Source organism: Cryptomeria japonica, chromosome 1, assembly GCF_030272615.1.
Source record: "Cryptomeria japonica chromosome 1, Sugi_1.0, whole genome shotgun sequence".
Taxonomy (NCBI): Eukaryota; Viridiplantae; Streptophyta; class Pinopsida; order Cupressales; family Cupressaceae; genus Cryptomeria; species Cryptomeria japonica.
In genome coordinates this window covers 390,413,360-390,557,538 of record NC_081405.1, presented here as the reverse complement: position 1 = coordinate 390,557,538, position 144,179 = coordinate 390,413,360, and the positions used below count along the sequence as shown (strand labels likewise).

The 144,179-nt window shown below is 35.9% G+C and overlaps 1 protein-coding gene across 1 annotated transcript; it reads left to right on the top strand.

The window, feature by feature from the left end:
* The first annotated feature begins 101,823 nt into the window (after positions 1-101,823).
* On the top strand, positions 101,824-102,342 carry LOC131070876 (uncharacterized). Its single transcript, XM_058006537.2, has one exon. It carries the CDS (start codon positions 101,824-101,826, stop codon positions 102,340-102,342), a length of 519 nt encoding a protein of 172 aa, XP_057862520.2.
* Positions 102,343-144,179: the final 41,837 nt, after the last annotated feature.

The following is a 144,179-nucleotide window of genomic DNA, read 5'->3' as shown; positions in this document are numbered from 1 at the left end:
ACCATTACATTCAAAAGAGGAAAGAGAATCCACTAGATTCAGTCAAGGACTGAATACTAGATGGATTTGGGTTGATTGTGTGATAATTTTATTCCTCTTATGTAAATTGAATTGCAGAAATTAGGTAAAGTGCTGAAAAATGAAGGTAAAACTGAGAAAACGTTGAGCTACAGACGCGAGATTTTTGCGTGCACTTGGATCTGAGCAGTATATGTAGATTCAAATATAATCCTTTAAAGAGCTCCAAAAATGTCAGGACCATGGTTGTGGGTGCCCTAGTCCTCCTACTTTTTCACTCATCAAAAAGGGTTGATTCGTCTCTACAAAAAATGCTTATTCTGAAGATCGTAGCTCCGTACCTGATTCCTACACATAGAAAGAAGGGAAAAAGATTGGGAATATGGGCTTGCCTTAGTTCAAACCCTATTTTTGGAATTAACTATGAAATTGAAATAAATGTAATTGAAATGATTGTAATGAAAGATTCTCCTTTTGAGGGAGATACCGAATTATGACTGAAAATTTGAATGATGATACCACCTTGTGAAGTTTTTCTTGCCTCCAAATGGAATTAGGGTTTATGAAGTCTTCAAAAAATTAGGATGAATAATGTCTTCTTCAGTGCTTGAATCTTGACTTTATTGCTTCTCCATGGCTTGAAGGAAGACTGATTAATGCTCAATTTCTCTTGAATGATTGATTGCTTGATCTCATGTGTGCTTGATTTCATGCGGATGCCTGTGTATGTTCAAATGAGAAGGGAAATCCTCTTTATATACTTGCCCATCGGGAAAATTGTCTAATTTTCTGACATGAGCCAACACGGAGAGGGGGATCCCTCTCATTTTTGAATTGCAAAAATGGGTTTAAAGAGGACCCAATTTAGGGAGGACCATGGCATGGTGTCATGGTCCCAATGAGGACCAGGGAGCCATGCCCTGGTCTTACCCTATTTTGGGTTAGGATCAAGGTGCATAATGAGTGGAAAAATAAAGTTTGTGGCATTTATGAGGGGTGCAAGCATAATCAAGTCTTCAAGCAGGCCAAGGGGTGCAAACACTAAGGTGAAGACCCAAATGCAGTCAAAATTGCAAAGGGTACAATTTTAGGACACTACATTTAGCCCCCACTTTAGCGGGAGTATGAATTCAATCATACTCTCGATAAAGTACAAAGGGTTCATATTGAAAATCTTTCACCAAGTCATTGAGGAGGCAAGATAAACCAAGCCCCCAACAGACTTTAGGATCTCACAACTTCAATAAAAAGATAAAAGGGACATCATGAGAGAAAGAGAAAGAGAGAACCATGACTACCAACTAGTAAGGTTCTCTTACTATGAGTCATGAAAAGAAAAATACCAAAAATTATAAAGCAAAAGATAAAATTTGCTAACTTAGGTACCAAGATATGCAAGAGAGAGAATCATTGAGTGGAGTGTATGCCCCCACATTAAAGCAATTGTGTACACCTTATCAAGAGAAATTGCTTTAAGGTAGGATACACCCCAAAAGACAAGCACACTATCACAATAATAAGCCCCCAAGAGAGGAAAAATCAAAGGATAATGATCACAAAACATGAAACACGAGGTGGTTTCACCTAACTCTAGAGACAATATACTTTTTATGATAACTAATGTATATCATGTATACATATGTATGCATAGAGTTTACCTCATCCTCCAAAGAAAGGAAACCACCAAGGAAGAAGGGCACATGTGTATTTTGAGTCAACATCGGAGAGACCAAAAGATATCTCAACGCTTTGCATTGTCCTCAAGTAGACAACACTAGGGACAACAAATAGAAGAATTGAGAGACAAATAGAAGAAGGTCACAAACAAGAAAGAGAGGAGAGATAGTGAATCTACGGTGCTAATGAAGCCAATGAAGCATGTCATCCGACCCCCGATCTTTCTCATCATTATTTCGAGAAGGTGGACAACATGCAAGAGGAGCGACATCAAGCACAATAGATGGTGCTATCACAAGTTCGAAACAAGGACCATGCTCTAATGATGAGTCACTTTGTCTGTTACTAGGAGCTAAGATTACAACTTTTGGAAATTGTTTAGATAAAACATTGTCAACATCAACATATTGACTTCCATCATTTGAAATATTAGGATCAACATTTTCATCATTAAGAACATTCTTACCTATTTCTTTTATCAAGATTAACAAAAATAGGAGTTCTAATAGGAATACATTTTGAACTGTCATTTGTCTTAAGAATTTTGCGTCTTGGAGAATTAGGTTGAACTTCTTGATTAGAAGAAGGTTGAGAAAATTGAATTATGTCAACAATTGGTGTCATGGGAGAAGAAATGGTTTGGGGAGCAAGTTCACGAGCTCTAGCACAATGTCTCTATTGACGTTCTCTTGCATAACATTTTTGTTTAGTTTTAGTTGAAGGTTGTGAAGTTTTAGGTTCATCAGGTGTAGGATTAATTTCTTCTTTGAAGGAAGGATGCATAGGGGAAGGTCTTTTAGGTTGAAAAATAGGAGAGGCTGGTCACTTCGCTTTGTAAGATGTAGGAAGTAGAACTACACCATATAGAGAAGGAATAAGAGCTGTAGGAAGGAGACCAGGTCCATCACGAGGAGGAGGAATAGGTCTATCCTTAGGAGGAATAATATGTTTATCCTTAGGAGGAGGAATATATTAACACTAGAAGGAAGATATTTTATATCCTTGGGAGGAAGAATTGACTCATCCTTAGGAGAAGGAACAAATTTTTCCTTAGGAGAAAGAATATCGCTTTCCTTAGGAGGAAGGATAGTCTTTTCCATAAGAAGAGGCATGTGATCATTAGGAGGAAGACTCAATGTTGGATTTATAGGTTTTCTCAAGGATATCATCTCATTTTTCCATTTATGATATGATTTAAAGAGAGCATCACTTCTAGGTTGAAGAGGTTGGAATTGTTCAGACCAAAAATAATCAAGGCAGACATCACTATGCCTCACCGTAGGTTGATGTATGCTATGATTAATAGTTATAATTTTATCATCATGAGGAAATTTCAAACACATGAATAGTATAAGTGATCATTTTCATGGAAGAGAGCCAAGGATGTCCTAACTTCACACAAAATTGATCAGATGTAGGAATAATAGCAAAGATAACATCTAAGAATTTAGTGCCAACATCAATAGGAAGTGTGATAGAACCAATAGAAGGACAAGAGAAGCCATAAAAAACTCTAACTATCACATTAGTTTCATAATATTCCACTTGATGCAATTGCAAAGTATAAATAAATTCTCCAGTTATCACATTAACCATGTAAGTTGGATCAATGATCACTCCTCGAGAGGGTATGCCTTTGATTTTCGTAGTTATGTAAAGTGGGCCATTGGGTGCTTTAATAGTCTAACTAGGATCAAATGTAATGCATAAGTCTTTAGAAGGTTCAATTTGATCTATAAGGTTCACCACTTTGACTCATGGCCAACATCATCGGGAGAGAAGGAAAGATGATCAGTCCCAATCACATTAGTAGAATGGGAAGGTAAAGGACCATCGATAATTTGAAGATTCTGAATAGGAGGATTGATTGATTTGTTTCCTTTATCATTCACACTAGCCACATAAATGGTATTGTTATCAATAAAGTCTTGAATCTTACTCCTCAAGGAATAACACTTTTCAGTGTCATGACCGGGTTGACAATGGTATTGGCAAAGGCTTAGTTGTATTAATTGGTTTGATAGGGAGAAGTTTCAACACATTCCTTTGTAACAATTGCAACATAATACTATGCAAATATTCATTAAGAGGAGTGAATTCCTTTCTAAAGTATTTGGACAAAGGAGGCACAGTTGTGTCCACTACTTCAGTATTGTTGTTTGTTAGGCCCAATATAGAAAGCTAATGTACTGAGAGGGGAGGGGTGAATCAGTGCTTCAAAACTTTTCACTGATAATAACCTTATTTTTATGCATAAACAAAATAGTGCAGTAACATAAAATAAAACTATAATCAACAGATAACAATCATACATGATTCACTCCATAACACATATATTTTGGTCACGCAGAAACTCTTGGTTAGAGAGAAAAATTGCGGTGGGGATGGCACCCACAACTTCACTACTGCAATAATAAAGAATGCTTGGTTAGAGCCACATTTAGCTATTTCTGATAGCTTACCTTGTTAGGAGTATTAAGATCAGTTAGATCTACCTTACTAAAGGATTTTTACAACACTATATAAGTGTAGCACCTGGTTAAAGGATTTACAATTTATAGACTTGGTTAGAGTCTTTTACCCTGTTAAAGGTTTCTCTTACAACTTCAAAATATTACAATATAATCTTTACAAATATCTGCAACTTTACATTTGCAATGCTAAAGCAGATTCTATGTGCTCTGAATAAGATTACCTAGCTTGTAGCATACCTCGGTAACCCATAATGAAACTCGGTAAACCCTTCTGTTTACTCTGTTCTTCGACTGTTCATTGATAACCTTCTCGATGACCTCTCTGTGTCTCTGTAACAGTCTTCCTTCATGCATACACACTGCTATCTCATTGTATCTCATATCACATCATGTGTCTTATCTTTTCTAACCCTAGAATCATGCTGTATATATAGATCTCTTATAGCAGTGATCTGATTCATTGCTTCGATCTTACAAAAAGATTCTTCGAATGAATAACTAAACAAAATATCTCATTGGTTAGATTGACCTTGTAATCATACACAATCTCATAGTGCAATTTCCAATGCAAAAACAGTTAGATGTGCCTCGATCTTGTAACACATTTTCATGTGCATGTCCAGGTTCAATGTATCTGGTAAAACGTTTCACTCGGTGAATATCAACTTGGTGAGTTAACTTTACCACTCGGTAGCCATGAAACTTTACTCGGTAAATAGCTTGATGAATACTGCGTTCTATGACTGCTTTCTTCTGTAACCAACTAGACCGTTCATACCGACTTCTCTGTGTGTACCGACTGCATGATTCGGTAATACTAACCAACTAGAATATAGTATGACTTTGGATATGAAACTAATGGAAATTTGATAAGTAGTAACATTGTTGTCATTGAATTTTATGAGTCCCTTATTCGGTCTGAACTTTGTAAAAGGTTGTTGAGCACTTTCACTTTTATCATTCAGAGCCATTGCAGTGGATTGTTCCAATTGACTCACAATACGCTGATAATTGTGAAGTATTGCGCACAACTGCGTAAAGGAAGTAAACTTTGAAAAGAGAAGTTTAATTCTAATATATTTTTTATAAATTAAAAATGAAAATTATTTGAATATCTTGATCAGGCACAGGAAAAGAAATTTGAGAATACAAATGCTTATATCTACCAATAAAGTCAGTCACTTTTTCTTTAACACGTTGCTTGCAATGCATCAAATCAATCAAAGTAATTTTAGGACCAATATTATTGTGAAATTGTTGAATAAAAGCATTAGCCAGTTGTTGAAAACAAGTAATAGAATAAGGAGGCAAAGAGCAATACCATTGCAAAGTTTTATCCCTTAGTGTTCTAGTAAACAATTTAGCCAACAATCTTTGGTCATGAGCAAAGTCACTACAAAAAGTTTGAAATGTTTTTACATGAGTCAAGGGATCACCTTTTCCATTATAAAGCTCCAATTGAGGGAATTCCACATGTTTAGGAGGGACAATGCAAACAATGTCATTGGATAATGGGATCACTACATCAAATGTGGGCACATTATACTTAGATTGATTCATATAAGCTATCTATTGTTGCAAGGAAGACACTGGTTGGGATAGACTATTGATGGTAGCTTCAACAAAAGTATTGAAATTGGACATGTTGTATTGAGAAGGAGGGGTGATATTTTTGAATGAAGGAGGGGGTTGAGAATAAGGAGGGATATTGATACATGAAGGTGGGGGTTGAGAATAAGGAGGTGGAACACTATGATATGTAGGTATGGGAGAAGATTGGGCAACAAATGGAAGACTCACTTAAGGAGGGATGAAAGATTTATGATTAAAGGAGTTTCCCCCTGGGTTAACACTCGTAGGTATGATATTTTGTGTAGAGTTAGCCATGATGTTTGCTGTAAAGGTGGGAACACTAGCCATAGGGGTAGTCAAAGGAATGGAATGATTAACTTGACTAGGAGGTTGTGTATAGCCAAGGACTTCAACACAACTCTTGATAGGCATGATATTAGTATCAACAATATGAGCAATACTATGCAAGACATCAACACCAAGTTTATCACTCTGAACCATTATTTTCAATCCTTCAATCAATGGGAGAACTTCACTTTTTGGGTATTGTCGACTGATCCATTGTTGAAGATTTTCAAATTGATTGTCAATCTTCTCCATTTGGTCAATGGAAAACCTAGTTAGTGATTCCTCCACATCATGAGAATTATGAAAAGAATGAGGATAAATGGGGACATTTGTAGGATTGGATGAACCACCGACATCCTCATGGAACAAGTTATCCAAAGTAGGCTCCATCTCCTCGGTATTTAAACCCTGGGAAGTGTTAATTATACAAATTTTCATGGGGATATTATAGGTTGGACTAATAGTAGTAAAACTCATGCATTAAGGTAGGGAAATTTGGAATTTGAAATTTGGAATTCTAAATAAATAATTATTCAAATAAATAAGCAAATTGATTGAAAAGATAAAAGATGATTTTTGCAACCTCCTAAGAAATTTAAATTTAAAAATAGGGCCTTTGCGAAAATAACTTCTTAATTTAAATTTAAAATTACTCACTAGGAGATAGAAATTTAAATTTAAAATTAGGGCTAAAATAACCTCTTAATTTTAAAATTTTAAAATTTGAATGATCTAAAGGAAATTTAATTGAAAATTAGGGTCGTGTAAAAAGAATCTCTTAATTTTAAAATTTAAATTTAAAATGTGATGTTGAAATTTGGGAATTGAAATAATCAATTTAAATCTAAAAATTAGGGCTCTTTTAATTAATCACTTAATTTTAAAATTTAAATTTGAATTGTCCACAAGAAATTTAAATTTAAAATTAGGGCCTTGTAAAAAGAACCTCTTAATTTGAAATTTAAAAATAGGTCTAAGGTTGAAATTGAAGTGATGAATCCAAAATTGGGAAATGCACAATGTTAATTTAAATTTCAAAATTAAGACTTTTTTAATTAACCTCTTAATTTTAAAATTTGATCCAAGATTGCAAATTTGAATTTGAAGTAACTCTAAAATGGTAAATTCAAAATTTAAACAACCCACAAGCTCAATTTTAAATTTTTTTAAAAATTAGGGTTTTTGCAATTATCCACTTAATTTTAAAATTTAAATGTCAAATTTGACTTGCAAGAGAAAATTTGAATTTTGAAATTGAAAAACACTTATATCTGAAACAATTAATTCAAATTAGCGATTCACAAGCTCAATTTTGAAATTAAAAATTAGGGTTTTAGTGAAATTAACCTCTAAATTTTTAAAATTTGCAAGGAAATCGAACTTGTAAATGAAAACTTGATTTTTAAATTGCATAAAAAATCAGATTTGAGAACATAAATCATAAATAAGGGTGTAAGGAGTCGGGTTCACTAAAATGTAAGGTGGAAAAATTTAGGGTTTTCACCATTAGAGGGAGAAAACCACTAAATTCTTCACTTAGGGACCATGACGTTCAAAAGAGGATAGGGAATCCACTAGATTCAGTCAAGGAATGAATACTGAAGAGATTAGGGTTGATTGTGTGATATTTTTATTCCTCTTTTATAAATTGAATTGTTGAAACTAGGTAGAGTGCTGAAAAATGAAGGTAAAACTGAGAAAAAGTGAGCTACAGATGCGAAATTTTCGCATACACCTGGATCTAAGGAGTATATGTAGATTCAGATTTGATCCTTGAAAGAGCTCCAAAAATGTCGAGACCATGGTGGTGGGCGCCTTGGTCCTCCTACTTTTTCACTCATCGAAAAGGGTTGATTCATCTCTGCAAATAATTCTTATTATGAAGATCACAGCTCCATACTTGTTTCCTACACATAGAAAGAAGGGAAAAGGTTAGGAATAGGGGATTTCCTTGGGTCAAACCCTAGTTTTAGAATTAAGCATGAAATTGAAATAAATATAATTAAAATGACTATAATGAAAGATTCTCCTTTTGAGGGAGATGCTGAATTATGACTGAAAATTGAATGATGATGCCTCGTGAAGTTTTGCTTGCCTCCATATGGAATTAGTTTTTATGAAATCTTCAACAAAGTAGGATTAATAATGTCTTCTTCAATGCTTGAATCTTGACTTTATTTCTGCTCCAAGGCTTGAAAGAAGACTGATTAACGCTCAATTTCTCTAGAATGCTTGATTGCTTGATCTCATGTGTGATTGATCTCATGTGGATGCCTGTGTATGTTCAAATGAGAGGGGAAATCCTCTTTATATACTTTCCCATCAAGAAAATTGACTAATTTTCCAACACGAGCCGACACAGAGAGGGGGATTCCATTCATTTTTGAATTGCAAAAATGGATTTAAAGAGGGCCCAATTTAGGGAGGGCCATGGCATGGTGCCATGGTCCCAATGAGGACCAGGGCATCATGCCCTGGTCCTACCCTATTTTGGGTTAGGATTAAGGTACATAATGAGTGGAAAATCAAAGTTTGTGGCATTTATGAGGGGTGCAAGCATAATCAGGTCTTCAATCAGGCCAAGGGGTGTAAACACTAGGGTGAAGACCCAAATGCGGTCAAAATTGCAAAGGTTGAAATTTTAAGACACTACACCCATAAGACGAAAATATACACTAGATACAAGTCATAGAGGATTATCCAAAAAGAAGTAAATAGTAGCTCGAATAACCTAAGACAATAATCCAAACACCAATTACAACGACCAATCTTAGATGGTAAAAAGTGGCCATCATCTAAAGGCATCATACTTGCGGAAACCATGTTTGCAAGATATGCATATTAGACTACATATGCAAATAATCATTTGAGATAAGATCACATACTCATGGAATGAAGAATCAACTACATCCCCTTGTGAAGAATCTACGACCAGAATTGGGAGAACTGCCAAAAGATTAGAACCATCAAAATTCAGAGGGTGTGCCAGTAGGGTGAAAAGTGCCAAGAATCTATCAAATGCAGTAGTAACAAGATGAGGAGAAAATTGTTGAAGCCAACCACTAAACTCTACAAATGGAACCAACAACATTCCATCTTGTATGTCATTTCTGATAACACACAACAAATCTTGCACTTGAATGTTAGCCATAAATTTAGAAAAAGAACAAAGAGCCACTTCACAAATGATATAAGCTAAGCATAACACAATGATACCATTTCAAATATATGTCACATTAAAGTAAATATAATAAATATCATTAATAAGTTATCCACCATCAGAAATAAATACTAAATAAGAGAAATATTTCACATATATAAAGAAACTTGAGAAGTTATTACTCCCACTTGTGTGGAAGCAACATATCACCATGATACTTCCCTACGAGCAACTGGGTTGTGATGGGAGATTTCAATACTCCCCTGCAAGGCATTGATAAATCTGGTGGAACTTAAGCTCAACCAGACAACAGATCTGACTTGATGGACTTTATCAATTTCAGTTCTCTCATTGATATGGATCTCAATGGGGCATCCTACACTTGGTCTAACCGAAGGGATGGTGAAGACCTCATTCAGGTAAGACTTGATAGATCCCTTGTCACTAATGATTGGATTCTTTCTCATAGATGCTCCCTGTCTGTTATTAATAGAATTGGTTCGGATCATTATCCCATTACTTTTGCTGCTAAGAATTTCAAGAATAATCAGAGTTTCCCTTTTAGGTTTGAAAAGATGTGGATATCCCACCGTTATCTTGAAAAATCTATTGCCAACTGGTGGAATATTGATGTGAATGGAACTGCCATGTATAAAGTTGCTAAAAAACTTAAAAATATCAAAGTCAACATTAAGATATGGAACAAGAAGGTTTTTGGTGATATTTTTGATTCAAATAAAAAGCTGAAGGAGGAACTTGAACAGATCCAAAATTCAATACAGAAAGATGGCTATAAAAAGTATTCTAAAGCCATGGAAGATGACGTTTTAGTCAAACTCCACAATATCATCTCTAGGGAGGAAACCTATTGGAGGCAGAGATATAGGGCGATTTGGTTGGAGGCTGGGGACAGAAACACTAAATTTTTCCACATGACTTCTCTAAAACATAAAGCTGCAAACATAATTTCCAAATTAATTGTTGAGGATAAAACTCTTCTTAATAAGGATGAAATTAGGGAGGAAGTAGTCAGTTTCTTCAATCAGCTCCTCACTAGGAACAAGGATATTGATTTTACCCAGCAATATAATTTGGTTAATATCATTCCCAAGATCATTAATCCTACTCAGAATAAGGCCCTCTCTGCTATCCCTTCTGCTGGAGAAATTAAAAAAGCTATCTTTTCGTTTCAAGGGGATAAAGCTCCGGGTCCTGATGGCTTCCCTATGTTTTTCTTCCAAGAATTCTGGCATATTGTGGGAGAAGACACGGTTAATGCGGTTAAAGAATTTTTTGGCTCCAGAAGAATCCTTAAGGAACTCAATTCCACATTTATTGCCTTAATTCCTAAAGTTGCTAGGGCGGATTCAATGGGAAAATTTAGACCAATAAGTCTATGTAACTCTTTCTATAAGATCATTTCAAAAGTTTTGACTACTAGAATTTTGGCGGTTCTCCCCTTCATCATCTCTGAGGAGTAGAAAGGTTTTGTTCTTGGCAGGTAGATTTTGGACTCTATCATTCTTGTGCATGAGAATATTCATTCCCTCAATGCTGCTAAAAAAAAAGGATTTTTGGTAAAGTTGGATCTGGCGAAGGCTTATGATAGAGTGGATTGGCATGTTCTTTTCAGAATCATGGAGGCTTTTGGATTTGATGAAAAGATAACCAAAATTATCAGAGAGCTGATCACCACTCCTATGTTTTCAATTCTTATTAATGGATCTCCTACAAAATTCTTTAAATCTTCTAGGGGGCTCAGACAAGGAGATCCCATATCTCCTATTCTTTTCACCATTTTGGCAGAGAGCATGAGTAGATTGATACATAATTTGAAAGTGAATAAAATCATTAAAGGCCTTCAACCTTCCCCTACAAATGTTTTTGTTTTCATCAGCAATTTGTTGATGATACTATCCTCATGGGATATTCTTCTGTTGGGGAGGCTGAGGCCTTCAAAACTACTCTTAATTCTTATGCTTTGGCTACTGGCCAACAAGTCAATTGGGACAAATCGGCTATATACTTTATGAACACTCCGGTCATAAGACAATAGAGAATTGCTAAAATTATTGGTTGCAAGGTGGACATGCTCCCTTCCACCTACTTGGGTCTCCCCTTGGGTTTAGTTCCCCCAAACTCCTTCTGGAATATGCTTATTGACAAACTCAACAAAAAACTTGTTGGGTGGAAAGGTTCCATTTTATCTCAGGCTAGGAAATTGCAGCTCCTTCAAGCTACACTCTAGAACCTCGCTGTTTATGCCCTAAACTTATTTGGTATCCCAACTAAATTTGCTGAAGCATTGGAAAGAATCTAGAAGAGATTTCTATGGTCAGGAGTTGAAGAAAAAAAGAGGATATCCTTGGTTGCTTGGGACAAAGTTTGTAGACCAAAGAACAAAGGAGGGCTGGGGATTAAAGCTCTTAAAACCTTTAATAAACCTCTCCTAGTAAAACAATTATGGAGAGCTTATGATACCAAGAAATATTGGAATCAAATCTGGTTTGACAAATATATTTAGAATCAACCTATCCAGGGGGTCCTTAATTATGAAGACATCCCTGTTGGATCCTTCATTTGGAATAGTATCATCAAATCCATAAAAGTGGCCAAAGCTGGAGCTGGATGGGTCCTTGGAAAAGGTGACAAAATTAGGTTTTGGGAGGATCCTTGGATGAAGAGTGAAGCTCTTTCTGATCAAGGCAACAATCAATTTATTGAGGAATGTAAAGGGAGGTTTGGTCTTTTGGTGTGTGACTACTGGAAGGAAAACAAATAGGTGAGGCTTGATGTTATACATGTTGGATTTTCTCTGCTCCAGAAGGAGCTGTTGTCTTTTTCTCTTAACAAAGACTATGATGATGTTTTTCTCTGGAAAAGTAATCCTAGAGGTGAATTTACGGTTGCTTCTGCCTACAAAAACACTCTTTCTCAGACCAGTGATCCCATATGGAGTAAAGTTTGGAACAACATGTTGATCCCTAAAGTCAATATGTTCTTTTGGCTTGCTAATCACAATAGGACCCTTACTATTGACAATTTGGTCCGAAGAGGCTTTAAATTCCCTAATAGGTGCGAGCTTTGCCAGAAAGAGGTAGAATCAGTTGATCATCTTTTTTTTCACTGCTCATTTACATGGGAAATTTGGAGTAAGTTGTGGGAGAAATGGAAAGCTGATTGGGTTATGAACAAGAGTCTCAAGGATATTATCTGGCATTGGAATTTCCCTACCAAATGCCATCTTATCAAGAACCTTTGGTCCTTGACCCTCCCCATGACCTGCTGGGGTATTTGGAAAGAGAGAAATAATAGAATATTTAGGGAAGCTAAATGCACCTCTCAGGTGGTCTTTGAAAAAATTTGCAGGGCTATAAAAGAGAACATCAATATTCCTCATAGGAATAATAAGCAATGGTTTGTTATTGATATGAATGGAATGGAGAAAGGTATCCTCATTGAATGGAACCTAATACACAAAGTCTGTAGATCTGACAATAAGAATAGGAGAGATAATATTGTTTGGCATTTTCCTGATCATGATTGGATAAAGGTGAATTTTGATGGGGCAGCTAAAGGTAACCCTGGAAAGTTTGGTGTTGGAGGAGTTATCAGAAATGCTCAAGGAGTCTGCATTGCGGCTATTTCTTCTCCTTTGGGGGTCCAAAATAATCATGTGGCTAAAGCTCTGGCCATGCTAAAAACCCTCCAGCTTGCTCAGGGATTCAAATTTTAAAAAAATTGGCTGGAAGGGGATTCCCTAAATATCATCCAGGCCCTTAAAGGTACAATCTCTGTCTCTTGGAATATTACTAACTTAGTGGAAAGTGCTAAAAAATTGTTAAATAACTATGTTAGTATTATCATATCTCATATGGGGACCAAATTCCAAAGATAGATTTTGGGGGCAGATTAACTATCAATTAATGATTGCCTTTTGGCATCATTTCTATTATCATATGTGTGAGGAGGATTATAATATTAAATGCTGGCTTTGTGCGGCCATTAACATAAGATTCAAAACCATGAAAGAGACTCTGTTCTGTAACTTTAGAATTTTATACAAGAATTTGGGGCTACACCTGTGGATTGTGAATTACATCTTTGGGTACTTCTACTTGCTGGTCAAAATGGGTGGTAATTTAAACAGGAATGAGCCCCCAGGATGCAAAAACTGGAAGAGTGAACAAAAAGTCTAGAGAAGGCTTCATAGATATGGCTTTACTGACTATATGGAAAAACTTCATGGAAGCAGAAATTTGGCATCATATGGTTTTGCTAGAGGCTGGAATAACAACAGAGTCACCTTGTTTGGGGAGATATGGCAAATTGATGAGGAGCTGGTTGCAGAGGTCACGGGTCTTTAGAAGGAGGGTACTAGATTCTACAAAGACTAGAGGTATGCAGCCGAAGCGTTCAAAAAATTCCCGAAATCGGAGGATGAGAATGGCAAGCTTGTTACGAAAGACAACATCTCCTACTACATTCCCTAGCAGGTAAAGCCCTTTTGGCAAAAATTTTTAAGGGTTTTAATGGAGTTTCTCACTGTTGATGGTAGATTTACTAAAATCTATAACTATCACTTTGCAATTCTTAACCACTTCCGTCATGGGGCTAAAATTTCCCTGCCTTATTACTTAGCGTCCTCTTTGAGTGAGAGTCTAGCTGATCATGCTAAAAAGCCTAATTCTTACCCTATGGCCCATCAGGGGCTCTTATTGCTCTTTTATGAATATATGAAGGATAAGGCTAGGGCTACCAAATATGATCCCCTGATCACCAACACACAAATTTCTGAGAGCTGCAAAGACTCTGATTCAGATGAGGATCAGCCTAATGTCCCTACCCATAAAAAAAGGAGAGTTGATATAGATAATGTGGAAACAGAGGTGCATGGTGATGTGGAGGAGGAAAGGGGGAAGGATATTGAGACAAAAATGGAGAGTTAGAAGGATGAAAATGTTGATGAAAAGGAAGAAGGGGGAAACTCTGAAAACCCTCACTCTAACCCTATAGGATCGGATAGTAGGAATGTTGCTCTGTCGAAGGAGGATGAAAACCCTAACTCTATGGGCACTGAGCAGGGTAGGGATTCTACGAATACAATTCTGAATACTGCCCGTAACTGTGCTCTGGAATCCTTCAATTTCCAAAAATGGGTTGTTGACAACATTACCAGTATGCAAAGTAAATAGAGGGATTTGGAAAATAAGATAAATAATTTGATTAAGGATACAAATTCTAGGAAAAAGAATGAGGAGACAGAAACCATTGAAGTCGAGGAGGAAGTCAAGATGGAGGATTGGTAGGAAAGAGACCTAATCAAAGGGGATCCGAAACATCTAGAGGATGTTATCAGAATTTTGAAAGAACAGACTGAGGAGGATAAAGACAATATCAATACCCGGGTTGCCCATACTGAGAAGGCTCTGAAAAGTTTTATGAACCATAGCCTTCAGGTCCTAAAAGTTTCATCACAGAATATGAATGCACTAGTGGAGCACTTGGAGAGGAAAAATCAGGATAATAATTTGGTAATCATTGAAGACGTACCAACTTCCAGCTCCACTCATCAGGCGAAGGACAAGGCAGAACACTACTAATATGGAGACCAAATCGAAAGATATCCAGCTGAGACATGAGAGAAATGATTTGAGGGAAGTGGCCAAGGCGATGATGCTTCTAGTTTAGAATGCCGAGGAGTCTATAAAAGTACTCAATTGATATGTAATGCTGGGTTTGGGAGGCTAATTTCTTGTTGGCTCCTTGTTGTCTTTTTGTCCTAGCTACTAGTTTTTGTGCTGATCTTTTGCAGCTGTTTTGTCTTGTTTCTTTATTGTCTATCTTTCGTAATTTAAGCGGGTTTCGGGTCCCTTAAAACTTGTTTTTCTTAATCAAAAACATATCACCATGATACATTACCAAGTAAACCCAAATTATCTTTATATCCTCTTGCAAGTACGCATGAGACAAGATGAAATAAGACATAAATAGCTTTTAATAATTACGAGTGGCATTAGGAGAAAATAAAAATCACATCACATGTGCAAGATGAAATCACATCAACAATGATGAAATATATTAAATTTTGCATGAGGGCAAGAGAATGTAAAAAAAAATTGATTAGAAGCAAATCATATTCATAATACCTTAGCACAAAGGAATCAATGCCAATACCAAGAAAGTATAGAGTGATGAAGCCTTTGTGACCTTAACATAAAAACCTTGAATAAACATACGATATCAAAAGTTACCACATTAAAATTTTAGCACACCAAAAACATGATTACCCTCAAAACAAACACCTTCATGATAAGGGTTTGAGATCAAACCAAAAGATAGTCATACTACAAAAGAGGGAGAACAAAAGACAAAACGGATATGCTAGACATATCAATTAAGCAAAAACCTAACAGACAAGCCTACCACATCCATGCTGCCAGCTGAAAATCCAAAACAAATTTTGCAACAATAAAACATTGAGGAACAAATAATCAAAAAAGGATAAAAATTTATCAAAACTATTAAGGGGTAATAAAACCTTATAGAGATAATCAATCATTTTTTACCAAAGGTGGGAGATCATCCCTTAATACCTCTAAATAAATTGTTTGTTCATTTATGGCCTTGTTGGCCAAGAAATCAGCCACATAATTAATTTCCCTATAACAATGCATGACATAGTAAGAATAAAAAAACAATAACTGAACAAGGATTTTGTCTAACAAATATTGCAATTGCCATGTCATATATTTCCTATTAGAAACAACACGAAAAGTTACCATAGAATCTCCTTTTGTAATGATGTCCTTAATATTAAGATAAATGATCAACTCCAGCCCAAATGAAAGAGCCTGCAATTCTGCATTGTTGTTTGTCCCATCCTCAATACATTTACATTCAACTTTACAATTTTCGCTTCATGATTAGAGATCACAACTCCAATACCAGATTTTCCAAGATTACCTCTAGATGTACAATCATAGTTAAGTTTGAATTTTTCTCTAGGAGGAGGTGACCATTTAGCCTCTTTCCTCCTATTGTTGTTATCAACAACTTTATTCACTAACCCGTGATGAGGTGATATTTTCAAATCTTCCTAGTTTATAGTTATCCATTTATCCCAATGGGAGAGAGAATTCAAATGATCCAAATATATATATATATATATATATATATATATATATATAAAAGACAAAATAGTTTCAGATATAGATTTTTCAACATGAAATAAAAAATTAGAAATAGAAGAAGATTTTTTCCTAAATATTCTATTGTTCCCTTCTAACCAAATGTTCTAGATGAGTATTAAAGGGGCCACATTCCATAAACTACCATAGAAATAGGATGAAAATAGTATATGCCAAGACTGAAATTGAGTTTTAAGATTAGGACACAATACCGTAGTCCACCCTAACTTGAAAAAAAGCCAGTACCAACACCTTGAGGAAAATGTGCAATGCATAAAAAGATGATTTACAGATTCCATTAAATAACCACACAATACATGGGAAGACAATCATGATTCTAAGTTTATCCAATCTCATTCCTATCAAAATTATATCCTGAACTGCCAACAATGCAAAAGCACCAACCTTAGGAAGGCAGGCCCCTTTCCAAAAATGTCTAGAGGGCCAACAATTAGTTATTGTCAGAAGGGAAAGAGACATATATCCATCCTTGACCAAATAAGAACCAGTTTTAGCCTAAGTCTAGATGAGTTCGTCTTCCAGGTTAAGATACACAAGGGGTCTCCTGTTAAGTTTAGAGGTATAAGCGCTTTCATCTCTTGTTCTATAGAAAAAGAATCAATGGATTTCCATCTAGCCACCAGAAAGGGACCAAAGAGATCTAAATAAAAATAATTAGCCACACAGACCCCCTATTGAGATTTCAACATATTCATTAAGGGAGATCAATCACGAATACTAAGCATTGATGGATACCTATTCTGTACCTCTTCCCAAAATTTAATCTTTTCTAACATTATGAACCACCCATGACAGATGGGGAAGAAGTACAAACCTACAGTTAATCATAAAATTCCAAATAGAAGAGCCCTTAGGAAGACAAGATGCTGTGAAAATTCTCTCCCGACTGTAATTACCTAAATATTTTTTATATATTATAGAAGCCCATTTAGATGTAGGATTCTTATAAAGTTTCCATAATAATTTCGTACCAAGTGCTCTATTATGCTTATCCAAATCCCTAATACTAGCCCCACCTCGTTCTTTAAGGAGACATACCTTCTGCCAAGCTATAAGAGGAATTTTTTTTCTTGCCCCCCATATTATCATTCCATAAAAAGGATCTCAAGACAAAATGCATTTGAACAATGGAAGTCTTTGGAGCTTTTAAAACTGAGATTAGGCAAATGGGAACCACATTGAGTACATATATCATCAATAAGATTTTACCTGATAAAGTAAGTCATTTGTGATTCCATGATAATATTCTAGCTGATATTGAAGAAATCACCGTATCCCAAAAATTGTGTTTGTCAGAGCTAGCAAAAAAATGAATGCCACGATATTTGCAAGGGAAAGATCTGAATTCAAATCCCCAAAAATGAATGTCTATTTTGAATTAATGGGGGAACATTTAGAAGAAAGATCTTAGATTGAGCACTATTAATCTTTGACCAGAGAAAGCAACATAATCTGCTATAGTTTATTTAATGATTTTCTCCTTGGCCATCATGGCAGAGCCAAAGAGAAAAGTATCATCAACAAACAAACAATGTGTATAATGATCTAAAATGCAAGGAATTTTATTCTTTTCCAAAGCCCTTTATTTTTGGTAGCATGAATTGCTCTTCTGAGAGCTTCTGCCATAATAATAAATAGAAAAGGAGATAATGGGTCCCCTTGGCAGACACCCCTAGAAGATGAGAAAAAACCACAGGGAGCTCCGTTTAAGAGAACTGAAAAACCTAATAGTAGATATGAAAGCATAGATCCATTTAATCCATTTAGCCTCAAACCCAAGTTTCCTTAAAATAGCAATGAGACAATCCCAATTAAGCTTATCATACACTTTCATCATATCCAATTTTAGAATCATGTCTAAAATCCTCAAAGTAGAAATCAAATGCAATACCTCATGAGCCACAATGGCTCCCTCTGGAGTCTCCCTACTCGAAAAAAACCCACCTTGATCCACATTAATAATTTTAGGTATGAGTTTTGTTACCCCTTTATTTTGTCGATAGTCGAATTCCCCATATTTGGCAAAATAAAGCATAATTAATGTTGTCTCCCAAAATTTGGCTCAATCCGTCCTTGATTATGTAGCTTTCCCTTTTGGTCTTACTTGTTTTGTCTCAGTGAATCTATATGTTGAACCTGTGTTTTGGTTTAGAGTTCAAAGTTCACTTGGTGCCCTTGTGTGTCCCACAACTTTGTTTTGTTGTTAAAGGGCGAGCATAAGTATGTTAAGTCAGTTTCAAAATTGAACCTTTGAAACATTCTCATCCGGTTCAAGGTTCAAAGTTCATCTTTGTGTTCATCTAAAGTCTTTTCTCTTTCTCAGTTTAGTTGTTTGTTGAGCCGCAAGGTGGTGTTTTATACATCAAGTCCTTTTCATTATTGTTCTCTCATGTTGAACTCGAACCATTGAATTTATTGCAAAATGGTTCACAATTCAAGGTTCATTTTAAGTTGGCTCTAGAGATATAACAAGGCAAAGAAAGATAATAAAGGAAAAGGTGGCGCGGTAAAAGGAATATTTCGAGCATATCAAGTTTTAAAATTCTAATTATGGAGAGTAATCATGAAATCTTGAGTAGATGATGGATTCGTCAGAATCCCATCAAATCAGGAGTTATTTCACACGATTGTATGAGCTGTTAAGAGCCATGCGTAAGCCTTGTTTTGAATTTTTTTGCCTTTAATATGAAAACCCTTAAGTTGTTAATTTAGTAGCTGCTTATAGTTGAAGAAGCGAAGGGTGCTGAAGGTAATTATAGCTCCATACTTTTGAGGGTTACATAGATTTGATGGTAGCAGTAGGTGCCACATGACTGAAGGCTGGAGAAGTTGGAATTAAAAGGTCAAAGAGATCTCCATTGAATCCCTCGGCAGTTCAAGTTACATGCTCTAAGAGCAAGAAACCTGTAGTGGACCAGATTGTTGTAGACCTGGACTAAGGTGAGGAGACCCAAGTGACCATGGATGAACAAGTGCCAAATAATCCTCCAGTTCAGGATATGGATAAGGAAGAAGAATCTGAAGCGAACCAGGACCCAATGAGCACCATGACCATTATTGATTCAACTAGCCACTAGATACCTCTACCCAAAGGTTCCTTCAGTGCTTTCAGATGGTTAGGGGCTTCCATTACCAAAAAATGCAGTGTGGTTCCCATCACCATTCTCATTGAAGACATGGTCAGTAAATGTCTTGGGAAAACATCTAAGTCCAAGAAGCTTAAAACTGAGGCTATGATGGATATTGATGATGACATAGGACACTGGGTAGTAGAAGTGGCTAGGCTCATGTTGGATAAGGATGCAGAGAATGCCACTGAAAAGGACTTTGTTGTTGAAAAGGTTGATCTATGAGTTGCTTCCAGAACTGTAGATGCCAAGTATTTGGAGTCCTCCACCAAAAGGATGTTATCCAGAACCTGGAAGGATGAAAAGGACAAACAGGAGTTGAAACAGTTTGTTAGATAGATGGTAGAATATATCAATGCCATACATAACCCGAATCCCTAGCCTCTGTCACAAATGCCACTATCTTTTGATCCTAAATCACTAATGAACCATAAGCTATTGGATCAAGTTCAAAGGAGTTGTATGATAGCTGAGATTTTTGATAAATGGCTTGAGTCCATAGCAGAGCAAGGCATAGATAACATTGACTATCTGATAAAAGTGTTTGGGAACGCCGTGACTGTAAGTAAAGAACTGGAATTGGAAGCTATAGCATGGGAGAAAGAAAAGAGTAAATGGGTAGCGATATTGACGCAAATGAATGATGTGTAAAAGTTTGGGGCTATAAAATTTCTTGCTGAGAAGCCTATAGATGATTTAGATGATAATGTGCTATATGTATCAAATAAAAACATCGAATGGAGGAGCTCGATTATCAAACAAGGCGATGAAGAGTCCATCAAATTGCTAAAGGAGCTCATTAACACAATGCAAAAGAATCTGAAATGCATCGATATACAGTTCTTAAAGGATGATGGACAAACAGTCAAGGATGCAACATACATGGTCAAATCTTTCAAGGAGAGAGTGTAGCTCATCAAAGAGCTGAAATATCTAACTACTGATGACTTCTCTAAATTGGTGAGGATTGAGAAGCACATAAGATAAAAGTCTTGTAGGTAAGCATGAACAAAGAGGTCTAGAAAAAATGCATTAGACATATTGGGTTTCCACATTATCAGGTCATCCTCAACTTCTTGACGACACTTCTGGAGTGACGGAACATACGTGGCACTTCAACAAAATAGGATAAGCTAGCAGATTCCTTGGCCACCTCAGAGTCTTGATCATGCCACCAATGAATTTTCACCCTATTCACAGCTCTTGGCCAATTACCTTTTTTTAGTTATGTTAGTTATAAGCAAGACAATTTCTTTAACTCTCGAATAGAGAAAATTTGACTGTGGTTATTTTCAAAAACTATGAGCCTGGAGGCTATTTATGTAATTAAGGAAGCCTTTCCAAAGGTCCGAAATTTTCTAATATATTAACAGATTTTATTTTGATATGTTATGGATTTTCAATGAAGAAAGTTTTATCTGTGAATCAAATGATACATTTTCTGCCATCTTCAAATCTGTGTGTTTGAATTTGAAAAGTGGATCTCTGTTGGAGTTTATTTTAATGTGTAGAATCTGTTATCTTCTTGATTATTTGTTTACTTGTGGGAGTGAATAAGTCTATGAATGAATCTATCTCATAAAATGGAATTGATTTGAGTGCAAGGTCTGTGAGCTTTGCATATATAAGTATTTATCTTTAAAATGCATTCATATTGTGTTGATGAATGGATGCAGGATTCCTTTCTTGTTTTCTGGTTAAAAGTGAAAACATTATTTTGTTTTGTGTTTAAGAATTCATTGAAAATCATACACGGAGTTGTACCCTTATGCAGAGGGTTAACCAATAATTGGTTCACCCAATTGTTGGTTTCTTTTGTCTTTCAATGAGGGCATACATGAGTCATTTATTAAAAAATTAGAGAAGGGGAAAATCTATTAACCAAAAAGTTTAGATAACCTGACTGTAATTGCTTTGGTAAATGATAGGAAGAATGCTAGAGAAGTACTCCACAAGGCTAATTGGGTCTCATGGTTCAATAGGTTTCAAGAAAAACCTTGTTTGTGACTATTATTTATGTTTGCAAAATCAATTTAAGGTTATAATACTAAGCATCTCAAGTATTACTTCTCCAACATCCACCCTTTGTGTAGGCTCATACCCTTACTCACTTCACTCCTCCTTGTTTGAATATGCTCCAACTCAATGCCTTACTCTCTAAGCATTCAGATCTATTGCTCTAAGTCAAGGCAAACTCCTCCAAAAGGTTCCAAGAAGTTAGGTAAAAGTTTTATCTTTGTTCATGTGCAGTTTTGTAGTGATTTAAGCATTTTAGCCCTTCTTATTCAACCCCTTTGCTAGGTTCAAACCCCAAAAGTCTCTTTCATACTATCAAGAAGGTGGAAGGGTGTCCTTCAATGTCCTTAGATATTTTTCCAAAGGTTCTTCAAGTTCTACCAAACCCCAACAAATCGGGTTCTTGAAAAGTGTATTTTTGCAGTAAAAAAGGCTTGTAGCCCATGGAGGGCTAATTGTCATTTTTTTGCTCACCTAGCCCAATGATGGGTAAATCCACCACAAAAATTGTCTTGGATGATGTTCATGAGGTCTATACTCCAATATTTTTCAAGTCTTAGGCTCCATGAAGAAGGTTTAGTGACTGTCCTCAATTTTGGGCATTTTAGTAGGGTTTGGTAGGGTTTAGACCCAACCACATTGGGAAGTCATTACAACTCCACAAACCAAGCTTCCAAACTGAAATAAACCTTCTGCCATATCATGTAGGGCCTTCCTTTACTACTGTCCTACAGGCATTAGTCCAAACACATGGTATACAAACTGAAAACTAAACATGTAAGTGACTGTTACAAAACCCTGTCATAGCAACCTCACTATTATAACTGCATTCTAAGGTGTTATAAGTTCAATCCAAACTCTTCCATGGTATTGAGAAATATCCAAACACTTATGAAGTTCCTATAGCAATACTTGAGGCGTGTTTTCAAAGCTTGAATAGGCTCTTGAAGTACCTTTTGTACATACTGTCATTAAAAAAATAGTGAATTCATTGTCATACAATCAAACTGAGAATGTTTAATAGGAAACAACCTACTCTAATGAACCAAGGTGACTCTCAACACCCTTGGAAATATATTTAGACCTCTGTCTCACACATTTGTTCACTCCAATTATTTTTGGGTGCAAATTTTGAGTTCTTGTTCATGATACTAGTCGAGTAATCTATACTTGCCTAGTATTCACTCAAATCTACCCTCCAAGCATAGTTCTGGCTCAAAAAGAAACATATATACATTTTACATGCATAAACAAATTTGACCAAATCCATTTGGTGGGAGCCTAGGCCTGGATTAGTCAAGTTGCTTCATTTTGAAACCCCAAACCCTTGACAGGGCAGTGAGCACACCAAACTGAAAGAATTTTGTTTAATCAACTTACAAATAGAAAAAGAATAAAATGATCACTTTAATAGAATTGGGAAACCAATATGAACACTTCCCAAAAGGTACAATATGGACCAAATATGCTACAGTACAGACTGTTGCTCTAAAAGAGAGAAAACACATTAAAAGCCAGAATTTCATCTTTCATATATGGAAAACTTAATCAATACCATCACCAAAATTTTTCAAGGAGAAGGGATACCTTTTTATAGTCCTTCAAGTTATTTATCAATCCCAGTACGGACATGAGGCTTCCACAACTTCATTATACTAGAAATGTCCAAAAATGACAACTTTTCAAGCCCAAATGACAACATTTGTTGCTCCAAGAGGCATTTTTGACAACCCAACCTCATCAACTTATCTAAACACCTAAGACATGCTTAAAAACACTTAGAAAATATGTTTCAATGCTTTGGAAAGCATTTCTAGACCTTTTAGGCAATTTTACATGTTTTTGCCCTTTTTGGCCTAAAAAACCCAAAATTGTCAACTCACATCCTGAAAGGCAAAACTTGACCTCTTGAGCACAAAATGAGATAAAAACCACTTGAAAAGATACAAAAAAAGCTAAAACAACATCATAAACCTAACACAAGACATTACAAACATGAAAGCATGAAATATTCAAAAAGGAGAGTTTTTACTCAACTAGGTGCTCTTGCACCATACTCCCCCAGAGACAAAGAAGTCATGTGACTCCTTGAGGAAAAAAAGAAGAAGGGATTCCAACCTTCTATAAGTCAGCTTTAGGTATCCATGTGGCCTCTGAGATACGCTTATCCTTCCATTTAACTAGGTGCTCCATATAGGTGTGATTCCTTGTCTTCTTGAGAACTCTAGACTCTAGAACTTGTTCTGCTTGAGGAATAGAGAGAGGAGGTAAAGAAAGATCAGAAAGGGACTATGTAACATATGAAACTCTTTGAATCTCCTCAGGTGGCTGCCCCTTGAAAGCAATCAAATCTGTAACATTAAAAATGGGAGACAAAGAAATATCAGTAGGCAAATCAACTTTGTAAGCATTAGACCCATACTTAGCCAAGATTTTGCAAGGGCCTATTCTCCTCATCTGAAGTTTGCTTGGAACTCCTTTTTGCAGCCTTTCCTTTTTCAAATGAACTATCACATAATCTCCTATAGAAAACTGAACATCTCTGTTTGTAGTATCCACTCTTGCCTTGACTTTTTGGGAGGTATCCTAAAGAGCCTTTCTCACTTGCTCATGAACCTCCTCCATGGATTGAGCCATGTCATCTGTTGTTCCACTCTTAGGCTGAAAGTTATTTATATCTCTCAACTCTATTATACCCCTTGGATGCATACCATAAACAACTTCAAAAGGGCTTTTACCTGTAGACCGGTTGACACTATCATTGTAGGCATATTCTGCTTGATGAATGAGTTGATCCCAACTCTGTCCATATTCCTTTGTCTAACACCTAACCAAGTTTCCAAGAGACCTATTCACAACCTTAGTTTGGCCATCAGTTTGTGGATGATAAGCTGAACCAAAAGAGAGATTAGTACCCAGTCTCTTCCATAATGTTTTCCAAAAATGACCAAGAAATTTCACATCTCTATTTGAAACAATGCTAGTAGGCAAACCACAGATTCTAACAACTTCTTTGAAAAATAAGTAAGCAATATGACTTGCATCATGTGTTGCCTTACAAGGAATAAAATGAGCCATTTTACTAAATCTATCAACTACTACAAAGATGCTATCAAATCCTGCTTGAGTTCTAGGTAATCCTACCACAAAATCCATACTAATGCAATCCCAAGGCCTATGTGGAATGGGAAGAGGCTGATATAAACCAGCATTGGAGGAATTACCTTTTTCTTTTTGACATACCAAACATTGCTCAACATACCTCCTGATGTCTCTCTGCATCTTGGGCCAATAGTAGAATCGTTGAACCAACTCTAAGGTCTTGTTACGACCAAAATGTCCACTTAAGCACCCATTATGCTTCTCTTGAATGAGGTTCTCTCTCATAGAACCCTTTGGAACACATAACTATCCACCCCTAAATAACAAACCATCCTGCAAAGTGAAATCAACATATGCACCATGGAAATGATTCTCCAAATCTTGACAAACTTTATAAGCTTCAACAAAATCATCATCAGTAGGATACATATCTTTAAAACTATCAATACCAATGCTCTGTACTTGAATCTCATGAACAGTTAACAACCTCCTACTCAAAGCATCTGCTACTTTATTCAACTGACCCTTCTTATGCTTAAGAGTAAAAGGGTAAGCTTGCAAGTACTCCACCTATTTAACATGCCTATGATTCAATTTATCCTGTGAGTTCAAGAAACTTAATGCCTGATTATCTGTGTATACAACAAATTCTTTAGGAAGAAGATAATGTCTCAATTTCCTAAGTGCCTGTACTAATGCATAAAGTTCTAAATCATAGGAAGAGTACTTTTTCTTGGCATCATTTAACTTCTCACTAAAGAATGCAACTGGTCTATTGTCTTGACTTAAAATAACTCCTACAACAATATTGCTAGCATCACATTCAATAGTAAAATGCTTATCAAAACTAGGTAAAATGAGCACTGGTTGAGAAGCTACTTTAGTTTTGAATAATTCAAACCCTTTATTGGTTGCATCTGTCCATTGAAACTTTACCTTTACACCCCCTTTGATTATGTCTAACATAGGGGCACAAATCTCACTGAATCCCCTGATGCATTTCCTGTAAAATTGTGCTAAACCATGAAAGCTTTTGACATCACTGGTTGTTTTAGGAGTTGGCCAACTGGTTATTGCTGAAACTTTAGATTGATCCATTTTCAGATTGCCTCTTGATACAACAAAACCAAGATAGATCAATTCTTGCTTCATAAAATCACACTTTTCTAGATTAATGGTTAGCTGTTCATTAGATAACTTTCCCAAAACAATAGCTAAATGATTCAGATGCTCTTCCTTAGTTTTACTGAAAATAAGAAGATCATCTAAATACACAACAACAAACTTGCCAATGAAATCATGTAAAACTTCATTCATGAGTCTCATGAATGTGCTAGGAGCATTAGAGAGTCCAAATGGCATAACAAGCCACTCATAGAGACCCTCATTCGTTTTGAAAGCTGTCTTCCATTCATCACCCTCTTTGATTCTTATCTGATGGTAACCACTCTTCAAGTCAATCTTACTAAAATACTGTGCACCCCACAAGCAATCCATCAAATCCTCTATCTTGGGAATGGGAAATCTGTATCTGATGGTGATCTTGTTTATGGCTCTAGAATCTGTGCAAAGTCTCCATGTTCCACCCTCCTTAGGTGCCAAAACTGTAGGTACTGCACAAGGACTAATGCTCTTCCTAATCAGCCCTTGGTCTAACAGTTCTTGTATTTTTCTTGCTACTTCTTCATTTTGTTCAGGGGTCATCTTGTAGGCAGCCTTATTGGGTAAAGAGGCTCCAGGCATGAAATCAATCTGATGGCTAATGGCTCTAGGAGGTGGTAAGGCTGCGGGTGTACCATCACTGATTATTGCTTTGAAGTTATCTAGGATCTGTTGTACCTCATATGGTATCTCAACTTTCTTCTCTATCTTTCCTTCCTTGGGTTTCACTATGAGAGCAAATCCCACTCCTTCACCTTCTTCAAGTGTACTTATGAACTCTTTCTCACTCACAATTAAAACATTTTGATTTGCTGACTTGCTGCCCTCTTTCTCATCATTTATGGACTGAATTTTGTATGTAACTCCATTCTTTTGAAAAGAGTAGTTCTTTTCCCCATTGTGGATGGTGTTGGTGCCCAAAACCGCAAATTGGAAAACCCAAAAAACTTGCCAACTCCTTAGGAAATCCAATCAGCCTTGGCCAACGAACAGGGATGGTCGAAGACCAAATCCCTCTGCACTTTAGGCTCCACTAAACCTAGGCAGGTACACCTTCCTCTCAAGCACAAAAGAGATTATTTATAGTGGAAGATAACTTAGCAATTTCACAAAACTGGCAAGAGAATGTTATGCAAATTTGCTTTATTGTGTGCTTTAGAATACTTAGATTGCTGAATATTTTTAAGAAAGAAAAGATTGTGATTTTAATTTTGAAAATAAACGCCTTCAAAACTTAAAAGTAATATGTACAAATTGGATCATATAAAACTCAGAAGAATGTTTCTCTGTGAGGACCTTATGCATACAAATCAAAATCTCAGAAATAAATGACAGACCAGTGCCTCTATCCAGGAATATACATGATACTTTGTGGACAAATAATTTGATTAAACTCTTGAGACAGTTTTCAGACAACTTGTAACACAAGACTATCAATACAGAGGTTCCATTAAGTGCTATAAGAACATAAAGAAGCAAATCCTATATTCAATTATAACAACTTGTGGTGGCACACTGTATTAAACCCTTTATCAGATTTATCAAGAGGACGAAATGAAATTCATCAACACAAGAGTATACACGAATTCTGGAACTGAAACAACGAATCTTGTATATTAATTTCTAGAGAGTGAATGCATACAATACCTACACTTACAGATACTCCATTACACAGTGATTGCTCAAAATGAATGCTTCCTTTTCTTACAGACCTTTCTAGTACATATTGCCTTTAGCCCTAGCCGGCAGCATGACCCTTTACATTGTTGTTTTTTTTTAATTGAAAAAGACTCCCTATAAATACCTAATCCAAAAGACATATGTGAAAGGACACACCCTTTCGCATACAAGAGTGAGTTACAGACAATTGTTTTTCCAAAGGACACACCCTTTGGTTTACAATATAATTACATTTGAATCCCTAAAATGCACACTAAATAAAGTTTTAATGATATTCTTTATAATCTTTCACTTTGATAAAACTCCACTTTCGCTCTTGCTTAAGCTCCTCATTTGCAAACTTTGATAAAAGTCCCTGCATATAAATTAAACCAATCAAGTTCCTTAGATAAAAAATAGATCATGACATACCTTAGATTAAGTTTTGCATTAAAACTATAACTTTTCAGATACATGAAAATTTGATCATAATTCACTTTGATCCAAATATTTAACCCTTCTGGAAAATACTTTTGCAAAAATTCATACTTTGATTCCGCATAAAATCAACCCTAATATATACATGTATCATTTATTCACTTAGGGTGAAAATATTTACAAGCAAATAATAATAATGTAGTGTTAAAATATATTAGGTCATCATGAGTTAAAAACATTATTCATGGTAAGAGAACTTGCAAAATGTAATTTTCCTTATGATAAAATATATCCCTTTATAATTTCTCAAAAAAGGATAATATCAAAAGACTATCATGACAAATGTCATAAATAAGTCTTTATTTACCAAAGTGCTTTTGTAAATGATGAATTGCAATATTAAAATATTAAATTAAAAATTTAAGTAAAGGATACTTCCTGTGTCTGTGTAAGCTAAAGAATAAAATATCCTACACAAAAATGACAAAGTTAGTTTAAAATGAAAATATTTACATTAGGGATACATTAAAAATAGATCTTTAATAATATATAATCCCTATGTACATATTAAACGAAAATAATTTTGCCCTAACAGAAATATGATTTCACCTTTGTATATATACCGGAGCAAAATTATTCTTATGAAAATAAATAGCAAACTACATAAGGAAATAATTAATAAAATCATTTCAGTAAGGATTTCCAAGAATTAGAAAAAATCTCCTTAATATCATTTATTGCAAATACTTACTATGATTTTCAAAAGTGAAAATACTATTCTGAATATTGCAAAAATTTTCAGAAAAGAAAATAAAAATATTTACTCACTTTGGAAAATTAAAAAAAATATTACCTCAAGCTCATCCAGATAACTTGCACTATGGGGGAGGCATATTTTTAGTTACCCCGATGATATTTTTATGTTACCCCGATGGGCTTGCCGGCATCTCAAAAACATGTAAATCTATAGCAAATTTATCTTTTAACCATGGGACAAGGTCTGGAATCCTTTTTACCACCACAAACAATCATTTAGGGCCCCAAAACAGCTTCAAAACTCTACTGTACAATTTCATTTCGGTTATACTTTGTTTATTTAAATTATCGCCATGAAATAAAACCAATATATCAAACTGTAAGAATAGAGGAGGGACAAAGTTGTTCGAAATCCAATGGTGGATAACACCAAACTAATGGTAACTGGTCAGCAAGAAAATCTTCCTTCATTGGAACTTACCCATCCAAAAGCAAAAGCTTATGCCAATGTCTGATGTCTTTTACTCATTGGGCTCCAATGCATCTCATTCACTTTTTAAAAAAAAGATTTAATATTTCACCTTGTAAGATAAAAAACTTTTTACCTCCCTTATAATACTTTAAATCTTTTGTTTAAAAGATTTGAACGTATACTCCAAAAGATGCTTTTATACTATATATTTAAATCATTTACTAAAATGATTCCAAAGTATATATTCTACCAATCAAATATTGGTACTTTAATCATTTGAAACAAACTCATTGATCCTTTTCAAAACTTTTTAAATCTTTTATTTCTTTTTGTAATAACCTTGCACATTATACAAGCTTAAAAATTGTGTTATTTTTAAAAGCATCATATAATTTCATGTAACACAAATAATTTAAATACTATAATATTAATTAGAAGAAAAATATAATATTCAAAATTAAAAACTTCCTAATTAACATTACAGAGGAATAGTTAATTTTACATAACAGAGTTCAGATGAGAAGAAGCTATGGTTCAAAAAGGCGTACCTGGCTTGATTCTATATTAGCAACCGTATACATACCTGAAAAAGTAAGTTGCAGGGAACTTGGAGTGGAATAGATACTTGAACTAAATAATTGCAAAGAGAGATTTGCTTCCTGGTATGAATCTGGAACCTTAAAAAATTTAATTTTTAAGGGTCCAACAGTGGCTCTTTCTGGGGACGTATGCTCCATGTGAGCATAGCGAGATCTTAGTTATCTCTAGAAAAGCAGACCATTAGATAGCACCCCTTTTGTAGGTTCCTCTGAATAAAATTGGGTGGCCCGAGGCCCCTAAAAAAATGACGATATTCCCTTTCCTCTTTCAAATACCTAATTTTGGTCATGTAGTAATATGCACCTTCTGAAAATAATATTTGCTTTACCTTTCCCACTGCTTGATATATTGTTTCTTTTCCTTCATAAAATTTTTCTTGAGAGTTATCATCATATTCTTCAAAGAGAATTAAAAGATGATTCACTCTGGAAATATAATTCTTCATACTTCCCAAAAATATGATACAAAAGATACTCCCTGTTTACGCATAGAAGAAATTCTTTAGATATTGAGCGTGAACCGGGAACTCCTCAACTCGCCCATCCGTGTCCTGCAAAAAGTAAGAATTTTCTCCATTCTTATTAGAAATAATATAAGGTCCTAGCCATAAGGCATCAAACTTTCCATGCTTTCCTTTATCCTGATCCTTAGCATTCCACTTCAGCACCCACTCTCCTTCCTTTAATGACCGATGACTGGATTTTTTGTCATGAAGCTTTTTAACTTTCTGTTGTCTCTGCAAATTCCTTTCTAGAGCTTCTATTCTACATTCATCCATCTCAGCTAGCTGCATAAATCGATCATTCATGAAATTCACCTCCTCCGGATCATTCTCTAAAACAAATTTGTACACTGGCAGTAAGTTGTTCAATGGTAACTTGGCTTCTTTACCATACACTAATTCATAAGGAGCAAAACCAGTGGATTTTTTAATTGTAATTCTATCAGCCCACACAGCTAGACTTAATTTGGAATCCCAAGCTCTTTTATTTTCCCCTAGCATTCTTTTTATGATCTTCAGCAGATTTTTATTACTAGACTCTGCTTGTCCATTTCCTTGGGGATGATAGGGTGATGAGTATGATAGACTAATCCCATAAGATTCACAGAAATTCACAAATTCTTTTGATCTAAAGCACATACCATTATCCACAATGATCTTACGAGGAACTCCAAACCTGGCCAAGATGTTTTCCAGAAGAAACTTTGAGACAACCTTGCTATTAGCCTGCCTTGTGGGAATTGCCTCCACCCACTTAGTAAAGTAATCTGTTAAAACAAGAATCCACCTGTGTCCACCACTAGACTTGTTAGCTATTTCTCCAATAAAATCAATGCCCCACATTTGGAAAGGCTCTTCTGCATTCACAGGTCTGAGAGGAATGGCCCCATTGTACTTGAGTTTGCCTGAGAACTTCTGACAAGCCTCACATTTTCTGACATATGCGTGACAATCCTTGAAGATGCTTGGCCAATAATACCCTGCATTCAAAATCTTGTGGGTTGTTGTTTTTGCTGAGAAGTGTCCTCCACAGACTCCATCATGTAAATCTTTCAATACCATTCGTGCCTGCACAACATCCAGACAAAACAACAAAATACCATCTCTGTTCCTCCAATACAAGTCTCCTTTGATAAGCACATATCTAGATGACTGTAACTTCAGGGTTCTTTTCTGATTATCATTAAAACTATCTGGACATTTTAAATATTTTAAATAATACACAATGTCAGTATACCAAGGGCATTTTTGGATACTCATCTCTGCATCTTCCATTTCTACCTGATTTATTTGAACTGCATCCAAGTTAGATTCTGCCATAAGTCAAGCCAGACCTTGCCCTCTTACCAGTTTGGTAATTTGGATATCTATGTTGAATTCTTGGATTTGATTAATCCATCTGCATCTTCGTCCTGTTGTTTCTGTCTGTCTAAAAATATCCTTAACAACAACATTAGGCACGTATGCAACAACAATGGCTCCTACCAAATAAGGTCTAAAAGATTTTACTGCTTTAACTAGAGCATAAGCCTATTTTTCATTAATGTCATAATTCAATTCTGAAGCTTGCAAAGACTTACTGAAAAATGCTATTGGCTGTTCATGACCTTCTTCATTTTTCTACAACATAACAGCAACAATAGTATGGTAAGATGCAAATGAGAATACCTGGAATGGCTTGGAAAAGTCAGGTGACTTAAGGACTGAGGCCTCCTTAATTGCTCTTTTGATGCTCACAAAAGCCTCAAGCGCCTCATTTGTCCATTTGACCTCAGCCCCCTTCTTCATCATTTTGGCTATGGGTTTAACAATTTCAGCAAAATTCGATACAAACCTTCTCACAAAATTAATCTAACCAAAAAATGATTGAATAGCTTTGACCATCTTTGGAATCTGTATTTTATCTATAGCTGCTACCCTCTCAGGATCAATCCTTACACCATCCTTAGATACGATATGACCTAATAGCTTCCCTTCGGTAACACCAAAATAACATTTTTTAGGATTGAGAGAAATACCATACTCCAATGCTCTTATGAATATCTTCTCCAGGTCATTGCAGTGATCCTCTGCTTTCTTCGAGTATGCAGTCATGTCATCTTGATATATTGCTAAGATGAGATCAATAAGTCCTTCAAAGGCAACATCCATGGCCCTCTGGAAAGTGGCTCTTGCATTTGTTAGTCCAAAAGGCATTCTTGCATATACATATGTACCCCATGGGGTAGTAAAAGCAGTTTTATATTTTTTAGATTCTTTAACTTTGACCTGATTGTAACCAGAAAACCCATCCATCATGGACAATAATTCATTACCAGTAACTTTTTGCAACAAAGCTTCCATATTAGGCAAGGCATAATTATCTTTTAATGAAGATACATTTAGATTCCTAAAATCCACACACAATCTAATATCTCCATTTTTCTTCCTAACTGGTACTAGATTTGACACCCACGTTGAGTGTCTTATTGGTTCAATAATACTTGCATTTCGCATCTTCATCAATTCTTCCTTCATCTTTCGAGCCAAAGTGGGATTTATAGGTCTCTGCTTCTACCTAAAAGGTTTTGCATCTGGTTTCAATGGTATCTCATGCTGGAATAGATCTTCTTTATATGCCTTCAAATCATCATAGGACCATGCAAAAACATGTCTATACTTTCTTAACAAATTTACTAATGCAGTCCTAATCTTAAGGGTAAGTTTTTTACCAATAAAGACTTCCCTTGGGTTGCTTTCACTTCCCAAATTTATCTTCTCAATGCCTTCACATGCTCCTGAACTTGGTCTGAAATTAGCCATGTCCTTATCATCAAACATCCTCTCCAACTCAACCAACCCTTTTGGAATTTTGTTAGTCTTGAGTTGCAAGATTTCTTGCCCCAGTACAATTTTCTTTCCATTTTCCTCTTCAACAAGCCCATTCCAATCAATTATCTGATCCTCATAGCTTCCTTCACAGAACAAGAAATTCAGGATGTCCCTGTCATCATTGAAAACCTGCCAGCTCTTCACATTATCAAGAATTGTAGGTCTAGTCTTGATCTCAACTTGAGTAATGTCATCAAAAAGAATATCATTATGCTTAACAGCCAAGTTAGCCATAAAATCTGCAATAATATTGTTAGACCTTTCTGTCCAATTAATAGAGAAAGCATCAAGAAATTCAATTGAATCCCACACTTCATTTCTATAATTTCTTAACTTTTCATTTTTAGCAATAAATTTTCCTCTTACTTGCTGAACTACAAGTTCTAAATCACCATAAGCCATTAATAATTTTATACCATGCTTGTTTGCAATTTTAAGTCCTAATAATAAAGCTTCATATTCAGTAACATTGTTTGTACATTCAAATGCAAGTAGAAAAGAATATTTAAATGTTTTTCCATTTGGTGAAATGAAAACTACACCCGCTCCATTTCCTTCCTTACTGCATGCACCATCAAAATGCATTTTCCATAAGAGATCTTTATCCCTTTTAACTGTTAGAATATTTAATCTTTACTTAGCTTAGGTTTATTTGTATTTAGTTTAGGATATTCCTTTGGAATTCCTACATGTAATTTGTCCTCTAGTACATGTGTGAGGACAAGTCATTTCTTTTATTTTCCTTTATTAAGGAATATTAGATTTCCTCCATAAGAGGATGTGGACACATGGCACACACATTTTATGAATGGTGGCATTCATAGATTTGGGAGTTACTTTGTAACTCCTCTCCTCATCTCTATTTAAGAGATGTCTCCTCTCTCATTTCTTCTTAATGACAATATTGTAAAGAGCTTCTTGCTCTCTCTCTCTCTCTCATTATTAGGCATTGCCTCATTCATAATATCACAAGGGGTTTTTCTTTGCTTTTCCCCTTTCAAAAGTTCTTGTGCCTCCTTCTTCACATTTGGGTGATGCTCCAAGGTTTTTGCTTTTCTCTTGGTAACAATTGCTTCATCATAAACTTTCTTGGATTTTATTTTCCTTTCCTTGCTCTTGTCTTTCCTTTCATGGTATCAAAGCAGGTTTCTAATCCTTGTATTAAGTTGACATTGATGAAGGTTACCATTCTGTGGAGTTCACCTTGTTGGAGGCATTCTTGAGAGGAGAAGAAGTTCTTTTTCTAATATTTTCTATTGTGCAGGTTTTGGTTTCAGATTTTAACTTTTTTTCAAACTTGTTAACAAGTTTGTCTGCAGGTTTAATCTTCTATTCTAGTTTTTTTTATTAAAAAAGGGCTTTGGAAGGCTTGCCGCCAAAGTTCCTCCTTTCTAGTTTAAATTTGTATCTTTGGAAGGCTTGCCGCCAAAGTTTCCATTTTTTTTTAGTGTGCATAGTTTGGAAGGTTTACCGCCAAACTCAGTCTCCTTAATCTATTTGGTCGGCTTGTCGCCAAAACTAATTTATTATTAAATTTCATTTCTGATTCACTTGTAGATTTTAACCTTTTTCTTGCTTACAACTATTTTGATTCAATTTGTTTGAATCTGCCATTCAGTCCTAACATCTTTATTTGCAGGTGTTATTGATAAATAAAAAGGGTTTATATTGTAAGAATAACTGATTGTAGCAAACTATTATAATTTCTCTTTAAGGCAGATATAATTTATTCTTTATCATTTTATTTCAAACCTTCTCTGTATTTAAGCATTTTGAAAATTTAAAATCTAAAATCATTTTCAAAGTACCTATAAACGATCCCTAATCATAAAAAATTAGTTCATCATTCAATAGTTTAACTAGCCTCTGACAAAGGGTACTCAAAAACCTCATTCTTCCCACAAAATTTTCTGTAAACACCAGTAAAGGTTTCCAACTTGTATTCTGTGTTACTCAACACCTTGGTACGAGTTGTTGCATCACGGTCAAGTAAGTAGGCACGCACTGCTCCTTCCTGAACATTATCATCCATTTTGCATCTGGTGATCTTTTGTTCATGCATAGCAATTGTTTTCTTCATCAAAGCTTTCTCCGCATAACGCTTCTTTGCAAACATCTTGCCTTTGATACCATTCGTTTCCATTGCTTGGTTTTTCTTTTTCCAGACCAGACAACACGGAACATTTCATCCTCTGCAATTGGCCTCACCTTGGGAAGGGGAACCTCCCATTTACCAGCTTTTTCTTTTCTTTTTTGTATTCTGTGTTTTTCCGCTCCTTAGGATCCTAATAGATTTTTTTCAAACTTGGTATTCTTTCCCATTAAGGATGACTGAATCGGGCCTCAATCCCTGCTGAATGGACTGCAACTGATTGGATCCCTCATTGTCTACAAGGCACACCAAAACCTGCATTTTGTATTCATTCTTGACATTCAACGTCTCTGCACCTGCGTTTTGTACGTTTCCTGCTTTGGAAGGACAACCTTGGATTCTATCTGCTTCGCATATGTTGATAGAGCTTGATATTACTTTGCACTGTAGATTCTCTGCAAAGTAACGTCTCTGTAGTCTGTGCCATATGCTCTGTCATTATCAACGTGTAAAACTTGTCAATATCGCCCTCACTGTTTTTAACGCCTCTATCTTGTGATTGGTCTTTTATTTGTATCAAGGTTGGTAACATTCATTTCATGCATATTTGTCTTTAACAAGTTTTTTTTACCTTTCCTTTATCTTATACGTGTAAAGTAAAGTTCCTTTATTTACACTAATAGTTTAGTTTCTTTAGTAAAAGTTTATTTAAAACAAGTTTTCTTTAATATTAACCTTTTTAAGTTTATAATTTTTTTTTAAGTTTTAAATAATTTTGTTAATATAAATAATTTTATTTTATTATTAATAAAGATTTAAAGTTCTTTTAAAATATAAAGTTTGTTTTAAAAAATTTTTAATTTGTTATTTAAGATTTGAATATAACATTTTTTTTTACATAAATTTTGTTATAGTTATTACTCAAATCTGGTTTATTTTTTTTAAATCAAGGAGGTTAATTTTTATTTTTATTTTTTAATCAAAAGGGTAATTTTTTTTTTACAAACTATTATTTTGCTATCATGTCTACATTAATTCCGGAAATTAAATTAAATAGTTCCAATTATCATTCTTGGAAAACACATATCTCATTTATTTTTCGTTTCAAACACCTTTTGGATGTTGCGACTGATAAAACCTTTGAACCCGCTACATCTGCTCCTCAAGCCGACCTAGATAGATGGAAGGCTCAAAATGAGGAAGCACTTGGTTTAATTGGTATTTCAATGGTTCCTGATTTGTATGTTTTATTGGAAATTGTACAAAAGCGCATGAAGCTTGGGAAATTTTAAAAACAACTTATGATAGCTCAAATGAATCCCGAAAAATTCAACTTCAAGATCAACTTGAAGATCTAAGGTATACGGATTTTAAAACTATGGATGAATTCTTATTAAAGTTTGATTCTGTTAATAGTCAATTAACTGGTTTAGGAGTTACTCTAGCTGATTTACGTTTAATTCATCTTATTCTTAAAAAATGTCTTCCTCGTCAATTTCAACAATTTATTACGAATATTCATGCTCAACTTGCTATTCCTAGCTTAGCTACTCAATTAACATATGATATTTTTCATAATTTATTGCGTCAAGAGGAAGCTAAATTAATTCAATTTGGTACTCTTAAAAGTAGTGAACATGCTTTTATGTCTAAAAATCAAAATCATAATAATACTTTTAGATCCAATAATAATAAACATAATCATAATCATAATAATAATCACAAATCTTCTAATTATCAATCTCATTCTAAATCCTATCATAACAATTCTCATAATAATAATCATAATAATACGTACAATAATCAAAGGAATAATTCTCAAACAAGACCCCATTGCACATATTGTGGGAAAGATGGACATATTACTAATAATTGTTTTAAGAAACAAAATGGTAAAAAGCCCATGAATCAAAATAATCAAAATAATCAACATAAACCTCATTATAAGAAAGGTAATAATAATGGTAATTCATCTCGTCATGCATTTACATGTACTTATAATGTTTCTCAACCACTTGAGTGGATTATTGATTCTGGTGCATCTCAACATGTTACTTCTCATAAAGAATGTTTTGAATCTTTGCATCCCGATACTTCTAATATTCCTATTCAATTAGCTAATAATCATAGTTGTAAAGTTGAAGCTATTGGTGATGTGAATGTTCCTAATGGGAAATTACATGATGTTCTTTATGTTCCTGAATTAAAATCAAATTTGATTTCAGTTCCTAAACTTTGTCAAGATTATAAGATCAACTTTTATAGGGGCATATGTTATATCATTGATCCAAACACTAATCATGTTATTGCTACTGCTAAAATGGATAGTGATAACTTATTCAAGTTCTATGAATTTGCTCCTCCAAAGTATTCTTTGCTTACTACTGTTGATTTTACTATATGGCATGAAAGACTTGGCCATCTCAATTCTGATTATATTTCATTGATGCAAAAAGCAAATATGGTTGATGGATTGCCTAGTATTGTTCCTTCTCAAATTGTTTGCAATGGTTGCATGAGTGGTAAGATGCATAGGGAACCCTTTCCTCATGGTCAATCTTGGAGGGCATACACTAAATTTCATCTAGTTCATAGTGATCTCTTGGGTCCCATGGAGAATCCCTCCATCCAAGGTTCAAGGTATGCACTTACCTTTGTTGATGATTTTTCAAGGAGAACATGGATATATTTCCTTCATAGTAAGGATCAAGTGCTTGATGTGTTTACTGAATTTTATATGTTTGTAGAAAGGCAATCTGGTTCTAAAATTAAGATTCTTCGTACTGACAATGGAAGAGAATATGTCAATAATGCATTTAATGCTTATTTGAAATCTTTTGGAATTAAACATGAGCTTACCGTTCCTTATACACCACAACAAAATGGTGTGGCAGAACGGAAGCATAGGACAATTGTTGAAATGGCTAGATGTTTATTGCATGCTAAAAATATGGATTACAAGTTTTGGGCTGAAGCTATGGCTTGTGCAACATATTTAATTAATAGAACACCTACCAAAGCCTTAAAGGATAAAACTCCTGAAGAAGCTTGGTCTGGTAGAAAGCCCAATTTGCAGAATTTAAGAATTTTTGGTTCCATAGCTTATGTTCACAAACCTAAGGAGAAACGAAAAAAATTAGATGCTAAATCTTCTCCTTTTATTTTTGTTGGTTATGATGAAAATACTAAAGGTTATAGAGTTTACAATCCTATTACTAACAAGGTAAAAGTTGCAAGAGATGTTTGTATTGCAGAAAAAGGCATTCATGATTGTTCTAAATTGGAGGATGATGAACTTGGTCAAACCAAAGTTGTGCTTGTGGAGGACCAACCTCCTTCTCTTAACCCTACTCCTAATGCATCTCTTTCTCTTCCTTCTAGTGATAGTGATGATGATAATAATAACTCTACTCCTCATGACTCTTCTTCTAGTGATGAATCCATTACTTCTAAAAGAAGACCTAAATTTTTTAAATCTTTAATTCAAGATAGTGATGAATACTTAGCTAGAATGGATAAACTTCAAGCTAGGAGAGTTAATTATTGTAATTATGCTTTAATGACTACTATTATGAATTCTAATGATCCTAAAACATTTTATCAAGATAAAAATCAACCACATTGGCAAAAAGCAATGAAGGAAGAATATGATACTTTAACTTCTAACCAAACTTGGGATTTAGTTCCCTTGCCTCATGGTAAAAATCTTGTTTCTTGCAAGTGGCTTTATAAAACCAAATTGAATGCTAATAATCAAGTTAGTAAATTTAAAGCTAGATTAGTTGCTAGAGGTTTTTCTCAAATTGAAGGCTTAGATTATACTGAAACTTTTGCTCCTGTTGCTAAAATGCCTACAATTAAACTTGTGCTTGCTTTAGCTTCTAGAATGAATTGGCCTATTCACCAAATGGATGTTAAAAGTTCTTTTCTTAATGGTGATTTACATGAGGAAATTTATATGTCTCAACCTCCTGGTTTTATTAAAGAAGGTAATGCACACTTAGTTTGTAAATTAAAGAAATCAATTTATGGATTAAAGCAATCTCCTAGGGAGTGGTATTCAAAGATTAATGAATTCTTTCTTTCTCAAGGCTTTATTAGAAGTAAAAATGATCCTAACTTGTATATTAAACATAGTGAAGATGATATTATAATTATTATCTTGTATGTAGATGATTTGATTCTTACTTCAAGTTCCAATACTTTGATTTCTGATATTAAGTTTCAACTTAATCAAAAATTTCAAATGACTGATCTAGGTCTTCTACATTATTTCTTAGGAATGCAAATTTGGCAAACCTCTAAAGGAATTTTCTTATCTCAAAGTAAATATGCTCAAGATCTCATAGATAAGTTTAAAATGAATGATGCTCATCATGTTTCAATTCCTATTGAATTAGGCACTAAGTTAATGCTTGATATGCAAACTCCTCTTGTTGATCCTACTTTGTATAGACAATTAGTTGGAAGTTTAAATTATTTAACTCTTACTAGGCCAGATATTGCTTATAGTGTTGGTTTGGTTTCAAGATTCATGTCTAAACCTCAACAAACACACTTTAAAGTTGCTAAAAGAATTTTAAGATATATTAAAGGAACTATTAATGTAGGTTTGTTTTATGATGCAAATTCTGACTTTACTTTAAAAGGTTTTACTGATTCCGATCTAGGTGGAGATCCCAATGATGGGAAATCTACTTGTGGTTATTGTTTTTTTGTTGGTTCAGGAGCAATTTCTTGGAATAGTAAAAAGCAACAATCTACCTCTCTTGGATCCACTGAAGCTGAGTACAAAGGATGCACTAATGCTTCCAAAGAAGTCTTGTGGCTTAGAAGACTACTTGAAGATTTGGGTCTACCTCAACACGAACCAACTCCATTGTATTGTGACAACCAAAGTGCCATTTCCTTGGCTAAAAATCCAGTTTTCCATGCAAGGACAAAACACATTGCTCTCCAACACCACTTTATTAGAGAACAAATTGAAGACAAGCAAGTTTCACTCCTCTATTGCAAGGGGGAAGACCAAGTTGCAGATATTTTGACCAAGCCACTTTGTAAAGAAAAATTCCAATTTCATTGTAAAAATCTTGGATTACAACCCATTGAAGGGTTTGATGTAAGCTCCCCAAGTAAAGCTTAAGGGGGGGTGTTAGAATATTTAATCTTTACTTAGCTTAGGTTTATTTGTATTTAGTTTAGGATATTCCTTTGGAATTCCTACATGTAATTTGTCCTCTAGTACATGTGTGAGGACAAGTCATTTCTTTTATTTTCCTTTATTAAGGAATATTAGATTTCCTCCATAAGAGGATGTGGACACATGGCACACACATTTTATGAATGGTGGCATTCATAGATTTGGGAGTTACTTTGTAACTCCTCTCCTCATCTCTATTTAAGAGATGTCTCCTCTCTCATTTCTTCTTAATGACAATATTGTAAAGAGCTTCTTGCTCTCTCTCTCTCTCTCTCTCATTATTAGGCATTGCCTCATTCATAATATCACAAGACCAGAAAGCGAATGTGGGTGCAGAACCGTTACAAACAAGAGAATGATAATAAGAGAATGCAGAGGTCTCACAGTGCAGAGACCACAGGGAATTTACAGTGCAGAGACCACAGTGTAGAGACCACAGGGAATTTACAGTGCAAAGACCACAGTGCAAGGGAGACGTTTAAACAAGTAGTCTATGCAATCACCTGAATCAGATGATGGATTTTAAATCTTGAAACCGAAAAAGAAGAGAGGATCCAAGGGTTTTATATCGATTGCATGCTGTTAGGTCTGATTGAAAGGGCGCGAGAAGTTTTCAAGTATTGCATTATCTGTCAGACCAAGCACAATGCACACAAGAAAGCATGAAGTCGTGAAAGGTGCCGAAGTAGCAGAAATTTTTAAATAGCAAATCTCAAATGTCAAAAGCGAAGGCTATGAAATCACTTATTGGTATGCAATGCCAGATTACAACAATTATTCCATGTTTACACAAGTGCCAAAGCTATTTGAAGGCAACAAAGGGGAGTGTTGCTGCACGGGGATATCTATCCATAAAAAGTTAGTGATCTGTGATAGCACCCGAGAGTTGAAGGTTCGACACCTTGTTCAGCTAGAGACACACATGATAGCAAGATCAATATAAACAGTGAGTTATTTTGGATATGTCCTTAGTGCCTCATTTTCAGGAGACAATGTATAAATCTTTGAAACACCAATCGATTCAAAGCAGCTGAATAAGAAACACCACCACACCAAGTCGATAAATTATACTGGGTTATAAATGGAGCGGAGATTTAAAGGGCAGAAGATACTTAAGATATTATTCACAGCCACGAGATAAAGTTTATCCTTTTGGTGAAGAGACATTGAAGTTTTAGATAAAGTATCTCTAAAAAAATATAAACAGAAAGTTACAGATTAGATTTGAAAGTTACAGATTAGATTTGAAATCAAAAGATAACTAAGGAGAGAAAGTTACAGATTAGATTTGAAATATAAACAGAAGAGGCAAAATATAATAGAGATATAAGAATACACAGTTATCAAAGCTAAAGATAATGGTTATTCTGATAAGAACGACTATTAAAAACTTAAATTTTTTCTCTCAAAGAAACAAATTATGAGAACTAATGCAATGTAATAATAAATCAGATTTGGCGGCAAGCCGACCAAATAGATTAAGGAGGCTGAGTTTGGCGCTAAACCTTCCAAACTATGCACACTAAAAAAAACCAGAAACTTTGACGGCAAGCCTTCCAAAGACACAAATTTAAACTAAAAAGAAGGAACTTTGGCGGCAAGCCTTCCAAAGCCCTTTTTTAATAAAAAAACTAGAATAGAAGATTAAACCTGCAGGCAAACTTGTTAACAAGTTTGAAAAAAGAAATAAAAAAATTAAAATCTGAAACCAAAACCTGCACAATAGAAAATATTAGAAAAAGAACTTCTTCTCCTCTCAAGAATGCCTCCAACAAGGTGAACTCCACAGAATGGTAACCTTCATCAATGTCAACTTAAAACAAGGATTAGAAACCTGCTCTGATACCATGAAAGGAAATACAAGAGCAAGGAAAGGAAAATAAAATCCAAGAAAGTTTATGATGAAGCAATTGTTACCAAGAGAAAAGCAAAAACCTTGGAGCATCACCCAAATGTGAAGAAGGAGGAACAAGAACTTTTGAAAGGGGAAAAGCAAAGAAAAACCCCTTGTGATATTATGAATGAGGCAATGCCTAAAAATGAGAGAGAGAGAGAGCAAGAAGCTCTTTACAATATTGTCATTAAGAAGAAATGAGAGAGGAGACATCTCTTAAATAGAGATGAGGAGAGGAGTTACAAAGTAACTCCCAAATCTATGAATGCCACCATCCATAAAATGTGTGTGCCATGTGTCCACATCCTCTTATGGAGGAAATCTAATATTCCTTAATAAAGGAAAATAAAAGAAATGACTTGTCCTCACACATGTACTAGAGGACAAATTACATGTAGGAATTCCAAAAAGAATATCCTAAACTAAATACAAATAAACCTAAGCTAAGTAAAGATTAAATATTCTAACACATCACGGTGAAGTAAGTAGGCACGCACTGCTCCTTCCTGAACATTATCATCCATTTTGCGTCTGGTGATCTTTTGTTCATGCATAGCAATTGTTTTCTTCATCAAAGCTTTCTCCGCATAATGCTTCTTTGCAAACATCTTGCCTTTGATACCATTCGTTTCCATTGCTTGGTTTTTCTTTTTCCAGACCGGACAACACGAAACATTTCATCCTCTACAATTGGCCTCACCTTGGGAAGGGGAACCTCCCATTTACCAGCTTTTTCTTTTCTTTTTTGTATTCTATGTTTTTCCGCTCCTTAGGATCCTAATAGATTTTTTTCAAACTTGGTATTCTTTCCCATTAAGGACGACTGAATCGGGCCTCAATCCCTGCCGAATGGACTACAACTGATTGGATCCCTCATTGTCTGCAAGGCACACCAAAACCTGCGTTTTGTATTCATTCTTGACATTCAACGTCTCTGCACCTGCGTTTTGTACGTTTCCTGCTTTGGAAGGACAACCTTGGATTCTATCTGCTTCGCATATGTTGTTAGAGCTTGATATTACTTTGCACTAGATTCTCTGCAAAGTAACGTCTCTGTAGTCTGTGCCATATGCTCTGTCATTATCAACGTGTAAAACTTGTCAATATCGCCCTCACTGTTTTTAACGCCTCTATCTTGTGATTGGTCTTTTATTTGTATCAAGGTTGGTAACATTCATTTCATGCATATTTGTCTTTAACAAGTTTTTTTTCCCTTTCCTTTATCTTATACGTGTAAAGTAAAGTTCCTTTATTTACACTAATAGTTTAGTTTCTTTAGTAAAAGTTTATTTAAAACAAGTTTTCTTTAATATTAACCTTTTTAAGTTTATAATTTTTTTTTAAGATTTAAATAATTTTGTTAATATAAATAATTTTATTTTATTATTAATAAAGATTTAAAGTTCTTTTAAAATATAAAGTTTGTTTTAAAAAAATTTTAATTTGTTATTTAAGATTTGAATATAACATTTTTTTTTACATAAATTTTGTTATAGTTATTACTCAAATCTGGTTTATTTTTTTTAAATCAAGGAGGTTAATTTTTATTTTTATTTTTTAATCAAAGGGGTAATTTTTTTTTACAAACTATTATTTTGCTATCATGTCTACATTAATTCCGGAAATTAAATTAAATAGTTCCAATTATCATTCTTGGAAAACACATATCTCGTTTATTTTTCGTTTCAAACACCTTTTGGATGTTGCGACTGATAAAACCTTTGAACCCGCTACATCTGCTCCTCAAGCCGACCTAGATAGATGGAAGGCTCAAAATGAGGAAGCACTTGGTTTAATTGGTATTTCAATGGTTTCTGATTTGTATGTTTTAATTGGAAATTGTACAAAAGCGCATGAAGCTTGGGAAATTTTAAAAACAACTTATGATAGCTCAAATGAATCCCGAAAAATTCAACTTCAAGATCAACTTGAAGATCTAAGGTATACGGATTTTAAAACTATGGATGAATTCTTATTAAAGTTTGATTATGTTAATAGTCAATTAACTGGTTTAGGAGTTACTCTAGCTGATTTACGTTTAATTCATCTTATTCTTAAAAAATGTCTTCCTCGTCAATTTCAACAATTTATTACGAATATTCATGCTCAACTTGCTATTCCTAGCTTAGCTACTCAATTAACATATGATATTTTTCATAATTTATTGCGTCAAGAGGAAGCTAAATTAATTCAATTTGGTACTCTTAAAAGTAGTGAACATGCTTTTATGTCTAAAAATCAAAATCATAATAATACTTTTAGATCCAATAATAATAAACATAATCATAATCATAATAATAATCACAAATCTTCTAATTATCCATCTCATTCTAAATCCTATCATAACAATTCTCATAATAATAATCATAATAATACGTACAATAATCAAAGGAATAATTCTCAAACAAGACCCCATTGCACATATTGTGGGAAAGATGGACATATTACTAATAATTATTTTAAGAAACAAAATGGTAAAAAGCCCATGAATCAAAATAATCAAAATAATCAACATAAACCTCATTATAAGAAAGGTAATAATAATGGTAATTCATCTCGTCATGCATTTACATGTACTTATAATGTTTCTCAACCACTTGAGTGGATTATTGATTCTGGTGCATCTCAACATGTTACTTCTCATAAAGAATGTTTTGAATCTTTGCATCCCGATACTTCTAATATTCCTGTTCAATTAGCTAATAATCATAGTTGTAAAGTTGAAGCTATTGGTGATGTGAATGTTCCTAATGGGAAATTACATGATGTTCTTTATGTTCCTGAATTAAAATCAAATTTGCTTTCAGTTCCTAAACTTTGTCAAGATTATAAGATCAACTTTTATAGGGGCATATGTTATATCATTGATCCAAACACTAATCATGTTATTGCTACTGCTAAAATGGATAGTGATAACTTATTCAAGTTCTATGAATTTGCTCCTCCAAAGTATTCTTTTCTTACTACTGTTGATTTTACTATATGGCATGAAAGACTTGGCCATCTCAATTCTGATTATATTTCATTGATGCAAAAAGCAAATATGGTTGATGGATTGCCTAGTATTGTTCCTTCTCAAATTGTTTGCAATGGTTGCATGAGTGGTAAGATGCATAGGGAACCCTTTCCTCATGGTCAATCTTGGAGGGCATACACTAAATTGCATCTAGTTCATAGTGATCTCTTGGGTCCCATGGAGAATCCCTCCATCCAAGGTTCAAGGTATGCACTTACCTTTGTTGATGATTTTTCAAGGAGAACATGGATATATTTCCTTCATAGTAAGGATCAAGTGCTTGATGTGTTTACTGAATTTCATATGTTTGTAGAAAGGCAATCTGGTTCTAAAATTAAGATTCTTCGTACTGACAATGGAAGAGAATATGTCAATAATGCATTTAATGCTTATTTGAAATCTTTTGGAATTAAACATGAGCTTACCGTTCCTTATACACCACAACAAAATGGTGTGGCAGAACGGAAGCATAGGACAATTGTTGAAATGGCTAGATGTTTATTGCATGCTAAAAATATGGATTACAAGTTTTGGGCTGAAGCTATGGCTTGTGCAACATATTTAATTAATAGAACACCTACCAAAGCCTTAAAGGATAAAACTCCTGAAGAAGCTTGGTCTGGTAGAAAGCCCAATTTGTAGAATTTAAGAATTTTTGGTTCCATAGCTTATGTTCACAAACCTAAGGAGAAACGAAAAAAATTAGATGCTAAATCTTCTCCTTTTATTTTTGTTGGTTATGATGAAAATACTAAAGGTTATAGAGTTTACAATCCTATTACTAACAAGGTAAAAGTTGCAAGAGATGTTTGTATTGCAGAAAAAGGCATTCATGATTGTTCTAAATTGGAGGATGATGAACTTGGTCAAACCAAAGTTGTGCTTGTGGAGGACCAACCTCCTTCTCTTAACCCTACTCCTAATGCATCTCTTTCTATTCCAAGGTTTAGAAAATTGAAACATTACAAGGTTTAGATATACTTACCTGGAAGTTGTCCATGTCTGTATGGCAGAAACATGTCATCTCCTCTGGATCAACTTCTTCAATAAGGTATGGTGATCTAGGCTCCCGGTTGGTTCTCACCTCTGCTCCTTTCACAGGTATAGTGGCATAAGATAGATCTAGCTGAACATGTCCCCCAACCAGATTGGACCATTGACGGGACAACAACGTTCCATAATTTGTTGGGACTTGGACCACTATGATGTCTGTTTTGTATGTGGTATCAGGGCAAGCTGGAAACCTGAACTCCACATCTTTCATAATTCCCACCACAGGTACTGATCTATTGTCCATGGCATACCACTTCCCATATGGAGTGTCAACCTGCATGCCAAGTTCTATCATGACATCCTCTGGCATAATGTTCACTGCAGCCCCTAAGTCTATCATATAGTTCTTCACCATTTTGTTATTTATCAATAATGTCAGATAAAAAGGATCTACCTGATTCAGATTCTTAGTAATGAATGTTCCTAAATATACCACTGGAGGATCATTTTTAGTTTTAGAAACATCCTTACTGTTATCACCAGCATTGGATATAATTTTCAAGGTCTCCCCTTTGTATTCAGGGTACTTCATCACTTCTAACAGAGGCATAGAAATTTTTACCTGTGACAAAGCTTGTGACATGAAGGTTCCACAAGTTGAGGATTTACTGATTTGCTTTTTATTAGCAGGTTTGACCAATTTTGGTGCATCAATCTGCTTTGCTAGTTCATCCAAGGTCTCCTTTGCCTTTTTGCTTTTAGCCTCCTTGTTCACTTTTGGCTTCTGCACTTTAGAAAAGATACTTGCAGGCTTTCCTTGATCATCATTCACTGTTCTGTTTCTCAACTGGTAGTTACTTTTAGCCTGAGCTACAACAACAACTGTGAAGGCCCTCTTTTCCTCTTCTGATAGGTTCCTTAAGAGTGTATCCATTTCTTTGCTCTGGAACAACTTCCTCAATGCTACACTATCATCCTCATCATCTATGAAGACTTGCTGAACACTGTATTGTGGATTGTACCTCATCCTATGCATATCTGAATAATACTCTCCTTCTAAGGAATCTTCATCTTTACCCCACATAGGTTCAGATGATAAGACATTGATAGTGGGTTGATATTCATCTTCCTCGGGCTGATTTTCATTCAAACTCAATGCAATCATGCACTTTTCTTCAGAATGGGGAAGATTACATACATTACACCATGAGAAATCCTCAACAAGATTATTTGCCATTTTTAGTGGATCGGGAGTTTCTTTATTTATGCTTGGCTTAATCGGCTTACCATCCTTCCAAGATGTGTTGTATGGCATGTCATGGAGCCTGGGCCTATTAAAATTTGTAGGCCTATTGTTTCTATATGACTGAGACTTCTCATTCTGATTCTGTTTGTCTTTAAGACCTTTGAGCATGTTCATGATTTGACCAAAATCATCCCTTTTAGGGGCCCGTGGATTGTACAAATTAGGGTCTTCCCTTTTTCCCACTCTTCTAGCAGCCTTTCTATTATTTTCTATTGTACTGGCTACTTTATAGGCTTGCTGTAGTGTAGCAGGTTTATGAGATAAAATCTCATAGTGTGTTTTACTGTCAAATGCACTTATATAAAAGTTAATCAAGAAAGAATCAACAGGTCTAATATCTCGAGGAATTTTATTTAGAACCTTATTAAACCTCTTATTGAATTCAAATACGGATTCATTTTGATTTTTCTTGATACTGGTCAATTCATGAGAAGCAAATGAGGGATCATTATGATCACCAAACTCCTCCAAAAATAAAGTAACAAATTCCTGCCAGCTACTGATGCTCCTGTCAGGTAGACTTCGATACCACTCCCCGACATCTTGCGTCAGAGATTGAACAAACAACTTCATGAAGACATCCTCATGTGGAATTTCGAACTCTTCAATGGTATTTTTAACATTCATAACATGTTGTTCAGCAGTATCTGTTCCATTCCCAGTGAATTTAGGAATAGCATTTCTCAAGTCATTTGATATGTGGTTTGGATGACCGACTATGCCAGTGAAATCTAATTGCCTATATCTCTCAATGGTCATGGGTAGCCTGTGATGACTGTTATTATTTTGATTATTTATGTTTCTTCCATTATGATTACCACCATTATTGCCATGATTGCCATTATTTCCACCACCATTGTAATTGTTGTAACCATTGCCATTACTGTTATTACTATTGTTGTTATTTCCATTATTCCAATTGTTGTTACCATTCCCATTTCCATTATTATAATTACCACCATACTTTGCATTGTAACCTCTATTATTACCTCCCTAGTTATAGCCATTATTGTCAGATCGATTATTTACATCCCTGATATTTGTATTATTATTATCATGATGATTTCTATTATTTTCATTATTACTCACATCATTTTGATAATACTCACTATGCACATTTCTCCACCTACCATTGTTCCTCCATGGTCCTTCTTCATTGGTTGTATTCTTCTCAAAATTTCTCATGTGCGGTGGGCTATACTTTGGGGTTGATGTTCTGCTCGTACCACTACTGGTTGGCTCACTCAAACTTGTATCAGTGCAATATAGATGTTCCCTTTTCACCCCCAACCTCTTGAGTATCTCATCCGGTTGTCTTTTCATTGCCCTTGCCATTTCATCTTCATCTCCACCCAAGTCAGCCATTTGGAGGATTATTGCATCCCATTGCTTATTCTTCTTTTCTTTTTCAGTTAGATGTTCCTCATACTAAGGATTTTTATCTTTTCGATTTTCATTGAAGAAAGGATTTTCATGCACGTCATTATAGGGCATATATGTTGATGTGGAACATTCTTCTCTCCCGAGAAATTGTTTATAAGTACCATGAGCCATTTTTGGTATGGGATCCTTTTTCTTATAATACTTCTTCTTGGGACTCAACTGTGCAAAGGCTTCCTTCCCGTGATTCAAAGACCTCCTTCCGTTCATTTATCCAAGTCTTAGGATACTTTCTAAAAGTTATATTGGTAGAGTCGCCACCTCCTAAGAGGAATATGATTTCTTCTTATTGATCCTTTGGGTTCTTCCTTCTAGCAGGGTCTGAATCCTTCTACTAGAGATTCTAAAAATTTCTATTGAACAAGTCCCCAGCAGAGACGCCAATCTGTTGGTGCCCAAAACTGCAGATTGGAAAACCCAAAAAACTTGCCAACTCCTTAGGAAATCCAATCAGCCTTGGCCAACGAACAGGGATGGTCGAAGACCAAATCCCTTTGCACTTCAGGCTCCACTGAACCTAGGTAGGTACACCTTCCTCTCAAGCACAAAAGAGATTATTTATAGTGGAAGATAACTTAGGAATTTCACAAAACTAGCAAGAGAATGTTATGCAAATTTTCTTTATTGTGTGCTTTAGAATACTTAGATTGCTAAATATTTTTAAGAAATAAAAGATTGTGATTTTAATTTTGAAAATAAACGCCTTCAAAACTTAAAAGTAATATGTACAAATTAGATCATATAAAACTCAGAAGAATGTTTCTCTGTGAGGACCTTATGCATACAAATCAAAATCTCAGAAATAAATGACAGACCAGTGCCTCTATCCAGGAATATACACGATACTTTGTGGACAAATAATTCGATTAAACTCTTGAGATAGTTTTCAGACAACTTGTAACACAAGACTATCAATACAGAGGTTCCATTAAGTGCTATAAGAACATAAAGAAGCAAATCCTATATTCAATTATAACAACTTGTGGTGGCACACTGTATTAAACCCTTTATCAGATTTATCAAGAGGACGAAATGAAATTCATCAACACAAGAGTATACACGAATTCTGGAATTTAAACAACGAATCTTGTATATTAATTTCTAAAGAGTGAATGCATACAATACCTACACTTACAGATACTCCATTACACAGTGATTGCTCAAAATGAATGCTTCCTTTTCTTACTGACCTTTCTAGTACATATTGCCTTTAGCCCTAGCCGGCAGCATGACCCTTTGCATTGTTGTTTTTTTTTTAATTGAAAAAGACTCCCTATAAATACCTAATCCAAAAGACATATGTGAAAGGACACACCCTTTCGCATACAGGAGTGAGTTACAGACAATTGTTTTTCCAAAGGACACACCCTTTGGTTTACAATATAATTACATTTGAATCCCTAAAATGCACACTAAATAAAGTTTTAATGATATTCTTTATAATCTTTCACTTTGATAAAACTCCACTTCCGCTCTTGCTTAAGCTCCTCATTTGCAAACTTTGATAAAAGTCCCTGCATATAAATTAAACCAATCAAGTTCCTTAGATAAAAAATAGATCATGACATACCTTAGATTAAGTTTTGCATTAAAACTATAACTTTTCAGATACATGAAAATTTGATCATAATTCACTTTGATCCAAATATTTAACCCTTCTGGAAAATACTTTTGCAAAAATTCATACTTTGATTCCGCATAAAATCAACCCTAATATATACATGTATCATTTATTCACTTAGGGTGAAAATATTTACAAGCAAATAATAATAATGTAGTGTTAAAATACATTAGGTCATCATGAGTTAAAAACATTATTCATGGTAAGAGAACTTGCAAAATGTAATTTTCCTTATGATAAAATATATCCCTTTATAATTTCTCAAAAAAGGATAATATCAAGACTATCATGACAAATGTCATAAATAAGTCTTTATTTACCAAAGTGCTTTTGTAAATGATGAATTGCAATATTAAAATATTAAATTAAAAATTTAAGTAAAGGATACTTCTTGTGTCCGTGTAAGCTAAAGAATAAAATATCCTGCACAAAAATGACAAAGTTAGTTTAAAATGAAAATATTTACATTAGGGATACATTAAAAATAGATCTTTAATAATATATAATCCCTATGTACATATTAAACGAAAATAATTTTGCCCTAACAGAAATATGATTTCACCTTTGTATATATACCGGAGCAAAATTATTCTTATGAAAATAAATAGCAAACTATAGAAGGAAATAATTAATAAAATCATTTTAGTAAGGATTTCCAAGAATTAGAAAACATCTTCTTAATATCATATATTGCAAATACTTACTATGATTTTCAAAAGTGAAAATACTATTCTGAATATTGCAAAAATTTTCAAAAAAGAAAATAAAAATATTTACTCACTTTGGAAAATTAAAAAAAATATTACCTCAAGCTCATCCAGATAACTTGCACTATGGGGGAGGCATATTTTTAGTTACCCCGATGATATTTTTATGTTACCCCGATGGGATTAGGGTTGGGACAATTTTAGTACAACAACATTGGCTGTGTGTACTGAAGAAACAAAAGCCAACAACATACCTCCCACTGCATGGTCATTTTTCATAAATGCCTTCTCCCATCTAAGTCTGGTATCTACTAATAAACACCATGGATCCCCTCTAATGGTAGAATTTTTATCAAAAATATTAGCTATCCAAGTTTCCACCATTTAGTTTTTTGCCAATGCACATAAACTTCCAATGACCACTCAACCACTTCAAATATTTTCTGCTGGCCGTTTTTGAAAAGTTTTGGACGTTTTTGGGCTTGCCGGCATCTCAAAAACATGTAAATCTATAGCAAATTTATCTTTTAACCATGGGACAAGGTCTGGAAGCCTTTTTACCACCACAAACAATCATTTAGGGCCCCAAAACAACTTCAAAACTCTGCTGTACAATTTCATTTCAGTTATACTTTGTTTATTTAAATTATCGCCATGAAATAAAACCGATATATCAAACTGTAAGAATAGAGGAGGGACAAAGTTGTTCGAAATCCAATGGTTGATAACACCAAACTAATGGTAACTGGTCAGCAAGAAAATCTTCCTTCGTTGGAACTTACCCATCCAAAAGCAAAAGCTTATGCTAATGTCTGATGTCTTTTACTCATTGGGCTCCAATGCATCTCAATCACTTTTTTAAAAAAAGATTTAATATTTCACCTTGTAAGATAAAAAACTTTTTACCTCCCTTATAATACTTTAAATCTTTTGTTTAAAAGATTTGAACGTATACTCCAAAAGATGCTTTTATACTATATATTTAAATCATTTACTGAAATGATTCAAAAGTATATATTCTACCAATCAAATATTGGTACTTTAATCATTTGAAACAAACTCATTGATCCTTTTCAAAACTTTTTAAATCTTTTATTTCTTTTTGTAATAACACTGCACATTATACAAGCTTAAAAATTGTGTTATTTTTAAAAGCATCATATAATTTCATGTAACACAAATAATTTAAATACTATAATATTAATTAGAAGAAAAATATAATATTCAAAATTAAAAACTTCCTAATTAACATTACAGAGGAATAGTTAATTTTACATAACAAAGTTCAGATGAGAAGAAGCTATGGTTCAAAAAGGCGTACCTGGCTTGATTCTATATTTGCAACTGTATACATACCTGAAAAAGTAAGTTGTAGGGAACTCGGAGTGGAATAGATACTTGAACTAAATAATTGCAAAGAGAGATTTGCTTCCTGGTATGAATCTGGAACCTTAAAAAATTTAATTTTTAAGGGTCCAACAGATGGCTTCCTATCAAATTGCCAAGGTCTACTAAGAAGTAGATGACAAGCATCCATTGGAAGAATATCACATAGGATCTTATCTTGATACCCTCCTATGGTGAATTATACCCATGTTTGTTCATTTACAAGGACATGCTGCTCCCTATTGAACCATGTGACTCTATAGGGATGTGTGTGTGGGATTCTCTCAAGTTTGAGTTTATCAACTGCTTCTTTTGAGATTATATTATATGTGGATCCAGAATCTATGACCACCTTGCATACTTTTCCCTTGATTTTGCACTTAATTTTGAAAAATGAACTTCTTTGAGTAGGTTCCTCCTTGATTGGTTCTTTTATCAAGACTCTTCTCATCATCCGACTTTCCCCATCTTCTGATGCTAAGCTCACTTCATGAATCTTACTACTTGCTGCATTTTCTTGCACATAACTCACTCTTCCTTCAACGCCCTATGATGAGGTGGGTTTCTCTGGACATCTATAGGCGGGGTGCCCCAACTTCTTATAGTTGTAGCATTTCATGGTGGAGAAGTAGGACCCCCTTCCTGGTCCACTAGATCTACCTCTACTTGGGTTGCTAGATCCCCTTCCTCTATAGCTGCTCTTGCTATATGAATCCCCACTTTTCTCTATAAGTTTGGATTCTCCTTGGGGTCTTTTATCTCCTCTTCCACCAAAACTTCCTCTCCAGCTTCTACCATCTCTACCCCTACCTCTTCCTCAGTTGCTTTGTTCTTGCTTTCTCCTACTTTTCTCTTCCACCTTAAATACTAGTTGATATTACTCATGTACTGTTTTCGGACATAACAAACTCATCTCTTCCTAGATGTTCCATCTCAATCCATTCAAGTATCTTGCCACTTTTATACTCTCATCCTCTACTACCTTGGATCTCATGCACAGTTTTTGAAACTCCTTAGTGTAGCTACTGACATCTAAGTCTTTTTGTCTCAAATTTTGTCTTTTCCGGTGAAGTTGGATCTCATAGTCCTCAAGAAGATAGGTTTCTCTAATTTTGGCTACCATTGCTTTCCAAGTGGCTATTGGTTACTTCCTTCACCCTTTCCTCTTGGATGAACTCCCACCAAGTTAAGGCTGCCCCTCTCAACCTTGATTTTGCTACCTTAACCTTTTGTGCTTCAGTTATTCCATCACATTCAAAATGGTTTTCTAGACCTTCAATCCACTCTATAAGAGCATCTAGATCCATCTTTCCACTGAAAAGAGCCACTCCCTCTAAGGTTTTACCACTTATAGCTCTCAAGGCCTTCAAGAATGGTTCTTGCTCAATAACAGGGCCAGGTATGGGAACCTCATCTTCTATTGCCACCACTTTGCCCTGATCTCCAACCTTATCATGGACTTCCTTGGTTTTGACTTCTACTTCAGCTAATTTCATTGCTAGTTGCTCTAACCTCTCTCTGAGTGCTCTATTTTCTTCTTCTTGGTCTTCGACCTTCTTGGCTAACTCAACATTAGTCACCATGTTTTCTCCTAATGATCCTTTTCTCCTGAATATTTTGATGGCTCTAATACCACTATGATAGGAAGAATGCTAGAGAAGTACTCCACAAGGCTAATTGGGTCTCATGGTTCAATAGGTTTCCAAAAAAAAGTTGTTTGTGACTATTATGTATGTTTGCAAAATCAATTTAAGGTTATCATACTAAGCATCTCAAGTATTACTTCTCCAACATCTACCCTTTGTGGAGGCTCATACCCTTACTCACTTCACTCCTCCTTGTTTGAATATACTCTAGCTCAATGCCCTGCTCTCTAGGCATTCAGATCTACTGCTCTAAGTCAACGCAAACTCCTCCAAAAGGTTCCAAGAAGTTAGGTAAAAGTTTTATCTTTGTTCATGTGCAATTTTGTAGCAATTTAATCATTTTAGCCCTTCTTATTCAACCCCTTTGCTAGGTTCAAACCCCAAAAGTCTCTGTCATACTATCAAGAAGGTGGAAGGCTATCCTTCAATGTCCTTAGATAGTTTTCTAAAGGTTCTTCAAGTTCTACCAAACGCCAACAAATCGGGTTCTTGAAAAGTGTATTTTTGCAGTCAAAAAGGCTTGTAGCCCATGGAGGGCTAATTGTCACTTTTTGGCTCACCTAGCCCAATGATGGGTAACTCCACCACAAAAATTGTCTTGGATGATGTTCATGAGGTCTGTTGGATCTCAAATCAACAGATTGGATAGGTTCTAAGGAAATGCCAACTCCTATGGTCAAACCCTCCAATTGACTTGGCCAACATGTAGAGTGAACCTGTTTGGTTGCTTACTCTCTCACTTTAGGCTCTGCAGGACCTAGGCGGGTATACCTATTCACTGAATGTCTCCAATAAACAGTGCTTTTTATAGCAGATATGTTATCCTAATCTGATATCTCCTGATCTTGAAATGGCATGAGTTCCTTGAATGGAGATATAGCAGACGAGTTCAAGATTGTTGTTATGATAATTGTTTGCTTTGTTTTTCTTAATTACTTCTATAGCTGTCAAAATGAAGAAATGATGAGGGTAATTTGTAATTTAGCCAGTGCCTTCTTCGTTAATTGGGTTGCAGAGTCATTACAATTTTCTCCAGGACTTATGGTGCGAATCTGTGAGACAGTTTTTAATTCATCCCTTATGAACCTGTCAGTTACTATTTCTGTTAAAACCAACTGAATGCTTATATTATATGCTGATTGAGTGAATTTAACCCTACCCTTAAGGGACCAGTCAATTAAGCTTTGCAAGGAACAATTACAATTTGCAAGCAGAACTTTTGTTGCAACATTATAACATAAAGCATAGATTTGATCTTAAGAATATGAATAACCTTATCTTTATCAGACAATATCACAAACGATTGCCAAAAGAAAATGAAATAATCCACAACACATATGCAGGGAAACAATTGATCAAGATTTGTATTCCATTGAAGTTCATACACAGAAGACTTACAGGCTGTCGTTCTTTCGCTCTTAATCCTATCTAATATCTCTCACCTACATTACAAAAATCATTCTCATATATATATGAGGATGAAAGCTCTTCACGAAGAGACACGACCCTTTACAAAATTAATCATTAACTTGAACATTTCTAAACTTAAGTAAAAAGAGATTCAAAAGCCCCAAATGATGAATGTAATCATCGTCTTTAAATGTTTTGATTCGAGGCGTTTTCTTTTTCAATTCATCCCCCAGCGTCAGATACTTGAATATTATCTGGTTGACGGTAGGGGCCATATCCTTACTCCGATCAATTTCTGACAAGGCCCAATCCTTGACGCTGATAAGTTCTTTTCGCAAATCCTCCAAGGTTATTACCTCTCCTTCCTTGTAGACGGAGGGCATTCCAACGGGTTTTTCATCATCTAATTCTTTTAAATCTCTTCTCAGCATATCTTCGAGTTTGACATGATTGTCCATATATGCATTGCCCTCAGTCTTTTCTTCTGGTATCATGGTGTCGACATTGCTTAGCACTCCCTACAATCGTGCTCTTAACCGTTCATGCTCTGTTAGCGCTTTTATCGTTCCATTGTAAACTGTCCAATACGGTTCGACCTGTAAGAGCATGGTGTTAAACCGATGTCCGACAATGTCGTTGACCAATTTGTCCATCTTTTGTTGGACATTGTCTGCGCGTTTATTGGCTTTTTCTGCCTGATATTTCCAGTACAGAGCATCAGAGACGTCATCCAAGCTGCGTCCTGCGGGGTATGAGGTGTATTCGCTGATAGGAGTCCCCGTCTCTAATTGCAATACCTTTGCTTGCAGCTTCTGATTTTCCTCCTTGGATTTTTCATATAATCCCTTGTATGTAACGTTCTCTCTGACCAAAAACTCTGTCTGGTCCAAGTTCAATCTTGCAACATCCAGGTTGAGCTTTGCAGTGACCCTAGGATCAGTCTTTCCAACTTGATGAACCATGAGATGTCCAAAGGTTTCTTCTATATCCACAATGATTTGCCTCTTCCCCTTTGGATATAGTGCCCACTGTAGGAGAGCTTTTTTGTTTGGATCATATCCAGAGCCTAGGAACAGTTTATCTACCTCCTGGGGCAACACCTGTTGATTCAAATCTTGTTTTTTCAAAAAGCCATCAAATAAGAGTGCTGAGTTGATATCCCAACCAGAGAAGATGATCACACCGGCCTCTTTTAATAATTTCCTCCCCTTTTCAGGAGTCATGTCTTTCATGAGGACATCAATTTCATCCTGTAATCTCTTCATCTGTTCCTCCTCTGGTTTTCCAGCCATGCTTCGTTTGACATGAGCCCCTTTGTATTGATATAAAAATGAAAGGAATTCCCTAGAGGAGGCGAATCCATCATCAGCAACGAAGTCCTCATGCTCAGTCATTCTTATGTCAACAACATCCTTGATGTTGATTTCTCCTGTGTCCATGTTCATTTCTGTTTCGAAACCAGGAGGATAATCCTCTCTAGGAGAATCAGGTGGGATACTACTGGCGGTTGATTTTGGTGACATGTGAGCTAGGGGCTGACTGTCCTTCTCAGTATTAATGAAGTGAAGGAATTGTGAAGGAACTCTGTGCATAATTTCAGCTTCATGTTGAAGCAGCCTTTTAGCTACTTCCAGAGGATCTTGGAGATTTCCAATTAGGTCTCCATCTATCATTCCCCTTGCCCTTTTCCATTTGTAGGCCTCCCAGACTAACTCACTCTTTCCTTTTAAAGCTTTGGCCTCCTCTCGCTCAAGGTTCTTAATTAGGTCGTCTGGCATTTTGGCCATATGTATCCCAGCTTTGAGTTTCTGTGAGGCTCTGGCAGCTCTTATATATCCTTCGGGATCAAAATTCTCCCTAGGCTCACCCAGAGTCATGCCATAGTAATTTAATTTATTCTGTAATAAATGATAACTCTTTGAACTTTTGACAATGAAATCAGAGAAAACTAATAAACCTGGAACAATAGATTGTTTACCAAAATCAGTTAAATGTTTAGCACTGGCAATAGACAATTGCCTTATAATCTCCAAGCTAGCCACTCTGTTTGGCACCGTAATTGGAAGCATGTGGGGTTGCCCTTCATATCCAAATACCCTTATCTCTGTGTGATTATCATGGCAATACCAATCACCCCAATTATGTTCAATCTGTGACTCTGGAGAGAAGTCCTTTGGCCTGAGGAACCTCTTGATTTTAGGGGACAAAGTATAATCCCTATGTTGTCCAAAAGCTGCACTGAGAGGTTTCACAAAGTATTCTTGAAAATGCCAATATTGGTTGTTTATAAACCTTTGGTCCCATGCTGATACCCACAACTGAACCGGCTTCTTCAGACCATTCTTATCATAAGACCTAATGCTGAACTCATCTGGCCAGAAGTTAATTCCTTGTCCACAATAGAGAAGAATATGCATTAGCATGGAGTATAATGAAAAGTGAACATTCACAAGGTCTCCTTTCAATTTTTCTAGCCCATGATTCAAGGCATCCGCAACATAAGTAGCAAAATCAAATGACCTAGGGTCTTTTGATTGAATATCAGCACACAGAACCATAACCCCAATATCCATGAGTGGATGAGCCTCTAGGCCTAGTACTTGGGCTGCAGCATAATACGTATATTTGAAATATGGATGGAAGTGGTTGACATCAAATGGCACCTTGTCATCTTTGCCAAACTGAACAAATGACCCACCCACTTTTGGCCTGTGGACAGGTAGCCTCCAAGTCCTGTAGATATTTTCCAAACTAAAGAATTCCTGTGAAAGTTTCTTCATATCGATGCTCTCCTCGACTTCCCAGTCTAGATCAAAAACCATATCAATAGTCTGCTTGTTGATTACTACTAATGTATTCCCTCTGTAATCACATATGGTTTTAGTTCTCGGGTTGTAGCAATCTACCAGAGCTTTCATTAATTCTACGTCTACAAACACATTTGGAACTACTAATTTGCCTAAGTTCCTCTTCCATAGATTACTAATGGGTTCAGGTGCATCCCTTCTTTTGTAACCAAACAAAAATAACTCATGCCCTCTTATCTCAGTCCAAATGTCTCCTAGATTTTCAAATCTGTCCTCTAATCCTTCTTCTTCACTTTTAATCTTTTTGGACCTTACACTAGACGATGGACACTGGTCTAATAAGTCCTGAGTCAAAGCTCTCCCTTCTTTCTTCTGTCTCTTGGGCTTCTCTTCAGGGTTTAACTCTTTTCCTTTCCTACTCTTCTTAGAAGAAGAAGACGAAGGTTCCATAGTTATAGTAAATAAGAGAGACAACACTTACTTGGTAGACTGCTCAACCCTTCTGGTTATCGTTTGCAAGTCTCTGCAAGTTCTTCACAGCTTCCAATCTCTCAGCATCGATCTGATTCTTGCGAGAATTCATCAGTTCAACTGTGATTGTATGGGCAACTTGTACACAGTTAATGTTTTGCATCCATAACGGCTACTCAAGTGTTTAAACTTAATTGCAGATGTGACACTTTTCAGTTGGGCCTTTAATTCTTTCGTGGGAAGTACAGTTCGCTCAAAGTGCACGCGTTTCGAGTTATCGATGAAACCCTTGTCTTCGGCCGAGTGTTCAAACTTTCCATCGAAAGCTCATTTTCTTCGATACAACTGTTTCGGTGAATGGCTCATGTCGAGAGGCCACTTTTAAGACTCATCGAAATCACCTTTTCATCGATAGACCCCTTTTTCGACAAGTTGCTCGTGAGTTTCATCGATGCCATACTTTCGATGAGTTTCTTTCTTCGGTGAAGGCTTATGAGTGTTCATCGATATCCCCTTTTCATCGATATCCTTTTTTTATCGATGGAACAGCTTTTCTCTTGTTCGACACCACGTTCATCGATGAAACTTGCATTTCGATGAATGTCTCTTGAGTTTCTTCGGTAACGACATTCCTTCGAAATCACCTTTTGCCTTTTTCGCTTTTTACTTTTACCTTTTCGATGAAACTTGGAGTATCGATGAGCGGTTTCTTGTGTTCATCGAAGGTAACTTTTTGCCGAAATACCTTTGCTTAATGCTTTATATGCCCTGTGTCGATGAAAACGCTTTTTCGATGAAACTTCTCCTGCAGTGCTCGATACAGTTTACTGGCCGAAATATCCATTAGCCTTCATGCTTATGGAAACATATATTATTTTTTTTATTTTTATTTTCAAAAATAGTGCTCAACAAGGTCTATACTCCAATATTTTTCAGGTCTTAGGCTCCATGAAGAAGGTTTAGTGATTATCCTCAATTTTGGGCATTTTAGTAGGGTTTGGTAGGGTTTAGACCCAACCACATTGGGAAGTCATTACAAGTCCACTAACCAAGCTTCCAAACTGAAATAAACCTTCTGCCATATCATGTAGGGCCTTCCTTTACTACTGTCCTGCAGGCATTAGTCCAAACACATGGTATACAAACTGAAAACTAAAAATGTAAGTGACTGTTACAAAACTCTGTCATAGCAACCTCACTGTTATAACTGCATTCTAAGGTGTTAGAAGTTCATTCCAAACTCTTCCATGGCATTGAGAAATCTCCAAACACTTATGAAGTTCCTATAACAATACTTGAGGTGTGTTTTCAAAGCTTGAATAGGCTCTTGAAGTACCTTTTGCACATACTGTCATTAAAAAATAGTGAATTCATTGTCATACAATCAAACTGAGAATGTTTAATAGGAAACAACTTGCTCTAACAAACCAAGGTGACTTTCAACACCCTTGGAAACATATTCAGACATCTGTCTCACACATTTGTTCACTCTAATTATTTTTGGGTGCAAATTTTGAGTTCTTGTTCATGATACTAGCTAAGTAATCTATACTTGCCTAGTATTCACTCAAATCCATCCTCCAAGCATAGTTATGGCTCAAACATAAACATATATACACTATACATGCATAAACCAACTTTACCAAATCCATTTGGTGGGAGCCCAGACCTGGATTAGTCAAGTTGTTGTATTTTGAAACCCTAAACCCTTGACAGGGCAGTGAGCACACCAAACTGAAAGAATTTTATTTAATCAACTTGCAAATGGAAAACCAATACAAGTATCACTTTAATAGCATTGGGAAACCAATATGAACACTCCCCAAAAGGTATAGTATGGACCAGATGTGCTACAGTACGAATTGCTACTCTAAAAGAGAGAAAAACACATTAAAAGCCATAATTTCATCTTTCATATATGGAAAACTTAATCAATACCATCACCAACATTTTTCAAGGAGAAGGGAGGCCTTTTTATAGTCCTTCAAGTTATTTATCAACCCCATTATGAACTTGAGGCTTCCACAACTTCATTATACTAGAAATGTCCAAAAATGACAACTTTTCAAGCCCAAATGACAACATTTGTTGCTCCAACAGGCATTTTTGACAACCTAACCCCATAAACTTATCTAAACACCTAAGATATGCTTAAAAACACTTAGAAAACATGTTTAAATTCTTTGGAAAGCATTTCTAGACCTTTTAGGCAATTTTACACATTTTTGCCCTTTTTGGCCTAAAAATCCAAAATTGTCAACTCACATCCTGAAAGGCAAAACTTGACCTCTTGAGCACAAAATGAGATCAAAACCACTTGAAAAGACACAAAAAAACCTAAAACAACATCATAAACCTAACACAAGACATTACAAACATGAAAGCATTAAATACTCAAAAAGGAGAGTTTCTACTCAACTAGGTGCTCCTGCACCAGTAAAGATCTTATATAGTGTATTACATAAAGCAATCAGACGAAAGTCACTAAAAGATTTGGAATTCTGAATCTTAGGAATAATTTCAATTTTTCTGGCATTCATCTCTTTAAGTATAATATGGTTTCTCCTAGCCTTCCCAAGAGCTAAAAGGACATCATTTCCAACAAACTCCCAACATATTTGAAAAAAGAGGGTTGTAAAGCCATCCGAGCCTGGAGCCTTTTCTGGAGTCATGGAGAAAACAATATCCCTCAACTACTGAAGAGATAAATGAGCCATTAGCATCTTATTGACACTCTCAGAAATGAGAGTAGGGATTGAACTAATGATTTTGTCATTTACAGAAATCGGTTCTGCAAAAAGCACATTCTTAAAAAAATTTATAGCTTCAAGTGCAATTTCCTTCTCATCAACCACCAAACATCCCTATGAATCAAGAATACAAGAGATTCTATTTCTTTGTCTTTTCAATTTTGTAGAGGAATGAAAATATTAATATTTCTGCCACCCACCCCTAGACAACCATAAATCTCTCTATTTTTGTCTCCAGAAGGATTATTCATGAGATAGTACTTCTTGCATCTGAGATTGGAGATATTTATGTCTATCATATGCATCAAAATCCATTCCTCTAACCATGAACACTTCATTTAATTCCTCAATTTCCTTTTGTATTCTATTTTTCTCAGTAAAAATATTTTTGAAATGAGTTTTGTTTCATTCTCAAATCTTAGACTTAAGAAAACAGAGCTTTTTCACAATTTGTTACATTCTTGACCCAATCACAAATGGAGCAAACAACCACCATTGTCTAAATAATGGAGGAAAAAATTGATCCCCAAACCACATGGGCTCAAATTTAAAAGGAATTTTATGAGGAGCTCTATCCTCTAAAATGGAGAATAGAATTGGGAAATGGTCAAACCCCGGATTGGGTAAAACAATTTCATATACATCTAGGTTAGAATTTTAACCAATTCTTAGAGATAAGAAACTGGTCTAATCTTTCTGCAATTTGAGAAAAGTCCTTTCTCATGTTTGTCCATGTAAATGGACCATTTTGTGTTTGGCAATCCACAAGGGAGTTTTTCTAGATAAAGAGATTGAAATCAGACATGATACACTTATTGGGAATAATTCCACCAATTTTTTTTATCATATTTTGATATGGCATTGAAATCCCCACCAATAATAAGAAATTGGTTTCTTAGAGGAGATAAAACTAGAGATAACCTATCCCACAATCTGGTTTTTTTCCCAAATACCCATAGGTCCATATACATTAAAAAGGCAGAATTTAGCATTTGATAATCTAATTTTAACCAATCCAAGCATCTAATTTGAGGAAACAATTACCAAAGTTAAATCAATAGTATTTAATCATTCCAAAGAAAAGATAATCCTCCTGAAGCACGTGAGGAAGAAGAAGAGGAAAATTTCCAAGATTTTCATGATGAGAACAAGGATACAACATAGGCCTTATTTAATTTGGTTTCTTGAAGCATAAGAACATCACAATTCATTAAAAGCACTTGATCCTTGATCAAGCGTTTCTTGTTTGAGGCATTTAAGCCCCTAACATTCCATGACATAACCTTCATTGGTCTCGAGGGGAGGTAGTGGCTCCCCTCTTTTGATGAGTTTTGTTTTGAGAATTGCTTCCATCAATAAACTCCAGCTGAAGATTCCTCTTAGTTGCAACTAAATGGGTAAAAGGAGTACTAAATTTCTTCTTCTTTTTGGATGTGCCTACAAGTGCAACTAGTGTGGCCTGTATGCCAGCATCGATTTCCTATTGTGTCTTAAAACTCTTAGGTTTTCTATCTTGTCTAGAAGGAGAGGTAATGGGAGAACATGAGGAGAGAGGAGATTGTACCAGTAGTAAAATATTTTGATTCAAATTCTCCACATTCTGCATACTTTTCAAATCATTGTCTATATTCGAGAAGAGTGCATCAAAAGGGATATGTGAAATAGGAATCGATATGCCCTTATCCCTTGTAGCCAAATTATAGTCTATGGAAGTAACTATCTTTTCTATAATATCATGATCAAACACTAAGTTGTTGTCTTCCACCAATTTCTGTACTTGTGCAATTAGTTGTTCATCAGGAGAAATTAAAGCCCCAACATCTTGTGAAGCATTAGCATCATGCATAATATTATTTTCCAACAAGATAGGCATCCTAATCTAAGAGGAGGGGACATTATTTTCCAAAGGCATCTTACTTGATAAATAATTCGTTTATAGATTTTTCAGTATTGAGCATCATTGATATACTAGTAGTACTCTTGAGAGAGGGGTGAACTGGATCATTACCAGTCATCACCTCATTGCTAATATTTCCTAACCCATTACTAGTTCTATGATGTTCCTGGAAAGAAAAGTTAGGCACAAAACCCCTAGCTATGTGAGTAGTCACATCTAATAAAGTGGATTGAGATATATCTAGATTATTCTTTAAAAGCTCTTGCATTTCAACCCTAGTAAGAGACTCCATATTCTTAGGCCCCCAGACTTAGAATTTGAGCCCTTATTATTCTCTTTATTACCAGAAGAAGATTATTTTTTCAATTGCGGAAAACAAAGGGGTATTAGTTGAAATATTAGATTTAGAGAACCAATCAGAGTCTTTAACTATATCTTGTCTCCATATACCATCTATCAATTTTAAATTACTGATTCATGGAAAAACAAAGTTAGGTTTGAGAAAAACACAAATTTTCACTATAAATAAACCATCTTTGAAGCATGAATGGGACAATAAAAAATTACCAAAAGAGTCTCCAATTAACTGGAGTATATCTGAATATGCAAATTCAAATGATAAATTAAGTAATCTAAACCATGTAGGTATTTGTTTCACTATGCTCTATGATGGCATAAAAAAGGGTTTCCAAGCTTCCACAAAAATCAAATTTTGACCATACCAATAAAATGATTATTCTATAATTTTACCTTTTGCCCTCTTCAGGATAAAAAATTACTATGTAAGTATTTGTAGAGATCACTCAAAGGTAAAGAGCCCCACACCATGAATTGTGAATGTATTGTTGTAGTTTTGATAACATTAAACTCTCACCCCATTACCTAGATTGTAATTGCTAGTTGGTGTAGATCTCAGGCTTTATTGTCAAGAGGACTATCCTTTGCATCCACCAAAGGAACATGACGCCAAATATTTTGAACTTATTTATCCACAAAGACCTGAACAAATTCCTTGGGGTTTTGAGCATCACCCAAATTGGTATCATTTTTGTCCCCATTAGGGTTTAGAGAAACTTGTTCCTTTGTTTTCCCTTCAGGATTTGATACTTGTTGAATGCGATGCTCGATTTTCTTGTGCCCATCTTTTTCACCAATAGGGTTTCGTCGAAAACCCACAATACCCACCCCATATTTTTTAGCACTTGAGGTTTTTTTCGACCTAGATAAAATCTGAGCCCAAAATTTAACATCACCGTTCCCGTTCCTACCATGCCCAAGATAATCCTACTTGAAACCAATATTTTCATTCTGCATGCCAGATCTCCTAGTCCTCCAACTTGAACCATGCATATTTGCCCTCAATCTGTTCGGGGGACAGAAGAAACCCCTGAAGTAATTCGAAACCGACTTCAGGAGATTTTTTGAGAAGCTCCCCATTCTCTATCTTTTTATCCAACAATGGTCATATCCACCCATTTACCATTATTTAAAAACCCATTGTGACACATTCCCTCTATGAATATGTATTATTATTATGATGTTATTTATTAATTTATTGTTATAGTTTTATTTCTTGATCGGTAATGGGCTGAAGCCAAATCGCTTTTAACTGGAACTATGAACCAGTGAGACCACATTTTTGAGGGGCCTCATCCTCATATTTATTCAACAATAAGACCCTATATCTCATTGTGTCATCATGTCTTCCATGCTTAGACATCACCTTATCTCTCCATTGCCTATGCCTGGGACACATGGGGCTTGATCAGACTTGAACCTAAGACCTCCCTTGTAGGAGGCTCGTAGCTAACCGTAGTGTTGTGGGTGATTGATCTTCTCAATGGTTCAACAACTAGACTTTGAAGTCATACCTTAGGGATTGGACATCCAACTAAGTAGTTATCTTTCATCATGAAGGTTCATTTAGTTATCAACTCAGGGCATATACTTTAAATGGGTCTGCAAAGTATATGCACTAGAAAGAGTAAAACAGTCACCTTTCCTATTACTAGAAATGAAATGTTACTGAAGGAAAATGATGAAAGCAAGTAACTAAAATGATTGAAAGGAAAACCAACTAACTTCTAAGTGACAATTAGGAAAGATAAGACTTTATCGATGATCAACAAACGAGGTTCTACTCAGTTTGCAGTGGTTGCAGGAACAATCACAAGAAATATTCAAGTGATTGCATGAACAATCCGTGAACAAGATAATAATAAGTACATAAATAAAAGTAAGTGATAAAAGAAATCAAAGGAATACTCACTAAGTGGGCCCCCTTAGTAAGCATCCAAACAACTGAATCAAATGTCTGGAACTTAAAGTATCATCTTTACTAATCCAAAAGTACTTGATAACATAACAACATATTGTTGGAAGTTTATCTCTTCAACTAAATCAAAACTGTACTACAATCTCTGAAACTATTCTTTCCTCAACCACCGTACAAGAGAAGGTGGGAGATTATTTAAAGCATGAATTTCCTAACTAACTAGGATACCACTCCCAAAGTTCAAGGAGAATTATTTTATTAAACAAAGAGAAAAAGAAATTCCTAAATAACTAGCATACCACTCCCAAAGTTAAAGGAGGATGCTTTTATTAAACAAGGAGAAAAAGAAGGTGAAGCTACAAGTGTTGAGAATCAGTCAAAGTTTAATAGAACAACATAGAGAAAATCTAGCATAATTTCTGACCTAAATTTACTCCTATAGCAAAGGAAATAATTTAAGTCTTTAGATAAGTCATAGTGAACCATCTTCAACCAATGGTTGACTCTTTTAATGAATATCCTTGCTATCTCTTTTACTGACCAGGAACTCCATGATCTTTATTACTGAGCATCTTGGACTGGTTCAACATTCTTCTTTAGTCCTGCACAAAATTATTAACATGCACAAATATAGACCTATTTATCCCATATTAGAGTAACATTCAAAGTCTTAATGCAACATTACCATGGATATTCCTCATAGCATAATTACCTATTATATTGCCTAAAAAAGGAACATATATCAAACGAGTTCATGCCACATGACCAGACCATCAAAACATATAAAGTCTTATCACTTATCAAAGGTTCTGAACTCAAAAGACATATCTAGACTACTAATGTCCCAGTAATGACACATAAACATAGATAAAATAGAGCCATTCTTTTGGCTCACCATTCCCCCCCAACCTAAAGTCTTGCTAGTCCTCTAGAAGAAGATGTTGCATTCCTTCCTTTTGCTTGAATCTTGTAATCAATGACTTGATTTTGTCCTGAGTCTCCTATAGCAAGGCTCCAATAAAATCCCTTTTTCTTCTCAAGTCTATCCCATCTAGATTTTTCTGCTGTTTCATCAAATGAATTGACATATCTGTTGTAGTCTTGTATTGGCCATAGAAGCATAGGTGGCTGAAAGAGTAACGAAAGCCAATTGTTTGTTCTTGTTTGACCCAACTAAAGGTACCACAAAGTTCATTTCAAGGCTGCATATTAATTCTGTAAAGAGTGTGGTTCTACCCTTTTTAATTCCTTAGTAAGAATGTTCCACCTTCTTGCTATGTGACCCAGAGTTGATTGTGTCTCAGAGGGCCTCATTTCTTCCAAATCCTTGTATGCTTCTTCCCTGAAGGCCAATATTTTGGGTTTAAAGTCAGGATGATACAACACTCTCTGCCAATTATAATAAAGTTTCCTGGGACTATCACTCTCTGCTCTTATTGGCAAAGTAATTCTATGTTCTTCCTCTTTGCATGTTCATTCTGAATCTAGGACATTAGTGCTCTCACATGTATGCCACCAATATATAATAGAGGGTTCCATTATCTATCATGAGGCACTGCATAATTGTGCAAATAAAACTCACAATGTAAGTTTCTAATTACAACAAGAGAGTCTTGATAAACCTGATAAAATTCTTGTGCAGTTTCTAAGGAGTGATCCCGATTTGAAAGAATCCTGGACATTTTGAAAGTGAGAAAATGTTCCTTTAAATAAATTGCATAGACCCTAGGTGGTGATCTACACTAAAGGATGTTGGGCACCATGGTTACCACAATGTCTATTTTCCCCTGAAGAGCGACAATCTCCTCATCCCTCTTCTTGTTTTCTTTTTGTAGTTGACACTTTTCATTTTCCCATTCTGGATTCCTTGTCCAAGATATCTTGATATAGATAGAATGCAACTGACATCCAAGAAAAAGGAGTAGGCCTATGCCTAACTAATTGAAGTTTCCCTTTTTCTTTCCTTTTCCTCTGTTCCTCAGTTAATTGTCCTTGCTCTGCTACTTGTGCATTCACAGGTTCTTATGTAGGAATTTCTTTTTGTCCTATTTCATCTCCTTGCTCTCTTGTAGAAGTTGCTTCTTGTTTTGTTCCAAGAGTTTGTTGTATTCCTTCCTATTGTGGTTCCTCTTCAGCGGCAGGAGATTTCTTTTTTTTTATTTTTTATTTATTTATTTATTTTTTTTCTGTAGGAACTTTCTCTCGTTCCATCATGGAAGCAGTTGTTGCAGGACTTGTGCCCTATTTTTGTTCAATTACTCTCTCTACTGCTTTCGCCAAATTATTTAACCCACCCAACCTTACTTCATCATAATATTTCCCTTCATGAACTTCTTGCTATTCTTCAGTGCTCTGATCCTCCTTGGAAGTCTACTCCTTTTTGAAGCTTCTACTCATCTCCTCCTCCCGCTCAAATTCCTTTTCTTTTCCCCTAGACTTGGGTGGTTTTAGAAGCTGAGTTTGAAAATTCAATTTAGATAGGTCCTCCATATTTCACATTTGATATTTTCTTGGGCTTTTCTCTAAGCCTATGGCTTCTTCTTTGAGGCATAGTTGGAGGACTCCTATGGGTTTTTGTAGGTTTAGATTTGTTTTTAGTTTCTTTGAATTGAAAAGCTGTTGCAGGAGATTTTGTGACAACAACCTCCTTTATGTTTTTAAAAGATTTTGCAACTTCCTGGTTTCTCCTTCCAAGGGTTGAAGTTTATTCTTCTAATTCTTCCTCAAGTTTCCTTTTTACACCCTTAACACTTGAGGACCCCTTTTCTTTTTCTAAAGTATTCTTAAATGTTTGGCTCTACTTTAATCTCTCAAGGCTTTTAGTACTAGGAATTTCCTCAACAGTCTTAGTTGACTTTTTCCTCTTTGCTTGTTTAGGGCTTGGGGTTTCTTCTTCTATCTCAACCTTGGTTGACTCAATTGCCTTACCCTTTTCCCTATGAGTAGATGTCCTAGTTTCTCTAGAAATTTCTATTGGAACATTTCCACTGGTGGCTGCATGAGTCGACTGAACATTGCTAGGGGCTACCTCCACTGCAGGAAACTTTGCAACAGGAACATCCTTAGAGATTGAGGCTACATGAGAAAATTTTCCTTTTCTTTCTATAAACCCTAGTCTCTCTTTCAGAAGCCCTTTGTTGACCCCTATAATCTTCTTCTTTAAATTCCTAATCTAAGACAAATTCCTCCCAGGATAATTGAGAAAGATCCCTTAATGATCGTTCAACTAATAATTTAATTAAACAATGGTGAGAGACCGAATTTGACCTACATTTTTGAGTTTTTGCAGCCATGATAATCAGAAGGTTATAGAACACATTTGAGACGTTCATCCTAATTCCATGGTTGAGATGGATGAGCAACTTAAATTGAATTGAGTGCAAACATGACTGCCTCCCTTCATAGGTCAAATATTTATTATGTGAACAACTATTGCCATTCATTTGTCTGGTAAAGAGATTCTTCTAGCCCCTTGCTTGTCAACAATCAATGTACGATCTCTAGGTCTTGTAAATTCTGTTTTGACACTCTTGGAATCCTTATATTCAGGGTACTTCTCTCCTTCAATTGGCAAACCCATCACTTCTGCAATCCTTTCTTCAATGGCTAGAACTCTCAGACCCTGAGCATTTGCTCACCATTAAAGAATGCCATGGTAAACTCGGTGGCTATATCTTCATCGAAACCGTCCAACTTCAGAAAATAATTCAACCATCAACTCTAAACAAATTCTTGACCACATACTTGGTCTTACAAAATTGAGGTATGGACCGTAGGTTCGTGTCTTATCAAAGAACCCCCCATTATGCTCTTTCAGCTCAATTTCGGCAATACTTTGTAACCCTCTGTTTCAACTTCTTACCAACGTCTCTTGTAGCTCACAATCTTTGTCTCTCAAAGAAAAACCTTGTTTTCACTTCTCAATCCTGAGTGTTTGCTACCTTTCTAGACGACAATGGCAAAAAAAATGGCAACTAAAAGGTGACAAGATAATGTAATTATGGCTCATAATGGTGAAAGGACAACCCAAAAAAGGCAACTCATGCAAAGTTTCAAAAATAAAAAATGCATTTGCTTCTTATATTTCTCATGAATTAAAATGTCACAATCACTTTATTCGCTTAACTCAGATTTGTTTTTTATTTAAAGCGACACAAGGTATTGATGATGTGGGATGTGGAAAAGTTGAATCGCACGTGGGAATATCAAATCACAGTACACTCCCCCCAACCAAAAGTGTGCAAAGTGTCCGCACATGGCAAAAGAAAAATTATAGGAAGGGTATGATGAATATACAGTGCAATAATGATGCAGCTAATGAATGAATCTAACAAGAAATAAATAAATCATTAATTTGTGATGTACCTCAAGTGATGCGGCGACATGCAAGTTGTAGTCCTCTTTAGTTCACCTATAGTTAACTTAATGAAAGTGCTAGAAAAGTGGTTGCATGTGAAGTGAGGTGGAGTGAAACGAAAGATATGAAGGTGATATGGAGTGGAGTATGAAAATTATTATGGAGAAACAACTTCCAAAAGTATGGAAGTGTTTATTATGAATTATCATGGTTGACTAGTTAGAAGGAAAGGCTGAGAGCCCACCTGCATCGGCTGCAGGAAACCCGAAGGTTGAAGCTGTAGGAAAATTGGAGGTTGAAACAAACTGATGTAGGAACTCTTTTTTGGATGATGGCTTGTGATTCAACTTCAACCTATTCCTATTGACGAGCAATTTGAATCTTACAAGATCAATTGTTGTGAGATGAACAACTCCATTCTCAAATACTTGTGACACCTCATATGGGCTTAACTATCTTGTGTGAAGTTTGCCCAGATTATCTTTATACCAGGAATCATATAGGAGAGCCCAATCTCTTGATTGAAATTTCTTGTCCTTAATGTACTTATCATGCCATTTGATTTATTGTTTTTGCAGGATTTTTGTGTTTTGTAGGGTTGTTGTCTTGATTTCATCTAACTCATTCAGCTGCATGATCCTTGCTTGTTGTGTGATAGTTATATTCATACCTAATTCAATGGTTGTTATGAGAGTGTTATGCTCAAATTCAATGGGCATCATTTCTTTGTTCCCATTTAGCATCTCAAAAGGAGTGAACCCTATTGTTGTCTTCCAAGATGTCCTATATGCCCAGACTACTTCTAGCAATCTAGTTGCCCAATCTTTCCTATGGAGATCTATAGTTTTGGCCAGGATGCTTTCAAAATCCGTATTGGTTATCTTTGCTTGACCGTTTATCTTGAGGATGGTATGGTGTAGATTTTCGATGCCTAATATTGTATTCATTTACTAATGTTGTAACAAGTGTAGATGTGCACTGTGCTCCTTGGTCTGTGACAAGTTCTCTAGGAACTCCATATCTTGCGAAGATTTCTTCATACAGAAACTCAACAACCTTGTTATCTCTTGCATGTGTCATTGCATTAGCTTCTACCCATTTAGTGACATAATAAATACAAACTAGAATGTAAGACTTACCATTAGAAGGTGCATCAATTGGTCCTACAAAATCAAGGCCCCACTTGTGAAATAGTGTTATCACTACTTGAGGATGTAAGGGCATTTCATCTGATTTGGTTGGTCTGCCCATCTGCTGGCACCTATCATATTTCCTTGTATACCTGGCTGCATCTTTACGAAGTGTTGGCCAATAATATCTAGTGTTAAGTATTTTGATAGTTGTTCTTTTTCTTGCAAAATGTCTAGCATAGGGTTCATCATGGCATGCATGTAGTATATCATAAGTCTCATCTTTTCTCACACATCTTCTCATGACTTGGTCTAGACGTGTGTAAAATAAGCATATTGTTGTCCATGTGAATTTGAAACTCCTCTCAACAAGTAGTTTTCTTTATTTTGGAGAAAAATGAGGGTAACTTTTGAGCTACATAGTTGGCTATATCAACATACCATGGTGTATGAACAACAATGGAGAATAGATGCTTATCTGGAAATAAATAATCCATAATTGGTGAATCCTGATTTTTTGTTAATCATGAAAGAAAATCCGCAACTACATTTGCCTTTCCTGGTTAGTCTATGATTGTGATATCAAACTATTGCATCAAAAGAATCCATCTGGCCAACCTTCCTGAGATTGAAGGTTTGTTCATGAGATACCTGATTGCTGCATAGTTGGTATGAACAAAGACTTTATACCTATTTATATAACGTGTGAACTTATTGAGAGCATAGATGACTTCTAACATTTCCTTTTCTGTTACTGTGTAGTTAAATTCAATGCCTTGCAAGTTTTTGCTGACAAAATAAATTGCATGTTCCATTGCTATTTCTTTTTGTCCTAAGACATCTCTAATTGCATAATCAGATGCATCAGTGTGTATATGGAATAGAAGTTCCCAATTAGGACCTTGAAGCATTGGTGTATGATTTAATGCTTCTTTCAACTCAGAGAATTCTTTGCTGCATGAGTCTGTCCACTAGAATTATGCATCTTTAGTGAGGAGTGTATACAATGGTGCTACAATTTTACCGAAATCTTTGATGAATCTCTTGTAATAGCCTACATGGCCTAGAAAACTCCTTACATATTTTTGTTTTGTAGGTACAAGCAAGATCGAAATAACTTCAATTTTTGCTGGGTTCACTTGAATTCCTTTGTGAGAAAGATAGTGGCCAAGGACAACACCTTCTCGCATCATCATGAAGCACTTCTCACTGTTTAAAGATATGTTATGTTCTTCACACCTTTGCAAAGTCTTCTCTAGGTTACTTAATGCTTCTTCAAAAGTGCCACCATAGGTAGTGAAGTCATCCATGTATATCTGTATACAATCATGAGAAATATATGAAAACATGCTTATGACTGCCCTCTGGAAAGTAGTTGGGGCATTACATAAGACAAATGGAAGCACAAACTAGGCATAAGTCCCCCATGGGCATGTGAATGTTGTCTTCTCCTGGTCCTCAGGTGCTATTCTTATTTGGTTGTATCCACTAAAACCATCTAAGAATGAGAAATATTTATTTCCTGCTAAGGAATCCAACACTTGGTCAATGAAAGGGAGAGGGAAGTGATCTTTCTTGGTTGCAACATTAAGCTCCCTATAATCTACACAAACCCTCCACTTTCCATTTTTATTAGGAACAATAACTAGAGGTGATACCCATTCACTGTCAGAAATAGGATATATGAATCCCGTGTTTATTAATTTTTGCAGGTCTTGCTTAACTATTTCTCTTAATGCAGGGTTGACTCTTCTCTGAGGTTGCTAGGTTGCCTCACTGGTTTACAGTCTTCTTTGATGTAGATTTGGTGCATACACAACTTAGAATGTAAACCTTTCATATCTGTGTAGTCCCATGCAAATGCTTCCTTATGAGACATTAGTACTTTTGTTAGAGACATAGTTTCATCTTGAGTAAGATTATTAACATTCAACCATTTATCTAGAGTCGCTTCAACTTGCTTAATCAATTCTATTATAGATTTTGCAGGAAAGTGTCTCACTTATATTTCATGTGGTAGGAGTGTATGTAGTAGGTCTATGGCTACAAGAGATCCCACAACAAAAGCTGACAATAACAGTTGTAAGGGACATGTATTTTCTGCATTACAACTTTTAGTTTGATCAAGGACTCCATATTGATTTTGCAAGATATTAGAGAGCACATCCTCCTCTTCCTGAAGCTGCAGGAAGGGGTCTCTTCTTATCATCATCAACTATTGTATTGTATTGACTTCATAAGATTCTTCCTCTACATCTGGCCAAAATGGTTGCTCTTGCTCAAGTTGGGGTTGTGCGGGTGGGTATAGTGAAAGATTTTTAGTTTTCATCACATATGAGATGGTCATGTCCCCTAATCTACATCCTATGAAGGCATCCATTGTGGCTAACCAAGGTCTACCCAAAATGATAGGGTACCCCCCAGTGTTGCTTTAGGTGAGAGGATAACAAAGTTAGCTGGATATTGCCAGGAATCTAGTGTTACAATAAGGTCTTCCACCATACTGTCTGGTTTAACGGTAGAACTATTTGCAAGTTGCAGAATAGTAGGTGTAGATCTTAGGGTAGTGATGAGTTTCTACATCACATCCTTTATCATGAAATTTATTGCTACTCCAATGTCAATAAGAGCATTCTGAACTTGAATTCCATTAATGACTACTCTTACAACATGATTTCCTGGGTCTGAATACTTAGGGAGACAAATTTTTCCTAGCATAATATCTGCTAACTGGCCTACAACATGGACCATCTGTGGGTCTTTCCTCTTCTTTCCTGGCTTTCTCAAACAAGCTTCTTTAATTGCCTTTCCATATATTGGAACATCTTTTATTGCTTGAAACAAAGGAATCTTAACACACACATTCTTTAATTGGTCCACAATATCAAACATGGACTCTTCTTTTTGTTTTGTTGGCTCTACTTCCAATCTTTGAGGGAATGGAGATGTAGTGTTTGATTCTTGCTGCACAGGCCTTGATGGAATGGGTGGATCTATTTCACTTTGCTGAATGGGGTCTTCAATAGGCATCTTAGATTGCTAGAGGCGAAGGTACATGAAGGGTTGTTCTTGACCTTAAGTGGATGTCACTAATACTAACAACATAGGTAGGGTATTGGTTTGGATCAGTAGCATAAAACTACTATTGTTGTGGTTGTTTACTGTCAGGATTGGGCATAGGCTAAGCTGGAAACTAAGTAGGTTTATCTGAAGTAGTAGCATTTTTTTTAGGTGGTGGCATTAGAGCTTATTGTTGGGGTTGTTGAGGAGGCTACAGGAAACCGATGGATTGATTTGGCCATTGTTGTCCTCCTCGCCATTGAGATGTTTGTTGCTAGTTTCCTTGAGGTAGCTGCCAACCTCCTTGATTTTGCTACCAAGGAGGGGGAGGGTTTTGATGATTGGTCCATGCATTTTGGGGATTATTCCAATTTTGCTGAGTGAAATTTTCATAATGTGATGGATAAGGATTTTACCACTGATTATTAGAACTATATGAATTTGAATAAGGACCATTAAAGGATAATGGATCAGGTGGCATACCTTGTCGTGGAGCCCATGGTCTCCTTTGAGCAACATAGAAGATTTGGTCCTCCTCCCTTTCAATAGGTTTTAACTCTAATAGAGCGTGATGGTTGTCAATATTTGCTACCGTCTTGCACCTACAGTCTCTCTTCTTTTGCCTGTAGTGAGGGCAATATTTAGCTAGCATCGCCTCTGCCTCCTCATTCTTTTTCTTTGCTTGAAGTATGTCCAGCTGTGTGGCCATGTTGTTGATAATACCTTGCTTGAAGTTAGACAGTAATTGAGTAATTTCCATACTTGAAACTCCATTGGCAGAAGACTTCCCCTTGGTATCTTGATAGCCTCTTCCCTTCTTTACGGCTGCTCGCGAGTATAGTGATGTCTCCTCCTCCTATCGGGTCCAGGGAATCAATACAACTGTCATTGATCCCGCTGAGGAAAAACAACTTTTGAGACTCTTGATTAAGAGTATGGTCTGAATTTTTCTTGAGGCAGAACAAGAACCATGAAATGTAGTCCTCCAAATTTTCATTGTCCTTTTGTTGCATCCCAAAGATGTCATCTCCCCTATTATCACTTCTATAGTATTCTTTGTATTTCTCAAGAAGTTTGGTTTGCATGGCTTCCCAACTATCAACAACATCTATCCCTAGACTCAAAAACCATCTGAGGACTTCTTTCAAAGTAGTAGGAAACAAATTGAGTCTATGGGCATCAATGGTGTAATCATAGCTTTGATAGAGAATGTCATATTCAAACAAAAAGGTATCTAGGTCCTTTGTTACAAGCCCATAAAACTTAGGGAGAACTAAAGTAAGGATATTCTTGAGGTTGTTGTTATCATGTTGTTTAGTGATAGGGAATTCAAAGGTAGCTTGGTTAGGCTAATTTTGTGTAGCACTGACCATCCTCGCCTGATAAAGTATCAAAGAAAATGGGTTTTCAATAGGTTCTTGGTGAACTGGCTCCTTAATGTTGGCAAATAACTCAGCTAAATGGTTTATATCTTGGTCTTCATCTTCAAATAGATTATAATCTTTCTCAAAATGATTGTTAGGATAAGGGTCGTTAGGAAGAAACCTCCCTAAAGCGTCTCTTCTCAGAGGCATACAGTAGTATTCAAAAGTATTTATGGATCGTTACTCTATGAAGGTAAATGGAAACACAAATTTTAACTACTGAAAAAAAAGTATAATTATCGATAACTTCAAAGGTTTCTAGTCTGACACCATCCCTGACAATGACGCCAAAAATGGCTGATCTTTTCAATGGCTCAACAACTAGATTTTGAAGTGATACCTTAGGGATTGGACATCCAACTAAGTAGTTATCTTTCATCATGAAGGTTCATTTAGTTATCAACCTGGGGCATATACTTGAAATGGGTTTGCAAAGTATATGCACTAGAAAGAGTAAAATAGTCACCTTTCCTATTGCTGGAAATGAAATGTTATTGAAGGAAAATGCTAAAAGCAAGTAACTGAAATGCTTGAAAGGAAAACTAACTAACTTCTAAGCGAAAAATTGGAAAGATAAGACTTTATCCATGATGAAAAAATGAGGTTCTACTTAGTTTGTAGTGGCTGCAGGAATAGTCACAGGAAATATTCCAGTGGCTGCAAGAAAAGTCCATGATCAAGATAATGCTAAGTACAGAATGAAAAGTAACTGATAAAAGAAATAAAAGGAATACTCACTAAGTGACCCCCCTTAGTAAGAATCCAAACAACTGGATCAAATGTCTGGAACTTAAAGTATCATGTTTACTAATCCAAAAGTACTTGATAACATAACAACATATTGCTAGAAGTCTGTCTCTTCAACTAAATCAGAACTGTATTACAAACTATGAAACTATTCTTTCCTGAACTACTATACAAGAGAAGGTGGGAGATTATTAAAAGCATGAATTTCCTAACTAACTAGCACACCACTCCCAAAGTTCAAGGAGGATGCTTTTATTAAACAAGGAAAAATTAAAGGTGAAGCTACAAGCACTGAGAATCAGTCAAAGTTTGTTGGAACAATAGAGAGAAAATTTAGCTTAACTTTTGACCTAAATTTACTCCTATAGCAAAGGAAATAATTTAAGTATTCAGATAAGTCATAATGAACCATCTTCAATCGCTGGTTGACTCTTTCAATGACAATCTTTACTGTCTCTTTTATTGGCTAGCAACTCCATGATCTTTATTGCTGAGCATCTTGGACTGGTTCAACATTCTTCTTTAGTCCTACATGAAATTTTTAATGTGCACAAATATAGGCCTATTTATCCCTATTAGAGTAACATTCAAAATCTACATGCAACATTACCATGGATATTCCTCATAGCATTATTACGTATTATATTGCATCAAAAAGGAACATATATGAAACGAGTTCATGTCATATGACCACACCATCAAAACATATAAAGTCTTATCACTTAGAAAAGGTTCTGAACTCAAAAGACCTATCTAGACTCCTAATGTCCCACTAATGACACATAAACGTAGATAAAATGGAGCCATTCTTTTGGCTCATCAGTGGGGTCATTCCCAATTTTTTTTTTTTTGTATTAAGTATCATAGAATCACAAAGCTCATTTTTTGCTCATTCGAGCATCCACATTACAAACTTATTACAAATACTAGCTCCTTTCGAGAAAACTTATTACAAATACTAGCTCCTTTTGAGCACCAAACTAGAAACAACAATTGGAAGACCAAGGGCCACAACTTAGAAATCCACTTTAAACAAACCAATGGAAGACCAAGAGTCACAACTTAGAATTCTACACAAAGGTGTCCCTCATGGGAGTTGAACTTGGGTCTCCACATTGAGAACTCAATGCTTTAACCAACTAAGCTCAACCCCTTGGACCTCCCCAATTTATTGTTATTAATATTAGTACTATATTATTAATAATATAATTTTATTATCAGTTTTTTATATTATTAAATTGCACGAGGATAACTAAATAATATTATTAATTTATATATTTTTATATTATATATATGCTTATTTATTTATATAAAGCTTTAAAAGATTTAGATATTGATTTAAAATATTTTTCTACTAGATGTGTAAAATAAATTTGAAAAAAATTTAAACATACTAAATATTATCTTAATATACATAAAAATTTGCCTAAAAAAATATATTTTGATAGTGGATCTTCATGAAATTCAGTGATAAGATGTAATTTTTTTGAGCCAATTAGATTGGAGAAAAATAATTTCTGGAATTTAGAAACTTAAAATCATACATCTTAACTTTTTTTAAAATAAAAAAAAAAATATGAAAAGAAAAAATCATAATTTTAACTGGTGGAAAAACAATTGAATAATAACGATTTAATAAGAATTGACTACAACTGATTGCAATAGTACTAGCCTAACGACAAATACTAACAATTAATTATAACCTTAATTTTATAATCATCTATTAAATTATAAGTCTGTTCCTAATTGATGGATGAGTCATAACAATAATATTTATATTTTAATAAAGAATAGTAATTTTACATAAACATAGTAAACCTATATATATATATGTGTGTGTGTGTGTGTGTGTGTACATGTACATGTATATACATATACATGTACATGTACACATATACATGTATATATATACATATATACACACACACACATGTACATGTATATACATATACATGTACATGTACACACACACACACACACACACACACATATATATATACATACATATATACATATGTATGTATGTATATACATGTATATGTATACATACATACATACATACATACATACATACATACATACATACATACATATATATATATATATATATGTGTATGTATATATATATATATATGTGTGTGTGTGTGTGTGTGTGTGTGTGTGTGTGTGTGTGTGTATATGTATATATATATGTATATATATATATATGTATGTATATATATGTATATATATGTATATATATGTGTGTGTGTGTGTGTGTGTGTGTGTGTGTGTGTGTGTGTGTGTGTGTGTAAAAGTTAAAAGTTACCTTTTCAATATATTCTATAATCCATAAATACAAATATAAAACCCAAACACAAAATAAAGGTTTTTTTATATTCTTAAAAATAATATTGATTTTACGTGTAAATTTAAAATAATTACAACATAATCATAAATATTTTAAATAATTATTAAATTAAGATTATGATTATTCTTTGGACTTATGATCATTAAAATAATTAATTATAGTCTTTTTTTTTATTGGTAAAATATAGTTTATATTAATATTATTAAAGTTTCTACATTTTTGCATCTAAATTAACCAAAAGTAGGAATTAACCCTTAAAGCAGTCTCAGAGCCATGCGTACCAACAAGTACCCCACACCTACCCACCTACAGAGAACTTCCTGTTAAAGATTACTAACCCGCCGCCCAAAATTTGTCTTCCAACCATTTTACATATTGCATACATAAATATTCATCATTGTGTAAATTTCAACAAAAAATTGCAAAAAAATACACACATTTTATAATTTCATTTTCTTTTTACCTGAGCCATTAACCCAATAGTCCTCTTGAGAAAATGAAGTCTTGTTTGTCTTGTCCTTCTGCTTCTTTTCCCACGCCATCGGATTACCACTTCTTTTTCCCGAATGTAGTGTTTGAAGGACTCCCATCCCATCCTTGCCTTCTCTATTTTGGCTTCATGATCAACACCACCATTCCACAACACAAAAGGCTCGACCTCCATGTCACTCCCCTTTGGCATGATTCCTTCACCAAAAGGGTGACTCAAACCCCTTCCCACCATCGCTCGTGCCATCAAAGAGGTCAAACCATAGAGAGAGTGGTCTAGGATGCAAGCTTTAGCTACCCAAATCACTTCCTCCTTTGTCGCAAACGTTAAGCTCCAGGCAATCACCATAGAGATTATGTCAACATTTGTCCTGTATTGAAATTCTGATTGAAGATAATCTTCCCCCACTGGCACCTCCATTATTTGCAAAAAAGAGGGATCGTCAAATTTGAATAAACCCCCCAGCCTCTTCTTAGACACTTTTCCAAAAAAAAACCAGATGTTGTTTAATGGAATGGAGAGAAAAAATCGCTTCCATAGCGACTAGTTGTTCACTGCTAAAACTTGCTACTATCACTGTCCAAGCCTTGCTTCAAACAACTTCACCTTGGAAAAGCAAAAAGCCACTCTTCTGTAAATTTAAACACCTCCACCCGACCCCATGTCATAATATTAAATGCATCCCCTTGTCATTGAAGTATGAAGGAACTGAGTCATCATTTTCGGTCAAGCCTCACATGCCACCTCCAACTCGACGATTATCTCTCCTCCACACATTTTATATGGAGTGAAAAATGGTGGTGAACATGATTAAAGTACATTAATAACACAACATGTGCCAAACACATCACCCTCCCAAATATTGCCAAAAAAACATGGGCGGTACGACACTTGCCAAGTCATCGAATTTGTTCCATCAAACTGTTGGGGAGCCTTCCTCACTCTGACTGTGCCACCACTTCACATCTTGAAAATTTAAGTCACACCCTTTATTTGATAGTTTATTAGACTTCCCTTCTAATATGCGAGATTTTGAAGTCTTGGAATTTTTTTATTCTTTGTCCAATAATATGAATAATTTTGTTTATTTTACAACAATGAGAGACTCCTTTCACAATAGCCTCTATGAAAATTTTTGAATCTCCCTCCAAATGCAACCTTGAGACTGAAAGTTTGTCTGCAAGAGAGATGGCAAGTAAAGCTGCTTGCGCCTCCACTTCATTATTGGTGTCATCCTGCAAACGTTTAGCTCCCCTTGCCAAAACAACTCCATCCTCATTCCTCGCAATGCAACCCGTTCCCAAGACTCCAAGATTACCCTGTGAAGCCCTATCAAAATTTATTTTAATCCAGCCCGCCTTCAGTTTCTCCCACACCACACCACTTTTTACATCAAGTATAGGATTAATCCTACATGGCCCATTAACGTTGCCAAAATAATTAATTACAATCTTAATTTTATAATCATTAATTAATTATCTCTAAACCTAATTGATAGATGTGTCATGACAACAATATTTATATTTTTTGAAAAGAATGGTGATTTTACATATTTTAAATTTTACATCATGTAATAAACCTAATTTTATCAATATGTAGATAAGAATATATATATATATATATATTTTAAAAATATAAAAGTAACATTTTCAATATATTGAATATAAAGTATATAGCATCACTTTATCATTAAATTTTATTTTTTTTATAAAAAGTTAATAAGGATTTTCTTATACGCAATGTTGACAACATGGTGCAATTTGTGCAAAATCAATCTGCCTAACCTGTTACTTCTATCTATACACAATAAATGAAACATGTGACAATCAAGTCCATTTTTCACGAGTCTGACAATTTCGTATTCTATGCAAGTATTCACCATCAATTCGTATGCACTAGATGCTTGCTTGCAATTTGCACAGGCGAGAGACAATTAAGTTCCATACCTTACTTTGGTTGAGCAAGAGGAGAGCCAATTTATTTTGTTTTAAACCATAAATAGACTCGAGATAAAATAGTAAACTTTTCTATTTTTAAGCAGGAAAAAGTAGGCTTTATGCCTATTGCAAATTGAAAATGTTTAAATGCTTAAAGCATACACACTCCCTCCAAAAGTGAATAGAAGGTGGCTTGGAAAATCAAATGCACAATCTTATTTTTTGTTAATTTAAATTACAAATACATATCTAAAATTGCTAATAACAATTTAAAATACTTAATTAGACTAAATAATATTTACTTTATTTTCAAATTATTTAAATACTATTTTAAAAAAGTGAAAATTTCCTTAAGAAATTTCACAAATGTAAAAATAAAATATTGTTAAAGCCAAGAATAGATAGTTTACAACTCCAAAATAGAGCTACTTTAATATGTTGAGGATGTTAAAAAATCATCTCTACTCAGTTTGTTTTTTATCTATTTTATTTTTATTTATTAATTAATTGATTTTATAATCATATAAATATCTCATGAATCGTGAATTACGCATAAAGGACAATTCACGATGTACATAAATAGGACAGTATACGTTTGAAAGTAAAAAAAAGTTATCAGGATTGTATGTTAATAGAGAGAATGAATGCCCAACTTACTATTACTTGTTTTTTGTGCATGCATGGAGAAAGGTGGAGATTTCATTGATTTTGGGTGTAGACAAGACAACCGTTAGCTTTGAGTGGCCAGGAATATTGTCTACTCAGAAATATTTGCAAAAGGCTAATCCTTCGGTTGGAAAAAATTATCGACAAAATTCCCCACATGCATTAAAAATGACGTAAGACAATAGGCCAATCTAATGGGCGGCTAAAAATAATTATTAGAAATATTTATTTATTGTAACTAATATTAGCCAATCATTTACAAGTAAAATAATTTTTGTAAATTATAAAGTTAAAAAACATGCATCTATATTATAGAAAAAAGTTGAAAAATATAAAACAAAACAAAATATTTTGTTTTGATTTTTTTTTTTTTAAAATGTCATTAAATTTTTTATAACTTATATTACATGTAAATAATTTTAAAATGCGTGGTGATTCCGAAAAACCTGAGATTATGCATTGTTCCAGAAACCCGCCTATAAGAGGCAAAACGATATTAGCCAATCGTTTGCAACAAAAATAATTTTTGTAAATTATAATGTTAACAAATGTGCATCTATACTATAAAATAAATTAAAAAAATTTAAAGAAATAAAAACAATTGCTTTTCATTGGTCTAAATAATTTTTTTTAATAACCATATAAGCACAACAAATGAATTTTCATTACAATAGTATTGCCTAAAGGCAAGTACTAATAATTTTTATAATATGAAGACATATTATCATATTATAAAGAACAAAATTTAATTAATAGCAATTAAATTATATTTCTTAGAAATTTTCTATGTGATGATAATTCACTTTCCTTCCATCTTACCTATGCTTATCACTTCCAAAGAAAAGTCTACCCTCACCTTCACTTTGTTTAGATGAGTGTTTCCTTACGAAAAATATCATCTATAACAACTAGTGGCCAAACCACTAATTGGACTATAGGATATTGCAACAATCTTATCTCCCCCATTTTAGGAGTCAATAGATTGATTGAGAAGATTGAATCAACCCATTTTTTTATATTATTATAATAATTAAAACAATTGTATAAAATGATGATAAAAAGATAGTATTATCTAAGATAGAAAAAAGATTATATTAGATTTTTCAACCCCTACTAATGGGGCCCCTTGGGTTTATCTAAGTGTGAAGTTGAGGAGTGAGACAACTTGGACTCCACTTGAGCCTAATTGGATCAAAGAAAACTTTGGTGGCACTGCTTGGGGAAACTCGAGACTATTTGGTGCAAGTAGGTATTATTAGAGATTGGTGGGGTAATATATTGGTGATAAAATCAGAGAAGCTAAAATGATGGGACCAACAATGACGTGGAATTTCAAGTGGTTTATTTAGCCCTTAGAATCTACAAAGTAATGGGGTTTACTCACATTCATCTAGAGGGAGATTCTCAAATAGTCGTTTAAACAACTAGATAAAGGAGAACCCCTAATTGAAAATTAAATGACTTTATCACTCCTAAATGGAAAACCTTAGAAGAGAGTGAAGAATTTCAAATTTCTTATGTATTTTTAGAGAAGGCAATCGCTTAGCCAATAAAATTGCTAATTGGGTATTGGATATACCGACAACATAAAAGAGAATTAATTTGTAAGAAGCCTAGCATGAGTTTGATTTTTCTCCTTGTGGTAGACCGAACACCATTTGTATAAGACAATCAATGCCAGAAGATTTGTTAGGAAAGGGAATAATTTTGAGGTGGAATTGAATGACTATGATTAAGGTTTGTGGATGATTTTATCAGCTCACACATGCCAATAGAGGTAGTTGCTATTAATTCTCCTTATGAGCTATCTTTTCTCATAAAGATGGAAACAACTTTTGCTTTGAGTTTGGAAGTGAGACAAGTTGCCTTCAAATGAACACTCAGATGAAAGATTGAGGAACATATGCATCTATCAATCCCTCATGGAATTTTAGGCCATCAAGATGTTGTTTGGTGATGAGTATATGGAGTTGGAGGAGAGGTATAAGATGAACACAAATTTTGTGTGTATTTTCATGGGGTGGGTATTATAATTCAAAGTGAAAGAGATGAAAAGGAAGATAATGGAACATGGCATTTATGCAATATTTTAGGGAAAAATGGATTATTTCTCGAACATGGTTGTGTCCGATAGTGGGTTTCACACTAGTGGAGGTTGTTGGTCATGGATTTATCAGTGTTATAATAGCCCATTGTTCCCATTCCTTATCTTTGGCACTAGGATGGATGAAGAATACATATGGATGTAGGTAGACGTGGGGAAAAGTTCTTGAAGGACGATCTATTCACATGTAGGAGCCAAAGATCACGGAGACTGAATCTCTAGAGATAAAAAATGTTGGCAGGTGTTGTCATGAATGACTTGGTGTTGTCACTGATGTCAACCCTGAGTTTTTGTGTTGAAGAGCTTGATGTTGTTAGATTATATCATGTCATATTTAGTGTTGTGATTGCTAGATTATAGAGAGGTTATTGGCTCAACATTGAGGAAGAGATTGGAGATCGTTGTTAGTACAATTATGATGTTGTCCATTGGTGATATGTTGTGTTCACTAATCATAGTACATGTTTTTTATTAAAGCAAAAATAGGTTTTTAAGGGACCTGAAACCCTTTACAAACAGATTTTGAAAGGACCTGGAACCCTCAACCAGAAAGTTGTCCTAACATAATGAACATGAAAGCACCAAACAACCATGGGTGAAAATGACACTCATATCCAAATACAGGCTCCCACAACCTAAAAAGAATAGCCAACAACCAGCCGAAAACTAGCCCCCAACCAAGAACCATCAAGAATTAAATTTAGAGCTACTCTTGTGGGAACAAAGAGTCATGTCAAAAGAAGGCTTAGAGAACTTAGCTTTCTTACCCTTGACAAAAATCCAACGCTCTTCCACTTGCGCTACCTTATCATGCAAATCTAGTGTAATGTCCCCTACTAGATTTAGACCCGGTTTAACCCTGATTAAGCTATTTCAATTGATTTATGACTTACACTAAGTTGATTAGGGATCAAGTCTATCTTAACATGAAACAAATTTGTGATATTCTATCTTTCTTTAGTCTATCAAGTACTTGCTAATTTACCATACTTGAAAATCAGTCTTGTTCTGATTCTCTAATAAATTATTTACATATTAATTAATTACTAGTTATATGAATTATCAGTTTCCAAAAGATATTAATTATAATTATTATATTAATACCTATTATCATATCAATATTTATGTTTATAACTCTTATATTATTCTTAATTCTGATATATATATATATATATATATATATAATGAATTAAATAATGCTCCCAATAATCTATGTATTTATTAATTACCATTTCTATACATTATTAATATTACCCCTGCTTGAAAATATTAGTTATTAATATATTAGGGGCTGGTAAGAGGGCAGACAGATTTGACACATAATATATATGGTTTGCCACTACTATGGAATTAAATATCACTAATATACATTATTGCAGTCTATGTTAATATTGTTATTAAATTCTATATACAAACATTATCAGGCTGTGTATATTAATCCTACTTGTTAAACACATCCCCTATGCGTACCACTTAGAACAAAGATGTTACTGCCTGTAACTTAATAACAGTTCTGATTTGATTTGATTTGATAGATGTTGTCAGATAATGTCCCTCTCTTCTCCTTAAATATTTATGTATTTTTAGTTGTATGTAATTGCTGATTTTATCCTTTTTGTATGAAACTTCTTTATACCTTTATCTCTTAAAGGTCACACCTTTTGAAGAATCACCTTATTGAAGAGTCATGTCTTGTGTTGTCCCTAATGGATAATGGTGATTCTTGGTATTTGTTAATTCTTATCGATGTTAACATGATCACCGAACATTGCCCCATATTATATATTTTCTTGGACTCATCGATATTTATTAATCTAGTTGATTGTGTATGAGTAATATGATAGATCGATAGCATGCAGTGATGATCAATTGGTAGTCTTTGATACTTTGTCAATCCTTTGGATGCATCCGTAATATATCCATATCATTTTTTGTTAATTGATACATGGGTTAATGTAATATTCAATCTTTCATATACAAAGATGATGAGAGTAGGTCAATCACATGTTTTATAATTTATACTATATAAATTATGTTTACAATATGATATTAATTTATTTTTTATTTGAATATTCCAAGAACATTATTAGTAATAAATTTAAATAAATATTAATTAAATAATAATATTTAATAAATAAATAAATTTCAAATAATCATTTGATGGTAATTTTCATATTAATTAATAATAATAATTGTTTAATTTAGGATATATATAATAATAATAATAATAATAATAATAATAATAATGGAGGGGACATGACATCTAGTGCACCATTACCCTGAAAAAGAATGCCTGCAACCACTGTCTCAGAGATATCTTCAATATTCCTCTTTGCAGGCATAGCCTTATTGATAACACCACAAGATTTGATAGCGGGAACACTATCACCTAAAGTAGAAACATAGGGGTTTCAACATGATAATCTTGTTGGCACGAGGATTTGCACCCGATGCAAGTGTGAAAAACCTGCAATCCCGTGAAACATGGGACTACTCTCAGGCTGAGGGTATCCTATTATGAGAGTAGACCTTCAGATTAAAGGCCAACTTCTCTTTGATCACCTAAAACTAATTGAGATTTGACTGAGAAAAGGATAAAAGGATGTGCATAAACTGAAAAAATTATTGCTTAAGGTGATCCACCAATGACTGAAAGTGACTTGCTATGATAATAAACTCAGAAAATTTCAATAATGAAACTAGAATAATTCACAACTCCCTAATGCACGCTTGCAAAAATGATTCTTATGAAAGGCTAAGCTTTTTTTGTTCACAAAAAGATAAAAAAAATAATATTTCTCACAATCTTGATACAACAGAAACAACTTACACAAACACAAACCTGCACTATAGCATGCTACACCATGAACTCACCATTGCAGGAAAGTAGATAAAATGAAGGATTATTAAACAACAATCACAACTATTTCATCAAAATCATTCACAATACTTAAAACATATAAATAAGAGAAGGAAAGTACTTTTATTGAAAAAAAGGAGTCTTTTTCATTACAAAATCTTGAAAAACTCCTTCGAAAAACTGAATATTACTCATGAGAAATGAGTTATTAAAGTCTGAAAAACTGTTGCTACCACAAGTGTCAAAAATTAGAACTAGAGAAAAATGAGGAGAAAATAAAGACATACAAAAATGCTTCCCAAAATTCGAATTCAAATTTTGGCTCCAGAAATAGATGACCCCCAAGCCTTTCCTCAAATCATGTAGTTAATTGAAAGATAACTCCCCTCAAATTGCCAAAAAGAGTTGTCAAAATGACCACAACCTCCTTGGGCGGATGCAACTAAAAATCCCTTAAAATTAGGGATGTAACTGCAAGAAACAAGTAGTTGACCCCCTCAAAACTCTTCTTGACTAAAACCCAACCCATTAGGACTCTCTAACTGAAGGTAAAATGCCAATTAGGTGACAAATCACCTAATTTTACTCCTATGTTTACAAATCATCTTCAGTCAACAAATCCTCTTTTATGTTTAACTTACACAACTCAGCTACACTTAAACTCTATTTGCATTTCAAAAATATCCTTAAACGAAAGTGATTTATAAATATCACTTTAAACAAGGACTTACAAGTTTTTAAAATACAATGCAAATATAATTAGTTTTAAAATAAACCTAAAGGAAGCCTATTCGACCTATTTTATTATAAGTGTTACCGAACACTTAAATGAAAATACAAGGTATATCAAGTCAATAAAGTTTTCCTTTTAAAACAAAAAGAAACATCTTTGCTTCTTATCATATTCTACTAGGGTTTCAAACCCTAATCTCATAATGGTAAAAAGGTGAAACATTTTATCTTTTCTCTCATTTTGCTGCTCGAAAGGAGTGCTACTATCATGATGGTTTTGGGTTTCTTGCTGGAACACACTCCATTGTTGTTTTGGTGAAGATTATCACAGAGAAAGGCGAGGTAAGGTAAGCTTTCCTTTGTTACATTTATCATTTGTGCCACAACTGCCACTGGTATTTCTTTATTCTAGATCATTGGCATTTCTCTGTTTCTAAAGCTTCTTTAGCTAGAACTACTTTTGTTATACTGCCTTTAATGGTTTTTTGGCTGTCAACATAGGGTTTCTTCATGGTTATTGCTGCTATCTCTTGGAATTTCATAGTGTTCTTGTATGAAGAAAGATGCACTTTTTGAAAACCCTAAGTGTGGCATGTTGATATAACTCTGCTTCTGATATATGCACTAAATTTTGAACATATGTTGATGTGATTTGGAAGACAATCATATGTAGATTCGACTCTCCTCAAACTATGACCATATTTTGTGCTATCAACTTGCAATGAGACCTTATGAATGCCTTGGTGCTTTGGGTTTTACTGTGACTGCATTCAGATTTCTATGTGTGCAATCTTTAAATCATTGTGGATAAACTTTGACCCACTTGCTAGGGTTTTGCTATTATTTCAAATGAGTACTTCCTCGGGCTACACATTCACCATTTCTTACACAACTAACTTGATGGATTTATCAATCTATTCCACTGTTTTGTCTTTTGAATCATTTCATGATTTTTACTAGTAACACTTGAATAAGTGATTACTATATGTCCACTTGATGGTTGCCTTTGACACTGATCATTGGTGAGTTCTTTAACTGCACCTTTTCTCCCTATGCTATTCCTCAACATGACTATCATTTATATCTCTATTTTGATAGAGATATCTGTAGCTTCAAGATGTCCAAGGTATCACTAATGGCTCATACCATTTACTTTGTTCTTCTATCATCTTGATATTCACTATATTTTCTTCATTGCTTTATAATGTCTTTATTTTGACATATCATGCCTTTGAATGGACTATGCTTGAATTGCTCACTGTTATCAAGTGAAGGGCACTGCTCTTATTCTAGTTTGCAAATTTACTGTGACAATCTCCTATATTGACAATACAATCAAAACAAAAGAAGATGCTTCCATATTGATCAGATCTCTGAGATCTCTTATATGTGTAGATGCAACCAAGGTCATTCCTTTTGCTACTCATATATTCTATATTCTGCCATTTTTTACTGGTAATGTGTCCATCCATCCTTCATGAAGACATTGTTATCTTGATTTCCATGCTTTCTTTTTATATCATTTGCATTGTGGGAATTGACTATTGCTATGTGCGACTAAAGCTCACTGTTTCAGTCAATCCTCACTCTTAGGTTGTAGCTAATAACCCTCAATGTGACCTTTCCATGTGTATTATTGAAACTGTCATATCATTATTTTCTTTATCATGCTGGCCTGCTATCTATGTACTGACAGTCTCAGACTCCTTGAATTTTCCCTAATATCCTCTTATGACCCTTTCATTTGATGTTGAGTTTAGTCACTACTTTCTCACTATTTTATGGTTTTGATAGCCTTCATTGAGCCCACTATAGGCCATGTTGACTTTACAATGTTGATTATCTTTTGTTTATTTCTTTCTCGCAGTGTTACTGTAGATAATCATTCTTGTTGACATTGTAATTTGGTACACTGTGATACTTGATCTCATACCCTATCACTACTTTTGAAGTACTGTACCATGCATATGTGAGTAAATCTTGTCATCATATTCACTGTTCTTTGATGACTAAAAGGGCATTAATCTCTTAATTTTGTTGTCACTGTCATTGAACTACATACTCCTGTTATTCATGAATGCTTTGAGCTCTTCCTTTTGCTTCCTTATCTTGTCACATAACTTAATAGCTCTTATTTATGCATGTAGGCACTCTTTTTGGTAGTTACTATGAGATAGAGAGGTGTTATCATTTACAATGATTGTGCAGCTGCTTCTAAAAGAAGGAAACTATGACAAACCACTATGCATTTCAAACATTTAAATTTTTACTTATCATAATATTTTCTCACTGAATCTTCACAACTATCCTTTGTTATATCTCTGCTATAGAATGGTCCTTGTGGCCTTCAATAACAAGAACTACTTCATTTATACCATACCTTAGGTATAATTTAGGGTAGCTATGTGGTAGCATTGTCCATGAAGGTTCTTGATGATTGATTATAGTGACTTCTCATATTGCTCCAATGATAGTGAAGATGGTTGTCAATGATTTTGGGCTATGATTTTCATTGCTAGTTGTTGCTATCTTTAAGACTATTTTGTAATTGCTCATCGTATGCTCTTTGCTCATTGTTTTGGGATTTTATTGTCCTGTGCATTTCATGTCTTGTGTTGAGGCTGCAATCCATAACTTGGGGCTGCCATTCTAGTGGCTATGGGTATTACTAAGATGAGCAATCTTAAGTGACTTTGAATGCACATCCAAGGTGTTTGGTTGGAAAAATGGGGTCTACAAATTTGTATCGGACTCTCATGTGCCAAGATTTAATCCTTTCTTCTAATGTATCAGTCATTGTAACTTGTAATTGTCAAGGCTTCCATGTTATTGATCTTTTGTTCTCATTGGTTGTAGATAATTATTCACTATTTTCCTCTACTCTCATTTGCTTCATATTAGGGACTGTCCATCTTCATCAACTGCATAAAAAATGACTACTTTAGTGCACTGTAATGGTTATAAGGGACTGCTATTGTGTTGTTCATGGATATGATCTTGGGAATGATGATTCCTAAATAAAAATGTGCTATTGTCTTATCCCTACACATTATGGGAAATGTGTTAGTCCTTTATGGATGTGTCTATGTGGATTTCTAGATGCCTTCTTGATCATATGATGGAGATCTCACTGTCTTATTAATAGATGACTATCATCCTTGTTGTGGACAGTATATACTGTTGTCATTTTGTGTACTTGGTGTCTATAACTATTAGCAGTCATGCTCCCCTTGAGCCTTCCTATATGAATGCTGCTAATTGTGAATCCAATTCACTGTTCTTTCATATATGGGCTATATGCATCTCCAAATTTACCGTTACTACCTTTTCTCATTGAAGCTCTAGTCAATATCCTCTTGACGCTCTATGGTAACCATCTCTTATGACTGAGACTTTGTCTCATGCTCTTAATAGGGAAACACATATAGGGTTTATATGCATAGTAGGGTATTAAGTTGTATATCTTGAGAAGATTGTGTCTTCATTTTAGACCCCTATGTTTTCCCTTTACACAGGACTATCAAGCTAGTATTTCCACATATTGACACAACCTTACTCTTGTACACTTCACCATTAAACATCACTATTTGGTCTAAAAAGTAAGGCTTACCCATCTCTTCATCATTATTGTTATTTGCCTCTTGTTCACCTGTTGTGGCTTTTTGATATGTCAACATGCTAGGCTCAACCTTGTGGGAGCCGCATTTTACCCCACATGTTGTAATTTACTTTTTCTGTATCTGCACATGAACAAACAAGTTAGATAAAACAATGCATTTGATGATTTGACCCAATGACTATTTTCTAGACCTACATGACATTAGCTGTTGTGATGCATATGAGGGATGGATTGTATGTTTTTAGATGCATGTGCATATATAGAAAGATGACCCTTAATTGCTCTAATACATTGCCTTTCTCAAATGCATGTACTCAGGGGAAGCAAGGTGGCAAAAAACTGGATGCAAGATGGGCGACAAACTACAAATGCTATAGGGCAACTTCAAACAAGGCTCATCATTCAGACAATGACGAGTCACCCTTCTTTATTTGTATTTACTTTAATGCTTTGCATCTATAAATTTATAATGTTTTCCTTATTTGCACCATACTAGATAGTCTCACGGCTTGTGTGAGACATTGTACATTCATATCAATAAATATTACTTTTCTCAAAAATTTGTGTTCTCTTTCTTATGCATCTACATTCGCAAATGTAACAGTAATCTTTTGCTATTTGTTTATGTGCATGAATGTGATATAGCAGAATTAAAATGCACCTTTTGTTTGTGAACATAATAAAGCTCTACCTAATTGAGCTTGTAGCGAAAATAGGTAACAAATCTCGTACAACTTCAACACCCCCACCATTTATGACATCCGAAGAGGATTCCCCAAGACCCTGTGATTCCATTGCAACCACCTCAGAAAAACTCCTATGTTGCTCTAATTTCTTCTCAATCGTATAATGTTGTTGAGAAGCACTTTTCCACCATGTAACCGTCAATGTCTTTTTCTCAAATCCATATTGTGTAGCCACATGACCTATTTTAAAACATCTTCTACATTGGAAGGGAATCCCTTCATAATCCAAAGACTGAACCCAAGAACCCTTAGAAGATTTGATTAAAATCTTAGCAAGCAACCCTTTTGAAACATCCATTCCATCCAAAATGCGGGCAAAGGTGGAGTGAAAAATATCAAAGGATTCATCATCCACCATCAAGAAATCTCCAAGGGCCTCACCCACTTCCTCTAATAGAGGATCAACCCATAAGTAAAGGGGAAGATTAGGAAGCCGAACCCAGATTGGGATTTTATTAAACATTTCAGAAGAAGGGTTGAAATTAGAATGCCAAGGCTTAATCATCAGCAAAAATCTGGCCTCCCAACTAAAATAATGATCACATAAGATTTTATTTCTTTCCTAAGCATTAAAAAATCCCTTAGCCATTGGGAAAATATGAACTTTACCAGTAATAAGAGACTCCCATTGTTCTGAGATCCTAGTGTGTAGCTAAGGGAGGCTAGGCCAAAAACCCCTAAATCGACATATCACACCATGTAAGGATAGAACATAAATGTTATGATTTATTTCCTCTTCCGTCTCTGCTTTCAAATTAACAGAAATGGCATTTGCAATATGAATGAACTCACCATCAAACGACCGCTTCCCTTGCTATGATCTCAAAGCTTCTCTAGACCGCCTCTGCCCAATAACAGCGGGAGATCCCCCGGGAAGGGAATCCACGGGTTGAGGGAAATCCACTGATGAGGGAGTCGGGACAGCACAGCCAGAGGGAGGAGGAGGTTGAGTGAGGCCGTTACTAGTGATGGCGATCAGACGGGCTGAACCATTGCAGGCACCACCGTTCAAACTTGAACGAGTGGAAAACTTTGCAGACAATGCCATTATAATCCTTTTACTAATGATAGTACATGTTATTGTAGTTTGGTGTTGCTGATATGTTGTGTTGTAGTTTATGATCATTAAAATTTTATGCAGGAGAGTGAGGTCCTTTGTTGTGGATTCCCACCTTCTTGGCTACACTTATTATGTTGTGATGATCTTGCTAATTTGTTGGAAAATGATGATGATGATGATGATGATGATGATGATGATGATGATGCTCATGCAAAGATGATATCATGATGATATTAAGATGATGATTAGAAGCACGATGTTGAGATTGTTGATTTAGTAATCTATAATAACACGTTAGACTTAGGAACATTGTAATCCCACAATCAATTACATAGATAAATACTCAACAAGTTATAACAATAATTTTTGATGATGAGCATGGTGATTTTATTACTAATTTCAATGAGATAGATGCACATGTGTATAAACCTACCTCTCCTACCAAGGATCTATAATATCTCATAAGGTAAATGGTAAATCAATTTTAAATGTTTATAATTTTATTGGTTCAACTAATACCATCATAGATGAATATAAGCTTAATGAAAGTATTTTCTTCTTTAGGAGCTAAAGACTATCTCACACAACCTAGGATCACCTACCAAACAAAAATATAAACTTCCATAAGAGAGTGTGACAATTAAATATTTTGGTTAATATTATGATATATGATAATGATCTTTTGATCTTATAATACAAAGTGTACAAGATTGCTTGGTTATAAATGCAAGGATGAGAGATAGGATTAAACAATATCGTGACATGTGTTTTAATCCTATAACATGAGATAATTAAAAAATATTAAATGATCTACGACACAAGTAGTAAATGAGATAAGATCCCATTGGAAACTAAAACTTCTAGAAAGATTCCTAGGACCTAAGTTAACATGTAAATAGGAACTACTAGTCACTAGTTAAGTAAAAAATCTTATTCATAACTAGAAATGTATTGTGGGCCTTATATTGAAGTGAAATTTTATTCCCCCCTTGAATATAATCCACCAAATTTAAACAATGATTTTGGGTCTAACAACTATGTTCAAAACTCATGTGTCATAGGCATCTCACCTCAAAATATTGTTGGAGAAAAACTTGTAGCTTTTAACAATCAACTTCATGGGTTGATTCATGAGCACAATGGTACAAATATTATAGGTGCAAGTGGGGAAGTTGAGCCACATGAGATTTTCTATTAATTAGAGGTAAGTCCTTTCTTTATTGATCTTGATGATAATGAAAATAGTGCTCTTCTTTCTATTGAAATATTTTATTTAGGTGTTCTTGGTCTTGAAACTTTTTCCTTGGACATTTTTTTTAGCTTGGTTTGAAGGAGTAATCTTCTATAAAAAATTACTATATATTGACACATTTATAAACTCATTGGTTGAAATCTATGGTGTTTAAATTGTATGTCCTTATGTGATTCTTAATACTTGATTATAGAGAGAACATGAAGATCAAGTCATATACCATATTTTTGACACCAATTTTTTTATATATATTAGCTTACAATGAAGAGATTGAAATAAGGAAACAATTTGAAGGACAATTTTTCTTATGAAGTATCTCAAGATGATTCACGTGTTGATTATGTAGATAATACTTTAGGTTGAAAGTCTTTAACTAGATATAAAATAGTGCATTAGAATGTTAAATTGTGACTAAAAAGACACAAATAAACTCATAAGTACAAAATAGATTTAGAACTAGGATGAGTAGCTTAGTTTGGATTTATGATTGATGATAAGTCATCGTGGATTAGGTTTGAATTTTTCTTATGGTTTGATTTTGTTGATGGTCTTGATGGTAGGCTTAATTCTAGCTCCTCAAGCACAAACAATAAAACGATCTCGTTGGCACATGAAATATAGCTTATGTTCTAGCTCACTAGTCAGCATACTATTAGTTTGAAGGTGTTTAGTTCTTTCTCCAAGCTTATCTTTAATAAAGGCAAGTGTTAATATTCTTTTAGAGTCGTTCATGTGCGAAATTTTGGTAAAGTTTCGGCCCATTATTTTAATTTTTGGCCTACTCTCCAGATTGCTCGTGCGTATGCCAAGTGGTGTCTTGGTGTTTCTCTTAGCGGTTCACTCTTCTGGCATGATGTTGAGAGGACGCAGAGCTTCCATGTGGCGCAGGTCTTTTCTTTGATGTATGTTTCCTGGCCCCACCATCTTTTGTGTGCTGGTAGCGACATTTGGTGCCCCCGTGTTACATATTTCAGTTCTCTTTTTTTGCATTCGACTTTGGGTCTCCCCTGAGTTGCCATGTGTCTTCTTTGATGGTTTGTGAATGAGAATGATGTTTTCACCACGATTTTCTTGTTTGGCAGGTGCAGGGGTCGCCATGATGCGGTTGGAGTAACAACATTAAAGGCCATTTTCACTAGGTAGCATCTCAGGGAGTGCGATGCTGGGAGATTCCTGATCAGAAGGGTTGATAGGATTTTTCTGATGCTTATGTGCTGTTTGTTGAAGTCGAGGGCTCTATATAGGCCTTCTTTTGATTTTTTAAGGGTTCAAAATTTTGTGAGAATCGATTAGACTTTGGCTCATTGAAAAGCCTTTATGTTAATTGAATTGGGTGAATGATAGACATATCAGATTGTGCCTATGGCCTTTGTGGTTGTTTTATTTGCAGCTTAGTAAATTGACTTATGTTCTGTATTCAGATTCAGTAACTTCTATGATATATGTTGTGAGACTCTACAAATTAAACTATGTTTTAAGACTTGTTATCTGTTGGATGATTGGTGAATGTCATATTATGTTGAATGAAGTTTAGTTTAATCGTCTTCTCTAATGGTGCTGAGCATGTAGATTGTTGAATGGGCTTTAAAACTGCATGTATCTGGGTTTTATATGCTGCTAGTGTCCTAAAAATATTCTGGTGTATTGCCTAAGTAGTGTAGCTTTTTAAGTTTTCCTCTTCCCCTTTTCTCCCCCAATTGTATGAAGAGCCAACTTCTCAAACCTGAAGGTTATTCAGTGAATCTCGCGCAAAGGGTCCCCCATCACTAAATTTCCCATAAGGTTGTTAGCATTTAATATAAAATTAGGAGTCAACAGTTCTTTTTCTGGCACGTCCGGTGGGACCTAATTTTGAACAAGCCTAAGCAAGTTTATGAGCCATAGACATGTTACTAGGAGTCAAACAACATTAAATCCCAGTTTGCTTCTACCATCCTTGGTAAGCGTCCATTTGCCCGCAACTACTTCTTCTCAGAATCCACCTGTTGTCCCTATGGTATCTATTCCCATAGTAATGGCTCAAGTTCCTCCTAGAAATTTCGTGGCTTGGAATAGCGGTAGCCCTCTCATTCCTCCCATTCCACCTACAGTATGGGGGCCAATTCCTACCTCCGCACTAAAAGATGTCCCGAAATTCACCAGAGAATGTTCCAAGACGCCGGGATAAGACCTACAAGATGTGGCCGATGTCTGCACCCTCCATAACATTACAAAGAAAAATATAGCTCTAAGATTTCTTGCAACTTCATTCAAAGGAAGAGATTTAGATTAGTATAGATATCTTGGTCCAAACTCTATAATTGATTGGGACCAGCTGGGTGACCGCTTCTTTGAGAGATTTTTCGACAAGGCTGATAGATCATCTCTAATGCAGCAACTGATTACCATGAAAAGGGCTCCTCAGGAAGTGGTGACAGAATTCAATATGAGGTTTCAGAGGACCTGGTAGAGGATACCATTGTCCACTCATCCTCCCGCATATATGGTGTTTGTTTTATATCTGAAAGCCTTCAATTCAAATATATCTGTGGTGATTCAATCTCTCCGAGGAAATACTCTCCTAGATGCATATGACTTGGCGGTTCGACCAGAAAACAATTTAATTGACACTAGAAATCTTGCACTACGACTGCTCATGCCGGTCTTCCTTGAGTTATCAAATCAAGTTCTTGAGCCAACTGTTCCTAGCACATCTGCATCCCAATCTATGTATGTGTGTCCCGGATCCCAACAAGCAAGCACGTCTTCCCCTTCATCTCTAGCGGCAAAAGTCAATGATATAAAAAATTTGTTGAGATCTTTCTCAAATGAAATCATTAATTTGAAAAGATCTCAAATCCCTCTTGCTAGACCTCCCTTCCAACAAAATTTCCAAGGGAATAGACCCACATATCAGCAAAACCAATATGCGAATAATTGAGCTTCCTCAAGTCAGTCGAATGGACAGATAGTTCCAGTGCCCAATCCTTTGCAAACTGTCTATCCCAACACTAATAAAGAGTTGACCATAGGAAAAAATAATCTAGCAGATGACACCAATTCTTAGTGTTTCCCATGTAACAATGCTCATGCCCCAAGAAACTTCCCGAAAGGAAATTTGTAACAAAAAATTGCAGATCAACGAAGTCAGGGTGTTGCCTCGGATGATTTGGTTTATGCTTCCTCTAGCATGGACAATGTGACTCTCATCGCATAGATGCAAGGTATGTCAATAGAGTAGGAAACAAAGATAGCTCCAGACCATGCTTTATTCTCTTAGATGGAGGATGAGGACACCTACTCATAAACGATGCAATTGCATCAAGCTTGGGAGCTCCTCAAGTGCAGTTAGATTACAACCTTCGGTCAAAAAGAAGTTTTACGATAGAGTATGTAGGCATGCAAGGGAGGTTCATCTCAGATAAAGTTCTTGAACAACCGGCGGTTGCTACCGCATATCCGAGAAAGGAGTTTATTCCTTATAAGCCGAGAGAAGCAAAAACATGAGTTCCATCAGTATTGGACATGGTGGAGCAACTAAAGAAAGCCCTGACTAACGTCTCCTTATGGGATCTCCTTAGCATCCCAGAGCAGAAGAATCAGTTAAACGAAGCTCTAGTAGAGGTGGAGAGACCTGCTGATAGGAATGTTGCCAGTTCTTTGCAGGCTAGTGAGGAAAGATTTGCAACCCCTGCAGCACAATCACGCTCGCTGACAGTGTTGACAAATGAGGCTGCATCACCTAGATCCCAAGTGGAAGGTAAACCTAAAACAAACCCTTTCTATTTGACCCTCATAGTAGGAGACAAGCTATTACATAATTCTATGATAGATTCCGGTGCTAGCACTACCGTCATGCCTAAGCAAATTGTTGAGGTTTTGAACATAAAATACAAGCCTCTAAGTAGGGGTGTTATGTAACTAGATAGAAATAAAGTCCAGACCATGGGTGCTATTAAAAGTCTTTCGTTGACATTTTTCACGTGTCCTAGTGTCACCGTGTCCCAAGAAGTAGTAGTTATTGACATCCGACCTATTTTCGACCTCTGCCTCTCTTGAGACTTTATGGCCAAGAGAGGAGGTTACTTTTCTTTAGATTGGTCCCACCTCATCCTCCAGACCCAGCATGGTGCTAAGCTCAAAATTCTTTCAGAACCCCTACACACTGAGCATGTAGTTGATTAGGGTATGCTCAACTTTGAGCCTACTCATACCTCCATCTCTAATGAGGAGAGAAGAACAATAGAACTTCTAGAGGATGAAGAGGTGACTAGAGATATTACACCCGAGCAAGAAGTTTTCCTCAATGAATTCATAAATTTTGATCCATTTTCCAATTACCATGCCATGGGTCTTGGTACCTACTGTATTTTTGATGAGGATCAGATTATTCCAAAATTAACCAAGGGTCCACTAACCAAGGAGGAGCTATGTTCTGTGCTCTGGACCTTGCACTTTGATGGTGCAAGCTGCAAGTTAGGTTCAGGTGTTGGAATTTTCCTTACTTTGCCTTCCGATGAACAAATCCTTAGATCTTTCTGCCTGCATTTTGCTTGCTCCAACAATGAAGCAGAATATGAAGGGCTAATCGAAGACCTAAGTTTAGCAGAAAGGATAGGAATACAACAGTTGAAAGTTTTGGGTGATTCTGAGTTGATAGTGCACTAGGTCCGGGGAATCTCAAGTGCCAAGCATGTCCGCATGAGGTCCTACCACCATAGGACATGGGATTTGATTGAAAGCTTTGTTGCTTTTAACATCCTAAGGATTCCTTGAAAGACAAATGCATCTGTTCATCAGATGGCCACTATTGGGTCGTAATTAAATCTTGCGGTGGATTTTCTCGCCAACCCTCAAGCGGTCCACGTGATCGTTCGACCAGCTATTCCAAACAATGACACCTAGTGGCAAGTTTTTGAGAGATGAAAAAATTGCTTTGTTCATTCAAAACTCCAGAGAGTTTGCTGATCAAATGCAGTCTAAAGTAAATGAGGCTTACGGGGATCAAATCATTCAATTGAAATCCAACAAGCTCCCAAATGGATTGATCACCCTAAAGAATTTATCTGACCATGATGATACTAAAAATGACAAGCGAAAATTCAGAGCCGATAAAGGTGATTACACTTAAAGGTCAGAAAGGGAGCTCCCCCAGAAGACCAAGAAAGGTTGGCTTGATATTGTGATGAATACATGGGCGTGCTAGCATGGTCATATGAGGATTTGAAAGGTTACAATTCTAGCATCATTCAACACACCATTGAGCTTGTTGATGGGGCCAAGCCGGTTCGATAGAAGTAGAGACCTGTCAATCTGAAGATTGAGGTTCTCATGACACAAGAACTAAAGAAATTAATAGAGTCCAAGATTGTCTACCCCATCAAGCATAGTACATGGGTATCAAATTTGGTACCAGTCAGAAAGAAGAATGAAGATATTCGGCTCTGTGTGGACTTTCGTGACTTGAACCAAGCTTCTCTAAAAGACTATTACCCTTTGCCACCAATGGAATAGTTGTTAAGCACTGTGGTCGAGTCAAAGATGTTTTTGTTGCTAGATGGATTATCGGGTTATAACCAAGTGTTGGTAAAGCCAGAAGGCCAACATAAGACCACCTTCACAACCAAATGGAGAACATTTGCTTACCAGAAAATCACGTTTGGATTGTCAAACGTAGGTGCCACTTTTCAGAGGGCTATGGATCTGGATTTTAAGGAGCTTATTAATAAAATCATCCTCATCTACTTGGATGACTTGACGACGTTTTCAAAGCATAAAGAAGATCATTTTGATCATCTCGAGCTATTTTTCTATAAGTGTTTGGAATTTGACATTTCATTGAACCCAAAGAAATGCATCTTTTGGGTCTCACAAGGGAAATTATTGGGACACATAGTGTCAAAAGAAGGAGTCTCTATCAATCCAGATCGAGTGAAGGCAATAAAAGAGCTTCCTCTTCCTGTCAACAAGAAGGGAATTCGGTCCTTCCTAGGCAAGGTCAACTTTGTTAGCCATTTCATCTCAGACTTTGTGGGAATGGTGAGGCCTATCATGCTAATGCTTAAAAGGAAAATACATTTTAAATGGACTCCTGAAGAAAAAGAGGCATTTGAGAAAATCAAAGAAGCCATCTCTTCCACTCCAGTACTCTCAAACCCTGATATGTCTAGGGATTTCATAATGTATGTTTTATCTAGCAATTATAGCATTGTCGTGGTACTAACCATGAAAGATGCATACAAAAAGGGTGAGCATCCCATAACCTTTCATTTCAAAACTCTAAAGGAGTATGAGGCTAAATACATCTTTGTTGAAAAAAAAGCATTGGCCATTGTTAAAGGCCTCAAAAAGTTTAGGCATTTCATTGCCTACAATAAGACTATTGTGTATGTCGCTCATCCTTTAGTCAAGGAATATATAATGGAGGGTGACATTATAGAGAAAAAGACAAACTGGATTACCAAGATCTTAGAATATGACATTGATGTGAGGCCCACTCAAGTAATTCGCGAAAAAGGCCTTTGCGAATATATAGCTCAAGAGTCTGACCCTCAAGAAGTCAAGAATACTGCAGAGGAGGGTGTGATGTTTGCCTTTGAGCGAATGAAAATAGGTTGTATTGAGAGTTGAAAACACTTCATGGAGACTGGAATCTTCCCAACTGACATCTCTCCTGAAAAGAGGATACTCTACAAGATGCAGAATAGCGGCTTCCGCCTTGTTAGAGGAGTGCAATTTAAAAGGAATTTTGACAGGATTCTACTCCATTGCATAGACCAAGACCAAGCTCGTAAAATATTACATAAATTCCATCATGGCCTTTCAGGGGGTCAGTGGTAGGCACAAGAAGGTAACAATGCCACTTAGGCCAATAATGGTGGAGGAACCCTTTGCTCAATGGGGTTTGGGTTTCATAGGGATGATTAATTTGCCTAGATCAGCCAAACACAAGTGGATCCTTACTGCCACTGACTACTTCACCAGATGGTCTGAGGCTGTACCCCTAAGAAATTCATCAGAAACAAAAATACTAGTATTTTTGGAGGAGCTAGTATGCTGATATGGTCCGCCAAAGACCATAATATCAGATAATGCACGTGCATTAATGGGCTCCCATGTAACCCAATTTTCTCTCTGCTAGGGTATATATGTGAAGACTTCCTCAAGTTATTAACCTCAAGGAAATGGCCTAGCCGAATCTACCAATAAGAACCTCATAAGAATCATTAAAAGAATGGGGTTTGAACACAAAAGGGAGTGGCATCACCACTTGAGAAGCGCGTTATGGGCGGACTGTATCATGCCTAAGAATATTTTAAAGAACTCTCCATACAAGCTTGTCTATGGCAAAGATGCCTTATTTCCCGTATCTTTGGATATCCTCGCTTTGCAACTCCTCAAGTCCATTGAGGTGGCCAAAAATGAGCCCATGGAGGTAAGGTTGGCAGAGCTTATGGAGCTAGAAGAAGCAAGGGAAGTGGCATTCAAATCTCTTCAGAACCACCAACAAACCATCAAGAGGTGGTTTGATAACAAGAAGAGTTCTGACTCGGAGCTCAGACCGGGAGATCTTGTTTTAAAATATAATGAGAGGGTAGCCAGGCTAGGTCAGCATGCTAAGTTTGATGGTTTATGGGAGGGACCCTTTCGCATCATGAATTGTAAGGGGTTTAATGCATTTGACTTCGAGAATATGCAAGGGGAATCTCTCGAAATCTCGGTTAACGGGTTTCATCTTAAACCTTTCTATTAAAGCTTAGTGTCCCCAATATAAATAATGTATTTTAGTGTGCCTTATTTATTTAATTATGTTTCTTCATGCATTGTAAGGAAAAGAAGTAAATCATAAGATATGTTGTAAATAAGAAAAAGATTCGTTATATTATATATATCAGTATCTTTATACAATGCATAAAAAGGGTTGGAACCTATAGATTTTAAGTAGTAGCGTGACAGATCTTAGTAGCAAGGTGGTAGTCTTTCAGTTGTCTTCCTCATCCTCATCCTCATCCATGAGAAATTCTAAGTCATAATCTCCCATCCACTCGTGGCCAGAGTCACTATTGGATTCCTAAGATATTGACACAAGCTCTAGGTTCAGAAGGATATGCTGTGTCAGAATCTGCAGGAAGATGTAGTTGCGAAACTCGGTATACCATGCTATGTCGGCCGGAGTGGGAACTATTAGATGGACTCTAAGGAGGAAATCTGCAACGTGCTCTATGCATAGGTAATGAGCGGACAATGACATACTCTTTAAGCCGCCTATAAGCAGATATCGAGTCACCTCCTCTCGAAGGGTGATGAATTGCTGCAAGTCCAAGGCCAAGGACAAACCTCTGAAAGGGATGAAGTAGTCTGCGACATCCTTAAGGCCGCCTAGATACTCTGATGGGAAGAACGTCTTGGTCAACTTCATCATCAGGTAGTTGCCTATCCCAACATCCAACAATGAAGCCACAAAGCGTGAGAAGATATCGATATTGACACGATAACTATCAACATCGTCAATGAAATCTTCCCTGAGCACACATTTAATTGCAGCAGTGATCAACGGTTTTTTCCGCCACGCCATTCCTTGCAACCTTCGGTCTGAAATGTTTCCAAGAAAAGCGACTTGTGCCTTGTTGCTGGTAAGCTTGACGGGGGTATGCATAAATCAAGAAACTCTGCCATTGAGCTAACTTCTGTGCAAGGAATGTCTGAAAAGACATATTTATAGATGATTTCCAACTCAGAGTAATAAAATCAAATTAAGAGCCAATTCCCTCAATCTTCGATGTGGCTGTCATTTCTCATTACTTGCACAAGTGAATGTAGTCAATCTTGAAGGTTGCGTATGTCCTGTCCATAGCATAGAAAATAAAAATAGTATACTCAAATGCCACGCGTATTTTAGAGTACGTCATGCCTTAACCCAGTAGTCTGCAGGTCTGTTTTGGCTCGTGCGAGCATTGTTGGCTATGTATTTTCTCTTAAATAAGAAGATCCATCTGGACAAGCAGATCATCTCTAGTGGATTGGAATGATGACGTAGTGGGCTAACATCTTTTCAAAAATTCAAGTGGTGGCGCTTCATTGCATTTTAGCATTAATGTTGCCTGTAAAATGAAGTGGCATATGTGCCGACATATACCTATCATGAATGCTTCCTTTTCGCGCACAAATCTAGGCATGTGATACATTTAAGGAAGAGAGCTTCAAAAGTGCATGTCATATTTGTAGTTTGCATTCCCAGTGCCAAAAGTTATAGTGTCAAAAAAAGCTCGCCTGCAAAAATGGAGATGGATACCATAGACTCAAATCCTTCCTAGGGTGAAATGTGGGTGGATATAGGGAAATTTCATACGTGTCCCAAGCCATGCCCCCCAAGCCAGAATATACAAACTGCACAAACAACCAAGAGGTCCGAGGGAGGCTACGTGCGGAAGAATGTTAAATCACAAAAAATGAGTCACAGTATATGAGATTCAAATTCTATAATTTTGGCACTCCTCAGTTTGTGGTCCCTATGGTTCCACATTGTCCAGAATTTGTGGTTGTATGCACAAGCAAATTCATGCCAGACTCTCTTTTGATATAGGGCTCCTCTCTGTGGGTCGTCATAACCCTAGAAGCTATTCGGGACATGCCATGTTGCCCTAGAATTGATAGCACAGAGGTGTTTGATAAAGACACTATGGAAGACTATTGGCATTCTAGGCGGGATATTGTCCCATTTTGTCAAGCTAATTTGAACTGGAGTTCGGTGGTCAAGCCTCCAAAGCTCCCTATCCACTATAGTGATTTAAGGAGTGATGATCTCAAAGATATCTCCTCTACTATTGCATTCCTATGTGGTCATGGCAATGACGAGGAGATCACCGCTCCTATGATGTGTTTCTTGTTCAAATGACAAAATCAGAAGGAGCCATTCCATTTTGACTTCTCTATGTTGATAGCTAGAGAAATGGTGAGGCAGTTGGTCAAATTTGAGCAATCACGACAGTTTAGGTTTGCCTCATTCCTAGTTCATTTGTTCGTACACCAAAATGTCATTTTCTTTAGTCAATTCAGGCCATTGGCTACTCATGATGAGTTAGGAAACATAATGCATGTGTCCACTTGGACCCCCATACTATTAGACACTTATGATGTATACCAATTTTTAGACTGTTTCTTGGCTCCCGTCCTTCTCGATTTTGGTGTCATCCCTAAGGATCCTCTTGCTCATTTTTCTCAAATCCAAATAAATTAGATAAGTAATGAACACCCCCGTTGTGACAAGTTCTTGGGTAAGGATTTCTCTTTTGTCTGAGTGCATAGCTTCTCTGAGGAGCCTTTTCGCCTTTCTACCTACGTTACTAAAAGAACCCTAGCTCTCGAGATATCATGATAGTTGGTGGAAGTTGAAAAGGCTATAGGGTCAGGAAAACATGATACAACTATTACTAAGGACCACAAAGTTATTGGCCCTATTATTCTTGAGCGAAGAAGCATCGTCAAGAGGGTCCTGACCTCCAAGCTAGTGCAAATAGGCTTGGTAGCGTTGGATGATGTATGGAGCTATGAACCAGACGACTATCTGTCCAATAAACATAGGAAAAATGCTATTAAACATGTGCCGCAAAACTCATGGGAGGGATGGATATGCCGGCTGGTAAATGACCCAAGAATTTATATGGGTCCTAGTGACTTTCTTGTCATTGAGTGCCCCCCATGGTTGGATTTTAACCCTATCTTTCAAAGGTATAATCCGGCTAAGCCTATTCCTCAAAACATGTGGAAAGCCATGGAAAATGATTGTTGGCTGAAGAAGAAGAGAAATGATTTCTAGATCTACAACCAAGAGACTAATCAGCTTAGGGCTAATATAGGGAACACCCATTTTGATGAGCGTTTTGAGGAAGAATGGCGTAATCATAACAAGTCAGAAGAAGAGACAAGTGATAGGTCCTCGCGTGATGATTCCTCCCTCGAGGAGGTCCGACCTCAGGAGGACAAGATTATAAATGTAGAAGAGCAAGGTACCAGAGCCGACATTTTAGTTTCTCTCGTTAGCTCAGTTCGCAGGCCCTATTCCCAATCTGCTAAGAGATCAGCTGAGAAGCAGACACCCGATTCCCCTTCCAGGAAGAAACAATATTTGGGTTTAGCAAAGAAGGGTTCATTTTCTCAAGTCCCTATGGTTCCTCCAACCCCTGAGCAAGTGGTGGCTTCGATGGTTTAGGTATGCTCTACTCTTCCCTTCCTCTCTGCTCAATCTGTGGTTTCTTTAGTGCCCCAAGTTGCGTCAATGTCTACTCGGGTCCCTACTGCTCTTACATTATCCCCCGCCAGAATGCCGGTTGAGCCTCAAGTTGTGTCATCGCAGGTTGTTTCTTTGCTCCCTGCCCCTGATGTTGTATTTCCTACAATGTTTTTCCCATAAATTTATGCTACAACTGCTATTTCGCGTAGGCTTGGTTTTGGAGAGTCCACTCCTCCCCCAAATGTCAGTACAACATCCACTAATCGTGCTCTTTTAGGAGCCTCTCCCTTTGTACCGTTGTTATCCCCAACCACATTAGCACAACCCATTCAAACTACTTTTGGCGGCCTTGTTTCCCATTTCCCCTATGCCATCCCTCCTTGTGTAGCATTTGCAGGACAAGCCATTTCAGTCCCAGATACTTTTTATCAGCAAGTTACCTATTCCAAATCTGTGCGAGTTAGCTAGGTACACAAGAGAAAGGAGAAAGATGGTGCTAAGCCAGGCCAGCTACATGTGCAGACACATTTTAGCGAGGAAAATAATAGCCTCCTCTTTGCAACTATGTTCTCAAAGGTCAACAAGCCAGAGGCCCAAATGAGGCCCAATGATTACACTCTACGTGCTGTCAAGGTTAATCTCTCAAATGCCACGACAATGGATAAAGTAGAAATGATGGAAGAAACTTCGAAGGCGGTGGAAGAAACTTCGAAGGCGGTGTCTTCAGATTTCATCAAGAAGAGTCATAACCTGGACAAGATGCAAGCAGAGCTCATCCACCTTAGAGAATCTTTGGATACTCATAGGAAGGAGGACATAGCTAGAAGTGCTAAGATAAACTGCTTGTAGGGCTTGTTAACTCAAGCTAATTTTGAAAAAAGGGAAGTTGCAATCTGCTCTGAACAACGTGAGTTCTCAATTGAAAGGGCAAGAAGTGATGAGGAATGTGGCACTGAAAGAATTGCAGGAGAGGGGGCAAGAGATACAATAGCTAAAAGAAGCTTCCAGAGATGGTACTCAGATTTATACTCAGTTGCGAGAGGGAGTTTGCCTGAAGGACAAATACACTCGGCAACTGAGCGAAGCACATGTCACACTTTCTGAGGAAAGAGAAAATTTTGAAACAGAAATGTGTGAGATGCAGAGTAACCTGGAATAGACTGAGAAGAGATTCCAGGATATAAAGAGATTATTATAACAAGAGAAAGATCACACAACGCAGCTTCAGGAAGCTTTTCAAGATGGAGGTACTAAGATCCTCGCTTTGGAACATTAGGTGTCCCATGAGAAAGATAGATGCAAAAATATCCAAAATGAGATAAGAGAGAAGGACGATGAAATGACACGCTTATCTCATCATCCTTGCCCTCTGGAAGTTCCTCAGGATCTATCCTCGGTCGTGGAAAAATTATATGTTTCTCATTGGGAAAAGATTAAGTAGTATTGCCCTTTGCTGTAGCCTATGCTGAGGTTCTTAGGTGAGGCACAATTTCTCTATGCCGGAGCGGGCACTCTTATTGACAACATTACACTTTTCATTTGTCCTAAGCTCTCCATGGCCCAAGTTTGATTCAACTGTTGTATGCTGCTTCAGATGAGGAATTAAAAACAAAATGGGTTGCAAATCGCAAACAATTGATCAGTAAGGCCAACATTTTTATTAACCAACACAAAGAAACCATGTAAGCATCAAAAACACTTGAGTCCTTGAGGATTTTGGTTCCAGACATCAAGCGACGTGTAGAGAAGTTTGTGTTCCTGGGTCTGCCTTCACCTTTTCCCGTAGATGGCTCCGTGCTAGGGATTGAGCAAGTTATGAATCAAATCGAGCAATTGCAGCAAGATCAGACTTTCCTACAATGCCTTACCAGTCCTATTTTGGTAGAGGAAGTCGAGCGTCTCTTGCATCCCTTGGCCCAACTCTACGTGCTCCTAAAGATGGTCCAGGATGAACCGGCGAGCTTGCCATTTGATGAAGTGGTCTGTTTGGACCAAAATTCCTTGAATCTCGAAGCTCAGGTGTTACCCTTAGAAGATGATTGGTTTCCATTACAATAGGTCTATGATATGCTTTTCCTTGTTCAAGCATATAGTTTGGTCTCCGAACCAACAATTTTGGGTCCTAGCATTCCGCAGGCAAAATTCCCCATTTAGTCGCCAAGAAATGTTAACATTCTTTCAGAGTGGTTCATGTGTGGCATTTTGGTAAAGTTTCGGCCCCTTCCTTTAAATTTTGGCCCGCTCTCCCGATCGCTTGTGTGTATGCCAAGTGGTGTCTTGGCGTTGCTCTAAGCAGCTTGCTCTTCTCGCCCGGTGTTGAGAGGACGCAAAGATGTCGCATGACATAGGTCTTTTCTTCGCCGTATGTTTCCCGACCCCACCATCTTCCGTGTGCTGGCAGCGACACTTGGTGCCCCCGTGTTGCATGTTATGGTTCTCTTTTTTGCGTTCAACTTTGGGTCTCCCCCGAGTCGCCGCGTGTCTTCTTTGATGGTTCATGAACTAGAATGATTTTTGCACCACAATTTTTTTATTTGGCAGGTGCAGGGGTCGCCATGATGTGGTTGGAGTAACACATTAAAGGCCGTTTTCACTGGGTAGCGTCTCAGGGAGTGCCTTGCTGGGAGATTGCTGATCGAAAGCTATTGCTAGGATTTTTCTGATGCTTTGTGTTGTTTGTTGAAAGCCGAGGGCTCTATATAGGCCTTCTTTCTGCTTTTTAAGGGTTCAGACTTTCGTGAGAATCGATTAGGCTTTGGCTCATTGAAAAGCCTTTATGTTAATTAAATTGGGTGAATGATAGACATATCAGATTGTGCCTATGGCCTTTGTGGTTGTTTTATTTGAAGCTTAGTAAATTGACTTATGTTCTGTATTCAGATTCAGTAACTTCTATGATATATGCTATGAGACTCTACAGATTAAACTATGTTTTAGGACTTGTTATCTGTTGGATGAATGACGAATGTCATATTATGTTGAATGAAGTTTATTTTAATCATCTTCTCTAATGGTACTGATCATGTAGATTGTTGAATGGGCTTTAAAACTGCATGTATCTAGGTTTTATATGCTGCTAGTGTCCTAAAAATATTTTGGTGTATCGCCTAAGTAGTGTAGCTTTTTAAGTTTTCCTCTTCCCATTTTCTCTCCCAATTGTACGAAGAGCCGGCTTCTCAAACCCGAAGGTTATTCAGTGAATCTCGTGCAAAAGCTTCCCCATCACTGAATTTCCCATAAGGTTGTTAGCGTTTAATGTTAAATTAGGAGTCAACAACAAGTATTGTGTTGTAGTTTTTTCATGTCCTTGTGCCATGGATATTTATAGCGTTTGACTTATAATGGTGTTTTAAATTTCATTTATAGCCATGCATTTCAACTTTCTTTATGCCTCCATGTCATTGGCTATAAGTTGTCATTTTCAATTGCATATACTCCCCTTGTTGTTGTCTCCTATACATTAGTGAATTTTTAAAATCTTTTACATATCTTATTTGGTTTCTTTTATTTTCCCTCCCTCTTTTAGGCACATGTTTTATTTTGCATTTTTAAAATCTTTTTCATCCCAAACAAAGATATATTATTATTGTGTGCAATAGGCATATACCCCTAACTAGAGCCAATGTTAGCACCAATCATAATAATTCAAAAATGCATGATCCATGATATACCTATTGATTAAATATGAGAGGACAAGGGATGAATTTCAAAAATTTCTTAACATGTGTGTGCCTTAAAAGGCATGGTCCACATACAAATGAACATAGTTGTTGATGTAAGCGACGTGGTCTTAAGTACCTGGCCATGTGAAGATAGTGTAACAAACATGGACAAATTGCAAAGTTATTGGCCGCTCTCACATTCCCTCCTAAATTTTATAGAAACATTGTTGACTAGTCAAAAATATATAGGCATTTCCCTACCACGAAGGTTTTCTCTAGTGTTGATCAAGTGTATTATACTATTCTAGGGTATCAACTATAGTTGCTAGTTTAGTTTCTCATGTCAAGTGGATGCTACAAATCAAGGAAATGAGCTGAATATAAGAGTTTTCTCATGGCACAAATGTCTCGATGATTGTTAGGATTAATTTAGGGGATGGGTATGCTATATTTATTCTCAAGGCCATAATTGTTGGTTTGATATTTTAATAATTAGTTAATTATTGTAGAGATTGTAAAACGTATCAAAGTGTATTTGGTGTTGTCTTTCTATTACAATATATGGGTTTACCTTGTGCAGTTCTAGATTATTAAGTAGAATAAAATCATGAATGTTGTTGGTTATACAAGGGAATTCATTTATTTAACAATAGGACCTAGCTTATTGTTCATGAGTGCACTCCTAGTTTCCATGTTTTCTTTGCACACATGTTTGCATAATAAGCTTGAAACTTGATTTTGTTGTTCAATGTGATCACTTGAGGCACTAGCTTCTTGTTGGGTATCCACCATCACAATTATTACACTCAATCTATATCCCATTTTAGTTCTAGTGTTGGTTTTGTTCTACACCCTCAATGACTTGCAATGGAATGAGTAATTTTGAGAAAGCATGAATTTGTATATTAACAACTAGGGTAAGATGTTAGATTTATAATCTAAAATGAGAAACAAGTTTTTTGAATATGAACAAATTTCCTTAATTTACAAATTGCATGAAGATAAATTCACCTTAGTGTGGTCAATGTCTCTATAAGATCAATCTCCAATAAATGTGTTGTGTTATCATTCATAGTAAACAATATTGACAATATAATTTTCAAATTGTTATATAATGATTGAGTGTGACAATTATGTTTAAATAAATGACTTCATTTTATTAAACTTACAAAAAAAATAGAATTTAAAGCATTTTTCTACTCTTTAGTTTTTATTTAATTGTTCTCTAGTTATTAGACTATTATTTCTGATCGATATAAACCTATTTTATTTTGTCTTAAGACATTTTTTTTTAATTATTATATAAGATTGATCCTTGTTCTCCCATATACATAATAAAATATAAATAATAATTAGTAAAACAATCCAATGATGAACACAAGAAAAAGATTAGTGAAATCTACATGTCAATGCTTACAATGTAAGCAAGATAAGTCCAGCCCCTTATTTATATCATTATATGAGTGTGTGGAGGAGTGAATACAAGGCATTCGGACAATTTGCATGGAAGAGGTGTGGGGCAGGATTTAGCAGAGAAAAGTTTGGAATGGTGGACGTTTAATAAATAAAAAAGTAATTGAAGCAATTTGTATAAAATGAAATGGAGATTACGACAAGCACCAACGGTATCTTTAATTCTTTGCACTTTCATTATAGAATAGAGTGCTGTATTTCACGCTATCTTATCTATAATTGCTATACCAACGGTTGCTTAAATGCGTATCTTTATGCCAATTGTTTATTCACTTTCACTCATAAGCTTCTCCTTAAATAATAACTTTAGGCTCAAAATCATTTCACATATAGTTAATCAACTCATATACATCAATCCAATTTGCGGTTAATTTTCTATATTAAGCTTTTTCAAAATTTAAATATTATACATTAATGTAAGGGTGAAATTTGTGTCTTTTATAAACTTGAAATTGGGTTCATTTTCTTAATTTTTTAAATCTATTTATACAAATATGTATACATTCTTAAAAAAATAGTTTTATTCTATCTTTGTACATACACATTTCTATTAATCCACCTTATTTGTTATATTTGTCACATTCATTTATACATCATCTTTATTTATTCACTCTTCTAAATTAGACCATTTTATTACATTGAACAACTTTTGTGGTTGCAAACTTGTATCTACACTTTTTAAACTTTAATATTCATATATAACTAAATGGCTCCATTCACCCCCCTATCTTGAGCCAAATAAAACACACATTTGGTGCAAGTTAATGCTATGTGCTACTATTTAAAGATATTCATTGCATTTATTCTATGATAAAAATCATCCACAAAAGTGTTTCATTCTAGACCATTGAAGGAGTAATTGATAGTGACACATTTTGATTAGTAACAATTCAACATTCTAGGGCCCTTTTTTGTTGTTTCTAATCAATGTTCACTTTCAAGAGGTTGATCTAGAAGTTGTCTCCTTACGATGAATAATCAACCCTTAAGGTATTTCTATATATCACTAGCCCCCATATATTCAAGAAGAGCATAACATACATTCATCGAGTGCTCATAGAAGATTACTATTCATAGGGATAAGTCTAAATCTAGCGTACAAATATATAATGATAACTTCATCCTAGATCCACAAGCTATTCCTTTCACAAAGCACAAGTCTAATATAATTGTTGGGATCTAAAATATTCAACAAATAGAGTCATCATTTGATAATAGAGCTAAGTAACCTAATAATTGCATTTACATTTCCTAGAATAACTTGTCACTTATCAATTTACCAATATCCTATTGGCAACAACAATGAAGGAAAACTGAGAGGGGGGGGGGGGGGTGGGGTGAATTAGTTTTCACCAGATCTAACAATTTAAGCACAACTTCAAATCTGATCAACTGCAACAAGAACAAAGATAAGCACAATAACAACAACACACATAACACCAAGATTTTGATGTGAAAAACACAGTTAAGGGAAAAACCACAGTGGGAACCTAGCCACAATAAGATGATACTCTGCAGTAGTATGTGAAAATAAGAAACCCTAGAAAGGCTACAACCTTAAGGGAAGGCTCATTGCCTTACAAAGATTTAGACAACAATTTGGATTACATGAACTGAAAGAATAACATCTTCTAATGCCTGATGACAGTTCCAGTTAAGCACATTTGTCTCCCCTGCAACACTCTTTGCTCTACACTTCTCACCAAAAGATGAATTCGCTTGTTCACACATACACCACTATCTGATAATGTAGACACAATACCCATCCATAAATTACATGAACACGACACCTATTTATACAAATCAACCTTGACTACAGGGTCAGTTCAACCCTTAAGACCTAATTACAAAATTACATCACACGATACATAGATCAACCACTGGACCAATACAATGCCATGACAACATAGCATGGACCCAAATCAAATCCTCTAACATGCATCACCACCATAAATCTTGCCAAGATCATTTGCAACATGCTACACCACCGAAAATATCGCATAACACAAAGAACATCACTGGACCCATAAGATCCTCAATAACACACACAACGATCAATGAGGACCAGGAAAATAAATAGGACACGATTAGGAAACACCAACAAGCATGTTAGAACAATCCACAATAGCTGCACCAATACCATTTAATTAAATCTTCACTGATCAACACACTGATACTCAAAAACACTCAACAACAACAACTATGACTAGAAAGATAACTTGCGGAGCACCAAATCACGAACCATCTGAATTGAAGATACACATGAACATCCCAAACATTCCCAAATCCGCAACTCAAGATATAATCATTTGGAGTACAGCGGATCAAATACCAGAACATTGCAACACTAAACACTGAAAAACCAATCCTCATACCGGAATCCATAACTCGATCAAATCACCACATAACATCATGAAACAAACACTGAATCAAGTATCTCTAGTTGATTCAGCATATCAAACAGATGAACCAACTAGATCAACTCGCTGCAATCACCGAAACACCAAAACACATGAATATGTTGACATCAATGACAACAACATATCCTAGCAGAAACAATATCCAACAATATCCCCCTTTGGCATTGATGGCAACATATGAATGTGAAAATTAATAATGCAAAGAAAGAAATGAACACTAGCATTCTCCCCCTAAAATCATGCACACAAAGCTTCACGATAAGGTAGTTTTTCACATGCTTCTCTCCCCCTTTGACAACAATGCCAAACCCACATACAGATCATGCATCTCTCCCTCTAAGAAGGACAATCTCTCCCCCTTAGGATAAAATCACACATCTGAACAACTGATCAACACACTGACTCCTCCCCGGAGCAACAACAATATCCAACATATCTAATCATGTGTAGATTATCTAGGTTGTTTGTGCTTACTTATTTGCATTCACTTGATTATTGTAAGTCAGCACTAAGGAAACCTTATTTTCCTTTATAAATAGAAAAAGTGTGCACCCTATTTTTTTAGCTTTCATTTTATGTTATTTGGGTGTGTTGGGACCTTCAAAATTTGACAAAATTTGAAGGGCCCAAGATAAGGAAATTGCTTGCAATACTTAGAAGTACCCCTGCAAATTTATCCCAAGTAACCTACTTTGAAGGTGAATAACTTCACACCCTGCGCTAATCATGAGTAATCACTTTGAAATCTTGTTTACTTGTTATTAAATATTTCCCTTGTCAATTTTTAGCTTTCCAAAATTAGATTTGACGAGTTTTTGAAGTACCTAGTTTGGGGGTTCTGAGAAAGTTTGTTATCTACAACACTATTAAGTTTGCCAAAGTAGCCATTTCTAGGGAGCGATATTTTGCTGCCAGTTGATTATCATGAAAAAAGGATTGGTGTTAGCAATTTTCTACATCTTAATGTATCCTTGTATTAGTTCTCAAAGCCCCATGACTTTGTTTGGAATTTTTCCTAAGTCAAAAGCAAATGCAGATTATTGAAATTTGTTGTCTGAATATTGTTAAATTTGCTAGAGTGACCTTGAATCTTGATTAATATTTCATTAGGTGCATGTCAAATAGATTGGTCCTCATGATTCTCTAGATATTCATATACTCCCTCACTTGGTTGCAACACTCAGTTTGATATTTTTTCTAGGCCAAAAGCAAACTAACTTTGCACAGATTTGATATCAGCATGTTCCAAAAAAATTCAGAGAGGTCAACTTTGACTATTAATATTTGGAAAATTTGGTGGAATTAGAAAAAATTGCTTGGCACTATTACAAGGTAGGGTTTCCGTTGCACCAAAAGATCGACCTGTCAATGCCCGATACAACCACTAGACTTATAGAATCCATAGGAGGCTGTTAAACTATGTCATGAATCCCCGTGAGGGATGCTAGCCCACTGCCAATGATCCCCCTCCCAATGTTACTCGCCGTGGCCTTCATGATTCGAACCTGTGACCAAGCTTTGATACCACTTGTTACAGGATAGGATTGCTGTTGCACCAAAAGATCGACTTGTCAATGCCCGATACAACCACTAGACATAGAATCTACAAGAGGTTGTTAAACCATGTCACGAATCCCCGCGAGGGATGCTGGTCCACTACCAACAGGAACACTCCCTCTTTGTACCTAAATGAATCAATTCCCCCAGTGGAAACCTCTCAGAGAAAGGTTGGATATTTTTTCAAGCAAGCGATTTGGCAAGGTTCAAAATCACAATGTGTAGCTTCATAAAATGCTATAGTAAGCAACTTTAAGCATTAAATTTTTTCACCTCGGGAATCATCATGCGAATCTACTTGGTAGCCTGATTCTCATGATAAAACTTAACATGTATGCCAGTTTTCGAGACTTAGGGAGAGTGTTTGATGAGTTGTTAAAGGCATTTCCGAAGGTCACTTGGGTTGTTCTGAGTATTAAGTAGAGATGTTAGGAATCAAATTTCATTGTCAGGTACTTTATGTTTTTGCCCCAAACACATTTACCCATGGTTATAGAGAAATTCTAGAGTCTAGTTGTTTGAAAATGATTTTTTTTTAGGCTAGACCCACAAAGGGACTCGACGCCCATCATGATGATATAATGTTAGTTTAAATAGGTTTTGAAATATTTCATTATATAAATCATTTTGTGATTTAAAAAATATTATGCATATTAAACCATGGGATCCCTATTTAATTTTTGGAGGAATGAAAATGTTTAATGTTCCCACCACGTCATTTAGATAAAGCAAACAAATTAAGTGTCTCCCAATGTTTGATTTCTCAAAGGCAAGTGTGGGAATGCAAGGTAGTGTGGGGCCTGGTATTCCTTGCATACTCACCCCTTCCTTTTAAATTAGTGAAATGTTGGTCCCCCTTTCTTGTTGTTGTTCTCTTTTTCCTTTGTTTTGATTTCATTTTCCTTTTGTTTGTTCTTGCATTCGGGATTCTGGAATTCTAGGTTCAGGAGTTTTCATGCTTCTTAGCCCCGGAACCTTGGGTTCCCGATTTTTTTTTTTTGGTTTGTTTTGTTTTGCTTCCTTGTTTCCGGTCTTTGGAATTTCAAGCTCCCAAGTTCACGAGTTTCATTAGCTTCTCAGTTTTTGGATCTTGGAACCTTGGGATCTCGAAGTCCCGATGTCTTTGTTTCTTTGTTTTCCTTTGTTTGTTGTTCATTTTGGATCCTCAGAACCTCATAATCTTAGGATTTTGAGTTCTCCATATTTTGTTTGTTTGGAGCCTCGGAACCCTAGAATCCTAGGATCCTGAGTTCTCTATGTTTTGTTCATTTGAAGCCTCGAAACCCTGGAACCCCAAAATCCCAAGATCTTGAGTTTTTTTTTTCAACGTTTCAAAACCCAGGTTCCCGAAGTATATCATGACCATTTAGTTGTGTAAGCTCAAAACTTCAGGATCCCAAAACCTCGAAGTAATTTTTTGATGCCTCATTTTCAGTAACCGCGGTGAGGTATAAATACTCTCTTTGGGGTTTATTTTCCTCATTTGTGCATTCGATTGTTCCACGACTGAGCTCTTAGCTTTTGGTGATCTTGGCGGTTGTGGTTACAGTTTCTTGGCATCTTGTCCTTCCTTTTGCTTGTTGTTGAGGTAGGCTTCTTGGTATTACTCATCTTTTGTTTACTTGACTTGCTTTGTTTCCTTTTCTTGTTTTTTTGTGTTTCCTAGATTAGGGTTTGTAGTATTGGTCTTTTGAAAGCAAATTTTGATCCCCTTAGGTTAATTTTCATCTCCTCGGTCTTAGGTTTTTGAATCCAATCGCCTTAGTTATCCATACCTTAGGGTTTTGCCATTGCATTTGCGGGATTCCAAAGTCTCAAAACCCCAATCTTCCTAAAGCTTGTCTGCTTTTCACTTTCAAAACCTTGAACTCTCGGGATCCCAACCTTTATGAACTTAGAAAATTCCCCCTTTTTCTAAACTTTTGGAACCCCAGAACTCTAGGATCCTGAAGTATGTTGGGTTGTTGAACTATTGAATCTTGGAACCCCAGAATCCCAGAGTTCTAGAATCCATTCTTTGAGAAACTTTGAAACCTCAGGATCCCAAAGTCTATTGCTTAGTTTAAAAATACCTTTATCTCGAAATCCCAGAGTTCAGGACTCCTTTCACTTCTTGCGTTGTAAAGTTTGGGGTCTCAGGATCCTGAGACCTGAGGTATCTTGGACCTTGTCAACCTAGAACCTTAGAATCCTGAGATTCTGGACTAAGACTTAGCTCTGCTAAAGCCCCTTTTGAACCCAGAACACCGAGATTTAGAGGTTCTCTATTATGATAAGAGATAAATTATGTGTTAAGAGCTGATTATTGAGTTTTCTCTTGCAGGTTAAGGAGTTCATGTGGAAGTAGCAGATGCTCTTGGGAGCTCGAGGAAGAGGACAAGGAGTGAGATAAGGCTAAAAAAGGTCCCGATTATAATGAAATACCAATATCAAGGTCAGACTCAAGCGTCCAAGTTTCAGAATAATGTGCAGTGGATTATAGACACAAAGATAGGCCACATTGAATTGGAAGCAATCAGATGAGAGTTATATGCAAAAAATTCCAATAGTCCCTACAGGAGAATTGGAAGGTCTGGGTTAGTTAAATCTACTATAGTTCCTAAGGCAATTCAAAAACTTGAACTAATCTTGGCTATTGCACAACACTATGATAAAGATACAAGAAGATGCATGGACACCAAAGGGAATGTGGTCATGGATTTGTCTCCTGACTTGCTTGCTTTGACCTTTGGAATACTAATATTTGATGAGGTTTTGCAGACTACTAAGGAGGAGGCTATAAAGGATTTTAACAGTGATGGGGAGAAGAACACATACTACATAAATGATACTTGGCCAAAGAACCCAAAAAAATAGGTTTGAAGGCAACTGATAACATCCACAACATAGATTTCAAGGATGCTCCATATGAGTTAATCATCATATCGAGGAGAACTTTTACGAAATAATATTCTAAGCACTATCGTCCATGGATGTATCATTACATATTGATCACTATCCTCAAGGCAAAAACAAACATTTTTATTTGGCGCAAATTATTTCTAATAACATCCATGAACAGGTTTGTAATGTAATGGAGACTAAAAGGTTTTTTATGACTTCATATATTGTATGGATGGCTGCAAAGAGTGGTGTGTATATAGGCTTGAACAATCAAGACATATTAGGGGAAGGTATTAATGAAAAGAAAGTTTGGGAATACTGCATTCAATTACCCTTCTGTGAGAAAAAAGATCATTTCAAAAGAATCAATGATGCTTTTATATTTGCAGTCATGTGCAGATTGATTGGTGATGTTGGATATTGACTATCTCCAAAAGCTATGATACTAGTTGAAACTTGGGGAGCCTAGTTCATTCAAAACCAAAGGTCAATGTATATTAGATTGAGTGGCTTCATCGGTAATCCTTTCCCCCTTCCTCGTTATTACACCAATAAGATCATTTTCCTTGAATTCTACAGGCATATTGTATATGTATAGGCCCTAATGACCCAAAAGCATAAAACCGGAGTAAGTTTCCCATATGCTCTCGAGAACTACAATTGTCATAACCTACAGATTGCCAAAACAATAATCCATGAGCTTTAAGTTTTAAATATCAAGGAGTTTGATTATGACTGAGAATATTATGATCCATTTAACAAATTGAAGGGCATGATGCCAAATTATTATGAAGGACATAAGCTTGCATTGGAAGACTTTTCGAAATGAATGCAAGACAGTTTTGAGGCAAGAAAGAAAAGATTTTGTAGACTTACTGCTTTTGAGATGAGGGATTTTAATGTAAAAAGTAATATTCATGAAGGTTTTAGGGATGATGGAATAATTTTGAATCCACTTTATGAGAAACAACATGTAGATCAAAGACTTCTCTCTCCCATAAGGTGGTCTGAACAGGAAAATGTTTCAATTGATTTTGTTTCTAAGGAGGTGGTTGAAAGAAGTAGACAATGGATTCGACTTAGGCTTTGTGGCAGTGTATCGAAAGAAAAGAAGAAGAATAAGGTCGTAGGGAGTCATCTATCTAGGACAACTCATGAATATGTGAGAAAAAGAAGTGACTCTAGGAAGCCCACTCTTAATGAGGAGGAAACTCCCATGTTTGTAGCTAAATTGAAAAAGTAGTTGGATAGGAAGATGAAGGAATTTGAGTCTTTGAAGGTGACATCAGAAAAAGGAGTAACCATTGGGTTATTAGGTACTCCACAAGCTTCAATTTCCCCCATGCTGTCTGCTATTGGGATCGCTCTAGGAGAAGGGACATCACAAGACCCAACTTTAGGACAAGAATCCATTCCTTCTCAAGTTCCTGTTGCCTCAACACATCCATCATCAACTGCAAAGAGAGTTATCATTTATAATGTTGATTTTTATTTTGATCCTGATAATGAGACAATATTAGATAAAGCTAAAAGGATGAAAGAGATCCCAAGTAACAAATAAGCTACTCCTAGTCAAGGCTTGGAGTAACCGGTGCTTACACAAGTGCCAATTGTTTCTCAAGATGAACAGTTCATTCATCCATCCATGGCTATATCTATAGATCAAACTATTGAGATAACTCAACCATAGGAGGATGAGAAATAAAAGGAGCCCATGGATGTTGATGATCAAGATGAACGCCTTCAATTGACACCACAAGATCAAGAGCAATTTCTTAAGTAGGTTGAAGAGAGTGCAAGGAAGTAGAAGGAGAGGGCCGAAAAGGAAACTCTTGAACATGAGTTAGGAGAAAATCTTGAGGACCTAGCCAAGGAACAACAACAATAGGAGCAGTTTGCTCAACAAACTTCAAAAACTCCATTGGAACGCGGAGAACTCCAGGAACAACAACAAGATGATCATCATGATGGACATGAAAAACATGAAGAAGAAGAAAAGGAACAAGAACAAGAGCCAAGAACTCATGAAAGAACTTCTCAGTTCACTCGACAAGGTGAGCAACAAGATTCAAGCATGCCACAATGGTTAAGCTTCAATTTTGAGAAGAGAAAGATTGTACTACCAAAGGTAACTCTAGAAGATGTAGTTATTGAATCTCTAAGGAAACTAAGAAAGCAAAAACCATTCACCACTTGACAAGAGAGCTAATAGATAACATAGCAGCCCCATGGACAAAAAAGAAGGGTGAAGAGCATGTTTCTACTAGTTATCAAATTTCCCAAGTAAATCTAGGTAAGAAAACTAAATGGGGAGAAATAGCCACTTTAGGTGCTGCTACTACCACCATTAAAATAAAGATTGAAAATGAGCACAAGTCAAAGCAGGAGTCTAAGGCTCAGTTGGAGAAATACAAACAAATACTCATGGAGATATCACATCCACTTGATTCAAGGCCCTCAGACATGCAACCCTCTTCCTTTGCGCTTCCTGAACAAGAAGTAAAATCTCTATATGCTATGAGAAAAAAAGCAACAAATGTAGATTCTTGGGATATAAATCAGTTAAGGAAGGTGAAGATGTTCTTGCAAGAAACCATGGATATATATGAGGATGCTCATTTTCTAGAGAAATGTTTGATATTTCTCTCAACTCAATGGGAAGCCTAGTCTAATCAGTTCACAAAATAAATCAAGGTGTTGAGAAAATTCAAGGACTTGGGGGAGGATAGAATTAAAAGAGAAGACTTATTAGGAGGTGAAGACTTCAATGTATTACAAGGTTGCATTGATATGGTAGAGTTTAAAAGGGACATTCTTGATCAGTATAGAGCCAAAGGGTTGAAATGACACCCATCTTTCTTGGAGCTATTAGAAGAATATGAGAAATATGTAGTCAAGGTGTTGGGAAAGTATGGGTCTATAGCTATTCAATCAAGTTCGCTTGATCAAGAAGAATTGCTCAAGCAGTGGGAGACATATTTTTTAGAATAATTCTATCCAGAGATTGAGTTTGATACTATTATGATGGAGAGGTACATGTACCTCATTTTGCAATCTTATCAAGAAACACAAGTAGTAGATAACTTGGTGGAAAAAATGGATGAACTAAGAGAAAACATCAGAGTCTCAAAGTTCTAGACTGGGTATGTGTTAGATCCACCACAGGCTTTGAGTGTTATTTGACAAATTACCGAAGTTATAAGAAAAGCAAAAAATGAATGAATAGTTAATTGCATGTGCATCCTTAGTCACTACAAGGATAAGAGATGCAGTTGCAGTATAACCAATAGTGTCATCTAGAAAGCTGCAAGTTTGATGACATACTTAAGAAACAATTTTTCTTAGCATGCATGACACCACAACATCTTAGAAGGAAGAGACCACGCTTAATGGAAGAGTGCAAGTGTTGTCCCAGTTTTTGTAGACTTGTTTACAAGCAATTAACTGAGGTTGAGGTGCAGTGAATTGCAAGTTAAATTACGACTCTTCCCATTTTGTAATTGTCTTAAGGCGAGATTTGCTCCAAGTCTCTAGGTTTTGAACCTTATAAATGTAATTTTTGGAGTCATTGTAAAGGTTCGCGAATTGATGATTTGAGGCTAGTAATAAGAAATTTTATTATTTTCAATTTTCTAGTATTTGTAGACAATTAAACACTTACAATATCAGTGATTGCTGATGATTTTCTAAATTAATATAAGAAAATTTATGGATTGCATGGTCAATAAGATGTGCTCTTTGTAATTGATACTCCTCTGTAGTGTGATATCTTTTCTCTTTCTAGATAGCATCTGTTTATTTCAAGCTTTATTATTCTATAAATCATATTATGTATGTAAATGGTATATGAGGATTGAGTGGTATTGTGAAAATATATATTTATGAATCTTGCTTTATTTACATGTTGATTGATGATCTTACATGTTAATTAGAAATTATGTTTGATGTTGTCTTGAAATTTATTTGATAATATCATATTATATAGTTTATCTATTTTGTAATTACATGCTTTCTTTCTTTACTTTCTCTCTTGCAGCCCTGTTCCATCTTTTGATTTTATTTATTCAGTAAAGATCCATTTCGTATTCTCCACTTGCAAAACTAGTAGACCCCTGGATTGAAACAAGTCACATGAACACTAAACTACCCAGCATTGTTGGTACCCAACAAAAGAGACCTTGGAAGGCAGGAAGTTCCCACTTCCTTACCCTTTTAAGGAAAATCATAGTTTCACGAAGCTTGCATGTTAGGTGTGTCAAAAGGTCCATCAACATGGCCATCATTTTCGTCCCCCGCACACTTGTAGGTTCCAAAGGAGATTTACCAAGTGAACATTACTTGTTCTCCCTGCGCTCCTGCACATGAATTAGGAAAAATATAAAAACATATGCGGAGCTGTGGGGTAGGTCTTTTGCATGCTACTCTAGGAAACATGTTAGGGTTTGTTTTTTGTCTTTTCTATTCTTTGCAGGCAGAGGGAAATTAGATGCAGTGTCTTGAGTGACGATGAAAGATATTTCATGATAAATTTCATTAGGAATAAGGACCCCCACTACAAGGCATGAGTTTGGCTGTCTCTTGACGATTTATTTGTGTTGTCCTCATTTTCATTTTTTGTGAAAACAGGATGACCCGTATGAATTTTTGCTAAATTCATCCCTTTTCTCTTACGTCAAGTAATGAGGTATTTTGGTCATCTTATTTGTCTTCAAATATTGAGTATTTGAATTTAGTTTTTCTTCAACTCAAAGTTACGCCATTTTGGCAATTCAAATGATGAGTTGGGTTTTAAACCCGATTTTGCACATTGGAAGCCATTTTGGGTTTGATAAGTGTCAATCAAACTTATAAGTCTGATTAACACTATTAATTTGCATGACATGCATTTATTGTTTTGAAGAGTTCTTTTTGGACCGAGTTTCTTTATCTCTTTTTTTAACTTGATTTGTGTGCTCTAGTTTTATCTTCTTGTGTTCTTGGAGATTTAGAGGAGCTCGACTTTCTTCAAATTTGATTTGCATATTCAAGTATGTTGTTTTTCCCCCTCTTTTGTCTTTGTTTATTTTTGGACTTGCTCTATTGAATATTGTTATTAATCGTATGCATTTAAATTATATTTCAATACATAGAGCTAATATCAAAATTTTGCATGGTTTTTAAACGATTTTTGAAACCCTAGAGTTGGGTGTGAGTTGGATTACAATCTCGACTCACCTTGTTATTTCCTTGGATTGCATTGTTGTTTGGCTTGACAATGTTTGGCATGGCTGTGCCCCTGTCATACATTGGAGCCATGCTTGACGGTGTGTGGTGGGGATACAGTTTCACCCCCATTGTTTTTATTTTTATTGATTGTTGCTTTTGGTGGTAGTAGGGTTTGTAAACCCAACCACCCCATTTTTGCTCTACTTTGTTCTTCTCGAGTGGTGGTTGGGGGTATAATCCCACCCAACACCACTGTTATTTTGCTGTTTTAAATGGTGGTCGGGGTGAAATATGAATGATAATTGGCTAAAAACACCTAGGCCTACAATTTCTAGATGGTCAGAAACTCTTCCTCGCAACGACCTCATTGAAGAGGTCAATGATCTCATTACTCTTCTCAACAGAGTAAAAGGCCTTCCAACTTCAAATACTTATCACAAATGGATGTATCAATACATTCATATCATTAGGAAGAATAAGAAGAAGATTTTCTGGGGCAAGCAAATTGTAGATGCTCTATGTGAACAATTGAGCAAGGTGCCTACCACCTTGAAATTCTAGATGCCTTCTTATCTTGTCTATGCAGCTGCCTCGATGAGGCATTTTCCAGGTCTATCAACTATTGGTGAGAGGAGTCAGGTTCCTGTTTACAAATATTTCTCTCAATTAAATCTCTCGGAGTGTTTATACCATTTTAGGAGGGTAAATGATTCTTTCTTTTCTCATTACGTGTGTTTATTTGATACATAACTTTAGAGAAAAAGAGTGTCAGATGAAGCATGGAAGGTGGTGAGTTAATATGGTTGTATTTTCCTTCAATTTCCTACCTTCACATATATCAAAATTGGATGTTTTGATAAAGAAACCTTCAAGCTCTCAAGGTATCCATCTGATAAGATCATCCTTATGGAGGTGGATCACCAAATGATTTCCATCCATGAGCATCAATCTGGAGCTCAAAAGATAGGTCTCAAGTTCTCCATCACTATAGGGAGACATTCCATCAATTCCATCTACAAGGCCCTTGCCATGGAGGAGGAGATGAGGAGAGTGACTATGAGATTCTTCAAACCCAAAATGTTCTTTGATTATAGGGGCATGAAGAGTAATATTAAGAAGATATCTACCCATATTCATCAGATTGAAGATGTATGGGTGGATTGCAGGACTGAAGAGGACATGTAGAGAATTGACTACTATCACTTAATAGTAGAGCAAATTGAAAAAAATGATCTAGATGACGTTCCTAAAGATCTTGAAGAGGATGGTGACATGCTTGACCCTGCATATGAAATAAATAAAGTCGTTGGATTACCTCTACCTCTCATTCAATGGTCCCAAAAGGAGAATACTTCTATAAGGGCTAGGTTTCAAACGATTCTTGATAATACCACTATTTGGTTGAACCTACATGGTGTGTAGCTAAAGCCTTACCAGACTGAATCATTTGAAGAAGATGTTGTAGGCCCTATTACCTATTTTCATCACGAGTCAAATAGGTAGAGCTGAATTGCATTCATTCATTTTGAAAAGGTACACAAATATTCTACTGAACATCATTGATCTAAATTTGATTATAGTTATCATTTTCATTTTTTGTGCAAATACATTAAATAAAGGAATATTCTACATTTGCATAAATTCTATATTTGTATTCATAATGTAAAAATTAGAGTACCACACAAGCCGTGGGATTAGCCTCATTTGATTCATGATGCATGAAACAAGTAAAGAATACATTTGATAAATGTAAATGGTATAGCTAACTATAATGAAAAAGACCGAAGGGAAGTGTTCCATCATTGCCTGTGTGATGATATTTGAACTTCTATCTTTCCTCTAGCTATGGTTGAATGTCTCAAAGAAGGTAGCTCCAGGTTCTGCTAGTCCTACAAAAATGAATAAAAGAGAAAATGTAAGAGAAAACTCCAAGCATTGATGAAACAAATGAAATATGTACTTCTACATCACAATTAGACATATCACATACAGTCATCAGAGGCATCCATTAAGTGTTTAGTCATCAAGATCAGAAGGAAAAAATAAGGAGTTCAAGTTCATTGAAGCTTTCAGTTTCATCATGTTTTTGCTAATATGTTTGTTCACTGTGCAGGCATAGGAAAAGTCTTGACGTTGATTTATGAATTATGCATGTGGGATAAAATGGGCTCCCACAAGGGTTGAGCCCAATGTGTAAGTAATCTAAAGACAAAGAGAAACAATAGAACATATCACTATCCAAAATGTGATATGAACTGCAATATAAGAATATCACTATCCAAAAATGTGACATGAGGAATAGAAATGTAGCAGTAAACAACTGCAAACATATATAATGCAATGAGTTTCAATACACATGTCACTGTCAAAATGTGTTAAGAGAACACAGAAAACACAGAAGCTATAGGAGAATATAAGTGACATTGATAATGAGTACAAGACTGAGCATTCAATGCTAGTGTGTGCAATATTGAAGAAGTGATATCCCATGCCTAAATACCACTAATGTCATCATGCACAGTACAAAATATCACTTTCCAAAATGTGATAGAAAGTGTAACAATAAAAACACATCACTGTCCAAAACGTGACAGGAAGGACAAAACTGCATCATATACAACATTCAAATAGGCATACATTGAGAACAATAAAGCTAAAACAATAGTGTACATCTGCAGATATATATGTTACAATGAGCTTCAGGGATTTATGGCAGAATAAAGCTTTGCTATTTGTAGTTTTTTCTAGATTAATGTCAAAATCCGATGAGACAATGACAAACTGCAACTTAGATGTTGTTCTTTCTTTTAAGTCAAATGATTTTTTCTGAAAAATACAACCATAATAAATGAAAGTTGATTGTAGCTGTGTAAGAATTCCATAGAATGATCATAGCCGATATACATTTTGGGGTTTTTCAAACCCAATATTTCATAATTATAACTTTTGGCCATGACGTTCGACCTTAGGGTTTCTGAGAAAAACCAAAAAAAATCTAAACCTTTTTCTTTCAAGGGTTTTCGCTCATGTATTTCACAAAACAACGATAGATCGAGTTTTTATACAGTGAAATGCCAAATATTCAGTGCTTCGACCATGAAGTGGCCTCTAAATGTTAGATCAGTAAAAAAGAAAAACATAATACCACTTCGAGCTAAAAATCCAAATGCTCTTTAGGGTTCGAAGGAGACACAAATAAAGAAGGATCGGTTCTTTCATAAGAAACCAAAAAATCAGAAAGTTCAGATTTATATGCATGTCCTACCATTTGGACACTCATTTTTCTAGAAAAGCACAAAGGAAACCGAAAGTTATTGCATGAAAAACAAAACATAGCACTAAAAGATGCAATGCGTAGGGTACCTATCAAAGAAGAGTTAGTGACTATCATTAACTCCAATAAACTCCAGCCTTGCAACCTGTTTGAGCCCAGACAACCAGTGAAGCCACTACTTCTCTAAGCATGGTGGCCAGACTTCTCATAAATTACGCAAGTGTTCGAATGAATGATTTTAGGGTTTGAAAACCCTTTACTTCACTTAAGTTTTTAAAAGAATAAACTCTTGCATAATATGATGACTTAGCTGTGGGGTGGCTTTTAAACCCTTAAGTCTTTTAAGACTTAAGCTTTGTAGATGATGCTTTTTTTTATCATATGTAAATTATTAATTAATATATTAATATTGGCAAATAAAATGACAAACCATGTGCCAATATTGGTATAGTAATTAATAATTATTATTATTAATTTTTTTCACACACATATATAGGAATATTTTTTAATTTCTATATCTTTGTATATATGCGAAGATAATTAACATTAGCATCTTAATAGGCACTTTGAGTTTGGTGTTTAGCATGTAGACACAATATGAACAATTGTAAAATAAATATCTAAGTTGGATAAATTATGAATCCACTTAGTGTTTAGCATGAATGTGTCTTAGATATTTACTTGAAAAAATCTTCCTAGTATGCATACATGCTAAAAGATCAAACTCATCATGAGGAGAAGTCATCATGCAATTTTGGGGTTAGATTTGAGCTTGAGTGTAGATTTACATGAGTTTTTATCTTGATTTTGAGGTGATAAGGCTTGAGTTTGAGTGCCACATGGGTGAACCTTTAGTTGACCAAGAGTTTGAGCCAAGTTACCCACATTTTTGCATGTTTTGAAGCCTATTTTGGTGGATTTTCATTTCTGCTCGAGGATCAAACTTTAGAGAAGATATTTTCACTGGGGGTTCATCTTCAATTGATTTGGAGTCATCTTTCCTTTGCCTTTTGGAAGGATTTTTGTATAAAGTGAAAACTTTTAATCTTTTTTCACTAGTTCTTGATCATTCTCTTGCTGGTTTTTGCAGAGAATACATTCTTGTAGCTCCTATGCAGTTTTATGACAAAATTCTGAATAAAATCATCAACTTATGCCTTATATCTTTTGAGTTCATTTTTTATTCATGATTGAGTGTTAGTTTATTGTGTTATTGTTTAAATAACCTTTAAAGTTTCCGTCTCATTTGTAAATCACAGGTTGTTGATTATGATTAATTGATTCATTTGGTTGATTGAGAAAGTCTTCTTTCCTTTCAATTTCCTGAGTTTAAATCCTTTACATGAAATATTTATGTGTTGTGAATCAGAAGTCCATTTGTGCAGATTGGTGTTTTTACGAGTGTATTTTTGTCATTTTGAGATATCATATTGGTGTATCACCTTGGTTTAGCATTTTCAAAATCATTTTAGTTTCATTTTTAGTTCCTATCCTTTTTCTTGATAAAGAATTTAGAGTTATTCATAGGGAGCCAACCCCTTCATCTAGAGGTTAATTCTCACTATAGGCAACCCATAGGCCTGAGAATTATCCCATGTGTCACCAAATTGCTTGAGCTTTTAGCTTGTGCATTACAGGTGCAATTTGAGTGACAACAAGCCCTAATGAAAAGACTTATGAGAAAAAACAGTCAGGAACCTATGACTCCCAAAGGTCCAAAATTCAAGTTCACTGTTGGAAAAGGTAAAAGACAAGGTGAGTCTTCAACTCAAGAAATTCAAGATCAAGAAGAAAATGAAGATGAACTAGAGAATGAACAAGAATAGGAAGAAGGAGAATTTGATGAAGAGAAAGCACCTGAAATCCCAAGTACTTCCTAGTCTCAAGAGGCATATGAAGGTATTCCTCCTAGATCATCTATATCACAAGTAGTACAGTCTCTGTTATTGATACTATTCCTTTGGGTTCGACTGTGTCATTTCCTTCATAAGATCCTGAAAAACATGTTATTCCTTCCACCTCCACAAGTGAATCATCCTTAGATACACCTCATGACAACCTTGATACTGTGTTCCTTCCTAATTTGTCTGAGGTTAATTCTTCCATGTTGGAAGATTTTGTAAGTTTTATGTTAGAAACCCAAGTTCCTCCATAGGTTTCTACCATCTCAAATACACCTGCCATTTTTACTTTCTCTCCACCTATTATTACTACTAGTGTTTAGACACATGAGTTGGTTACATGAGTTTTGACTGCTGGAATAGATGAAGATTCATCATTGCCAGCTTGGCTAGTGTCTAACACTCTTAAGAGGAATAACCAAGTTGTATCTTTGAATGATTTTGTTTTGAATCAAATTGGTTCCTGTTAAGCCCAAAGGTAAGAAAAAGAGCTAAAAATTTATCTAGGTTGAAGATAGATGAATCAAAGAAAAAGTACGTGGAGGTGGCTATTCCTCATCCACGTACAAATCTTGATAAAGTGCAGCCTACTGATTATGTCATCAGAAGAATTGATATTGGCAAACAAACACATGATGGAACCGTTGAAGATGCTCAAGCTTCTTTCTAGCATCTTGTGGCCATGTTCAATGAAGAAAAGGTAAAGAAAGACAAGTTAAAGAAATAGGTTGAGCAAATCATAGAAGTTTTGATCAAAATTACCAAATTATCAGAGGTAATTGAGCCAATCACTTCTTCCGTGGATTAGAAAGTTCTTAAAAAATATGAATAGGTAAGTTATCAAGGGAGAATGGTGGGAAAATAGATGGGTAGATTGTTGAGTCAAGGAGCTCACCTTCTATGTTCAATAGTTACTCTTGTCAACAACTTGGAGGAGATAAAGGTTGAAATTATTAAGACTTTGAATTTATTTTCAGGAATTTATTTTCAAATGAGTTAGAAATGCATGAAAAGAACTTTGAATCTTGGTTGAAGTTATAGGATTTTCAGTTGGATGTTCTGGTTGATAATGGAGTGATCCCATCAAGGGATATATACATTGAATAATTGGAAAAAATAGAACATGGATGAACACACTTTAGGTTTTGTGTGCAAAAATATAGTGATTAATCCATTAAAAGCATTTAAATCACACATACTCAATGAAACATTAAATTGAGGAAACAAAAGAAAGCAATTAAAACACTCCCTAATAACGTCTCATTGCTCCCTAGTCTTGAGGACTTTGCTGGTTCATTTGGTGGCTCACAGATGCATGATCTTTGACAAAGTGACAACCTAGGAAACATGAATTGATATGCAAGCTAAGATGCATAAAGCTAATCTATTTCTATGTAAATCTATATTATGATTAAGCTATCATGAAAGACATTATTACAATGATACTATGCTATTGTTATATTGCTATAATAAACTATGATTGCTAGAAATGATTGAAAATGTTGATAATGATAAGATTCTAAGATGCTAAGGGTCCTCTCAAAGCCAAAAGAGGGAGTATTTATATTATTTTCATGAGAAAAGGTTAGGTGGCAAGAATCAACGGTGTAGATTTAGTCTGGATAAATTGACTGTCGAGATCAAAGAATTTAGGAGGTTGAGGAGATGGACACTTGTCATTCATAAGGAGACAAGTGACAAAGAATCTCCAACGATAGGCCAACAAAGGGGAAAGTGGCGTGGAGATGAGAGACATGTGGCATAAGTGCCATATGTCTCCAAGAGAGGGTGGACACTCCAAAGATAGTTAGGATAAGATCAGTTAACCTATGGTTAGGATAGGGGTTGATTAGAGGAAGGTTAGGTTAGGGAGTGGTTAGGAGTTAGGACACAATTCAAATTTAATGGGAAGGGAATAATTAAATAAACAAATTAACCAAATTAATTTATTTAATTAGAAAATAGAAGAAATTGATTTTGGTGGGATGAATTAAGAAAATGAACCATATAAACAAATTATTTAATTCATTTATATAGTAGAAGAAAAGGTCATTAATTAAATATTTTTCGTATTTAATTATATCAATTTTCCAGACCTCTTTTTAGTGTATACAAGTTCTTATCAAAGATTTGAGGAAAGCACAAAAAGAATGTCATGATAAAGGCAAATACATCATTGAAAAGTTTTCATCTCTTCCTTGCATTTTCCTTGAGGAGAACCAGAAGCCTCTTCATGAAGATGCCATTGTCAAAGATTTTAGTCTGCTAATTGGTGAATCGGTTGATAGGAAATCTTTCTCATTATCTTCTATTGATAAACTAGTGGATATTCAAGTGAATCTGGATGATCTAGCCTCACTTCTAAAGAAGCACAAGAAATGCTACATGAGCCTTGGAGATTCTATCACCCAGGTCAAGGCCATCACAAGTCACACTAAAGGACCTGATTAGGAAAATATGAAAGTAACTTTGCAAAAGTTCAAGGAATTCATCAAGCAAAATCAGAATGGAGTTTCTGGTGACACTTAGTAATTTTCAAAGTAGATTCATTTTTGAATAATACATTGACACCTTAAGTGTCAATTTTGTATTTAGTTTTTGCACTTAGGCAATGCATGTGTCGTAATTCAAATCAAACTCTACCTTTGAATTGGTCAAAAATTAGTTGTAGTTTTCTTAGTTTTATGTTGTACCTCTCTCATATACATATGAGGTTGCTCATTGTAATTTGCATATATTATCTTTAATCTATATGCTGAAACTCTGCCGAAGTGAAGAGAAGAAGTGAAACTTTGTGTTCCTCTTGTGATTTTGCACATTTGATGAAATAAGAAGAAAGATTTGGTATCCAGACTTTGTGTTGGATTCATTTGTGTCTATGGTGAGAGTGTTCTTATGTCTCATTTTCATTATAAATTCTTACTTACTCAAGTAAAGGTGTGTTGAGAAAATGTCATTAAAGTGTAGAGGCAATTGTTAACTTGTGAACTTAGTGTCATATCTTGACTATTGTTGTTAGAATAAGGAATTGGTGATCATAATTGTGTAGGGGAAAAAGTGAGACTAAGTGTGGAAACCCTAATCCCACTCTCATGCACAATCATGGAATACGAAAGAGCCTAGGGAGGTAACGCACGTCGACTACTTCTTATAAGAAAGAGAGAGCCATGGATTACCTCTTAGGTTTTCTATTCCTTTGCTATAAATAAGAGAGAGGAATGATGCAACGTGCAATCTAACCTAGAAAGCAAGCAAGCAAATCCTAATTTGAGAATGCAAATCAAAGAACAATTGATATACTGCTCAAAAGTATAGATCAAAAGGAAAAATCAGAGGTGCACCTATGTCTGAAATCTGAGTAGAAATGTCTGAGACTAGGGTGCCACACCATTGTCCTAATTCTGCAATCCTGGAGCTGCAACTAACAAGAGGGATTCTGAGACCTACAAAGTACTGTTCTACCAAGTCTTGCTGACAAAGGGTAGGACCATGGTGCCACACCACTATCCTGAGAAGGACTAGGGCACCACACCCCTATCCTTTGTTTTTCTACCAAGATATGCAACCGAGAACTGTCCCTGTGTGCCCTTCTGGTCCCAAAACCTCCAGCGACACTCGGATCCGAACCTATACTTGAAGCTAAAAAAGAGGGTTTGGGGTGGCTATATAGGGTTTTTACTTAGTCAAACATCCATGTTGGTTATTTCCACCTCCACGAATAGCCGATAATGTACTGAAAATGTGTGTGCAAGAACCTTGTGTGTGTGCAAGATCCTAAGAATGAAAGTAAACAACCTAGAGCAACCCTAAAGAGTAAACCCTAATTGCTTATAATTGACAAAGTAAATGCTCTAAATCCACAATTCAAAGTGATCTAAAGCAAATGAATGTGAATAAAATTGAATCTTATGCAAAGACATGAAAACAACATAAAACCACACCCAACCCCAAGGGAGAGGTACAAGACAATCGTCAGCCGGTGATCTCCTATTGTTCTTCTACATCTTCAAAAGCTCCCAATTGATAAAATGATACCTGATGAATGTTTGATGGCTGAATGTTGAATATTGTTGAAGACTTCAAAGATCTACTCTTTCGCTGCAAAGAAGGCTTTTTATGTTCCAAAAACCCGTTCTTAGATTCTTAGAAGAAGAGCCCTTCAAATGAAGAAAGAGAACTCTTAAGTATGAAACCCTAGATCTTAATTTCATTTTTAGGCCGAACTAGGATTTAGATTTCTCATTGATATTTTGGGGTTAAGCATTATTATATTATAGGATTGTGCTCTCGAAATTTTGAGGAAAAAGCCATGGACCATGTGCATTCCTACCACGGTCTGACCAACTTTTCACCAAATTTTCGGGGCCGTTAGATATGATGATATTAGAGCACATCCCAAAGTTACAGCTGATTTCAAGATTTTTGCTATGCGAAATCGGGCCTAAATGGTCAAAATAAGACATAATTAGGGTTTATGATTAAATGTATCATTGGAGGAATAAGATGAAAAGGGGCACACTTAGGGTAAAGGGACCAAATTTATAATGTGTAAAGTGATGAGACATGACCTTAGATTTAATTAAATTAATTAATTAAATGCTTAAGGAGGAATGAGAAATGCAAGATGCAAGACACACTAAGGTGGGTGCTAACCTAAGTGTGAAATTGTACCACCCTAGCAAGGGTGTACAATTTATGACACTACATTTATCCCAGTTTAGCGCTCATATGACACTATGTGCATATGCAAGCTAAAGTATAGAAAAGTAAACATCATTTGAAAAAATGATATATCCATAAGTTGTCGAATGAAGCCCCCAACGGTATCTGCAGTGCACAGTTAGGAACCACACCCTACAAAACCACATGTTAGATCACAAAATCACCTAATGCTTACTAAGGAAGGTGATGAAATTAGTGGGTAGCTATATGCCCCCCTGTTTCAACTTGCTTATTAGTGAGGTGAAACAGGGTATCATATTTTCCACAATGAATTGTGATAAATATTTTAATGAAGCAAGTTCACAACAAGGATTGATTGCTCATCCAAGCACATCATGGAACTAATGTGGAGCGAGAGGACAAACTCACGATTCCAATGCCAATGACGGTGAGAGAATCAGAGCTTCCTAGCTAAAGATATGATAGATTGAATAAAAAGTGAAGAAATTAGGGCTTTAACTTAAAAACATAAAGTCAAAAAGTGCATAACACATAAATATGAAAGTGACACCTTCATTTGTCACTTTCTTAATTTTTGGCACTATTCATTGTAGAGGAGCCCACATATAAGTCATCATGCCTCGACGCTGACCTAAGCAACCTATGTGGATGGAGATCCTAAGCCAGTCCGTACTCGTGGGTCAACCGCTCGACGAGGTGAGTTGACCTTCCATTGACTCCATTTGACTTGTTTCATGTTTTCATAGTTTTAGAAATGATGATGTCATTGCCTAGTCCAGGCTCGACCCCCTCTTTGGACACCTAGGGGCCCTAGGATGCCTTGGTCCTCCTAGGGCGCCATGGTCCCAAGGGGGCACCATGGTCCCCTCTAGGTGCCATGGTCCTAGTAGGGAGCCATGGTCCCAGTAGGGTACCCTAGTCCACTCAGGGTGCCCTAGTTCCTATTCAAGGTGACCAATGATGACACAAGATTTGGTGTTAAATGCTAGAACCGATAGAATGTTTGCATTGATTAGATGATGATAGATGATTGATTAATGATGATAGATTTCTTTTCATTTTGCAGACACTACCATACATCCACGAGCATACCTCCAGTATCACCTTTTGGAGCCTTTGGGAGCAGATCCCAAGGCTGACAGTGGGAAAGAGGGATTTTTTACATGCAGTGGGCTTGTAGGATGTGATGACCATGCCAACCATCTGATTCCATTCTGTGATGCTAATGACACTAATAGAGAGGTGGGATGCAAACACCTCGATGTTCTCACTACCTGTGGGGGAGATGATGGTCACCCTTGAGGATTATACCACATTTTGCGCCTTCCCAGTAGAGGAGAGACCATGAGATATCGATCCGATCAGACATAGGAGGATTAAAAGAGAGAGGAGGTATATGCTGTGGGAGAGTGATACATAGTGAGACAAGGGGCTGTATCATGGTCAGCTGGCTCCTACACCCTACTAGCGAGGTTCCATTAGTGAGGCGACTCATGATTGCGACCCTTGCACTAGCTGTGTGCCCTAATGGGCATGGCATACATATGCATGGAGGAATCATCTATGCCATATGAGCTATGGAGAGACACAAGAGACTATAATATTAGGGCCAGAGAATGCTTTCACATCTCTATCATGACATTGGGGAGTATGTGTTTATACAGGGATGCAGCCTAATGACATGTACACTACTACAGGTGTGGATGTTTGAGCTTATTACCTGCACTAGGCCTGGTGGAGCCCCTATAGAGCTATTCAGCGATCTCCTGTATTAGAGGTTGGGCTTATATAGATTGACAACGGGTGGGGTCATATGGAGACCCTACCTTAGGATGCACATGTGGGCAGGGATATGCAAGAAAATGTTCAACATGCAGAGGAATTGTCTACTAGAGGGGCGGTACAACCACATAGTCGTTCCCTTCTGCTTTGACCAAGTTTGGTGGCAGTTTGGGTTCGAGAAATGTGTTCCTACTGATGTGCCTATGTACATCTGACTCTCACTTGTGATGCCGAGGCTAGGAGCCATTCCTAGGCCTACCAGTGATGAGATTGACATCACAGATTCAGACGGGTCAAATTAGGACATAGTGACAGATTATAGAGATGATTCAGGTAAGCACCGACGATACATCACATGGTGGGGGAGGACATACCCTGGAGCCATTTTCCTAGTAGAATTCCCGAGAGGGAATCCCGGACCATGGAGATAGTCAAGCGATGGAAAGGGATCCGATACATCTGAGGAGGGCTCAGATGATCAGGCTGATGACACAGAGGAACAAGAGGCAGGCAAAGATGGAAATGATCTTGATACCAGAGAGGGAGATCAAGATGGAGATGATGAGGAGGATGGAGAGGAGGAGGAGGAGGAGAAGGATGAGGATGAGGAGGAGGAGGAGGATGAGTCAGATGCAGTTCCTCATCACTTTGGGGAGGATACCATAGCCCTAGATCCACCTAGTCTCCTACTGTAGGCGGAGAGGGACCCTATAAGGGTTCCCAATCGTGGTCCCTATCGACCCATACCTACTATACAAAGACTGTACAAGCACAAAGATCCTAAAGGGTCCCAATCTCAGGCGATTGCTGTCCATGATCCCTACAAGCGAGAGGGAGATCCAGGTAAGGTGTCCAATTATTGATTTACTTATGTATCTTACCTACTTAGATTTGATGATATAGAATTTTACTGATAAAAATATCTCTCTATCTTGCAACTATGATCAAGGAGTGGTGTTATTTGATTCATAATGCAGTGATAAATGTTATTGTGACTGCGCACATTCCTAGTTCCTCAGAGATATCGCATAGATCCCAGAGGAATGTAGGATGACATGAGGACCTTTTCTACCCTATTCAAACAGAGGTGGAGGTCCTACGAGAGAGATTATGAAAGACAGAGCGTGACCTAGCGGTGTCACAGATAGAGGCAACCACATACCAAGGGATCATTATGGAGAGGGATCGCAGGAGCTCCTCGTGGAGTCACTCGTGGTCTGTATCACAATACGCCCCCATGGGGCCACTCCCATGGACAGATCAAGAGGGTGCATCTAGCCACCATCCTCCAACTACTATTTTTAAGGATAGGAGATGATTTTGATGTATTGATATATATATATATATATAATGACACTCATGATTATATTATTTTAATGCTTAAACAATATATGTATTACTTAGATTAGAAGTAACATATTAAGTAATGAGCATGTATATCCGATTTTAATTTCCATGTGATTGATTTCTCAATGCTTCATGATTAATTCGATACATGTGTGATCTAATTAAATAACTAAGTATTTAATCAAATGCTACTTTGATGATGTAAAAGAAGAATATATTAAGGCTAAGAACTTTATGACAAATGTGATTTAATTAACTCTAATTAAACACAACATGATATAATTCTACTTAACACATAAGAAATTATATAATATGCTAGCATATATGAAATGTAAATCAATTACAATTTACATAAAATAATCCAAGAAAAACAATAAAGTAATGCAACATGCTTGTCAATAATGAAGAAATGTAGACCAAACAATATAACATCATTTAATCTTACATACTTTAATGAAGACATGTTAACATATTACCCAATTTGGAAGAAAAAGAAAAGCTATAGAAGGAAAATAGAAAGAAGAATAGAAAAAGAGAGAGAGAGAAAAATAGAACTAGGCATAGTATCTATGAAGGTACATAGCATTTATGGGTTCCTTGAGAGGTGTACCTTCCACATCTGCTATCCTGTAAGAACTTGATCCATAGACCTCAACAACAATGTATGGTCCAAGCCAATTAGGACTAAATTTTCCCTTCTCCTTAGGTAAGGCATTCACGTTGTGCTGATTCTCGTAAAGGACTAAATCCTCTGCCGAGAAGGAAGGTTGAATAACCTTATCATTGTAGCTATGTTGCAAAATTTTATGATATGCTTGAATATGATCGAGGGCATTTATACACTGTTCATCGAGAATATCAAGTTGTTGAAGTCTTTTCTCTCTATAGGAATCATCATCCACTATACCCCTGAGAGAGACTCTGAAAGAAGGAATATCTAACTCTAAAGGCATAATTGCATCAACACCATAAATAAGATTATAAGGAGTACAACCCATAGCAACACGTACACTCGTGCAATAAGCCCACAAAGAATAGGTTAATTGAGTATGCCAATCCTTACCATGCTTGTTTACAGTCTTTCGAAGAATTTGTTCAATTATCCTACTAGAAGACTCATCTTGACCATTTGATTGAGGATAATAAGGTGTAGAAAATTTATGTTGAATATGATATTTCTCGAGAAACTTCTTCACATCTTTATTTTTGGATAACGTTCCATTATTTGAAACTAAGGTGGAAGGTATCCCAAATCGAGAAATAATATTTTCCAAAATGAATTGACAAATTACTTTATTGGTAGTGGATCAAAGAGGTACAACTTCCACCCACTTCGTAAAGTAATCAATGGCAGTTATGATGAAGGTATGTCCTTGAGATGAAGGAGGAGATATTTTACCAACAAGATCCAAACCCCATGTAGAAAAGGGCCAAGATGCTACCTGTGATCAAAGTTCTTGGGTAGGGGCATGGATAAAATTACTATGTTGCTGACACTGATGACATATTTTAACAAATGCAAAGGAATCCTTCTCCATGGTTTGCCAATAATATCCCATTCAGAGTGTTAGCCCCCCCTACAATTTTCCATTTTTAATGATCAAGCTCGCGGGTTGCCTTATGGTGTCTTTATTTCTTTCAGGTCTTTTTGTACTCATTCGTATTGAACTTAAGCCGTTGAGCTCTTAAAAAAAGTTCAAAAGGTTCAAGGTTCAAGGCACATTTTAGAAAAGAGGTCATCAATGGTCTTTGTCTCCACTAAAGAAAGCGCGTTATTGTTGTGTGTTTTGAACTTTGAACCCGTGAACCATTTGTCTTTTCGGTTCAAGGTTCAAAAGGTTCAAAATGTCTTTGTGAGTCGCGGCTATGTGATGTTGCTTAATGAGCGGATGCCAATATGTGTTAAGTCAGTTTTGAATTTGACCCGTGAACCATTTTTCTTTTCGGTTCAATGGTTCAAAGTTATTGTTTGATAATCATGATTATTGCTCATTCCCAGTATTGTTGTGTCACTAGTTCATTGTTGTACTTTTTGGTTGAACTTTAACCATTGAACTCTTCATGAGATGGTTCAAGGTTCATAAGTTTTGCTTGAAAACTAATTCTAAGGCTTTTGTTAATACTAAAAGTGTCATGGCACGAAGGAATATTCCCAGTACTTAACAATTTAAAATTTTAAACAAGAAAAACAATCATGGGAGCATCAACTGTTTGTGCGGAAGCGATGGATAATTAAGAAGGTGTCAGATTTTTAGTCATTTCCCTGTTACTTTACACGCATAAGTGAATCATTATGAAGCGTGTGTGGTTTTATTGATATTTTCTCCTCTGTTCAAAAGGAATATATGAATTCATCTCCATAATTTGTAAGTGTTGCAGTTGCTATAATTGAGCAAATTGGAGGCGCCGAAGGTAAATTCAGCTCCGATTTCCTATGAAGGTTTCCAGTTTCATGGTGGTAACGGGTAAGTTCAGACGATTCCCCTATGTTGTATTTCTTTAGTTTTGAAGATTTATCAGTATAGGAAGAATTTTTTTAGCTTGTTGGAATAAAACTCTGCCCTGTTTTAGAATTGCTTGGTTAGAAATATAGATAGGCAGTATGAGGTCGGTATTGTCGAAGCATGGCCGGACCTCGTGTCTAGTGAGCATGTTACGAGAGCTAGAAGATACTTCCTTGGCTCACGTCGATTTAGGGGATTTCCTAGAAAGAAACAAGAACCCACAAACTGGTTCAATGATGGAGAAAATAGTGAAAACTGGTCTTGTTGAAGCCGTTGCATTTCCACTTGTTGCACCATGTCTAGATTTGGTAATTGCTTGCATGAATAGGTATGATGCAGAGAATAGATGTATAAGAACCAGTGATGGTGAGCTGCTAATTAGTATCAATAGAGAAACAATAATGGTGGTGATGGGAATCCCACACAAGGAATTATATGAGGATTGGACTATTGGAACCTCATATGCCTATTTCTCAGAGAAAAAGAGTATGTACGGGAGTGTAATTGATAGGAATTGGCTCCTCAAAGTTCAAAAAGGAGGGTCACGACTACCAAAGCCCTTGACTAGAGAGAAGTTCGTCACAGAAGTGCGAGACATTGTGATACTTCTGAATAGGTTGAAGGGAAATTCACACTCCTTTTACTACGAATATTGGATGTATTTTTACATTCAAGTGCTGTTATCTGGTGACAAATACCTTGATTGGGCTTAGGTGATTGCCGAGAGACTTCATGAAGGCTTGAGTAACTTTGTGAGAATGTCTAGTTTTTATTTGTCCTCTTACCTTTTCTACATATTAGCTTGTACAAGAGATTGGCCTAGTTTGCTAAATGAATCATGGGTGGATGGCATGAAGATATATGATTATTATCCTTTGTACAACAACAAAAACATGTAGAACAAATTGATAGATGGAATGGTGCCTTCGCAGGAAAACTTGCTTTTTAGCTCTAGGGTCATGTGAACAAGAAGATGTCAGATGAAGCAATGGAATTTATAAGTATATATGGTAGCTTCTTTATTCAATTTCCCAGGTTCACATACCTTCGAGTAGGTGGTTTCGAAGGTCAACCATTCAAGCTACCTAGGTATGCCTTGTACAACTATGTGCTTATAAAGGTGAGCAGGTAACTAGCTTACATTGATAAAAGGTTGGGAGCAAAAGGTGAATCCTAAGTTGTCTTCCCTGTTGAACTTGGATACTATAGCTGCAAATCTGTATCTGATGCTCTAAATTTGGAATTGGAATTTAAAAAGATGAACATGCAGCCTTATGTTGCAAGACATAGGTTTGATAGCACAGGTCATGCCATTGAAAATCTAAATGTGGACAACCACTTTTGTCATGAACCTCAGTTGGAGGATTATTGGGAGAATTGTAGTGACGAATATGAAGCAAGAAGAAGACTGCGGTCAAGGTTTACTTTGCAGAAAATAATCACCATGAAGCTTTCTATTAATATATCAGGAGTGCAGGAGGATACAGGGGAAGATATTCTGGATCCTGAGTTCAATACAGAGGTTCAAGGAAAGCCAATCCCTGAGGTTGATTGGAATAAAAAGGAGGATGACAGTATTCAAGCCAGAACTTTTAATGTTATAAGAAGACCTGAGAGATGGTTGAGGGATCAAAAGTTTAAGAAGGGATCACTCATATCCTCACATGAACTAAGAGTTGATTCACACATTGTGACTCAATCTCCCATTTCCACCATTAATGAAATTGTTAATGTTGCAGGTGGTTCAAGGCCTATTGTTGAAAAAATCCAATCTAGGAGATCAAAGAGGTCACCATCAAGCTCTACAACCACCCGAGTAACTCATTCTAGGAGCAACAAAAAAGAGGAAAGAGTCCATATTGAGTTAGATTGTAGTGGACCTGGATCCTAGTGAAGAGGTAGAAGCAGTAATGGATCAACAAGATTTAGGTGAGCCTGTGATGCAGGAAATGGACATAAGAAAAGAAACAGAGAGTGAACTGGATCCCATAAACACCCTGGTTATTGTCAGTTCACCAGATACTCAAGAAACTCCTTCACCCAAAGAACCCACGAACACACCATGATGGTTGGAAGCTGCTGTTGGGAAGAAATGAAGTGTAGATCCAATTACAATCCCTATAGAAGATATGGTTATCAAATGTCTTGGAAAGGTATCCAAGCCAAAAAGACTCAAGACACAAACAATGCTCGAGGTGGATGAAGCAATAGGTCACTAGATATGGTTATCAAATGTCTTGGAAAGGTATCCAAGCCAAAAAGACTCAAGACACAAACAATGCTCGAGGTGGATGAAGCAATAGGTCACTAGATGACCGAGATAGCTAAGCCTATTCCAAATAGAGATGCAGACTAAGTTACTGAGGAGGACTTTATAGTTGAAAAAATAGATCTAGGGGTTGCTTCGCATGCTGTCGATGTTAAACATTTAGAGTCTTCTACAAAGAGAATAATTTATAGAACATGGAATGACGAGAAAGATAAAAGGGAGTTGAAGCAAAATGTCACTCAGATGGCTGAGTACATCAATGCCATTCACCATCCAAATCCCCAACCTTTATCACAGGTGCCAGTGTCTTTTGATCCCAAATCTCCGGCCAATCAAAGGATGTTGGACCAGGTTCAAAGAAACAAAATAGTCACAAAGATGTTCAATAAATGGTTGGATCTTATAATACAACAAGGATCAGACTATATCATCAGTCTATTAAAGGTTTATAAGGATGCTGAGACTGTGATCAAGGAGTTGGAGTTAGAGGCCATGGCCTGGGACAAGGAAAGAATCAAATGGGTGGCAGTTCTTGCACAAATGAATGACATACAAAAATATGGAGTGATGAAATTCCTAGCCAAAAAACCAGTGGAAAACTTGGATGATAATGTACTATATGTATCAAGGAAAAATGTTGAGTGTCATAATTCAATTATAAAGTAGGGCCATGAAGAATACACTAAACTGCTCAAGGGACTGATAAATTTAATTGGTACAATGCAGAAGGATCTCAAGTGCATTGAAATCCAGCTCATTAAAGATGATTGAAGCCACTACAAATATGACAAATATCTTCCAAGAAAGGATACAATTCATTCAGAAGACAAAATCCTTGACTACGGATGATTTCTCAAAAGTAGCCAAGATTGAGTCAATGCTTGCAATCTTTTTCGATCATCTGGAAGCGAACAAGGCAAGGGTGGCACAAGTAAATATGGACAAGGAATTGTGGAAGCAACAAATCTAGCACATTGGAATCCCTTACTTTCAGGTCATCCTGAACTTCGCGGTGATACATTTAGAATGGCGTGGTGTGCATAGCTTGGCGGCAAAGCAGGACAAACCAATAACTTCCTCTGCCATGGTGGAGTCATGATTGATTAGGAAATGAGCTGTTGGCCTCTCTGTGTCTGTTATTTTAGTTTTTCCTATTTTAGCTTTCTTTAACCTATGGTTAAAGTAAAATTTTTAATTATTATGTAAAAAACTATGAGCCTGGAGGCTATTTAAGCTAGGAGGTTTGTTTTTGCTAGGGCTGGAAAAACTGCAATTTTTTGAGCAGTAAACAATATCTATTTTTCTATGAATTTCTTTAAACTGGAATTGACTGACTTATCAATTAAAATGATTATGGTGTGCAGTCTTTGAATCTGTGTGTTTAAAGATTGACGATCTTTCCTTGGGAAATCTGCTATGTGCATGATAACATTTTTTTTTTATATCAGTTAAATCTATGTTTTTCAAAATTCATTGTTATTATTAATTGTTAGCAGATTCATTGTGGATTGAGTTGTGCTGATCCCCCTTGTCCTATGAGGCATGAGAGAGAACCGATCGGAATCAATACTGCTATTTATTTTCTTTACTCCGAATTTATGAAATGAACATGTGTGAGAAACAGAGTCTGTGATCTCTTATTTAATCTTTAGAATATTCTCTCTGTTTTATGTTGATGGCATTCCTTTGTGTTGATAGATGAATGCTAAAGCCTTTCTATGCTTTTTGGTTAAAAATGTCTTCATTTCAAAGGTTTTATGTGTAAAATTCATTGCAAATCATATGAGGAGCTTCCCTCTAATGCAGAGGATGGATTTTGGTTAGTTCATCCAACTATTGGTTTATTTGTGTCCTTTCATTAAGGGGTGTACAGAAGTCATATTACTATTCAGAGAAAACAAATATTACAATTTCAAGAAAGGGACAAATCTGTTAACCAATAGATTTTTGGCAACTCTACTGGGGAGTCAAATCACAAGACTAGTTGCCTAGTTGCAAGACTGGAGTCAAAGAGATATACTAGGTCCCAAAGAAGGGAGGGGATAGTTGATTATGTTTTTCAAGAGTTGCAGAACCTCAATTTTTAACCCACTTTTTCACCTCAAAGATGAGCAAGAAGTAGGCCTCCTTCCCTTTCCCCATCATCTCTCGTGTCCTCAGTTTTTTGAGCTTTGACATTGCATGGTATTGCTTTACCAAATATAATCAACCCGACTCCGCTCAATATTATCTTTCCAATGGCAATGAATAATCCTTGGGGGGCCGTTGTAGGACCATGAACCTAGGTTTAAATTTGAATCCCTTACCCACAAGTGCGAGAGATCACTTGCCAAAATTTAGTGGGGATGGGAAAATCACTGTTGATGAGCACCTGAATGCATTCAAAGTGGCTTGTGGGATAATAGATGTTCAACATGAGGATGTTGCTATAAGATTGTTTGTCCAAACACAAACTGGAGTAGGAAAAAATTGGTTCTATCACCTGGAAAACAATGTGATAACAAATTGGCAGGATTTGAAAACAAGTTTTGAGGCAAGATTCAAAGTGGTTGAAGATGAACACTCTCTTTTGGCTCAATTGGCCCAGTAGAAGAAAGAGATTCCAGAATCTATGAGGGACTTTGTAGCAAAATTTGATAAGATTGTGCATAAAATTCCAGTCAATCAAAAATCCTCAAATGATAATTTGAAGTGTTTTTTTATAAATACCATGCCTTCAGAAATAGGTTTCCTGATCCGCAGACAAAGAGTTGCAAATTTAAGTGCTGCCAAAACACTTTCCGTTGAGTTGGAAGATGATCTAATCACAACAGAGAAATGGAAAAGAGAAGTACGGACACCCACTGCCCAACCTTCTACTTCTTCTAACCCTATGATCCAGAGATTGATGAATGATGTGATTACTCTTAAAAGACAATTACCTAAAGCCAGTACATCATACTCATCTCCTTATCAAGACATACCTAGGAGAAATACAAATCAGTATTTGGGCTTTCAAAACAAGTCTTTGCAATTACCCCCTGCTCAACAAAGATTAGCAATTGAGGCACCACCACCTAAAGGGAGTATGTGTGTTTTTCATCTCACAGATGAACATGATGGTTGTTTCTGTCCTAAGATGGTGCGTTATGCACAATTGATGAATTCTAAAGATACCCCAAATGAGTGGAGTGAGGAAGAATCTTTAAAGCAACCTGGCGACTCTAAAATCCACTTCCTAGAGTACAGATTAGATTCAGAAAGAGGAGGTGACATTTTGGTTACCTTAGAAGATCCTTCACATGTTGTGCTCACAAGGAATCAACAAAATGTAAAACCTTAGGGTACCTCTTCATCTTCTGCTATGAATTTCAAAGGTAAGGAGATTGTTTCAAAATTTCATAACAATGATAAAAAACTA

What these genes read in the sequence shown, in the direction of transcription:
- LOC131070876 (XM_058006537.2), top strand. Translation starts at nt 101,824, where the DNA reads ATGGGGTTTGAACACAAAAGGGAGTGGCATCACCACTTGAGAAGCGCG.